Here is a 114,525-nt window from a genome sequence, read left to right as displayed (position 1 = left end):
AATCACAAACCCAAAATGATGCTCATAATCACAGGTCAGCCTCCTGACCAGAGAAACAAATTAGACACATCTGCTGCTATGACTTTCTAACCCTCAAGACAGTCAGTCCATTTTCTAGGAAAGAGAATACACATTTGAAATGTAAAGAATAAAAAATGTTTTAAATAAAACAGTAATGAGCAACAAGGAAATGCATAACATTATGCACAGTGGAACCCAGATATACAAATCTACAGTAAAGTAACCAACATAACAAATGGACGAAGAAGTGAATAATCTTCTAAGTTCTGGCATATGTTTCACTGTTGTTTTTGAAGGGCTGAAATACAATTCCTATCCTAAAATCATAGATATGAAAGCAATCTCAGAAGATCACTGCATCCAGCTAGCATTGAATCAGGATCAGTTTTACCTCTGTCATTCTCATGGGGTTTTGCCTGGTTTGCAGTCTGAAAGGTCTCAATGTTCAATGCTGAGCAATGATTTTGTGACTATGTGGTGGCACTGAGTGTCTGGGACATATGCCTTGTTGTGCGTCACATGAACATCAAAGTACTTGTGAACTCCTGCATTTGGTGCATACTTTTGTTCAAAAGTTTTAGATGACCAACCAAGCCAGGCAAGTCTATGTTGTGTCTCTCAAGCCAGTATGAACTACAAAGGAGATGATACACCTTTTTACTGTGGTGGAAAACAGTAATTTTCTTTTAAAATAAGCAGTCCTGTAAAGTAACTCTAACTTATTTTTTCTTATCTGTTTTACCATGGAGTTTTTCAAAGAAGTTCTCAAACAGAGGAAGATGAGTCCTACTGGGCCAGACCAGTTCCTTGTCTGACAGTGGCCAGGACCTCACTTACCTGCAAGGAAGTTTGCAGGACAAGTTCTGGGTGAGCTCAACACAGTGATCTCAATTTTGCCCTCCTTTAAAAGCCAATTACCTAGTTGTCATTGACCTCATTGACAAATTACATTAGTTTAGCATCAATACTTTTTCACTGATATTTTTTCCTTTCAGGCCATATTCCAGTGAAGTAACCTTGACTGATGGGAGAATGACCGCACTAATGGATTATTGTTTCAGTAGGGCAACTTTAATCTATTTTTGTATCTTGCTTTGTCATCATCTGTAATTCTTCTCAATCCTATTAAAGCTACCTCTAGTTTCAGACACCCATAACCAAAACACTAGATACATTATACATATGTATTTATTTATAAATAAGCAGGTTTTAATGGCACAACGTTGCTTTTCAGCATACTGTGTTGTAGCTGTGTACACAGATGGGTGTTTGGATTGGGAACACAGTTTTGGCAAGCTTATTTTCTGCAAATATTTTGCTGTCTTTTCTAGCGCTGATGGGATTTCAGCAATGAGGCTGAGAAGGCTCCAGGGCTCCTGGCTTATTTAATACTCTTTTGTGTAGACTGGAAGCACAATGGACCCCAACGTGGCGTGGTGACTGGAAACCCATCAGTGCAAACAGTATCTCCACCAGCAGGTGGTACTGTATTTTTACTTTAGCGTTAAATGGGTGCTTGATGGAGAGGGAAGAAGTAGGAGAAAATTAAGATGTGTGTTAGATTCCCATATGCAGATGAGGCTGGAATTGGAAAGCACCGGACAGACTGCAAGCCTTCCATGGATGTGAGCGCTACCAGGCACACAGTACAGCACCACACAGTGTGCTAAAAGACTACGTCAAAGCCTTTTACCAGCATCTTACAGGTCCGGACCCTAGTTTTTACATGACTACTCTGAGCAGGGATCAATCAGCACTTCTGAAATGTCCATGGCCATGACAAGCACTGTGTCTGGCCATGCGCAGCAGTTATTTGTGTGCCCTAAGCTGAACCTGCAATGAGGCTATCCTTGTGCCAACCAGATTGGGGTGGCTTGAGATGTCTCTTCGCCTCCCAACCTGAAACCTGCAAGGAGCAGAGGGACTGGCCCACCAGAAAACTCCCTGGAAAAAACCTAGGACTTCATTCAATATTATCATTGGGATAAAGAATAAGTGTGGTTACCCTGCAGGAGGGACAATAGCTCTGAACAGTCAGTTAGGATTTCTGTTTGACAGAATTTTATTTCAAGCTAAAATAACATAGGAAATCTGGGTTGGTTGCACAGAATAATGATGTATGTTTACACATACAAAGGTGATTCCACTGAGCTTAATTCTACTTAAAAGAAAAACATCAATAAATGATATTGTCACTGATAAGAGTGGTAGAAAATGCACTGTAGTTAAAATAAGCTTGATATATCTAGCCTTGCTTGTCTTACATTCATTGTAGTACAGTAGGAGTTATGGTGACACTATCTGGGAATTTTTAAGGCGACATGTATAGGATTAATCTCTTTACAGCAAGTACAGCAATCTAATCATACTGAACTGCAATCTAGAGGCACCATTTTTTGTCTCAGTTGAAGTTAATCCCTTTCCATGTTGCTCCTGCAGGTCTACTCTAAATCACCAGCATTTGGGGCAGGTCGAGTTCCCATGGTCAGAGCTCTGCTCTCAAATCTAGCTCAGTAATTTTTGTGTGGCTGCAAGCCAGGACAGGTAATAAACCTGTCTGTAGCTGCCATATTGAACGGAGCTCATGTTTGGACCCTGTCGGGTAGCAGTGATTGCAGGCAGAGAAGAGCAATGCAGAACAGGGAAGCTGAGCAATGATAACAGGGCTTCAAAATGCCATAGGCAGCTTTCCTAAATAATAATAATTAAAAAAAGATAGATCTTGCTTCACGTCTGTACCTGGACTAGCTGCATAGTGAACAGTTTTTCTTACTGTGGTGAAACCCATTGTCATCATCTTCAGTATTTATGATAATATAATTAAATACTGCATAACAACACATATAGGGAACTCAATGTATATGGGGATGAGAAAAAAAAATCTCAACAAAATTAAAGAATTTATGACAAAGCCAAGAAGTCATGGAAACTTTGTTTAATTAAGTCATTCATGGCTAACACAGAGGCAAGATGGGTTTTATTAAGGCACAAAAATGCAATTTCCAATGACTATTTTATTTATGAATGTAAAAGTATAAAGTTGGCTATCTATTCAGTGCTTGAATTTGTATTGAAAACCGACAGTTGTCAGCACCTGCTTAACAGTCAGTTTTAGCAAATCTTTCATTCATTGCAAAAGTAATGGAATTTTAACATAACTTCTCTCTTGCATTTTCCATACATTTAATGGAAAAAAATTAGTACAATAACCCAGAAACGCATAGCAGTGTTTCATAACATCCTTACTTCTCTTTTGGAGAAATGGGAACTGCCACAACATTGCTTTGACTGTTAGTACATGCATATTGTTACTTCACACACAAAAAGGCTGATCCGTGCTTAGCCATAGCTGGCACAGTTCCACTGAAATCAGTGGACCTGTCCTGAATTGCATTAGCCGATGATCCAGGCATTGCTCTAAATCAGTCATAGGTGCTGTTTTGAATGGTAAACTACCATCTTTTTCCCCTTTATGTCAGATGATAAGGTTGTATATCAAGACTTTATTTACTTTGCCATTTGACCTTCACATGTCATCCAAAATAAAGAAAAATATATCATGTTGATAAATTACTTTTATGTAGTTTATTTCTTCCTGGCATTGTCTCAAATTTCTTTGAAATTAGTTAAGTACGCAAAGTACTAATCATCAGTGAAGTATACCCACTCCTTTCTGTAATTATAGATTGCACATTCTTTACATCTGTCCACTGACGTGGATTGTTAGCTACAAGTTTTTTTGCAACTTCATATTTTTTCTCAGAAAAAAGAGTTTCATAGTGTTTTCACAGTTTATTGCAGATTTAAGAAAATGAAGCATGAGCTATATAAAGATTTTCAACCAAGAAACAGTAAGTGTATAGTTTAGGTTGGAAAAGACCCTTAAGATCATCCACTCCAACCGTAAACCTGCACTGCCAAGTCCACCACTAAACCATGTCCCTAAGCACCACATCTACACGTCTTTTAAATATCTCCAGGGATGGTGACTCAACCACTTCCCTGGGCAGCCTGTTCCAATGCTTGATAACCCTTTTGGTGAGGAAATTTTTCTGACTATCCAATCTAAGCCTCCCCTGGCACAACTTGAGGTGGTTTCCTCTTGTTCTATGGCTTGTTACTTGGGAGAAGAGACTGACACCCACCTCACTACAACCCCCTTTCAGGTAGTTGTAGAGAGTGATAAGGTCTCCCCTCAGCCTCCTTTTCTCCAGACTAAACAGCCCCAGCTCCCTCAGCTGCTCCTCATAAGACTTGTGCTCCAGGACCCTCACCAGCTTCGTTGCTCTTCTTTGGACACGCGCCAGCACCTCAATGTCTTTCTTGTAGTGAGGGGCCCAAAACTGAACACAGGACTCAAGGTGCGGCCTCACCAGTGCCCAGTACAGGGGAACAACCACCTCCCTGCTCCTGCTGGCCACACTATTTCTGATACAGGCCAGGATGCCGTTGGCCTTCTTGGCCACCTGGGCACACTGCTGGCTCGTATTCAGCCGGCTGTCAACCAGCATGCCCAGGTCTTTCTCTGCCGGGCAGCTTTTTTTACATGGCCCAGGCTGGTTTTAAACACAATGTTCATATAGTATACTCAGGGCTCACTGCCGGCTCATATTCAGCTGGCTGTTGACCAATCTGTATCTCAGATTAAATATTTTATTTATTAATTAAAAAGACTTTGATGTCCATAGTCTGCTAAAGGAGTTGGCCCGTGCAGAGGCAGATCCACAGAAGCATTAATCGTATTGTTTCTCAGTATTCTTGTTCTGGGTACCACATAGCAGTGAAGCACTGACCAGCAAGATCTGTGCCGAGGAAAGATGTGGTCTTAGGCAGCTCACCCTCTCCCACCCTCTTCGCTGCTTCAGCAGGCCGTTGCGGTTGTTACCACCTCCCTTCTTCTCTGCAGATCTGCCAACTGAGTCGCCTGCAAGGTTGGCACTTCCTGCACTTCAGTCAAATGGCAGGTAGCTGCAAAAATTGACACATTTTGTTAGAAACAGGGGTGTGAACACGCCGAGTTGATGGATCTGAGGGGGCACAGAACAAAAATAGGAGTTGGGAGCAGACTGCAGACATGTATCTGTCTGTATATGTGGTTTTATCCTATGGGCATGCTTATGTTGTACAATAAGATGGAAGTTTGCTCCCAGATTTTCAGATTGTGCTTTAAGATTTTAATTTAACTGTTTTAAATACGATTTAAAATTATTGCTCTTTTCTAGAAGTAACCTGTGTTTTAGAAAGATTAAAGCAGAGAAGTCAAACTCTTTTTATAAGGCAGCCTGCACTTGGTTCAGGCCACCTTCCATAGAAGTTCTTATAATGTAGACATTTGTCCTGGTTTCAGCTGGGATAGAGTTAATTGTCCTCCTAGTAGCTGGTATGTGCTATGTTTTGAGTTCAGTATGCCAAGAATGTTGATAACACTGATGTTTTCAGTTGTTGCTAAGTAATGTTTAGTCTAGAGTCAAGGATTTTTCAGCTTCTCATGCCCAGCCAGCAAAGCTGGAGGGGCACAAGAAGTTGGCCCAGGACACAGCCAGGGCACCTGACCCAAACTGGCCAACGGTGTATTCCATACCATGGGACGTCACATCTAGTATAGGAACTGGAGGGAGTGGGGGCGGGAGGATTACCACTCAGGGACTCACTGGGCATCGATTGGGGGGCAGGTGGTGAGCAATTGCTCTGTGCATCATTTGCATGTTCCGATTCTTTTATTATTGCTGTTGTAAATTTATTAGTGTTATCGTTATCATTATTAGTTGCTTATTTTCTGTTCTATTAAACTGCTGTTATCTCAACCCAGGAGTTTTACTTCTTTTCCTGATTTTCTCCCCCATCCCACTGGGTGGGGGGGAGTGAGTGAGCAGCTGCGTGGTGCTTAATTGCTGGCTGGGGTTAAACCATGTCAACATTGTAAAGATAAAGTGCATAGGTAATGAAACGCACAAAAACAAATGCAATGCTCCTTTTCTCCTAACATAGAGTACTGGTTACGTTACAAGATAAATACAGAAATAAAAAAATGAGACTAAGGCATCAAAACTGATCTCTTGGTTTAACCCTGGGACTGCAAAGTCAAGAGTGCCTAAGGCAGGGAAAACTGATACTGTCACCATATTTCACCAGTCTGCACCAGAGCTAAAACTTTTCAAAACCAAGGATGAGTAATTTAGGTGCTGTGCTGCAAAGCATGGTTACAACTCTGCTGTTCTCAAGCCAGCCTGTCCCCGTGGTGCTCTGTGGAGGTGTGTTCAATCCGCAGCTCGGTTTGGCTCCAGTTCGGGAAGTTCTTGTGCACGCTAAAGGTCCTCAGACCATCCCGGGAAGTTTGCGGGACAACGCTAGGTTAGCATGTAATGGTTTATTAAGCCATACATTTTGTAAACGTGTTCCACTTACCCGTGTTAAAAACAAGGGCTTAGCCTTCTACCTTGAAACTATCGTTTGGGTAATGAAGGTAATTGTTTCTTAGGACACCCTGGAGCCCGTTCAACCACAGGGAGTCATCGGAGGGTCAGTATCACCAGGCGCTGCCCTAGTTGTGCGAAGCTGGGATGGTCTGGCCGGGGCATCCCCCCGGCTGCCTGCAGAGCCAGCGGTCAAACCTAGCGCGGGCAGCCCATCACACCCGTTCCGAGGTCGCACATTAAAGCTGCTCACCTCGTCTCCCAGGTGCGAAGGGGAGGAAAACCAAACCTACGGAAGCCTGCGGTAGGCACAAATACCGCCCCGGTACCCCCGGAGAGAGCTCTTTCCCTTGGATTCAGCGCTCGGCTGGGGTCGCAGAAGTCGCCCGGTGCGAACCGGCGCTTCCTAACGGCTTGCTTTCACGAAACAAAACCCGTTCGGGGTGCCTGCTGCAGCCCTGCCTGCCCGTTCCCCCTCAGGACGCGCCCGCGGGCCGCGGCGGGGATGCCGCCTCCACCTCCTCCCGCCGCCAGCCCGGGGGGCCGCGGGAGGCGGGGCGGGCCGGGCCGGGCCGGGCCAGCCGGGCGCGCCCAGGTGCGCCGGGCCGCGCCCGGGCGGGCGGAGCCCCCGCCGCCGCCGCCGCCCGCGACGCTGCGGAGCCCGCGGAGGGGCCGCCCCGCAGCCATGGGGCACCGAGGGGCGCTGTCCGCCCGCCCGCCCTGCCGCACGGGTCAGTGCCTGCGCGGGCGCGGAGGGGGAGCGACGGGGGGGGGGGGGGGATGCGCGGCGCTGCGCGCAGCGTGCGGCGGGTGGGGGCGCGGCGCCGGCGGGAGGGCGCGGCGGGGGTGCGCGGTACGTGCGCGGGGGCGGGCGCCGGTGCCGGTGCCGTAGCCCCCTCCCCGCCCTCGCTGCCCCTGCGCCCGAAGCGCGGGAGCGGCTGTCGTGACTCCTGCATACGTAAGACTTGGCTCCGCCGTGACGTCAGGCAGTTGCTTTCCGAGAAGCGTGGCGCCGGGGAGGCTCCTGCGCTTCTAAACCTTCCCTTCGGCATCTTTCGTGCGTTTTTATGGATGGGGCTGTGTCGGGGAATGATCCCTTGCCGCTTCCCGGTACATCCGCTTTTGGCCCCGGTAGCCGGGTCTTGGCAAAAGGGGGCTTGGTATTTCCCGGGTGGCGGGGGCAGGCGTCCCGTGTTGCTGCCGGGTGTGAGCTGACTCCTGAGCGCAATAAAAACGGTCAAATTACGTGTCTAATCAAAGCAAATAGTTTTCCAGATGACTTAGGACCAGTATCTTCAGTGGCGGGATAAAAACTAAACTGGCCGTCGCTAATGAACCGCGGGGTACGTCAGTCCTAGGCTTTTGCAGGACTGCAAAACGACAGCAAGCTAAACGTGCTACAAGGAGCATGTAGTACCAAGCTGGCTGACCTACCCCACTCGGATAGAGAACGTTTAGGTGTTTGAGAGAACGTTTTCGGGTTTAGCTGAATTGTAAAAACACTTTAGAAGTTACAACAGTCGCCACCTGAACTCAGACTGGTTTCCTGTTGCTATCAGCCTTGAGTCAGAGCTCAGAGAGTTTATTTCTGCAAGGAGGGGTTCTGCTGACAGGTTCACATTTGTTGATGTTTGGCAGTGGGAGGTGAAACTAGCTTAGCTACAGAAGCTGGGTGCTGCGCAAGCAAGGAGGCCTCAGAGATTTGTCACCTTCCTCAGTCCTTCCAGGTAATCGTCAGACTGTTCACAGGGGGCAATAAAGTAATAGTAATTCCTGGATCAGCTTCCTCTTACCATCTCTCAGGTGGTTCTTTGATCAGTGGTGTGACGTACCACTTTACATGCAAGTGGAACAAATGATATGTTTTTTAAAATTGGAAAAAGCTTCTCAGCACAATAAACAGAGATTGCAACCATTCAAAATTACTCTTCTCAGCTGGCAGGCGGAACAGGTGAAAAATGCAGCGTGTCTTTGTAGATGTGAGCAAAGATTGTATTTCAGAAGGGAGAGAAACATCCTGGGGCAGTCACTGAATGACTTACTACAGATGGCACGATTACATTTTCATTGTTTGGTGTCATAAAGTCTGCTGGGGAATGGAAAACTTAAGAATCAGTAGAAAAAGTAGCAGTAGTGTCATATGGAAAGGAATAAGCCTGCCATTCATCTCCGGCTAAATGAAAGTACACCACTCATGAGAAGTGGGAGAAGAGTGTTATTTTCTTCACTGTAGAAACCCAACACACTGATAGAAAGCTGTCTTTACCATTGCAAGTAGCTAAAAGACCATACTTACCAGGAGTTTTTATCCTCAAGCTTTCTTTTAATTGAAGGCAAGAAATGTTGCTGCTTCTCACATAAAGCCTGTAGTAGCTGAGTGGTGGTGGTCCAACTGCCACCAGTCTGGTTTAGCATCATGATAAGGTGTTGAGAGCTAGGCAGTTTCATTCACTGGCAACCTCTCTGCTTTTTGCCTTGCTCGGCTACGTGATGGTTAAAGGACTTCTCTGTAATCTTCTTTTGTAATTTAATCTGTAATAATTATGTCAAAACTTAAGTGTATGCAAATTTTCTTAAGACTATGCTAATACTTCAGAATTTTAAAATACTTTCTGGTACAGTTGCAAATTCCATTTCTTTTACATTATCCAATGGCAACTTCTAGTAATGATAAGATGGCAAAATACTATCTATCCTACATGCTATGCAAAAGTAATTCCAAGTAGATGTAAGTCTTAAGATTTTAATCTTCAGCTGCAGGATATGGACATATCCATCTTGTGGGGCCATTTTTATGAAGTTTGGCTTAACAATACAAAACAACTCCTGTTATATAGAAACTCTCTTGGCAAACAAGGCAATGTGATTGCACAGCCTGAAAATCAAATGATAACTTCCTGTAGTGTGTTGATTGTATAGTATGGCACAGGAAATCTGGGAGCAGATACTCATTCTAGTTCCTTACTTGTAAAGGATGGTGTCTCCCAGTGTTAGTATCAGCATTGTCAGCTGCAAATGAAGATACGCTGTCAAATTTCATACCATTTTTAATACTTTTGCTATTTTAAATATTCCTTCCTAAACAGTATTAGGTGAATTATCCAAGGCTGCTTATTGTTAATTGTGCAGTGAAGTACTTTTGACAGAACATTAATCTTTCCAGAGCTTAGGTATGAACAGACACAGTGGCACATCCTTTTCTACCAAGTGTCCAAGTGGTTTTTTCAGTTGGAAGAAAAAAAAAAAATGAGTGTATTACTGATGGTGCCACCCAGCAGGATGAATCCTTCATGTGTCATTTTAATTAGAGGGAACCATGGAAAGCAAAATTATTTGTTGCATCCAATGCTTTATATGAATCACAATGGATCGAGCTTTTGTAATTCCGCATCAGCTGTTTCATATTTTAACATGTCTTCACAATAGAACCTTTCTTTCCAAAAAGGTTGTCCCTTAAAAGCTGTTCCAGCCTAGATTCTCTAATCCATGCTGATTGCATGCTGCAGTCTACCATGAGAAACTGTGAAACATCCCCTTAGACTACTGCAAGCCCTGTTGCAGCATTGCTGCCTGTCCCCTGCTTCCCAGTGCAAAGCAACGACTCCTTTTGTTCTTGGAAATGCGATACCTCTTCTTTCTTTAAAAAACACGTTTAGGCTGATGGCAATGATGTCATTCCTGCAGGTTCTCATCATAGTGATGCTGATAAGGCTTGGCTGGCTGAGAGTGTGGAGCCTCAGTCTTAGCTCAGGATCACCCGGCTCTGCGGCTGTTTGGCAGGGATAGCCAGGGGGACTGTCCCTTGCAGGCTGTGGTCTTCCTCCAGCTCAGCGTTGTTGAGGTTCGATGAAAATTTCAGTGAGCTGTGATGAGGCCTCCACCTCAAAATTTTATGAGTCGTTAAAGAAGATCTGGCTTACGCAGCAGTCACTGAACAATCTTAATAGTACATATTAGTGCCCATATGTAGCAAGAGTTTGCTCCCTATATAGATTTTTTTTTTTCCTTCTCTTTTTTATTTGTTGTTTCCAAATCTCAGCTACAAATATAAAAGCAGAAGCCTGGAATAGTAGCAGGCTTACTCTAGCAGGCAAAGTCTGAATTATGGACTTGGCTGTATGTTTGTGTTTTGGGGATGTGGTCTCTGCACAATACAAAAGAACCCTTTCTTCTTGAGGTTTCAGGTTAGCTATTATGATTTCAAGGTGAATTTTGAATTACATCAAAGATAGTATTTTATTGTTGCATTCCTTGGTATTGCCCTAATCGCTTGACTAAGCTGATATAGTGCAAAATATATATAATATATGTAAAATAAGGCATGCACCTGTGAATGACAGGGGTGGATAATGATCTGGGGCAGCATTGTGTATGTTATGTGGATTTTGTGAGTTGTTTGCACGGTCAGAAGTGATAAGTGCTCTGGAAACGTGTGGAAAGGAGTAAGCAGAGCAAGGACAGGGCTCCTTCAGAGCTGTGCCTTGTTTGTGAATCCCTTGTCCTCCTTTTTCTCCTCCCAGGTGCTGTGCTCTCTTTTCCTTGCCATGACTCCTGCCAAGCATGGTGCCAGATCATCAACGTGTCTGAATCACACTCTTCTCTCCTTGCCTCTATGGACGGGACTCTCAATGAAACGAACCAGAGCATTTCCACTCCTGCTGGAAGCAAATACCAGCTCTACGTTGGCTTGGCTTTGGCGATAGGTTCCAGTATCTTTATTGGTGCTAGTTTCATACTGAAGAAGAAAGGGCTTTTGAAACTGGCAGACAAAGGAGTCCCCCGAGCTGGTAAGCGATGCTGTCTGCCTTGCTCCTGCTGGGGATTCAAACGCTTCTTGTAACTTGGCAAAATCAAGGTTTGAGTTAACAGATCACACGTTTAAAACCGTTGTAGGTGAAAACTGTCATATTTTAACAGTGATCAGAATTCCTGTCTTGGCTACGGATGGAAATACAGTATTATTTCTCTGTGTGTGATTGCAGGGACTGGGATTTCGGAATTCCTAGGGCCATGGGGGCAGTGGTGGGTATTAAATGTAGCAAACTGGTGACATTTCCTCCCTAACAGCAGTTAGGTACCAAATGAAATTCTCCATTCATCTTACCCTTCAAAATGCCTTTCTCTCTCTTTTTTCCATCTTTTTCCTCCCTCATTTGAGATGGAAAGTCTTAAGACGGTAACTAGGTTCAGAGTTTGGGTTTGTTGGGTTTTTTTTAAAAAAAGGAAGTGCAATGAACTGTAGAAGGATACTTACTAGAAAAGTTTCTACTTTCTAATTTATCTCGATTTGAAGTATAAGCAGAGTCAAATTGCAGCTGACTGTGTATGAATATGTTGGATCTGACCTGGGAGAGCACTTTGAAGCATTTCTTAAGCTCACAAACAATCTTCATGGACATTTTACTTTTGCTTGGAACTTTCCCTTTAGTCAAATATAATTTTTCAGAAGTCCAAGCCACAAAACAGCAGGGTGATTAATGAAAATGTCAGTCAAAATCTAACTAAATAGTCTTCATGTCTCATCCAGATAACATGCTCTTTCAGTACTTTATATGACTAGAGGCAAATGTGAAGCTGTAGTTTAGTTTATTATAATAAGGTGATCTCTTTCTTCTAATACGAGATTATTTTTTCTGCTTTCAGGACAGGGTGGATATTCTTATTTGAAGGAATGGCTTTGGTGGGCTGGACTGCTTTCAAGTAAGACACTGCTTTCCTTTCAACCTATATGTAAATGCAACATAAAGCAGATTATTGTTTTAAATAGATATATTCCCTGATTTTTCACTCCCCGCACTTAAAAGAAATGTCTTTGCAATCACCTTTATGACAGAAGCCATTCCGATATTCCATCTCTCAAATATTGTTTGCCTTTTGCAGAACAACCTTTTCTTTAATATCCAGCCAAAAGCAATGGGATTGAATCTGTCCAGCTTCTAGGCGTACTTAGGGGAAAAGTATTTGTCTTTCCTCAGCCTTTATTATTTCCAGAGGAGGTTAGATAATTTTGAAAGGAAAATTTGCATATATAGTGTAGAAAAAAGATTTTTGGTTTATATTTGCTATCATACAAAAATATTTATATTTATATTCCTTTTATTCCTCCCCCCCACCTCAACCTGATCCAAATGTTCTTTCTTTTGCAGTGGGATTAGGAGAAGCTGCAAATTTTGCTGCCTATGCCTTTGCACCTGCAACCTTAGTTACCTCCTTGGGTGCACTGAGTGTTCTCATAAGGTTAGTACAAACTGGGAGCAAACCTTGACAAATGAACCATTCACTGTGTGACGGAAAAATACTGTCTTTGGCTGAAAGTGGAGAATTTTAGTAAGAAAACTGAAAAGCAATATATGGACAAAAAATGCTTTTTGTTCCTTAGTGGAAAGATCACTTTCTTATTTAGAACTGAATTTTCTGAGTAGAGGGAATGAGAAGTCTTGTTCCCAAAACTAACATATATGCTTTCCGAACAGCCTTCCACCTATATTATGAAGTATTTCTTATCCGTGTATGCCAGGTATACTGCTGATGTACAGTGGTAGAAGGCTGTAACTTATCTTTTCCTAGAGAAGTGAAGCTGTCTTAAAGTCTTATCCTGTTCTTCAGTTATGAAAAAACTTCAAAAGAAAATACAGTATTTCTCCATTAAAATGTTTTCAAAAACAGTTCTTTTTTATAGGAGCATAATTTCATATTAAGGCATACTTAGGAAGCATTTTGTGTTTGTTTGGTCTTTTCCAAGTCCTTCTAGAAAGACGGCAAAGAAACTTCTAGCCTTTTTAATATCCACAGTTAAAATTTGTGGTTGTTTTGAAATATGAATGCCCTTCAAACACTCATTATTTCCAATGTATGAGGAAACAAATAACTTTCAAGTACTTAAGCACATACAGCTATCACAGAAGCAGAAAAGACATAGATTATGCTTACAACAAATGTTCTGAGAAATAATATATTAGCAAAATGGAATTATTGTATTTTAAATGTAAAACTCTTATTTTTTTAGACCTGAGTATGCTATATGAAACATTGTGTTTAAAACCAGCCTGGGCCATGTAAAAAAAGCTGCCCGGCAGAGAAAGACCTGGGCATGCTGGTTGACAGCCGGCTGAATACGAGCCAGCAGTGTGCCCAGGTGGCCAAGAAGGCCAACGGCATCCTGGCCTGTGTCAGAAATAGTGTGGCCAGCAGGAGCAGGGAGGTGGTTGTTCCCCTGTACTGGGCACTGGTGAGGCCGCCCCTCGAGTCCTGTGTTCAGTTTTGGGCCCCTCACCACAGGAAAGACATTGAGGTGCTGGAGCGTGTCCAGAGAAGGGCAACCAAGTTGGTGAGGGACCTGGAGCACAAGTCTTATGAGGAGCAGCTGAGGGAACTGGGGTGGTTTAGTCTGGAGAAGAAGAGGCTGAGGGGAGACCTTAACGCTCTCTACAACTACCTGAACGGGGTTGTAGCGAGGTGGGTGCTGGTCTCTTCTGTCAGGTGGCTGGAGGTAGGACGAGAGGAAATGGCCTCAAGCTGCAGCAGGGGAGATTTAGGTTGGACGTTAGGAAAAATTTCTTTCCCGAGAGGGTTGTCAGACATTGGAATAGGCTGCCCAGGGAAGTGGTTGAGTCACCATCTCTGGAGGTATTCAAAAAGTGAGTAGACGGGGTACTTCAGGACATGGTTTAGTGGGCATGGATGATGGTTGGACTCGATGATCTTAAAGGTCTTTTCCAACCGGAATGATTCTATGATTCTATTCTGTGATTCTATGTATCTTTTGTGTTTTTTTTTAAAGATGCTTGCAGTAATCTAACTGTTAAAAATGCAGCCATTCCATCATAGCAAAACCAGTGTAACTCTGTCACCTACAGATATGCTGGGATCAGCATATATAGGTCAGTGCAGACTAACTGGCTGCCTGGCTGCTGCTTCGCAAAACAGCCTGAGTTTTAACGCCCTCTCCTTTGATGTGGGTAGCAATCTTTCCAATTTTCATGAAACAGAGAAGTCATGAGAACTTCATGTCAGTGAGCTCATTACCCTTGTGTGAAAAAATAGCTGTAATTTGATCAGTGGGTTGAAAAACTATTTGTGAGCACATTCACACGCCATTAAGCCTGTGTCTGTGCCTAAGGTTATGCTCGAGCTGGCTGATCATATGCCCTGTGAGGTGGCCTCATTTGGGCCAGGTTATTATCCTTAGGTTAAATTTCGAACCCCTTGGAGAGCCTGGGGTCAGTCCTCTTCAAAGGGGGAGATGTGCCTTCTCTGTGTTTTTGGGGAGTCCTGGCAAGCCAGGAAGAAACTGTGCCTGGGTGGGAGAGCCCAGGGAGAGATGAGGAACAGTTTCCAAAACTTGTGTGCATTGGTTTTAATGGCAAACGATGTGCTTTAAACCATTTTTGGAAGAAAGTAACAGTTTGTTTGGTCCATCTACAGGTGTGTGAGAGCACATAACCTGAGCAAGGCAATCAGTAATGAGAAGTTCCTTGAGCAATTTGGACCCTTTACAACCTGGAGAGGAGGGATCAGGGTTGCTAACACCCCTAAAACCTGACCTGACCTTCTTGGTCCTGACCAACCTACTTGCAAACCTCCATAAAATTTGGTTGTTTCAGGCTGGTTTCCCATATATCCAAATTCAAAAGAGGTTTTGAATTTGAATTACTTTGAATTATCATGTTACACAGGCAGATTTGGAATGTCTAGTGTGGTGGTGGAGATGAACCTTTTATTTATATTTTGCCAAACAGTGCTATATTGTCATCCTATTTTTTAAATGAGAAGCTGAATATTCATGGAAAGCTGGGCTGTGTACTGAGCATTTTGGGGTCAACGGTCATGGTTATTCACGCCCCTGAGGAGGAGGAGGTCACCTCACTAGATGAGATGGAAAGAAAGCTGCAAGATCCAGGTCTGTATGCAGGTGCAATGAACTTGTGCTACAGTTCATAGAGAAGCATTCGGGACACTGAATAACTTCTAACATGTATGTAGTCTCGTATTTTCTCTCATGCATGTTACTCTTCTTCCCTTTCTTTTTTCTTACAGCGTTTGTTACATTTGCTGTTCTCCTGACAGTTGTTGCCCTCGTGCTGATATTTATTGTGGCTCCAAGGAGAGGTCAGACAAATATACTGATCTACATTTTAATTTGCTCACTCATTGGTGCCTTCTCCGTCTCATCTGTGAAAGGCCTTGGCATTGCCATCAAACAAATGTTGGAGCAGAAACCAGTTTATCGACATCCATTGGTTTATGTTTTGGTGGGCATCTTAGTGCTCTCAGTCAGCACTCAGATCAACTATCTCAACAAAGCGTTGGACGTGTTCAATACATCTCTAGTGACACCTATTTATTACGTGTGTTTCACCACAATAGTTGCGACATGCTCCATCATCCTGTTTAAGGAGTGGAGTAGTCTGGACCTGGGTGATATCATTGGAACCCTGAGTGGATTCTGCAGTATCATCATTGGCATTTTTCTATTGCATGCTTTCAAAAATACTAATATCACCTGGAGTCAGTTGATGTCCACTGTTGCCAAAGAACCATCATTACCACACCGTGAATATGAAACCTGTCACACTTTACTGGAGACCATGGAAGACCCAGCTTTGGCATATGAGGAGGACAACATTTTATTCAGTCAATGAAACTCTCAAGCAGCATTCATCATTGAAGTACCATGAATTGCAGACTCAGCCCACCTGTGTCTACCAGAATGCTGCTCTTTTCCGCAATCTCTGGAAAACCATCTGTAAGGCCAGTTAAGTGTGGGCCACTCCTCTGTGTGCCAGCTGTTACTACCAAGTAATGAATGGAAGTGTTCAATAATTTACATGACAAACAGAAAAGTGATTGTATGTTAAGTAATGAAAAACCTTGTCTTTTTTCTGTGCAGCATCTCCTATTGGAGAATTTTAGCAGAGAAGAGTGGTCTTTGTAAGCTATGTTTACAAAGTGCAATTTTCCCATCATGATAAAAGACAATCCTTCAATAAGTGACAAGCACTCTGCTATTATCTTAGTGATGGCCTTAATATTTCAGGCTTTCTTTATATTTTCATAATTTATTGCCAAGCAAACTTGTAGATACTCTACATGAAGGATATTCATTGGAGGTATAATATGAAGAAAACAGTGTTTAACCCTTTTAGCTTTAAAATAAAATTTTATGCAAGAGCTATTCGCTTTTGATCAACTACCAATGAATCTTGTATAGATTTCACCAAAAAAAATTATGAAATATGGTTCTTGGTAACCAGTCTCCTTCAAAATCCATTTTTTAACAGCAAAGTCTTAGTGCTTCTACCTGAGGAATTCTGAGTGGATTGCAAGTCCCTGAATATGCATGTACCTTTTTATTTCAAAACTATGACCGAGTTACAGTTTAAGAAAAAGCATATTCATTAGAGGCCTGAAAACAGTTGCTATTGGCTTAAAAAATTACATAAGATGAAAGAATAAAGCACTCAAAGGCAGAAGAAAACCAGAATGTGCAATTAAGAATTTCCACTCTGTTTTATACTACTCTGAGGCTTAAGAAGGGACTTCACTTCTTTCTGTACTTCTTCCTAATATTGCCATCTATTCATCAAAACCCATTTAAGCTTTTCAAAATTTTTTCTCGTTTTCCAGAAAGGTATCATTGTTTCTTAATTGCAAAACAGTCCTGTTATTTTATATTCCATTATAAAAGCAAAATCCATTTTCCAATTGTTGTGCTATTTCTAAAAATACTGGGTAAAGGCTGTAAACAAGGACTGAGAAACACCAAAACATCTTTTGGTTTAGTTTGACCTTTTCATATTTTCTAAAAATGAGTATTCACCTCTATTAGATGTTTTAGCTATTAATCTACCGTAGTCCTTGAAGGTTAGGATCTGTACAACAGAATGCTCCTCAGTTGTGGTCACTGATCTTTATTTCACAAAAACACCTCGCACAGTCCATGTTTTACTCATTACACTCCCCTTTGTTGCCACTTTGTGAGCAAGAAAGTAGTTTCAGCAATCAGATGTGTGGGTCATGACAAGCTCGTCAGAAAGGTAGCATTTCCAATTCTTGGGTTTTTAAGTGTGAGTCCAGGACCTTTGCCAGAGGATGCTAGCATTTCAGCAACTAAAAACTGATTTTAGTCAGCTGAGATCTATTTGCCAAGCAGAACCTCCTCATGAAGCGGGCTGTATATTCTCTAACATTCAAAGAGTGTAGTAAAAGTGGACACTTTGGATGGATAGCGAATTGTTCCATGAAAGAAAGCTCGTAATTTAGCTGTAAGAACAAAAGGGTTGCTGCTGGTATTTCATATATGTTTGTGTTGGGCAAACTTTCAGTACTTCCTTTTTGAAAGGAAAATAGTAGTTTTCTCAGGTAGCAATGATGGAGCCTTAACAAAACTGTGTTGATTCATGGTCAGAATTGGTGTAAGTCAGTCTTGTATCATGCTTAGCCATTTACACACATGTTTTGGAGAAACTTCTCTTTGTCTCTTTCTCTCTGTTTTTGGTTGTGGGTTTTTTTTTGTTTGCTTGTTTGTTTGTTTTTCTTAACAACAGCACACGTGCAGCTTCACCCAACTTGAAAGCTAGGTAAAATGAGATGTGAACAGTTCTGTTCCACTGCTTGCTTAATACCTCTGTCATAAATGTGATAGTGTGCTTACAGGTTTGGGGATTTTGAAAGCACTCAAGGGAGCAGTCTACTTTTTTGAAGGGTTACACATTCATAAAACAACTCACTTGTTAATTATTTTTAATAATGCTTTAGAAGCTATCAAAAACTAGAAATTAACACTAGTGATGCTAACTTGAAGTAATTCCTAAATTCCAAGCACCTTTTTTTTTTTTTTTCACTAGGCTAGCTTTGTAGTTGACGTACCTACAGGAAGAGGTAGAAGTTGTATCAGTCACTTGCACCTTATTTTTAAACCCTCATTTTTACAATGAAGAGCAAATGTGATACTGAAAAGTGTGTCCAGTTCTTCTTATAAAATATTGCAGGTAATGGCTGATTTAAAAAGAAGCCCAGAAGATGTCATTAGGCAATGGGTATTCAGGTTATCACCTGTGATTACCTCATTTGGGAAGTATTTTCAATAGTGCAGGAGATGGCAGCAATGTTACCCCAGCAAAAGAGTCATTTTCACAGAAAACATACTTGCCTTGAAAATATAATGGCCACGTATACAGCTTTGGAATATTTTTTTCAGCTTCCCAAGTGATGAGATTTGCAACAATTCTTTGCTGTTAAAACACGTGTTAAAAAGGCTTCAGAGAAGAAAATACATAAATAGGGTTTCATTACTTCTTAGTTAATGTAGAGAATACTTTGGCTTTATTGGCCAGATTCAAGCTACAAAATCTTTATAGTTAAAACCAGGTAATACAAATATTAAAAAGACTAAAAATGGAGTTTTCTTTACAGTTTGCCCTTTAACAAAAGCTTGCATTGCTTTTCACTGTGAATTACTCATACAATTTAAAGAATAACTGAAGAAAACATCGATTGAGCCTAAAAAGAGAAAAAGAAATCTTTTTGCATAGTTTGTGGCCCCTCTGTTTGCTTATACAGTCACCACTGTAGTGTGACCAAATGGGTTATTTGTATGAAAAAGCAACCAGTCCAATTCTTGAATGGATGCATGTTGGCATTTTTTTAAGGTATGTAGTAATACTTTCTTTGCAAAGGATCTGGACTCTTTTTATACCAACTCCTGGCAGTCAGTTAACTTGTACCAAGCAAAAATTCTGTATTTTCTACTGGACCTACATATCTGCTTTTATACATAAATAACATCTAGTATGAAAATAATGTTATTTTCTTACAATGTCAGAAAACCAAGTTAATGCTTATTTTCATGGTGTACAGGAAGTCTATCATGTTAAGAAGTAAATTATTGATAATCTTTTTGTATAAAAAACACTTGCTATAAGGGATGTTATTTTTGAAAATGTTTATATTTAGTTATTAATTTGGAATGATTTTAAATTTTAGTGAAATTATGCTAATATTTATATTGTAATAAATTATTCATGGATTATGTACTAAATGATCTGTGCTTTTTTAAACAAGGGATAAAAAGGAGTGTAATTAATATTTCTGGTAAGCATTTAAACACTATCTATCTGATAGATCCAAGGAGAATAATCTTGGGTTTAGCACCTGGTCCTGTGCACACATAAGTGGATTCTAGATGAAGAAGGTCTGGCTTATGTCTTTGCACTTCATGTGCATCTGACCTGATCATGACCTTCTTTAAGTAGCTTTGACTTTTACTAGTTTTTCTGATAGGAAAGAGAATTTTCTACTCTCCTAGAGAAGCCAAGTGTGAAACTACTATATATTCACCCTGAGCTAAAAAATCTGTGATGTTATCATGGAACTGGAAGGAAGAGTATGAGGAGATCAAGAGGTTTTAGCTTCACTTACAGAATTATCCAATTTGTCCAGATGTGTTATTTTTACCCTGGTGTTCTGTAGAAAGCATTGGCAAGAAACATTTAGTGCTGATGATTAGTAGCGAAAAAGGCATGGATTTTGAGGGCCAAAAATAATGGGCAAGTGAAAATGCCTTCCCTTCTAAACTAGGGAAGAAAACTCAAGGCTGATGTGTTAGGGATCTCTTTCTCATGGCCAGTCTCAGTGGAGAGTATTTCAGTGAGTTGTCAGGTTTTCCAGGCAGTGAAATGAAGGACATTATCTAAAGTAATTTGAAGTGTTTTGGAAAGTAGGGCGAATGGTTAAGAACCAGAACAAAGAAAACCTCAGAGGCAATACATTGCTAACTAAATTATGGCTTTTAAATGCTGATACAAAACAAATCTTGGCAGCTACTCATTACTAGCGTACATTAGGACAAATTAATGGGCGATTAAATTCATTACGTAGCTGCACTGACTAAATGTAGGTAGGTCAAGACGACTTGGATAGGTTAAATAATCTGCAGGGAGGTTGGAAGGAAGTACATAGGTTGTTAGTTTCTATAGAAACCTGTTCTACCATCTTCCTTTACCTGCCTTCCCAGCCACACCTAAACCAGCCATGCTATAAAAAATTTTCATCCCAAAGAATACTGATTCAAAACATCAACCTCTTTACTCATCACGGTTGCATCCTGGAGCTATATGGGGAATTATATACTTCTAGCAAATGCTATTCTCTTGCTGTTTAAATTCCAGCAAAACAAAACTGGCAAGTGTGTTAGAAAATACTCTTTTAGCAGAGTGGGTTTCCTGTACCTGACTCCTTTCTGGCAGGTTTTAAAATGGTGCCGAGGTCCAGAACAGGACGAGGAGGCTGAGTGGGAGCCAGGCTGGTGGTACAAGGGAGGGGTGGTGGTGGTGATGTGCGTCTGTGTGTCTGCAGGGCCCCCCTCTCTGGAAAACTTTGGCGGTGGGGGAAGTTGGTCTGTAATTGATCTGCAATTGCTTGTTGGGAGTACTTTTGACAACGGAATTTCATTTTCTGAAAATACAGTCCAGTTTGTCAACAATACAGCTTTTTTATAGAAGAGAGATATATTCTAAGCAGCTGGTGCACAGAAGCTGGGAATTCTGCCTTTTTTCCTCCCATCCATAATACTGACTTGCTGCAAGTTTTCTGATGTTTGATCAGGAACCATCACCTGAATTTTTACAAATGCTGAGTACAAATACAGCCTTTGAACACACATTCCATGTATGGAGGTCTTATAGTGTGCCCTTCTAACCTTTACTGCTCTTCCAGGTCTCTCTTTTATTACACAAATGTTTTTAAAAAACCCAGCTAACAGACATCTGTTTGCCCACACATGCCTCTTTATGGTCAGTGTCATGGGTGGCACTCACTGTTCACCCGTATAAGTACTTTCATTTTTGCCTGTTTGAATACGGTTAGAGTTTGAGCTGAGCTCAGAGACACCGTGAGGACTAAGGTGGCCTACTTAGTCTTTATTTATGGGTGTAGCTGTTCTGGTAAGTAAATACACTGTAGATACCCGACCTTTGTCCTATAGACCTTTCCTGTTGCTGATTAAGCACTGGTTTCACTGACTCTGAAGCATGTTCTAGTGCTTTTTCATTTATTTACTGTCAGCCTGACGATAGCAGCTGTTAAATTTATCTGCGTCAGTGTTAGTAACAGCCTACTCATACTTTTCCCAAAGCAGCCTATAGAAAGATTACACTGAGAAGCTGAAGCCTGGTAGGGAAGCATTATTGCCTTCTTATATTAGACCAACATGTTTCAAGCATGGATGTATATTCACCATGGGACAACTCAGTGAAACAGGCAAGAGCAGGGTGCTTTGAGTACATAAATCTAATGGACCTGCTTTTTATTGCATGGTACTGTAGTGTATTACATATTAACTTGCAGTAATAAATGTGGCAAAACCAGTTTTACAAGAGCTATTAAAAAAGATTCCTCATACATTATTTGATGTCCTCATGTACGTTTATGTTGCAGAGACGGTTTGAATTTCACATTTGTAGTGCATCATCTGCTGAAAAGCCTTGTACTTCTGATGGCTGGGCATAAAGTGTGGTGAGCTCAATGTGTGTTTTGTGTTGTATAGAGCTGTAGTTACTCATAGGTCTGATAAGGATGTGAATGCTCATAAATAAGTTGATTATAAAAGTAAAAAGTGACATCAGTTGGTGGCAATTCTTCTAGCAGATTATATGAAACGATAAGGATATCATGCTTCAGTTGAAGCAGAAATGCCTTAAAAGTGTGTTTGAAGATACTCCCAAATGTTCAAACAATAGGACTAACAACTTCCTTTCCCAAGGGATGATAACTATCAAAATACTCTTACAGTAAGGATGACTGATTAATGCTAGGAGTGAATTTGACCCAGAGATGCCATCATCTTCTGGAAATTCAAAACTTGGTATGTTTGATATGTTCAATTTTATTGTTACAGTTATTTTATAAATTTGGAAATGAAAAATTAAATTGTGCAGAACTCAATCATTCTTTAGCTAGTGTGTTTTACATATTTTGTTTACAAAGTGGTATAAAAATCAATATTATGATGTGTTTACCTATAAATAATTCACAATTCAATCACGCATTTTAAAGAACCTATTTATTTGTAATGATCTGACTATTTTATATTAAAAAGTTACGAACTTCATCTGCCTTTTCTTCTCTATAATATATTTGTATTGACCACAATTATGATTTAAAATTAAAAGTGAATAATAACATAAGAAGTAGGGTTAAAGGCATTGTCCATGTTAGGTATCACAGGATCCATGTGAGCTAGACTAATTCAAAGCACTTTGTTTTACTGTCAGGTTCCAGCTTTAACTTGTCTATCAGCCATTCTGGGCACTGGCACAGGGGGGACCAAGGCAAGCATGGGAGTTTGAGTAAGCAGCAGCAGGTGAGGAATGGGAGATAGTGCTGGAAAATTGTGGGAGAGGTTTGGATAAAATAATCCTTACTCTCCTTTTATACAGAATTGGTAGAGAAGACACCCTGACCCACCATGCAGGGTGGGTCTTCAGGGATGCTCAGTCCTTCCAACTGCTCAGATGTGACTTGGGAGCTGCTAAATGATGACTGCTCCCTTTGCCTGCCTTTATCCACAGCAGTGGGTATGGGCACACGTGCAGGCGCTGCTCCGGCAGCTGGTCCATTAACTTGCCACCCCTTCTGAAACACTGCTCCATTTCTTTGGTGCTGGATGCTTTGCGGCGCAAAAGGGCTTGCCTTTAAAAATTACCTAGTTAGAGCTTTATCAGAGGTTCTTCCATCATTTTTGCTGCCACCAATCAGTATTCCCCACTGCATGAGTCGTAGTAAGTACCAAATAATTTAATACTATCGTTGCAGGAATTGGTGTAGCTCTGAATAAATAAAAAGGCCTATAAGGTGAGTAAGCTTAGTTATTTATTTTCAGACAGGAGATTTTTCTCCCTAACCACGAAAACAAAGCCTTGAGAGTCCTGAATCAGCCTCCTGAGGTATCTTTCTCAAATAAGTAAAAATTAGGCCAAGCCCAAACAGCTGCTTCAATATGTAGGATGCTGGTACTGCAACTTAAGTAGAGCCTGCTGTAAAAGGCTGAGGTTTTCTCTACTAGCTACATTATTGACATGCTTCATGCTAACCTTTCAGTAAACATATTGTTGTAAAATCTCTGATTATCCCATCTCTGTTATATCTGTGAGGGTCTCTATTAACTCTGCAAAAGTAGGACGTCCTTCAGGTTTCTGAAAGGAAAAGCAGAGGATAAATTTATATTAGCAGATTGGTCAATTATAGTACCAGACTTTAGAAGATGGTTACAAGTATATATGAGCTACCACTTAAAAATTACATTTTATTTTATTAATACAGAAGAAAAGATCAAGTTTATCATTTGAGGGGAAAAAGTAATCTGTTCTTCATGACACCAGCAGCATGAGCACAGCCACTTTTCCAAGCATTCCTAAAATTTCTTTATATTTATTTCAATTCTGGACCAGAATTCCTATAGGATTTCTCCTCTGCAACGGGTCACTGGAAAGCCCTACCCCTCAGGAAACCATGATACTCAGGAATGTTTCTTGGGTTGTTGAAAAAGGATCTTCCCTGCTGTATCATTTGATGTACTGCAGCTCAGTATGGAACAAACTGCTGGCTGATAGCAGACAGAAGAGAGAACTTACTCCCCATTCTCTCTGTGCTGGCTGGCATCCCAATGGATGTTTGCAGTAAACAAGCAAGCTAGATGCAGTTTAGAGTTCAGTCTCTTAAGCTTTTTTTACTCAGGGTCTAAAAATTTCATGTAGAGTTAAAAGATGGGCAAGAAAGGAGAGGTACGATAAAGGAGACTATGGTAGCAACAACGTTCCCCAGCTAGTCTTGCTGTATGCCTGACTATTTATATGAAATCATTGCACACAAAGCTCTTCTGAAAGTACTTTTTATCTAAGAATTAAAGATTCATTTCCTGTAGACACTAGAGAAGGAGGGACCTTAAGGGATTACTCAGATGGAGAAGCTGATTAAATCAATGTTTGAATACCAATATAGAAAGAAATAGGTGCTGGAGAAATGGAGAAAGAATATCAAGTACTAAATCAGAGTGGAGAGGGTGAAAGGGATGCAGCCTAGGAGCTTTTTAGTGATGTACAGAGGTACTGATGTACACCTGAAAAATGGGGTTTAAAATCCACATTTAGTGGCCGTACCCGCTTTGCATATGAATGTGTTAAGGTTATCATTCAGAGCAGAGCTAGAGAAAGCTAGGCAAGATACAGAGGTGTGAAAAAGGTATTACATTTGACGCAGTAGAGAAGTGAGACAATAGTGGCATATTCAAAACCAGGGATGGTCTAGACCTATTGTACTGATGATGTGCTTTATATTTATTAGATGCAACAGTCAAGAGAAACAGAGGCTTGTAAACTTAGGTGTGATTTGTGAAAATCATAGTGAGAGATGCTGAGGATGTCACAGATGTGAAATAAGGATTTAATGCCTCAATTTTTTAAGGTTGCTTTTAGATCCACATTACAAATTAACAATAAAGTAATATCACAGGGGAAAAAAAGAGAAACAAACCTCATGCCAGCAGCTGTACATGACTTTGTACACAGTATGTGATGCCAAATATGGTCGATAAAGTCGGTTGCCCTGAGAAATCTCACGGACAACTTCAGAATTTGACTTACTTTCAAAAGGCATTTTGCCTTCTGTGAAAACTTCCCACATCAGTACACCTAGAAGTGAACGAAAATATTTAGGACAAAACAAAGAACCCCAAACCCACAAGCTATTTAACAACATTCAAAGAACAAAAAACACTCTTGACTTTTTGTGTATTGAAAAATGAGTGAAAATATGGGCAACCTGAGCTGAATGGAGACAACCAAAAACATTTTCAACTAATATAAATTCTGCTCTCTTTTAAGTCAGCTAAGGTGGTGGTCCATGAAATTGAGATGAATATACATATGGCTAATGGGGACTTACCAAGAATGCACATTTCAGTCAAAATCTAATTTTTAGGCACAGAGTCTTTCTATTGAAAAACATACTTGTTCAATATAGGCAAGATTTGAAGAATGGGAAGGACTAAAGCATAAGATATGTAGCATGAGTAAAAAGTTACACTAAATCACATCAGTAGTTTTAGGGAAGCCCAGTATGTTGCACATTCACCCAATCAACTCACCAAATGACCAGACATCTGATTTGCTGCTATATTTTTTGAAATGGAAGACTTCGGGAGATGACCATTTGATTGGAAACTTCGCACCTGAAGAGCTGATATATTCGTCATCGATGACATACCTAAAGAATGACAGGAAACAGCATACATTTGAATGATAGTTCAAGAGCAAGAAGTTCTGGAGACATTTCCACAGATGGTTTATAATTCCATAAAAATACAGAGTCAATTTAGAAACAAGGAAATGGTATCACTAGTTTAGTACAAAATGCACACAGATACCCACACTGGAAGCTATGTACTTAAAGAGATTTCTGTTTAAGTGAATGATTTGAATTGTTCATGAGAAGTATTTTGGAATAAAAGATTTTAATACCATCTCTAAGACTGACGAGATGGATGTTATTGTCATTGTCCGGGAATATATTGTTAGGACACAACCCTTCACTGTGGGCAGGAAAACCAGCAGCAGTAAATAATTATTGTCTCTTTTTAAGAGTCCACCTTTTCAACCACTTGTTGTACCCGAACACTACTGGTAGAGGACTACAATTCTAAACTGCCCAACTTCACAGATGTAATATGTGGCACATCATTACAGAAGCAACGCAGAAAGAAATGTTCACCACATACAAGACAACAGCTCTTGCAGTGCACTGGAAGAGTAATTTTCTTTGCCCAAGCTCATAGGAGCCAGCCTCCCAGATAAGATGAAATTATGTGCCCAATGCAAGCATTTATAGGCCAACATTTTAAAAGGCTGCTAGACTCACCCCTGTATACATACAAGCTCCGTGCACATTTTCCCAGTATTAATGTTCTTGAGCAGACGACAGATGCGCACTACACAACATTTGTTCTCACGGAAGGCATAAAGCATTGGCACCTTTTAAAGGAGGTCACATTAAGAGAAATCATCTCTTTTTCTCCCTTTCTTATTTTGGCGCAGGGACAGAAAGGTGAGAGGTTATTGGATAAGGAACATACTAAATACCAGTACAAAATACCCAGTAGTGGCAGTTGTGTGAGCTCTGAATAATCAGATTCTGTTCCTGTCACCTCTCCATGGTTTCCCGGGGAGAGTGAGTGCCTGTCCTAGAGCCACACCACTGGTCTCCACTTCTTGGCAACAGTGAGCCATTCAGGTCCATTATACTCAGGCTGGACCCTGACAGCCCCTTGGTCTCTCACGGTGTTTTCGGGTGCATTTGGATGAGTCCAGACCCCTGACACTGACCTTACCCTTTTGGGGAGCAGTGCGACCAGTGGGCACTGCCATGGTATAGGACAGCCTTTTGAGAAACAAGTATTCAGTTAGGAACCGCTGGGGTGTTGTAATCCTCAGGTTAGAAAGAGGAGGCAAAACCAAAGGGAAAGGTGAGGAGCGTGGCTGTGCTCATCTGATGACTTGCAGCCGCAGGGTGAACGTCGCCACCACCTCCTGCTCAGAGCCATGTGCTGCCTTTCAAGCTCATCTGCCTCCAAAGTGAGCCGATTCAGTCTACGAATCCAGCAGGAAAACCAGCCAGTAAAACACAGACGTGGAGAGCTTTGTACTGGGCTTGCAAGGGGAACGAAGGAAGGAGTGAGACAACCCCTTTGGGTAGCAGTCGGTCATTCGGTCACCTCAGCTGTAAAATATAGTACACCCTCTGGGGGAGGCCTGTGAGGGCAGAGCTACCTTCCTCTGGCCCGTGCTTGCCGGAGCGCGTTGTGCTCTCTTTCCCCATCTTTGGCTGGTCCTCTCATTAAGCAGAAAAACCACTTCCCTGCTAGAGCAGCGCACGTCGCGCTTCCTGCCTGCCCTGCCAGCCCTCCCGGCCTACTCAGCCGCCGCCGCCTCTAAAGGGCAGCACCAGCGCCCAGATCCGTCCCCAGGGACTTTCTGGCCTCCCGCTGCTCAAAAAAAAGTTGGGGAACTTGTTTCTTCGAGCTTCTGGCAGCCCTGCGCGCCCTGGGCATTTCTCTGTCCGTACACACTTCTGAAGTTTACCTGGCACTTTGTTCACCTGTCTGACCCTCACCAATAGCAAGAGAAGGCCACGACATCCAGTTCATGGTACAACAGTTAAACAACGTTATAATTTTCGTCAGAATTCAAAAATTGACCACAGTGGGATTCCCCAAACCGGCGAAGGAAGCGGTGAGGTTAACTCAAGGTCATGCTGCAGCTGACTGAAACTAGGTACTCACGAAACCTGCGCCAGCGGCCTCGTACCTTGCCATGCCGAAGTCGGATACTTTAACGATGTGCTCTGCGTTGACTAAACAGTTTCTTGCAGCCTGGGGAAAATGTGAGAAACATACCCGACATCTGTGCTAAAGCATTTTAAGAAAATACAACAGCTGATTATTTTTGTTTCAGCTCATACCGTTTATATTCTAAAAGGAGATGAGTGTCGCCCTCAAAAATATAAGTGAATTTCTGGCTCTGACTCTGTGAACATATTTCGCAACTGTGTAGTTACACAAACATAGCATATATCAGCTTAAATGCTCGTAGTATGAGTTGCAATATTTTTACATATTCTTGCATGGTGAAAGAAATTTTAGGCTGCAGAAGTCTAGTTATCCAACCAGGTATTTTCCTGACATTAGGAAAATGTCATTATGTAGCATTAGGACACTCAATGTGAATTTTTAAAAATGTTCTGTGACTTTTTCATTATAAAAATCAGGAACTCCTTGGAAATTTTCAAGATTTTACATTTCTTCAGGCAGCTAGGGAGGAGAGCAGGAAGATTCCCTCTCTGCATCCAAATGTGAGCATTGGAAAAAAAGCAGAGAGTAAAGAAACAAGCTCCTTTCCTATGATTCCCTGTCTATGAGGGATAGGGCAGAAAAGCCACCCAGATATCCCAGCATCAAGGTGAGGCAGTGGGGAGCAGAAAAAAAGTAGATAGAAAAAGATTTTGTTAAAAAAAAAAAAAAAATCCTAATTGTTGCTTACCTTTTGTATTGCTATGATTTTGGTTGTGTTGTGATCACTCCATAATACTCTCTTATTGGGATGTCCTAACACTAGCCTGCTCCATGCTAATATCCCAATTTTCTCTGACCTCTCAAGTGGTTTTTCCAGCTGGAAAAACTTCTCTCAAGTACTTTTTCCAGCTGTCCATGGACAAAAGAATAGATGAAAAGTTTTGGTTTACAGCCAGGAAAACACTGTTGGCTTATTAGATCCTCCAGGGCTGAAGTCTTACAGGACACATCAGTGTCCCATAAAATGCAGTGGCACGTTCTATACTGCCAATTTTTGTCAAGAACCTCAGAAAACCTATTGTACTTACTAAATCACGGTGAATAAAGCTATTTCTTTCCAGGTATTCCATCCCTTCGCACACATCCTGGCACATGCTCAGGAGCACGTCTCTGCTGAGTTTCCCTCGCCTTTGCTGAAGGTACTTGAGCAGGCAGCCGTTTTCCATGAATTCAGTCACAACGTAGAGAGGTTTGTGATGTGTGCACACTCCGTAAAGCTGGACCAGCTTTGGGTGGGAGAGTTTCCTGTTCAAAATTGCATTTTAGACAGGCTAGCATTTGTCTTTGGTCGGTAACTAGACCTTTGATTCTCATGATGGTTTTGAAAAATACTTTCAGTACTCAATAAACAGTGTTCAATTCATCTGGTCTCAGAGTTGTCCCACTATCTAGCACATTTCTGCCTGCAATTTCCTCCAAAAAGTTCACTCTTTGAATTCATCATTGTTCATCTGTTACATAAACACACTAAATTCAAAGCTTGATTCAAATGATGTGAAATGGAAAGGTCTAGTTATGCCTGACTTTCAGGCAGAGCACATGACCCTGCAAGGGTTTTTGTCTTCTGGGCTGTGCCAAGACCTGCTCTGGATATTTCCCTAATTTGCAAAATTAGCAGAAATGGTAATATAGTTTCTCAAAAGCTTTAGTTAGGTATGAGCCCTGCCAGTGGGCCTAGAAGCACTGAATTACGGATGAAAGAATAGTTGTAGGAGCACATTTATTTATCAGCACATTTACTCCTCATGGAGCTCCACAGCATAAAGCAGTGCACACTCTAAAGAAAGAGTCTGGCAATGAGCACAGCAAGCATCTGCATCAGTCCAATTCAGATCTTTCTATCAGCCTTTTTGTCCTGCACATCCACCATTCCCATCAAACTGGTCTGTTTTAAATGGAATTAGGCTATATTTATTTCTTGATCATCTCAATGTCAACTGCCAAGTGTAATACCTTTTGTACTTACATCATTACTTTGGCCTCCTCGATGAAATCATCTTCAGACATTGCACCTTCATTGATGGTTTTGATGGCAACCTTGATGGTTGCTTTCCATTTACCGAGCTGAACAACTCCAAACTGCCCACGACCAAGTTCTTTCATGAATGTCAGTTCAGATGGGTTTAATTCCCACTCCTCTAAAAAAGCAACCCGATATGTTACAATAATCAGGCCAGCTTTCCTAAACCGTGCTCCAGGAGACATGCCTTGCTATTTGCAGTTAGTGAATGGATTGAAACAGCACGATTGTTCATCAGCTATAGCATGAGTTTTAAATACCTGAAAATTTCCACATGTTCATATATGTTTATATGTGAAAGTTATTTTACAGCTTGTAGAATGTGATTAGTGTTTAAATTGCTTAATGTACGAATGTCTGAGGCTTAAGGATAAGGTAAGTGTTTAGCTTTGATTGCATATGAGAACTTTTCTGTCATTATCATATGTGATGTTTTTAACTCTGAACCAGTTCCAGACGGATAGCATAGCTACAGAAATAGTTACTGTGTGCCTCTATTGTAATAACCACAATAGTTCTACCCTTCAGAAATATTAAGCCTTGAGATTCATGGGAACATGAAAGATACTCAATTTTAGAGGTTCCTATTATTGGCCAGATGATATGAAATTCCTGATCTATATACATAAAAATGGCATTTATTGCTTGTTTTCTGTAATACTATATAAGATTCCATTCTTATTTCTAAAACTTGCAGAACTGACAAAGAAAATCTTCCCCATAAATAATATTAATTTATAAGCATTTAAATAAATCAAATAGACTTTGAAAAGCTAGTAAATGTATATTTGAGTCTTAGGCCCACTTAGAAAAGTCCAGACAGTTCTGTGAAATGCACTGGTGATTGTAACAGAAGCACAAGAGTCACTGAACAGGACTCGAGTCAGGCATCTCATTTGGTACTGACACCTTACCTGGAAATGCGTGTCTGTTTCTGGTGAATATGCAGCTGTTTATGTGTTTCTTATTACCAGGAAATTTTATGGATACAACTTAATTATTAGCTGGGTGAATGCGATCTAAATTCTTGCCTAGGCAGATAACCAAATCTGCACCAAAAGAAGATAAAAAATTTACCATAACTCAATGCTGCTGTTGCTGATGAAGAACATGCAGCTGATCCAACTGGATGTCGGAGGCGAGTGATAAGACCTGTAGGGGACAAAGCAACAATATTCTGTTGACCACTTACTCCATTTTATATGCTGTATCATACCTATTCTCAAACAAAAATATTTGGAATCTGATGTACATTTCTTATTTCTTGAAGTTACTTTTCCTTACAGCTTGTTCAGATAAAATGCTACAGTGAGAAGAAATGGAGGAAGACTATTCTATAGGGCCCTGACTACAGAAGTATCTATACTTTCATACAACCAAAAGTGATACTCTTGTTTGTTTGTACGATGTTAGTGATCTTAAATAAAGGAGTACTACAATACTATATCACCCACCTAAGCGGTCTCTTCCAGCATGATTTCTCAGGATTGTTTCCCATTGCAAGAAATGTTTTTGTGTCTATCATTCATTTTCTTTGAATTCATGAGCCAACACTACCAGTGAGTACATCGCTCACCAAGGACTCCCTGCGTTAGTTCATTCTTTGGTTACTTTCAGGTCCTTTTCTACTTCATTTGTTTCCTACAATTGTCCTCCATGTCCATTCCCATGTCTTCCTTCCTCACTAGTGTGAGGGATCTCTGTGTGTTTTCCCATCTCCACTCATTCAGGGTAAAAACATTTTATACTGTATTAAAATAATGGGCAGAACCAAGGTGAAGGGTATTTTTTAATGGTAAAAATTATAAAAGGCTGCCGTCAGTCAACAATTAGAAGTGGCTAATTCTAGTAGGCTGCAAACCAGTGTTAGAGAGTCCTTGTGCTCCCTATTGTGCCTTGGATTGTTTGTAGGGTGGCGGGTTTTTTTGCCAAAATCAGTAGAACGCTGCCTGCTGATGCACAACATAGCTCCTGCTTTCATTAAATTGCATGCATGCAAGTCCTGTTGTAGACAAGGCAACAATTAAGACCAAATTTCATACAAGACCCATTCAGTCAAATATGAACATGTAGATGAGTTTGACAGTTTCACTTCCTCCATGGTATATGTGCACTACAGCTATGCCTTTGGCAGAAAGGATCATGTGATATTTGAATTCATTAGCAATAGAAAAACTTCAGTCTCTTTTTGTAAGGAAAGTACTAAGGAAGAGTGATTTCCAATCTCTCAAAGTCCTGAGGAGCTTCAAATCATCAGCCGTAAAACCTTATCAGCTTGTATGCATTACCTGCAGCATTGTGTTGATGATACTCGATGAGTTCAGGAACAGATGAAAAGAGATAGTTCTCTGCTACATAATATTGTCCCGAGTGATTTTTCTTAATTTGATAATGTCGAATATCTCCACTATGACTTCTGAAATCAACAAAGGATTATAGTTTTAGTAAAAGTAATTTATACTATAAATCTGATTAAGTTTCACTTTGAAAGAAAGCACAGAAAAATCTGAAAATTTGGGGTACAATTCTCAACTTAAAATGGCTGTGTGTAGCTGGGATAATGTTTCAGGAAAAAAAAACCCAAACTCCTTGAATGGATCTTTCTTCCAGCTTTGGGAGATACTGCACAATGGTTTTTATTGCACAAGTATTTACTCCTGTAACATTGCATCCATAAGAAATAGCCGTAGCGTTTAATGGATGTTCCTCCTAATTCATCACTTACTTGAATCTAAGCTTTTAAAATTAAAACGCTCTTCGTTACCTGAGTTTCCCCAAAAAAGTTAAAAACATATTCACGTACAATGTGAGATTAAATTTTCTGTTCTGCTTCTCCAAAGCCTCATCATTGGAGCTTTTTTTTTTTTAATACATTTGCTTTTCTGTATTTCTCCACATTATCTGTCTGCCTTGCTTTCTGTATATTTTGCTGCCCATCTACCCCTGCTTTCTGTGAGACTCAAAATGAAGAAGTTAAGTTTGCACTTCAGGCTGGGGGTGGCTGCTGAAGGTTGGTACCCTACCGCAATCGTGGGCCTGTGCCCAGCACAGGAGTGGTGGGGAGGGCTTGCCCACCTTTCTGAGGAGGGGAGGGAGGGAGGGAGGAAGAGGGTGGTGGTAGCAGTGATGCTTTTGCCTTGCTTCTCTCACCTCTGGCTTGCTCTAAGAAGGCAAGAAGGAAAGCAGATGCTGCTGATGCAGGAGGATGTAGGAGGGCTGAGGGAGGGGGATATAAGGCAGCTTGGGATGGCATAAGTCAGTGCTGTAGGTGATTGCTACTGGTGTGGGGGAAAAGCGAGTCCTGTGGCAGTCTGCTGGCAAAAGAAGTAAGACTGCACAGTGAGGAGGTGAGGTGATGTTAGGAGAAAAACAGGAGACATTTGGGGACAGCAGAGTCTGGGATGAATTTACAGTGCGCAGAGCCTGCAGAGAAGGGAAGCGGTTTGGTGCGGCGGCCAAAGGCTGTGGCGGTGTGGTGTGGTAGCCATGGCACTTCATGTAGAAAGAGAGACAAGAAGATGCGAATGTAAGGTCTTATTGCCTCCATTACGTGGATGGGATGCGTGGCTTTCACAGCAGATTATCTGAGGAGGATTTCAATGAGTGCAGTTAATCTTGTCTTGGCAGGACATTTGCACCCTGGCTCCCAGCTCCACTGCCCACTGTCATCTTTTCAGCACACATTGCAATTAACTCTGCATGAACAGCACTGCAGTGGTGCCCTGCTCTTGTGCACTGCATGTCCAACCTACCCGCTTATCCTGAGGAGCCTGCAGGAAGCTTTTCCATCACCTCTTGATACAAACCCTAAACCATTCAGAGCAACTCACCCTTTCGCCCGTGAATACATGGACAGCGTAAGAAGTCCCTGTTGGCTTGAATCTCTGACAACAAATGAGCCTTCTTTGGACTGAAAAGAAATCCAAATAGAGTTATTTTCTGCTTTTGAGCTTGCATAATCCTCCATCAAGATAGGACTCGCAGCTGATTACAAAGTTCTGTGGGATACCTATGACTATTTGGGAGGGGGATAAAGCAGTGAAGAATGGGAATTGATAGCCAGGTACATAGCAGAGCAAAATTACCCAAGGGAAAATACTAAGTGCCAGGCAGTTTCTTGGAGTTAAATAATTTAGGTGCATTATAGTCTTCAGTGTGAAGTAGTGAAAATGCTTTGATTTATTAAAAAATCAAATTGTACAAATCCCTAGAAAAAAAATACTATGAAACAGTTCTATCTGAGATGTTCTTCTCTGGTCTGTCTTGTCTAAGCCTTGTGTTAGTCCTTGAGCAAAGACATAATAAGTTTAACTGAGTTAGGCACTTTGGTAAACTGATAGGGAAGAGAACGCAGTACAGATTGTTTGCTCTATACATAAGAAAGACGCAGGGGTTTTGTTAAGCTCTGCTAACCTCACTAATTTACTCGCTACATGGATTTCAGTCTTCAATATTTCATATAAATGATGAGCACAGTAAACTGCATGTAATTTGATTTATCTAGTATGGAAAATCTACCTAGAATTTGCTAGGGCTACAATTTAAAACTCTGTGAAGTCTGGATAGTCTGCACTGTATGCTTACCCCAGAAAGCCTTTTTATTTTAAAGTACTTTCTCTCTTACTGTGTACCAAACAGATTTGGATTTGATTATGGTAACACTCTTGATGTGTCTACTGATAGACCTTGCTAGATATCGTTAGCTCTCTATATAAACTCAGTTACCTTCTGGCGCAAGAGAAGTTCTGCCTGGCTTCTATTTATGTTTTTGCAGTACCACCTGCAACAAGGAGACAACATATCCTTTAATTTCAGCCAGTAAAAATTGCTTGGCCTGTTTCACAAAAGTAACCCATCTTAATAGTTACACTATTCCCAGTCCAAAAACCTGAATAGAACTATTGTTGTATATAAAAGTCTCTTGATTTAGAGTGACTTTATTAGACCACTGTAAACGTGACAACTTTTTTCCTCATTCACTGTGATTAAATATGAGTTCAAACAAAAGAAAGACCAGGAAACAGTTACATCAAACTGTGATGAAATTTACAGTCCCCGATGCTGTGTCAAGCCTCTCTTCTCTAGAATTTTGCAGAATTTTACTCTTCTCTCCAGTAAACTAGGTTGAAGTAATTGGAATTAGCATCTATTCAATTAATTACATGTTCACAACAGGAAAAGATCAGAATATAAAAACATTATGTAGTAAGCCTACAGAAATAGGAAACATCTAGATTCTGACATTATGCTTTATGAAAATGAATGTTGTTGAAGTGCTCAGTGTTTGTAACTTCACATTACACTCTCTGAGCAAATATTTCCAAATCAAAATGGTTAATTCATTCTAAGACTAATGTTTTGTAACAAAAAAAGAGAGCTTTCAATAAACCCCTGTTCACGTCTAATAAAGATTGAAGGATCAAGCACTGAAATGTGTTGCTGCAATCCATTTTTTTTAAAAGAAAGCACAATTATAATTTTCAAGGGTACTTACTCATATGTTTCTAAATTACTTTTCTTGTTCTCGGTAACATAGTTGCTGGGAATTAGACCTTCATTCCTGAAACAACATTTGGGGATAATGTTATAGTATGGTGTAAAATATTAATGGGATTCAGATATACCTCTTCCTTTTGTTGAATTACAAAGGTTCCTTATGCTATTGGCTATGTCATTAGATACTGAATCCCAATGTAGGAATTGAAGAGAAGTCTGAGTTCTTTCATCCCAGGCACAATCTTTCTGTCCCACAACTGTGGATGGCTACTGAAATTAACAAGTCAGCTGGGGTAGGCATTTATGGAGTGCTGAGAGCAGCATGTTAATGACAATTCTCAAGTCAAATCAAAAGCAAATTTAGAAAAAAAATATATTTCTTCTGATTCAGAAGCCAGCCTCTTCATTTCTGGCTTATACAAAGCTTTTATATGAAGAAGCATAAAGCGTGTGCTTGCATGTATATACAAAATAATAATCAGTGTACTCTCGCTGCAAATATGAGCTAAGAAAAAGCATTTTAAAGTATTTAAAGGTGAAATCTGAATGAAAAGGGGACAGTTATTATATAGCATATAACCGTTCCCAACATCAGAGTACAGGATACACTGAAGAAAATGCAAAGAAGAAAGGGAAATTACATGAAACAAACATAAACGTGGAAAGGATCATAACTGAAGTTGTCTAGCTCTCTAAAGCATCCAGGAATTTTGGATCAGGTATTTTGTTTCAGGCACGTGTCTTAATAATCTCTGTGGTCTTTATGAAGTGTTTGCACATATACGCTGCATTGAAAAGCACTTGAAGTATGGAAAGCTGGATTTGCACATGGCTCAGAGCCCAGTAATTCACATGGTCCTCAAATGCCTTTATGTTGCTCAGGAGATTACTGAGTCTAGGACTTAACTCTGAATTCCAAGCAGATTCTAGATTCCCCACCCATTTCTGGGGTGCCAAACGCTGCTGCAAGCCTGCCCAGTCAGTACACATGCCTCATGAACGCTTTCAAACCTGCCCCTAAAATGTCACATGTGTCTCATTCTCTCTGCCTGCTTTCACAGGGGTTGTTTTAGGCTTTTTTTTTTTTTTTTTTTCTGTGTAGGGAGATTGAAAGAGATGCCCGCTCTCTTACCCATGTTGGTCTCTTGCCTTCCACCAGTGGGGATCATACTGTTCAAGGATAATGTATTCTTCTGACTTCTTGAGTGGTAAATCTGAGGGTCCTCTAGCAATAAAGTCATAGAGTGCAATAACTCTGGGTTTTTTTGTGTAGTCTTCCAAGACCCCGGCAGGTAGAGGAGGTAATGGCTTGTTCTTTAACTGCAATTGCCTCTTACGCTAGTGAAAAACAAGTATCTTTCATAATTAGTCTTTTCTCCCTACTATTGCTTGCTTAATTCCCCCACTATTACACCATGTCAGTAACTAAAAGGAACTCATTGTGGTCATTACTTCCCCTTGTAAAGCACTAACACCTCATCACTTGTAAAATAGCAAGACTTACATTTGAGCAGTTTGATGTAGAAACCAAAATTATAATGGAAAGTATGGTGAAAAATAAACAAGCCATCTACCTAATCTACATGGTACGAGTGCTGGGACAACTCCTCAGCTGGTGTAAAAGCAGAGCAGCATTGAAATCAGTGGAGTTACAATGTCTAAAATTCGGCCATTTAACCAGAGAATTAACATGGAGGGTGCTGCAGATTTTCTTAGCAAATCAGCAGGAACATAATAATTTTCTTTTGCATCAGGTTAGGTTCTAGCTTTGCACTTAGTTATGCTTTGAAAACTCAAGATTAATTCAACTTAGATATAGTAAAACTGAGATGGACATTTCACATGCTGGCTGAGCAAGGTGATGTTGCATCTGCCCAACAGGGCAGTCCCACCCTTCCCATCTCCATCACCCAAATCCAAAAGTGGGAGAAGGAACCACCTTGTCCATGACAGCAAGCCTGGGAAATCTCACTGTGACCCTGTATTTACATCACTATGAATCTCTGGATGCCTCTACTCTGTAGTTTTTATGCAATGAAGAGCCTTCCATGCTCAAGAGCTAGTTACTCCTCTGCTCGTTCTGCTACTGAGCCACTGTATGGCACATCACCCCAATTCTCTCTTTCCGCCTGCCAAAACATTACTTACCCTGCACTTCTGAGTGGATGCATAGGAAACACCTAATTGTGAGGCCGAGTACTGAGTCATGAGGCCAGTATCAGGGTCCAGGTTCATTTTTGTTCTCATTGCTCTGATTTTGAAAAACATGAAGTATTTGTGTGAATACATACCTACAAATATTCACATAAGAACATTCATGGATATATATGCCTGCCTTCATTAGGGTTATGCAGGTTAGAGTGTCTTGAAACTTCTGTATAATTAGCAGTTCTACTGAAAACAGATTTTAGGAAGTCCTTTATGTGTAGATATTTAATTAATTGCTGAAAAGCTTAAGAATTTCACATACCTTTTTTGCACTGCGCAGCAGCAGCAGCAGCAGCAGAAAACAGACTGGATGGTGTGATCTGTGAACAAGAACATTTTCCATATTTGCAGTGTTCCTGTTTGTTCGTTCACAAAACTTACAGAACTAAGGACTACTGTATGTGCTTAGCCCCATTCTTAGCTCTCTGAGATATCTAGCAAATCATTAAGGCTGAATTTGCAGCCACCAAAGACAGCAGAGCTTTCCTACCACCCTACCTATTTGTTCTCACTGTCTCCTTTACAACGTCTTAGCAATTATGAGGCATGTGATGAGTTAAACCAGCTCGCTCAATCAGCAAAAATAAAGAAAGAGATCTTGTCAGCCAGATCAGTACCAATCTGACTGATCACACCACTCTATACAAGCTCTAACCAGTGCAATGAAGGGGATGAGAACATCGTCAGGGACAGGAGGTGGAGAACTGTACCTTTCAGCACTGACATAATTTTTAGGTCATTCAAGCTAAATATAAAACCACACTTGCATGACAAGCTTTTTCTTATTGTGAGGTTTATTAAAGGCGACACACTACATTCAGTTCTCTGAATTAATACTGATTTTCCAGTTTTCGTTGCAGCCATTAATATAATATACGCATTAGCCCAGGTTTAAAGTGCTAACAAAAGATGTACTTTACACTTACGTGCCAAGTGGTTGATAATCCTGAGAAAAATATATTGGACACATCATCACATACATCATACATTTAGAGAGAAATCAATCCAATATATCTTGCATGAGCAGCAGAGAGGATGTGGTATTAAATAGGTCGGAAGGCATTAAGATTTGAACAAGGTAAATAAATGGTTGACATCCGCTCTGGTCCACTTCTACTCGGGCCGAGACCTACTTTCTCCAATTTGTGCTCCCATGGCAGTTTGAGCCAAGCTGCGGCAGCTACAGTCCCGTCCGCTTTCCCTCCGCACTCTTGTTCATCTCATCTCCAACTGAGCGAGACAGGATGCTAAACCGGCAGGGAATCGCACTCTGCTGGGTCGGCTCCCTGAACCGTCTCACCATCAAGCATCAATCACTGGTGAGCAGGTGGGAGGGCAGCAGCACCAGCGTGACGGGCTCAGGCTCTCGGGTGCAAAGTACGGTCTCTTAGGAAGCATGAGAGACAGGCATGTAAAGGCAAGGCTCCCCTCACATTCAGCTGCACTGACGGAAAATAAACTTTATATCCCACTCCACTGTGTCCTATTTTTCTCTGCCACAGAGGTCATAGTATGAAAAGAGGCCTTAGGAAGTTATTTGAAATAGGCTTCCTGAGGTCTCGGTTTTTTACGGCTTTGTATTTCACATGGTATTTCTTTGTACAGTCCCACCAGTCCCTTCCGCTTCATTTGTTTTTCCCTCATGGCATTCTGGCTTGTTGATCCTAATGACCTAATCCAGCCTGGAATAAATAGGATGTCCCTTCTGCTGTCCTGTGAAACTTTTTGCCAATGCCTGTTACCAACGTTTCAGCCAAGTGTGCTGAGAGCATGCATCCTAGCACTCAAAACATTAAGCAACCTTACTACACAATGAAAATGTAATTATTTTCTCTATGAAGGTACATAATTTAGCAAACCTTGTACTAATAGAAGCAGAGAGAATGACAGAATGATAAGACCAAAAGTAGTGCTTAGTAGGAAGAGACCCGTCTCATAAGTGTTTTGGTTAGACTATTTATCTTGAAAGTCATGAGGCAATTTCCCTTAGACTGTTGCATCCTGTGAAGAACCTATCATGTGGGAAGCTGGCGAGCCTACATTAATCAGAAGACACTATCAACTGTTTGATAAAAGTTTCCACGGACAGCTATGCAAAATGCAGCAATTACAAATACACAAGCCAGCTGACACAGACAACTTTCCTTAAAGAAACCAGGCTGTAAAGATATGGGCAATGCAATTTATTTGCTGCATGATTTTCCAGTGTAAATTGAATTGTCCCTCAGCTGTTTAAAACTGTGTTTCATAAACGGTGAACACCATGGGTGAAAAAATTCTTGGGTTTCTTTTACTTCAGCCAGTGTCATGAAATTTAATCAATGTTTATAAAGTATTTAGTGATGCGCGAAAGGGAATATGACATTTGAAAGTTGGCCTGTTTCTTCTGATTAAACCATACAGTCTAATTAAACATATTATTCCTCATCAGATAATTTAGTCTCCTTATAGAACACTTACCAGAAATACTTAGAAGCAGCACTGCGGCGTTTCAATGTAACGCTAGAATGATCTTCTAATAAGATTTTAAAGATTCGGCTGTTACCACAAAAGTGAAGGGTTCAGGCTAATGTTATGGACATGTAATTCTGTCTTGCTTTTCTTTTTGAGCCCAGCGATTTGAACAAACTTATAGTGTAAGCTCAGGAATCCTTTTTGCCTTCAGTGGATTTCGGACTTGCTCTGTTAATAGATGACTTTTGTGCTTGACACACATCCCCCCTTTTACTGTGCTGAAAGCAATTAGCAATAAATGAATGTATGTGATGTTTTTAAAAATATCCCAAGCATATACAATATTAAATATTTCATTCCTTGTCCTGTCCGTAAAACCACAGAAAAGGTATAGGTTAAAGCTGTAATTATGATGCTTCCTGGGACATGTGCTTGATCTGGTGAGTGGTTTTTCCAAGGGTAGAGTGTCTAACCCATTAAAGATCACAAAACATGACCAAGTTCTGCAGGCTAAAAGTTAAGGCTCAGATTAGAGTAAGGCCATGGGCCAGATAAGCCTGTGCTGAGCTGAACTGCTGGGTCCAGAGGAGCAGCACAAACTTTGCACAGTTCTGCCAAATTTGCTTCGCTTCATTCTCCTTATTGGAGTATTTTAAGTGTCAAACCACAGCCTATCAATCCAGCAGGTATTTACCATCCTAAAGAGCAGCATTTCCTGCTCTTTGAAAACAAACCTATCTTTACACATCTGCTCTCGGCAACCTCACCGCTTCTGAAATTCTTTTGTCCATGCATTATTCCTAGAGCACTTGTGGAATGAATTCCGTAGAAATTAATACAAGCGTAAACTAATGCAGTGCAAACTGGTAATTTCTGTTCAGAAAGTTGTCAAGTCTGTCAGCAAACATTACCAAGGAACATAGACAGAGAAAGGCCTTCAGTTTTGCAGAGCTAAGTCCTGCTTTAGTTAAATTGAATTAAGTCAGGAAGTTTTGACCCGACGGATTGGAATTTCAGCATCTCAGGCAAAGACCTATGTATTGATCTATGCATTTTACATTCTCTCTAGTCATTGGTAAGCTTCTTGCACAACACTTTTTCCTCCCCTTGATTTAATTTATTTATTTTTTTTGATTCCTAACTCACTAACAGAAAGACCCAAAGCTGCTCTGTGATGCGGTTTTAGAAAGACTTGGCCAACACTGCAAATTGTGAAAGCTTTGATACGCTGAATGAATAATTTGATTAAACTGGCTCGCATCTCCACCTTCTGTAGCGGGCAAGGAAGATGTTTACACCGAGAGCTAGCTCCGGGTGCCACGGCGATGCTCGCTGCAGTGCTACAGGAAGACGGCATTTCCTGCCTGAAGCTTCTCACAGCTACACACACCATCCTGCGACTCAGGCTCTTCCTTCCTTTCTTTTTAATTCTATTCAACAGCCATCAGACAAACTAAGAAATAATAATAATTTTTAAAACCCTGCATTTTAATGCCCCCACCCCCAAAAAAGAAAAAACCCACCGCACTATCTTTTAAAATGCAAATAAATTGAAAATAGATTCTTAAAATTTAGTCATAATTTTAAATATTTCTTCTTGATTTTCCTTTCTGCTATGCCCTAACTCAAATCACTGAAATCAACGGAACTATTCTATCCGATTTCCCTCAGTTTTGGACCAAGGAGCTTTTCTTAAGCAAAACACTCTGGATTTGTCAAAGGGCGCTAGTCACATACATGTTAGCAGGCCTTGACTCCCTGGTCCCTAACTCAAGTAACCACGCTGAAGAGTTCATAACTTAAAAATTAGTTAGTGATGGTATCAGTGAGAGTTGTGCTTCAGCAAGGAAGTCACACTTTGGATTCCGTATTTTGAAGAGAACAGAGACACCAATAAGATTTACCACATTAGGAATGACAGACTGCTTGGACAGGACACAGGAAAGAAATACAGACTAACAGAAAGAACTATTCCATAATTTTTAACAATAAATTATTTTTTAAGTCTGTTAAAATAAAGTGCTTATGGATCTATCATTATTTTCGTGTCCCACTTTTCTGTTTCCTACCTAACCAAAAGTTTTCCCCAAAATTCCAGAAAAAGTGGTCAAATCTCACTTCTTTTAAACCTACAGGAAGGAAGGTTTCTCCAGCATTCACAGCCCAACTAGACCTTTCAGCCCACATTTCCCCGAGTTCTATCAAAACACATTTGGCTTTGATCCTCAGGGTAAGTTATCATGGACCAATTAAAGTCAATATCTTAAAACCTAGGTTTAAATCAAACAAGATGAGTATTTGAGTTGTTGAATATAGAATATGCTGAATCTTCCTTCTTCAGTTGTGTGAAGAATTTAATTTCTCCAATTTCTGATGAAAACTTGCAACCTCAGATGAAGTTCAGCCAATTCTACAAATAATTTAACACAGGAACAAAAAAAAAAAAAAAAAAAAAAAAAAAGTAGCCCGTTCCACTGATTATGGTTTTTTCTTTCTGGAAATTACTATATTAGAAAGAAGACACTTGTTTTTAAAGTAGTGTCGTGTTATCTCCCTGGTGACAGGTTAACAAATATGAATCCCAACACTAGCACAGTGCCATGATAGCCTATTAAATTATGATGCCCAAAATTAGCATGCACAGTTTTGAAACAAGAAAAGATATCATGGCAAGAGAAGCATGTCAATGAGGTGGAAATACTAGGAAACTGGTGTGGAAGCCAGCCTGACAAATACTCAGCCTAAAAATTTGCAGCTGACATTTTGATAACCAGCTTAGAGGCCTGAAAACAAATTTATCTGTGCACAACAGAGCAGATGGGATGCTAGAGGAAGAAGAAAAAAGATTGGTGAACTGTCAGGAACAGCCATTTGCTTGAGAACCTGAAAGATAGTCCTACAAAAACAGAGAAGGCATAGTGAAAACACACAAGTCCTTTGAGATGGTCCATTGCTGCCAATAACTGACCTGATAAAGTTCCACAACACCCAGCAGTATGCTTTGGGTTGATAACATTGTCTGTGTAGGTGGCCAATTCACCCACCTTTATATCTGCAATATTCCTCCTATCTTCAGTTATAACTCTGATTTGCAGCCTTGGGCAAGTAGTATCAAAGATAAAAGCAACAAGTTTGAGATTAATTTTTATAACTTGCATTTTATCATTCTATTATTTCATAGGTTTCTTGGCTTGAGTTTCTTTTCTGATTCACTGTTTCTCAAAGTACTATTAATTTTGAAAGTGCTGTAGTCCATGTCCTAAGACTTGCAGTCTTCTAAAATGTTTTACAAGAAGCTCTTGCTCTTGCAGTGGGGCAGCAGATTAACTGTGTTCAGCACTACAAACTTAGCTTCACCCATCAAACCCAGATCTTTACTGTAACACATGGTATGCCTCCTGATCTGGTATGTCTGTCAGTTTTCAACAGTACTAGAAAAAAAATCAATGATCTAGCAGAAAGTCACAGTACATTTTGCTTCTAAAAATACTTTAAAAGCCAAGCTTTCCATGTTTCACATGTGCAAGCTGAGGCTTTCTGTCTTTCCTGCAAGTTAATTCTGCTCTGGAGAAAAGACAGCTCTAGTTCTACCAAACTTTGTACTCATGTCTATGCTGTGCATACTTTTAAGGACAGTATGTGGGAATATCTCCCTATCTGTATGTAGAAGTAGTTACTTTGCTGAATCCATCATACAATGGATTCGTATTTGTGCAGTAATTTTGAAAGTCAAGACAAGCAGTCTGAACAGAGATCACCTGAGCAGTGCAAGAGAAAGCTGGTTGCTATTTTTATGGCAATATTTAAATAGCTCATTTGCCAAATACACTACTACTGCACAAAACAAAACTCCAAGATCAAAATATGCAGCCCAGTTTACTTACAGGTAGAAAGAATCATGTCTGGTTGTCCGCTTATATTCAATTGGAAATGCAAACCTCTCTTCATCAGTTGTGCCAGAAAAAGAGCCCTAGCTGAGCTCTTCACTCTAATATGAAACATGGCAAACCACAAAAACTGCTTGACCCCACCTACTTACCTTTTTTTAAAAAAAAAAAAAAAAAAGCCCCAGACAGATTAGATCCTAATCTCACTATTGTTTAAAGAAAAAAGTAAAAAAAGTCTGCTTTCTAGTATCAAACACACATTTTACAGAAAAAAATTACTGAACTGTAATCAGTAGGGCTAAGCATTTCTTAAAAAAAAAAAAAAAAAGGAAAAAAGTACAACAGATGCAAATCATAGCATTTGGTTCTGTTTATCTGAATTTTTGACCCCAACATTTGAAAAAACTCAGTTATAATAAAAAGGGGAAGAAGGACTGAAGCTGCTTAAGGATGAGTGATCTCATCTAGAAGAAATGATGGTGCAACATTTCAACTTGCCTTTGAAAACATCAGGAGAGCCAGCAAGAGAACTGCCTCCAGAGCAGTTCTGATCCTTTCCAAAATTAGCCATCTAAGGCTACATTCAATAAAAAAAAAAAAAAAAAAAAAAAAGCATTCATCTAGAAACTAGATGCCTCTCAGTTTCTGACATCCTAAGTAAGTATCAAACCCAATAGCAGGTATGCAGAAATTATCCTCAGATACTGGGAAGAGGCAGGTGAAGGGGTCAAATTCAAAGCACCTACCCTGCTGAGGAAACTGCTGCCAAAAGTCCACATAGTTACGGTGTGTTTTATCATCCAAATTAATAACAAATATTTAATTATTGTAAAGAAACAGGCTTAAGGTTCATTGGAAACTATTAATCTCCTGATTTTCCTATGCTTCATTTGTGTTTTAAGGGAAACATTACTTATTACTGTAGAATTCTTCATGATATATTGTTGAAAGTGTTAGCAATGCCATACTTCGCAGGGTCTCCACTGAGAAACTGGGGCGCAAAGAGCAGTTTGGGAAGGAAAAATGAGCTTGGCTTACCTTAGGTCTTCCACATTCCTTTTTCTACTGCAGGTAGAAACCCCTAGATTTTCCCCTTTAATAATATATGCTGTTGGTACTGATTGGTTTGGACTCAACACTTTGACAGGTCGGTTTGCATAGTTGCGATAATCTTCCGAGACTTTGTCATGAAGAAAAAGGAAATAGCCACGTAAGCCTTTTCTGTCAACCTGTAACTCTTCAGTGGAATAGCATGAGAAAAGGAAAGCACTTCTTCCAAGAAACAAGAGGCTTCCTCCTTTTGAACATAAACATTTAGGCAAAGCAGAGCAGGGATCTAAGCATCTCCAAAATTGATTACAGAAATACTCAAATGCAACAGTGATGGAATGTATTAAGCTAACTATAGTTACCTTTAATAGTTTGATTTGAAATAAACTTCACCATACTCCTCTCTGCCTGCTTGCAAAAAAATTTAAAAAAAGGTTTTGTGCAATCTATTTTCTATTACAAATAGCACAAGAGCACAAGTAACAAAAGAAAAAGAAAACATGTAATAGAGTTACTCAGGAGGTGGCTACAGCAAAACTGAAGTGCAAATACTCCTCATATCCACTGGTACAAAGTTCGATTAATTGAAACAGGCTTCAGCAAGGCTGTGGAGACATCAGCCTCTAGCAGAGGGGGCAGGGCATGTAACTTCTAAAGAGAGTTCAGGCATTTCTGCACTAAACATTTCATCATATCCAAATTCATTTAAATATATATTCATACAGCTATATATATTTAGTATAGAGTGTGTATACACACAGATATACACACACACAGAGACTATAACACACTATATTCACATGAAGAAGTTTGGCTTATGATGCACTGACAGTAAATTATTGGCAACATATTAGTTGGTTCCAAACAATAGTTAACATTCAGTTTATTTACATACACGTGTAGTATGACATTTTCTGTTGGGAACAGAAAGGTTAGATCACTGTACATACAGATGACAGTCAGAAAGACGAGCCCTCCTTAAACACTCTTGAGAGTTTACTTTTCTTCATTTACAACCCCATGTATTGAGTTGTGTATGTAAGTGAAGGTAAGACAAACTTGTGCTTGAAAACTTCAAGGAGAAAACACACTTTATATAAATAAATGCATGGAATTCATATATTTACAATACATACAGCATATAAATTATTTTATAATTAATCCAAACCAAGGTACTATTGTACACTGACAGCCAGTTGTGCTGAATCTTGGACTTATTTTTCACAAGTAACTTCAAGACTAACTGTGGGAGGTCTCTGGTTGACCCAACAACCTAGAAGGCTTGGGGCATATCACAGCTCAGTTCTGAAGCAAAGCTTTTTGAGTGTTACACTAAATTGAGGACTGTGCTGTTAACAACCTATTTACTATGTGCAAATGAGAGGCATGTTTTGTGCTCTTGATGTGTCATAAAACACCCATCAACCAAGAAAAATAATGTTTCTGGAGAATCTCTGGGAACATCTCAATGTCAGTAAATAGCCATTTATAGACACCTTCAACTCTTAAGCATGCAAATCACTACTAATACTACTGCCTGTGTAAAGAGAAACACAGAAACGTGGACTGTATGTACATGAATGCAACCCAATAAATGCAAATTAGGCTCCTGGGCTGTGCCTACATTCTCTCTCTTCCACCAGAAAGAGCTCAACTTGCCAGCTATGCAATGCTGACTTTTCAGAGAAAACATAGAGACTGCTAGCATTGCTGAAGATACTGTGCTCATTTCCCAACATCATGTAAAACACTGTGCTGGCGTGGATCAGATGTTACAGGTTCCTCATGCTGTTTAGCAGCATCCAGCAGCTTACAGAATCATGCCTTTTAAAAGAAATGGTGAAGCCACATCTCTGGAAAGCTGCTTCTTTTCTGTACTTGTGCTGCTGTTGTCTTTTTTCAGAAAGCATCTTCACCCTCTGCAATATCAATGATTTTGTGAAGCAAGTCTTCAAAAGTCGGGCGTCCCTCTGGTTTCTAAAAATAAAAAGCATGCACAGCTGTGACCAGAAAGCAGTAAAGTTGTGTTGATTTTGATAAATTATTAGTCTTGATATCATTCTATGGCTATAAATCTACCATTTCATTAGCTGTGACATGCAAAAATATTTCATTGTGTGAACTTTGAATGTGTTGCTTCATCTCAGTAAGCATCACCTTTTTTTTTTTTTCTACACTTTGAAAAAGCATAAATAGGTGTTGCTGGACTACACTCTTCATAATAATTCATTATTTTGCATAGTGCTACACTTCTTCATTTTTCTTCCCCATTCCCACCTCTCCCAAAGAATTGCTCCAATCTTTCTTTATGCAAGTTGTTCATGCTCCTAAGAATTTTGAGTGTCATTCTCTGAAACCTCTTTTACTTCTACTTTATTTTTTGGACTCAGAAATGAGACTGCATCAGACTTACACAACAGCCTCCTTTATCTACTCTGTTCTCCATAGAGATCCTTATGTGTCATAACATCCTGTTTGGTTTTTTTTTAATTACAGCAATAAACTGAGATAATCTCTTTGCTGACCTTCCTGACACAGTTAATTTAGCATCTTCTGAATGTCTGGGTTAACTTGCACTTTTCCTCCATTTATCAGCCTCCTTAGATTTGTATCACCTGCTGAATTTTGAAGCCTCAGTATTCACTTCCCTCTACAAATCATTAATAAATTTATTAAACAAGGACTGAGGTACCTACAGTTAATCATATTTTATGACAGACTGACAGTATCTTGCCCTTACTTGTGTCCTGTTTGTGATTTGCAAAGATTCTTTCTCTCCCATGTGATGACTGCTTAGATTTTTATGGTTAAGAATCCCTGATGAAATCAATAAATTTTTAATCAATCCATTGATGCTCATGTAAGTCCTATAAATAAATATTAACATTCAAAGAGCATTAACAAATAACGTATTATCTTCCAGGTGATTTATTATTCCATTTTAATGACCATTTCAAGCAGATTACCAAGTACAAACAAAATTTAATGATCTGTAGTTTCCTAGCTCCTGTGAATAGCTTTTTTGAACTACAGACTTACTTGTCATTCTGCGGCCCTCCAGGGCACTGTTGTTTCTGATGTTTTTTCCACTGCATAAACCAACTGGTTTGGAAGTTTTAGACTTCCACCAATTGGTTTGATGACTAATTGCTCTCTGTTCCAGCACCTTCTCCTCCAAGACAAGCATCAGACAGTATGTCATCTTTATTAGTGGAAAAGAGCAGTTTTTTCCCAGCACTCACTGTGGCAAAGGCTAACTAGAAATAAATCATGTAGCTCTTCCCATTCTTGGTTTCCTCAATTGCTTTCTCAAAATTAGAGGCATCTATTAAATGCACCTATCCTCTTAGAGACTTTCCGCTTCAACTGATTTAGTTGATAGCATTGAGTTTGGGTCTGCTGCCTGTCCTGGTTTCAGCTGCACAGAGTTAACTGTCTTCCTAGTAGCTGGTAGGTGCCATGTTTTGAGTTCAGTATGCGAAGAATGTCGATAACACACTGATGTTTTCAGTTGTTGCTCAGTAGTGTTTAGTCTAGAGTCAAGGATTTTTCAGCTTCTCATGCCCAGCCAGCGAGAAAGCTGGAGGTGCACAAGAAGTTGGCCCAGGACACAGCCAGGGCACCTGACCCAAACTGGCCAACGGTGTATTCCATACCATGGGACGTCACATCCAGTATAGGAACTGGAGGGAGTGGGGGCGGGAGGATTATCACTCAGGCACTCACTGGGCATCGATTGGCGGGCAGGTGGTGAGCAATTGCACTGTGCATCATTTGTATGTTCTGATTCTTTTATTATTGCTGTTGTAAATTTATTAGTGTTATCATTATTAGTTTCTTCTCTTCTGTTCTATTAAACCATTCTTATCTCAACCCAGGAGTTTTACTTCTTTTCCTGATTTTCTCCCCCATCCCACTGGGTGGGGGGGAAGTGAGTGAGCAGCTGCGTGGTGCTTAGATGCTGGCTGGGATTAAACCATGACACTGCCCCTTTGACCTCTGTGAAAATTGTACAGTCAGTATCTTTCTGGGTTAGGAGGATTAATAGTACCATTTATTTTTAACTTTCTTTATAAATTTTGGGATTTGTATTTAGATTCAACTGCAGTTAATCTATATTTCCTATATAAATTTATAATCAGGTAATAAAGCATTCCTTTAAAAATATTTTCAGTCATTCTGGCATGTTTCTGTAATGATTAATAAACTGAGGCAATATAAAATCAGATTCTCCACCTCTGGGCTGTTCGGACTGAATTTTTTTTGCTAGCAGTATTTGTACGCAGATATAATTGTGACCAGCACAGATTTACCAATTATTTTATTTTGTTACTAAATGCCTTTGCATACTGAATCTGACAGTCCATCTATTTCATTGACATTTCCTCCGTGTTTTTTCTTATCACAGCTCTAGTTCAGTTGCAAACCAGGGGGAGATCTTTGCTTTAGCAATAAACACGTGAATAGCTGAGAGAGCTGGATACAGTCAGAATGCTGCAAGAGACATTAATTGCTGTTGCTAGAGTGACCTTTTTTTCAATTCAAAACCAAAAAAATAAAAAATGTATATACCTCCTGCCAGCACAGCATCATTGTTTCATACACCTGCTTGCAGGCTAGTTTGGGCCGATACAAACGATGTCCTTGGCTAACCATTGTTACCACTTCATAGTTGGAGCTTTTTTCAAAGGGCATTTTTCCTTCCGTAAATACTTCCCACATTAAAACGCCTTAAAAAAAAAAAAAATTAAAAAAATAAGCAAATAATTTCTTAATAATATATGTTTCTTTTGAGCCCTGGGCTCAGGATTTCTGATAGATAAATAGTTTGAGATCCATATTCTAAAAATTGTTCACATCTGTCATTGCTGAAAACATCTTATTCTAGTAGCATAGGTTTTAATAAATAACAGTTCTAAAGGTCTCTGTGGAACTTTATGCAAGCATAAAACCATGGCAAATGGTTTCTCTGAGTTCTTCTCAGATCTTCTCATATGTCTGAATCCTTCCTAATAACTGGAGCTTAATTGCTATCAATAAAATGTAAAAATAGTGCTTTCTTTCAATGATGAATGTCTTACCAAAGGACCAGACATCTGACTTGCTGCTGAATCGGCTATAATTAAAAACTTCTGGGGGGCACCATTTCACCGGGAATTTAGCCCCAGAGGAGCTTGTGTATTGATCATCAAGGACATACCTAAAAAAAAAAACCAAACGAAAAAACCAGAACATTATATCCTTCAGTCAGCCTCCAAGCCTGCAAATCATAATTTAGATTTGGATTTGAATATTAGAAGCTCATATTGCCACCTAATGGCCATGATTGTTAGCATCACATGATAAAAATAGCTTCTCTGGGGCAGTACTAAGGTTTCAGTCAAGACCCAGATCATTTTTCTGATTACCTCAGTCTTCTCTTGTGACTATTAGCTATACAGCACAGGTCTAGGCCACCCGCAAGTTAAATGTCTGTATTACAAGAGAAAATGATGCAAAAGCATAGATTTCTTGCTCTGTTTCTCACCGGCCCGTCTGAATTCAGATGTCAGGGGACATGCAAGCTCAGTAGCACAGAAAGGTGGCAAAAGCCAAGAAGAGCATGGTCAAACCACAGTGCTTTAAGACCTCCCTTACAAGCGCTGCTCCCCACTCCCTGCCTCACCCACACGTCACCCACCTGATGCAGCACCCGTGGGTTGCTAACATTGCTAACAAGGGCAGGAAATTATCCCCTCTCCAGGTCTCAGCACCTCCCAGCACTTCAGCTAGCAAGATGCAACTCTAAACCACCTGCCTCAAGAGGATTCCAAACTCACTGAACAGCCTCTTTCTATCATTTATTTACCAAAATACAGATTAACAACTATTATCTCTGCAGCATGAGCTCTGCTGTCCGAGACACAAGCTCTAGTGTGCCCCCTGCATCACTACAAGATTAAAATTTGCAAGATTTTCACAGATGCTACAGAAAGTTGCTTGTAGAAGACCAGTCAGACCACAGAGTCAGTTTAAAGCCAGTCCTCTCATGGTAAACGCTAGACACACTTACCTCTCTAGAGAATAAACTGCCTAATTTTGATTTTCCAGGATTAAAATGAGTAAGGAAATCCACACAAGACCATAGAACGAACAAGCTTTAAAGGCACTGGAAAAAAAATGAACCATACAATGCTCCCTAGAGAGGTCAAAAAAGATAGGTTTTGCCTGTATTTTGCTGGGCATGTGTTGCCTTATGGCTAAGTACAAGGGTTAGGTGAATTTTCCCAAATCCCCACAAGTACGTTTGCACACTCAGCCGTACCTTGTCATTCCAAAATCTGACACTTTGACCACTCCCGAGTCACTCACCAAGCAGTTCCTGGCAGCCTGCAAAGGGGATGGTTAGAGTTTGATGAAAAACTTGCAGTCTCTTGCAGACAAATTACAATGGCCTAACGAGGACTTTGTCCTCATTGCATAGCAAGTTCACCGATTTACAAAGTTCAGTGGTGTATTCTCATTGTGCTCTGGAATAAAAAGTACATGTGCATTTGCTCTTGATAGTACTGCTTTGACAACTAAACTATTTTGTAAAAAATCACCAGAAAAAAATTATCATCTCGAGGGATTCATGAGTGGTGAAAATGGCACCAGTAAAGAACAGACATAAGCTATTATTTCAGTGCAAATAGCTATCAACTCTTTATAAAAATTTCAGATTTTATTCCATTTTCTCAGAAGAGAGAAACCTCTTTTTCTGGATGGTGCAGCTTTAAAGACTTGCTTAGACCCTAAATAGCCAACTTAAACTACTTAGAATTTTCTGCAAGAACAAAAAGCAGTCATTTACAAACAGGCCGTATCAAAAAGGAATAAGTAAGCTCAAAAATAAAAACTTCTATGAAGAGTATATTGCCTAATGGGATGTTACCAGGTCTCTGTGGATAAAGCTGTTTCTCTCCAGGTACTCCATTCCCTCACATACATCTTGGCACATAGTGAGCAGGACATCTTTACTCAAAACTCCCCGTTTTTGTCTCAGGTAATTGAGAAGGCAGCCATGCTCCATGAACTCCGTCACGATGTAAATAGGCCTCTGTTGTGTGCACACACCATACAGCTGAACTAATTTAGGATGTGTTAGCTTCCTGAAAAGATTGAGATCGTGTCGTTATTACTTCCTCCGCCCAGTGCTAGCTCTCCAACCCACAAAACTGCAAAAAATACCACCTGCCCCAAATGTTTTATTTATAATCGGTATATGGCATCAGAGGCCTAGAACTGCCAGTAAGAGTGCCAAGCACACAACTCACATCATTACTTTCGCTTCTTCAATGAAATCCTCTTCATACATTGCACCTTCCCGAATTGCCTTGATGGCCACTTTATACTGCGCTCTCCATTTCCCAAGGCGCACTACACCAAACAGACCGCTCCCCAGTTCTCTCATGAATGTCAGTTCCGAGGGATTAATTTCCCATTTCTCTATAAAACAAAACAAATGACAGCCCATGACTCCTGTATTAAGGAACCTACTGAGCTGGCAGGTGATAAGGAAGAGGAAAGGGAAACTGGATTACTAGCAAATTAGGGAATTTAGGGAGAAAACCTCTTAGAATTACCTTTAAAACTGAACAGTTCTATACTTCACAAAACAAATACACTTTTAGGTAGACATGACCTTTAGGCAGCTCCTGACCAACACACAAGGCAAAACTCAAACCTTCTTGAGGCCAATAATTACATACTGATATTGTCAGACTTGATTTCAACAAGCTGCCATCATAGAAAGTTGTGCCAATACGTAGAAGCTACTCACATCACCTGATGTGCCATGCTTAAAACAGGTTATTCCAAATTTATGTAAAAAAAAAAAAAAAAGTAACGCCGCCACAAAGATCAAAGGGCCAAGGTTGAGTCAGAAGTCCGGAGGCTTATGACGAGCCAAAGGCACAGCTCTTTAATCGGGCAGAGCTCAAGGTGTCCACAAAAGCATGGAGGAAGATGCCGAATTCCCCTGAAGCACCGGTGACACGTTCTGCCTCTCCACACTGCTGCCCTTGGCACCACATGCCTGCCACCAGCCCTGATGCCTTTGCATGCCGATCCTCTGAGCAAGGGCCTCCGAGGTACAACCTGGACCCACATAAGTTACTATAGCCAATCACAGCACAAAATCAGGTCTTTCAAAATTTTTAGAAAATATTGTAGTGTCTTAACATACATAAAATCATTAGAAAAGGTACGTGTAGATGACGTAGCTATGTGTAGATAACACGCAATTACCATAGCTGAATCCTGCTGTTGTTGGTGCTGTCGTCTTCTTTGGGGTCACTGGGTAACGCAGCCTGGTAACGAGACCTGAGGTTCAATGATAATTCAAGAGACACAGTTTACTTCTGAAATAGCACCAGGCAGCAAATCAGCCACGTGTTCACTGCAAACTTCAACACTGATTAACAATAAGCTCATCATTATATACAGCTTTGACCATATTTTCTGCTATTGCATTGTGTTGACTATTAAATGTGCCTACAAGAGGTACACAGGAGCACTTACTGCATTTAACTTGTTGCATCTTCTTTACTGGCAAGAGATGGATACAGATATATGCATACATATTTGGGCTTTACAGTTATGCTGGCACCAAAAAGACTGAGGACCCCTTTCATAGATCAGAAAGATTACCTAAAACTCACAACGTTACTTTTGATCATTGCTGTTTCACACATACAAATCCCACCAGTTTCAGTTTATGTATATTTTTATAAATAAAATAAATGCTTCATGCTAGCTGAATATTCTCCTAAAATCTTGTCAGAACTTGATATGACAAAAGGAATGAAGCAATTAAAAATAAGTAGTAAAATCAGTTGTAATAAATGAAAGGCAGCTTTATGTTTTTGGAGCATATTTTCCAGAACATCATCAGGAAATGCTGGGTCATCTGAGTTTGATATAAACATCTGGAAAATATAGCTCATGAAAGAAATTTATGCATAGACTTGACTTGAAAAAATATACTACATTAGTATCTGTGCCTTGAACCCGATTCCTGAATTCTCCCCATCCTATCATACAGTGGGAGGACACCAGCATCAGCCATAGATCTGAAGACTCATCTTTAGGGATTTCCTGAAGAACACATTACTATTCTCCTCATCTGTTTGCTATAAGGAAAAGTAAGATCATTTTAAGTGGTGGTGGGTGACCTGCAGGTAAAATAAGCTAGTGCTTGAGAATACTCTGGGGAAGTACCATCCCCATCCATCTGCTGTGGGTTACAGGCAGCTGTTGGAGACACAATGTGGAGCTGAAAGAATGATTTTTCCTGACTCAATACAGCTGTTCTTCTGCTACTCTGGGGACAGTAGCATTACTTTATTTATTTTTACATAAAACTTTTCAAATTATTGTCTATATTGGAAAAATGCAAAATGCAGTGTCTCATGACTTCCCTAAGAAAGAAGGATCTATAAAAACCTAAAAACCTTCATAAAAAGCCCTAAAATCACCTCACACTCCTTTTCAAATCAACCCTAAGCAACAGGAAAAATCCAATTCATCTACCTGCTGCGTTATGTTTATGATACTCAATTATTTCTGGAATGGAGTTAAAGAGATGCTTTTCTGCGAGGTAGTACTGCTTCGGTGACGTCACTGTTTCTTTTATATGGTAGTGTCTTATTCCTGATGAACCTTCTCTGGAAAAATAATAACAATAATAACAATTAGTAATAATACAACTTCATTTGTTGTGAATTTTTAAAGAGGATCACATTGACTAAGAAAAGGAAACCGAAAGGGCCAGCATGGGTGCCCACTGTCACACTTTCAGGAACAGCTTGAATATCAAAGATGCCAAGCGCTGGTGACTCACCATCATCTCAGTGCTCAGACCAAGTTGAAGATAAACCCACAAAAGGTTAATTTTCAGCCTAGTGAGCTCCCACACACTGAGGCAAACACTTGGGCTGGCGGGAGGGAAGAGACGAGCGGGGTGGGAGAGCAAAGACCTCCTCCTTTGGGTGGTTCAGGTCTACACTGGATTAAACCAAACATGACCTAACCATGGAGTCAAGAAGCTCATTTTAGTCACCCATCTTTTTTTATCACAGCAGCCCTCATTGCTTTATTGAGCTCTCTCCTGGGGTTTCCTCCAGGCCATGGATTTGGACAAGACAAGGTGTACAGAACAGCCACAGAAACTCACCCTCCAAATTTTGTATAAAGGGAAACTGTATACAGGCCGGGCTGACTTGAGTCTCTCACCACAAAACCACCTTCTTTATCCTAAAATGCAAGCACATCGACAGTTTTGTACAAGCGGTTTTAAACTGCACGCCTCTTCTACTCGTTCTGTGATTTGCATGTGCCAAAATAAGCCTTCACTTTAATAAAAGAAGCTACTTGACGCGAATTTTACAGTTAATACTGTAAGGCTGCTGTGCTCACCTCATTTCTGAGGAGCTGCTCTGCCTTGCTTCTGTTCAGGTTTCTGCTGTACCACCTGCAACACGACATCAGTAACCAAAACTTCTCCAAGGTGCGTGATTTACATAAAATGCTTAAAACAAAGTATTACAAAGCTACAGATTCAATAGTTTTATGGTAAGCGAAGGTCAAGAACTGAACCTTTGTTAATGTACAAAAATCAGTCCCTATTACGTTGTGCCGCTCTCCCATAAAAAATGCCCTGAAAAAAACCATCCAGTGAGACCCCACAGAAGCCAATAAAGTGCAGGTAACTGAACTAATTTTGTGCAGGCCGATGGCAGTAGTTGCTCTGAATGGCAGCCCGAGGGCAGGCTGGCAGCCCCAGGGAAGCAGCTGCCCACTCACCAGTCGAGCCACCTGCGGAGCTGCCTGCTAGACCGCTGTTTCGTTCAATAACTTCACGGTTCTGATTTTCCAGGGAGGACCCACCTACCAAAGAGGAGCTTGAAAGTGAATTAAATGTCACGGTTGCACATCCCCAAGGCTCGGTGCTGCACGGGCAGGTTAAAGCAGCCACAGAAGCACTGACATTTCAGCCAGCTGCAGCAAATAACATAAAAAGGAAAAACACGCAGCTGGCAAATGGCATGGTGCAATCATTTTGAGCTATGCTGTCACAGCGGTAACCAAGCAAGAAGGTGGCACAGCAGCCTCTGATCAAGTTCTGCTGTACCAGAGGTAGTGTTTTCTTGCAGTTGGTAGATGACCTGGAGTAATCCTCCCTGGACTTCGCAGTGACTCAGAATTATAGCCCCAAGGTGGTAAGGCACAAAGTGGCTGGACCAGATAAGGCAGCCCAGTTCCTTCCTTCCCTTTCTGCCAGCCCCACAGCCCAGCCCAGAGCAGGGCAGGGCTCTTAACAAGAGCCTCCAAGATGAGAAACCACACAGAACAAGTAAATCCCTCTTGTAAAACTGAGGGCAAAATCCCAGAAGAAATTTGACCTTCTGTCAAAACACAGCACCAGGAGCCATAAGTGGGTGAGAGTAGTTTTGGAGCTACTAATGTGGTTTTGTAAACTGGTTTTCATTATTTCCTTACAGCTCCATTTTATCTGAAAGTCATGAGATATATCTTAAGTTCTCAGGCACAACGGTTTATGCTGTAGTGACATTTGAATATCAAGAACAACAGGCTTGGAGACCACAGTGTTAAACGTTATGCTGACGTTCTTAAATAAATACTCCATAATTAAACATCAACTGGAAAAAGCTTTTACAGCTGCTAAGTTATATGCATACACTGAGACTTAAAATGCACCAAGTGATATATTCTCTTGAAACTTAGAGCTGCCTTCCAAAATCTCTGTTCTGTTGTTTACTTTGAATTATTTCCACTATTTTGTACTCTACTATCTCACTGCCACACACTTTGGATAGATATGTCACTTTAATATTAAAAAAAAAAACAATTCAGCACACTTATTAATAGGTAAATTTCCTTTAAAGTTTCCCCTTGTCCATCAGAGAATTGGGAGGGGTTTTTTTGCTTTAATAGTAATAGCCTAAAAACTACATGCCTGATGGCCATCTCACTGACTTGACTCTACATTACAAATCACAGTAAAATCAGTGAGGAGAATCAGAATAAATATATGACTATTTCAAATATTTAAGTTTCATCTCTGAGATCAATGCTATCATATGTAAGTAATTGCTTTCAAAACTTTAAAAACACATTGTCGTTCTTAAAGCATAGGTTTCATTTTATGATCTTCCAGATTGTAATTCAGATATTCACACTTACTCATATTGATCAAGGTTGTTGGACTTCTTTCCTGTTACATAGTTGCTTGGAATATATCCTTGTTTTCTAAAAACAATATATAATATATCATCTGAGTGAAAACATGTAAAATTGCACGCCTAGAAGACACTGTTTCATTCTGCTAATCACCAGAGGTCCCTTGCTGTCATTTATTTATTACTGACCCATGCACTCAACTGCTGATTATACAGAAACTAATTTTCCATGTCAACATTTCCATATTAACTTTCACTGCACCTAGAGAAGTGATACAGGCAGCAAAAGTGTCCAAGAAAACCAGCAGAAGGGGTGAAGAAGCAGAACCTTCTGCTGCTCTGTCACTTCGGCGCTCAGAGGTCCCAGTCAGTCACTGGAAATACATATGGAGCCTGCCACGGCCTGATAACTCATCATTACCCCTAACATACTGCGACAGGGACCTGATAAATATTGAAGTATGGAAGCTTTCACCTTTAAAACCACAGGGAAAAATTTTAATCCAGGGAATGTAAAGTTGTAGTCATTAAGGCATCTCAGTGCCACTCTCTCTCAACTCATTCAAAGATTGCCCCTAATGATCTAGCTATTAAATAAGATGGTGATTATTCAAGTGTGGAAGTCAGAGCCTGCTGAGCTGAGTGTTAACCATATTGCTCCCTAATGAGCCCTTCCCCAGGGAAGCCGGAGTACTGCACCAGTCTAGCAAGGCTTTGCAGCCTGGCTGGTGCTTTAATTGGGAAACCATAAAGTCTGACAGGAAATATAACTGGAAAAGCTTCCAGTTCCGCAACAGCGTTTGCACTCAGGCCCCACAATTTATTAAGAACCGCACTTTTAAAAATTGGTTTCTATGTAGAAATAAAAGTACGGATGAGATTTCAGGGCTGGGGTCCAAAGCGGGGTCTAATAGAATTATTTGTTGACACACAGTCAATATGAACTACTACAACGTGGAAATAGCCTTATGAACTTTACAAAGAAAAATAAGGAACTCATGTTTACCCATATTTGTCTCTCGCCTTCCACCAGTGAATGTCGTTCTTCTCAATCACCGTATATTCTTCACCTTTCTCTAATCTTAAATCATGATGTTCTGTAGGCTCAAAATCATACATTGCTACCACCACCTCCTCCTCTTCGTTGCCATTTTCTTCAGCTGGAGGAACAGGTGGCGGAGGCCTTCGCTGAAAACGACCCAACATGATTATCATCCCGCCCTGCTCCATCATTCCACCCCATCCACCCTTGCCATCACACCAGTGCAAACTAGCCGAGCATCCCAGAGGCAAGAACTGGGCTAGTTCCAGGTTGCCCCAGGCGTGAGCTGTGGTGGCCCGGGAAGGCAGGTGGGGTGATGGGCAGATGATCACCTGGGTGCTACCCATGGGGCTGGCTCGCGCTGCAGCCCCACAGCTGCCAGTAAAGGGCAACGCTGGCTGGCGTTTGCTTTTCGACCACCTCTCCCACCAGCACTACAGACACAGCTAATAGGTGCAGCTAAATTTCAATGGGATTTTTTCCAACCTGAGAAAGAGCATGATGCCTATGGAAATAGACCTTTGCTCCAGGATAGGGAAAGAATCTCTGGAAATTTAAATGCCATCTCAAAAAGCAGCAGCTATCTATTCAAAATTATAAAAGTTCTACCTACCGCACTTTTTTCTGGCATTGGAGAGGGCAATCTCATTACATCTAGAAACAAAGCACAGGAAGAGATCTGTGTCTATCCATTTAGCTATAAATTTAAAAACTAAATAAAAGGTTTAAATTTCAGATGAGGTTTTAATATCTTAACTAGCCTTCAGGATAGCTTAGAAAATCAGAAAGCAAAGACAGCTCCAATTAAGCATTAGGAAAATGTTGATTAAGTATTCTTCCAAAAGCATCCTAAATCAGCCAGCAGGCTACATTCACCACAAATTTGGCAATGCCTATGCCACACCAGAGCATCCCACACAGACATCCCTGAATCAGCCCTCAGATGCAGAAATACATGAGAAATAAAAAAGGGTTAGAGATAAAAAAAATACATAAAAAAAAAAGCAGTGTTCTTGTCACCATGATAATCTAAAGGTCTGTTCCTATTGACATCTGCTCTTCTAAAAAAAAAAAAAAAAAAAATAAATAGTACTCCTCCTTGCCCTTCCTTTGCTAAATAAGGCATGGAAGTTGTATGTATTTTTTATTATTTCTCTCAAATTCAAAACTATTTTTTCTCCCGCACTGCTTTTTTTCCGCACTTAAAAGGTTCAGCTATATGTCATGTTTTATTCTTGCTGGCCACGAGCCACTGTTTATTCAAGTCTTTTAATGCAACAAAATCCACAGGTCCCCACCATTGCCACTTAAGATGCCAACAAAAGAAATCATCTGGGCACCTCTGATTTCACTGGAAGATAAGCAATGGCTCAATTTCTTTTTCTGCTACGGAATTTTCCTTAAATTGAGGACTAAATAATTACTGTTAGCATCTGCTGCTGAACAAGCAGAACCTGTGATTTGGATGCTGGAAGATGCACGTGACTATGGAAGTCACGGTTCATCCAGGTTCAGCATATGGATACTTACAAACCTCTAAGAAAATTCAGTCCTCTGTCTGTAAATACATTGAGCCGTCTTGTATCATTTTTATACTGGATGCAACACAGTTATTATTCTTTTACATGGGTATGTAGAAGTTGTTTATTAAAACTGAAGAGCTGGCAAGGATTACTAGCTGAATCTTTTTCACCATCAGGTTTTATGTTCACTCTGAGGTAAATGCTCGGTCAAATAAGTTTCAGATGGGAAAAACAAACCAAGCGAAATTCAGCAACCTCAATGATTCCTTTCAGCTCTCTCTAAACATTTTTTGTGAGGACAATTTACTGGCTTTTATATTTTTTACAAAATGTTTGGAAATGAAACATTTTGATTTACTGCAGGCACAGCATCAATGATTCACTGTGCTCTATAAATTTGCCTGATATCTAGGGCATTCAGGTGTGATGACAGGATCATATAAAAAAAGCAGAAAAATATGCCAAAACAACTTCATCTGAAAACATATGTACTTACTGTTTTCAAAAAGATTGTATTTTTCACAGCCAGGTGCTAATTTTTCTGTCTGTCTGCAGCACTGATAAATTCCCTCTGTCCAGAATTTAGGATGATATTTCACCATTATATTGCTGTTGTTCTTTATTTCTACAAGAAGAAAAGGAGCATATATTGAAAGATTAAAAAAAAAATCTGGAAGAGAGCCATTTTTAATAAATATTACAGTATCTTTGACAGGAGGCATAATCTTCACTTGTCCTTGCTTTAGCATTGCTTCTCTTAAGGACCTTCTTGCAAGTTTACATGGAGGTGATACAATGATAGTAGAGGATGTTTTTAGGATAATGCATTACCTTATTCCAGAAGAGAGTGCTATACTCCCTGCCTAAACCAGCCACCACAACAGGCCCTTGGTGCCTCCATGAAAGGAGACCCAGGCGCCCACCCACACCCTGCAAAGAAGTCTGGCAGCTGTGAAGGCCACGGGGGCTCTGCCTGTCCCTTTTCTTTTTATTACTGCTGCAAGTTACTCAATTTCCTCTACAAACAGTGTTCTGGAGGAAAAGATAGCTGAATTTTATTGCTATTCCATGGCACAATGCCTGTGTTTGGTCTGAAAGGCTCCTTACCCCTATCCTAAGGGCTTGCTGAGTTTCAGAGGTTATTCCTTGCCCTGTGGTCCCCAGCCCAGAAATTATTTCTTATTACTTTACACAGCAGCTGCAATTAATGTGAGCATTTGATGGTGGCAGAAAGGATCAAGAGGCTCTTGGGGGGCAGGGGGGGGATCAAAAAAATCTTTACTCACTATGATAGCATTAATCAGACCGCATCTCAGTGGAGATGCCTCCTGTCTTCTACGTGATGCCATTAACTAGCTTGGATAAGCTTTTTGATGATTTACACATTGTGCAAAAACAGAGTCAAATTCTAATTGCAGCTGGCCTTCACAAATCAAATTATATCAGTCTGGGTGTTTGATACTCCCAGTACCTGTTATCACATGCTGTCTATGCAAACAATGAGCTGACCCAGTAAAAAATAAAAATCAGTGGATATATGCAACAGAAGCTCTACCATTTTATTTTTCTAGCTTGTTGTGGTTTGACACCGGGAGCAGCTAGGCACCCATGCAGCCACTCGCCCACTCCCCCCCCCCAGCAGGATGGGGTTGAGAATAGAAAGAACAAGAGGAGAAAACCTGTGGCTTGAGATAAAGACAGTTTAATAAGCAAAAGAAAGGAGAAAAAAAAAAAAAAAAACAAAAGTGATGTAAAGGCAATTGGTCACCATCTCCCATAAGCAGACCAGTGGCCAGCCACATCTCTGAGCAACGGCCAATATGGAAGCCAAAAAACCCCAACCCCTGTCTTCCTCTACCCCAGTTTTTAACTGATGAGCACAACGTCATATGGTCTGGAATATCCCTTTGGTCACTCCAGGTCCGCTGTCCCAGCTGTGTCACCTCCCAGCCCCTTGCCCACCTCCAGCCTACTCGCTGCAGGGGCGGAGGGGGAAACAGGCAAAGCCTCCGTGCTGTGCAAGCACTGCTCAGCAGCAGCTAAAACACCGGTGTGTTTTCAACACTGTTTTGGCCACAAATCCAAAACGCAGCACCAGGTTAACTCCAACCCAGCCAGACAGCTCAGGTAAAGGTATTTACATATGTCAGATGTTAAGTATGAGCACTTTCCATTACCTTCTTTCAGATTCCTCACCCACTGATCCCGGCTTTGTGCACTTGGTGCAAAAATATAAAGCGTATTAGCATCATACACAACCTGGAGGGGGAAAAGAAATAACATTCACCTGGTAACGTTCATGTATTTATTCCTCAGGAAACAAAGGAGACAGAACAAGACAAATGACTCTTGCATTTGGCAAAATTAGTGTACTCGGGCACAAAATGCAGAAACTGGGAAAAGGTTATTAGGGTTTGCTACTCATGTGTAATGCTTTCAGTAGCATAAGGAAGGATTTTTGTAATGGTATATTATCCTGAGAGCATTCCTTAAAATGTTTGCTTCATGCTTTGCTTTGTTCATTCTTCACTGCATGTCTTCTAAAAACAGTTCTATTTAATTGCTAAAGCTATTTCATCATCAGACATTCTTTGTTCCCAGCCATTTCATAACTCCTTGTGCTTCTGTACTGCTCCTGGGTTATTCCTGCCTTCTTTTTCTTCACTGCTTGTATTGGTGGAAAGCAAGTATTGCCCTGTGAGAAAGGGGCCAGGGTCCCCTTTCCGGCAGTGGAATTCACCCTCACTCCAACCATTCCCTCTATCATAAGCAGGCATAGCATCTGACCCCTCATATTTTTCTTTTTCCCCCTCTAAGCACTTCATTTTCTGTGTTTAGTTCCATTCTGTCCACAATGGAAGAAAATGCAACAAGTTTTATCTTGATTTTCTTATTCCTATACAATTTAATGGTAATTAAATTTAATTTAAAGTGAAAGAATGAAGACAGGGAAAATGGGCTGCCAGCTAACCCGTTTTGGAAGAAGACCAGGACAAAGCACTTTCCAGTCAAAACCCAAGCAGAGAGGGTGGGGAAAAGAAAAGACCAAGTGTATGAGCCACAGCTCTCTAGGGAGGCAACTGCAGGGGGAGCAGAGCTTGCTGAGCACGGGTTTTAATCACTGATCCTGAATCACCCCACACACAGCCCCAGAGCGCCAGAGAATGGGCTCCGTACTTGGAAGTGACAGTAATTTCAAGCAAGTTACATCCAAATGGCTTGGTGCTGTTGAAAAGACCACTGTAATTTATATATTTTATATAAAAGGAACATACCTGAAATGGATATTTATTTTGACAGGGAATAATACCATCGCTTTTTACAACTTCTACACATTTAATCCTTGAAATATCCACAGATCCTTTTCTGTACTTTTTCTATAAGAGAAAAGCAAAAGACATTATGTAAAATATAGCAAATTTACCTAATTCTCTTTTTTTCAGCAGAGACTTCTTGCTTTCTTTTCCACTTACGACACTGATGCTCCTTTAACTGCAGAAGTCATTTGAAAAATGAGAGAGAGAGAGAGAGACAGAGCGTATAAAGATCTACACTGGTGAAAGCGCACAGAGTACAGTAAAATCGCTTAGTAAAAAGTACCACTTCTTCCTATGTAAAGTTTCCAATCAGTTGTAATCATAGGTTTAATCTACTCTTCTTTACAAAAAATAAACTTGAGTACAGATGCAGGAAGGCCTCCCCCCGCAGCTGATTTTAAATTATGATTAAAACTGGTGAGGGAAATAGGCACCAATGCGTCATCTCATCTGTTCCCTCACCCTGTTGCTGAAGTGCTCCCACAATTTTGTGGCTACTGCCGTGTTTCACCAGGTTTCCAGAGAAACTGGGACGCTGCACAGGCAACACAAGTTCATGCTGAGGCAGGAAGCAGAAGACAGGGGTGAAACCCATCCCTGAGCCAAGCCGGGGTCTGTGTCAAAGGAAAGTCTTTGACCAAGGCTAGCAGAAGCCCTGAAGAAGCAAGGTCAAAAGCACAGACATCTGAGAAGATTTGGCTCGCCTAAATTGATAATTATGAAGATTTTAAAGAAGGAAAGGAATGCCCATGGTGCTCAGCAGGTGCTGCCCAGAGTAACAACGCATGGCAAAACACTGCAGTTCAACGCTCCAGAGGGGAAGCTCTGTGGAAGAACAGCCCATAACTGGAGGTGGCATGTACTGGGCTTTAGTCTACGTGTAAAAGCAGTAGGTAATAACAGTCCTCGCACAAGTCCACACACGAGTGGACCTTTTTAAAGTGGCTGTTTCTGAAGGAATTCAAAACCATTTTCCTCTACCTGAAGCAGAAGAGGCTAAAAACGAAAGCCCAGCGCAGAAATTTACAACATGCTCCATTATGTGGCAAAGGGAAACACATGAACGATACATTTCTGAGAGCAAAATCATGATTAATCTACAGAGACTGTATAGGGCCACCTCTCACTTTTGGGAGAGCCGAGTCTCTAATAGGGGAGGAAGTTTCTACCAGAATCTGGAACAAAACAAAAATGGCAGCAGCTCATGGCTGGTCCTGAATTAATCCACGTCAAAAATTTTGACTTGCCAAGCACATCCAATCCAGAGTGCAGCTTATGAAAGATGAACACTGTTCAGGCAATATGGAAATAATTAGTAATTAGTGAATTATTTGAGATACTACAATCCTTACTCAGCTGCCCTGTTCTCTCCTGAGGATGGAAATTTCAGCCCAAATAGTACAAGTCTGGCACAATTACAAGCAACTGAAAACACAGTCTTATAAACAGAAGCAAACAGCAACTTCAAATATAGCTGTCACGATTCCACCACCCTTGAAACACAATAGTTACTACCCATGGAAAACACGGAAGTTTTAAAAACACATTTAGTGCTCTGTCTCTTATGTATATTGTTATGAAGAAAGCAGGCAGAGAAAACGTGCATGAAAAATTCATGCACGTCATGGTCAGCATCAGGAAGAGTGACAGGAACTAAGTTCAGATAAAGCTGTAACTGTTATTTAACACCAGAGAAAAACAAACCAAACCAAAACAAGAAGCCCCAGTAAGGGGCTTTTTAAAATGGAGAGGGAATTAGGCATAGCAGTGAACCATTAAAAAAGTCAAATCATAAGCATTACCATGAGCTGATGAGCTGTACTACAAAGCTGTATCATGTTATGCTGAAAAATAATTTGCACCTGGTATGCGACCTTGGATATTTTCATTAAAAAAATCATTTTAAGTTTTCTGTTTCTTTTATGGTACCCCCCTTACCTGAACTTCGATTGCCTAAAGTAAAACATGCAGTCATGCAAATACCAAAAATTGAGTTACTGAAGTCTACAACACTTGGTACAGCAGCAAGTATTGCTTCTCCCTCTCTCTGTCACTGCGTGGCAAGCCTAGCAGCTTCAGGGCTGCTGGATTAGCCAATGCAGAACAGCCGGATCCAAACAAGACACGCTTTTTCACAAAGCACAGAATTCAACACTCCACATAGCTGTGTCGAAGACACCTCTCCAGGTCTTTTTTTCTGCACAACAACACACGAAGAAGAAAAAACGCTTGCCACTTCCGTAATGTATCTAGCCAGCTTTCTGTGTCCAGTGGGCTATACACATATTGCTTGGACCCCATCTGTTGGTTAACTGAGGCTGTGGGACAGAGAGAGACAATATGCATTGGGTTCTTTTTATCCGGAATGACAGAAATTCTTTAGATGAACAGGCTTTATTACTTTCTCTGAATCCCTCTCTCCTCCAAGACTCGGAGATTTTCACGTAAATTCTGGCATTCAGTGAGTGCTCAAAAGGAGCATACATGTGCAGCAGGACAAAGGACAGGAATCCAACCAGATAACCAACTAACATTTGGGGAAAAAATAAAGCAAGCCTCCTGATACACAGCACATCATTCTAGTAATCATATTTCCTAAGTTGTCCCCTTTCACAAATTAAGGTGGCTCCCTTTGCTTCACCATGAGATGCTAAATTAAGCCAAATCAAAGTTGACCCACCTTGCAATCCAATCCAGCAAATTAAGCCTAATGTGAGAGAAGATTTTTCTGTCTTTGTGTACTTTACAGATTAAAAAAAACTTATATATGTGAAATTAAATTCAAATATACTGCTCCAGACATGTTTCAGATTGCATCAGAAGCAACAGTTATTAATGACCAACAACCTTCAAATGTCAGGTGTGCAGCTGTGTTTTAGCTCAGCATTTCTCACTATTAAACCACGGGGCACAGGAACTGGAAGGAATGACTCAAGAAGAATGCTAAAAAGACCACTGCAATTCCTCTCACCTCCCTCCTTCAGTGATTTCCCTTTACAGTGGGACATCTTGCATACCATCACTGTGTTGCATTTATTCAGCATACCAAACAGCTTGCTCTAGACCCAGGCATTCGGCAGACGTGAAAAGCAGAATCAGGGGACAGCTCAAGCGCTGAAGTAGTTGGGAAGTAGAGGTGCAGGCATGAGAAATCCACCCACAACCATTCTTTCCAACAAGTGACCTCTGCTACAAAGAGACAAAATTAGTACAATGGCTAATTATGCAACGTCAAACCACAGGAGACGGAGGGACGTTCTTTACTGTTGTCTTTGGAGGTGGAAGATAGCTAGCATAGTAGAAAAAGGTTAGGTTCACTGTAGAAGTAGTAGTATTTCACCCACACATTCACACACGCTGCCTGAACTGGACACAAGTATTCACAGAGGATATGGAAACATCACAGGCCAGTGAACCCAAGGGACCTATCAAAGCTGGTCCACCCCTTTTCTGAAGACAGATATATGCCTCTAGAGGGAGGCCTATAGAAAGGAACATGGTTAGAACAGTAGTAAAGGTATAAAAATACTATATTGCAATAAGGATAACAAATAGATAAAAATACTATATCCCAATAAGGATAACAGATAAAAATATGTGCTTCAAGTCACACTAAAGGTTGTGGTTTGTTTGGTTTTTGTTTTTTTAAAATGTATCTGCTTGCTGAAAATAACAAAAGGGAAGTGACTATACAGAAACTACTATAAAAGCTTCTCAAAATGCAAAATGCCATATGTACTTCATACATGCCTATGCTTCAAAAACTTTATTTACTGTTTTAGAAGTCCTGCTCCTTGCTCACAATGAGGATGGCCAGTCCAGGCAATAAGTCTTGTTTCCACACAATGCAAAAAAATCAGCTATTCCTATTATTTAATGCATAATACTGTAATATCAAGAAGTTGTAACACTAGCCCTAGATTGTCAGATATGGAGCAAATATATGATTACCCAATCCCTTAAAAAAAGAAAAAAAATCTTAGAATACAGGAAGACAAGAAATACCTAAGTGTTAGATAAGTATACAATCAAACAGCTCATCCTCTGTACACTTGGAACTACTCCTCTGCTGAATATAGCTTAAGAAGCCCGTATTCCCACTGTCTGATGAAATGTTTCTTCAGTGTATTTCCTCTTTGCTGATGAAGATTTTGTCTTGCTTACCTTCAGAAAAGTGGGGTTGGGGGGTTAAACAGTACAAAGGACATTCCATTTGGAAAAAACCTCAATGAGAACACACAGAAGTCAGCCAGGCTGTCAAGAAATAGCTAGATTTCATCTCACCCATGCTGTCTATCTCTCTCTTTGCTGTTCATACTATTTCTTTCTCCCATGCTTATCCCCATGTAGGAAGTCCTGAGGTCATCAGCATGTGACCCATGGAACTTGTGTTCTCACAAGTATAGAAGGTCTCAGCATTACTGACATCTCCTTTTATGGAGCTGCTCTGCAACTTTACAAAACCTCAGAAAAGCCTGGCTAACCCAAGATCCCCTGTAGAGAACTTCTCTGGTAGAATATGCTCCAAAGCCAAATGTAACGGTGTTTTCATAGCTTTTGGGGTTTTTTTTCATTATTAAATAGCATTGCCATTTAGCAGTAAGAAGCACTGGATACTGCTGCAGTTCCCTCTTGAGAGGCATTTTCACCCAAGCAACTACTGATTATGCAAATATAATTACTGTAGCTAGGTGTTAGATGGCCACATTTTCCATCCCCTTATTTTCCAGTATGTCAGATATGCTGAAGAATGCCCTGCCTCCTTTCAATTCATTTTTTTAATGATTATTCTAAGACAAGCAAGTAGCAACTATTTCTATTCACCTTTCCAAAATGGCTAGAATTGAGATAAAAAGTGAGAGGTGATTACTACTCTGATCTAGTCTGACCTGATCCAAGATCTGTCTCCTGGGAAGAATTTCAAGGGGAAAAAAAATACAAACTATAAGTAAGAAGAAGGAAGTCTTAAACGCTGTCCTGCAAATAGGAAACCGAGAACCCTTCACCATGGCCTGGCTGCTCAGCAGATGCCAACTACCACCACTGGAGAGGCTGAAAAGCACAAAAAGAAATTCTCTGTAGTAGCACTGATACAACTTCCTAACCGTAACTACAACGCATTATCTGTAATTTACTCTTCTCCTGCAACTGAGAGGCAGTCAAATGTGCACAGTTACAAGTTATGATACATTGCCGCAATCACATAAGGCAGCAATATAAGAGTAAAGGACAAAAAATAAATCAGCCAGGCCTCCACCCATATTAGGCCCTAAATCGCTTACCACCTTTCAGCTTTCAAAATAACTAGCACATAGCTTCGGGTTCTTTCAGACAAATCTTCTCTTCCTGATTTTCCGTGAAGCCCTGACAGAGCTCTGAGTCTGGCCAGCCCAGTTGTTGCATTTCTGCCCTGTCTTCTCCCCTCTCAGGGCCATCACTCTGTCCGTAGGGTGAGTGACACCTTTTATTCAGCCACCCCTCTGATACAGACTTATGCTGTCTGAACGCTAGACTCGGACAACTTGAACCAAGAAGTCCACGGCCATCACAGGGGAGCTATCAGAGCGCCGGGACAGGACCCAAGAGGTCACCTAGCCGAGGCACCAGCTGCTTTACCTACTCTTTCAAGGATCAGATGATGGAGTCCACAACTACAGAGCTGAAGGGTTTTTTTGTCTTTGAAGATTCCTGTGCATCACCAGTCCATCTCTCCACTTTAAACACTTGCTGCTCTACCAACCCTTCATCACAGTCCAGGCTTTTGGGAACCTCATCTTTCCCCCTGTTCCTGCCCCGAACCTTGCAGGCAGGTTCACATCTTCCTTGAAAATTATTGCCCCAATCCAGATGTAGCACTGCAGCTGATGCCTTATCATCAATGATTCACAGTCCTGTTTATTCACCCCAACGTAACTTTTGCCTTTTTCACAGCAACAGGGTATCATTGATGCATATCCATCTTATGATTCACTATCCTATCACCCAGGTCCTGCTGGGGACAGCCTGACACTTTGCTACTTACTCCCATTCTGTATTTGAACATTTCAGCATTCCTGCCTAAACTTTTACCTTTTGCACTTGTCTATGCTGAATCATATTCTAAAAAATAGAACAAACAAACAAACCCACCACACACCTAATCCCAATATGCCACTTTGATTTCTAGATTTTTTTTCCCAAATGCTTGCGGCTCCAAGTTTTATGTCACTTGAGAACTCAACAAGCTTCTATTTCAGCAACAATATCACTAGTGAAAATACTGAAATGCAAGACAGGACTCCCCATTCAAGACAGTCTTTCACTCTGAAAAAAAGTCACCAACGCCTATGGAACACTGTAGCATGTGTTCTGCAATCAGATTTACAAGAGGTTTATACAGGTCATTTCTAATGCTGACATCTGAAAAAGTCTCAAACAGCAGTGTCAAAAAACCCTTACTGGAATGAAAAAACACAGTATCTGCTGCTTCTCTGCAACCCATGGCACTTGTTACCCTGTAGCAGAAAGAACGCAGGTAAGTCTGAGATTTCTTTTTTTTTTTTTTTTTTTTTTTGAGCGGGAGGAGAGGTTCTTGTCAAATCTTTTTTGGCTGATGTGCAGTTTTAGTATCTTCCAGGTACCTTCAACAAGCCTGTTTTTATTAGCACTTTTCTGGAAATAATCTTCATAGCTTACAGTTTCTCAGCTTCTCCTCTGCACTCTTTTAAAATTAGGCCTTCTGCAGCCTTCCAGAATCTTACTTATCTTCCAGCTCTTCCTTCTTAGCACCTTTAAGACCCATCCACTCCTGTCTAGTTATAATGTAAATATTCTCATCCATGCCTTGTCAGTGTCTCAACAGCTACAACCTACACTTTTCAACTTCAACTATGTCTAGTTTGTTCCATCTCATAAACATCAAAATTCTTCTAGAAATATAATTACTGGAGATCCTCGTTTTACGTCAGAAAAGGTAGATGTTATAGACAACAGGGAATCATTGCTGCAACATAACCAAGTTCTTCTACAACTTAAGCTTCTTTATGACTTGCTCTTTTCAAGTGAGTGTTCCCATGCATCTGTTAAAGCTGCCTCCATTCACATGAAGAGCTTTAAGTTACTTCTCCAATTTGAACAGCTTTCACTTGCACCTGCTTAAAATTTCCCCAGCTGTGCCTACAGTTTTCTCTTCTCTTGGGTTTTCAGCCAATATTTGGGGTCTTCTGGATCATCATCAATACGGTAGTTCTGCCTATGAGCAAAAAATTTATCTTAAAAAATTATTTTCCTGAATCTGGGGGAAGGTGGGGGAACAGGAACAAACAAACCAGGCAGGATGGAGCTTCGTGGTTCCCAATGCCAGTATCTACTGCTTTCCAGTAAACCTTCTATCCAGACCCTGTCTATGAGATTTTTCTTCTCAGATTCTCTCAGCTGCTGTCCTCCTGACTTGTTTTAGCCCACAAGGTTTCTGGGGCCTTTGCTGCAGAGCAGTCTTCTCTTTCACAATGACCTTGATAGGTCAAAATGCTTACCTGCTTTATGTGCAGCTGTATTATGGACAATTAATTCCTACTGTTTGATCCACCTAGAAGAAAACTGATTCCTTACTCTATTTGCTCTGAGCAGTGGCTAGCTACAGACCTAGATCAACCCTCCTCTTCCCCAGGCTACCATACAAAAGAGGTGTAGGCATCTAATCTGCAGTAAAACCTTTCCTGGTTACTGTACTGTCTCATCAGTGCTTTGCATCATGTTTCTACTCACTTGTTGGTGCATCTTATGCTCTGATAAGCAGCTCCTCAGAAGGACTGGGTTTTTGCTCTAAGTGTTCACTGCTGTTGTGGGGGACTAGCAGCTGTCACAAAATAATTAGATCAATGTAACATGGCTTATATAATTTTTACATCTGTGTATTTACTTGAAGCAAGACTCAGCTTCCCATATTGCTCTTTCTCATCAGAGACGGATGTCTCACAATCCCATTACTCTAGCTGAGCAAAGAGATCTGTATATAGGAATAACAATCCAGTTATTGCTATAGGAATAACAATGCAGGTATTGTTATATCAACAAAAATGTCTAAGTTTGCTTGAAAAACTATAATCTGAAGAATATCCATTGGTCAGTCATCTACAGATTACCAAGTCACTTGGTAATTCTCTCTCTTGATTTCTATGTAATCAAGTGCAAAGAAAATAAGTTAATTTTAACTATTTTCCTAATGCTGCTAATCTGTAGAAGCAATGGTTGTAGTCATTATAGAGGTATTATAGAATTAGAAAAGGTGGCTATTCATATTTTGAGTCAGCATTTAAGTACAGATCTTGTGAAGAAGTTTGAAAAGCCCTTTATTCCATCATGCATTTTGACTCTTTAGTTTTTCATAAGAGGTACAAACACATTATTCTCTACAGGATGGATGTGACAGGCATCATTCTAGGTGGGATAACTTGTAAATACATCGTTGTACTTGCTCAGCAATACAATTTGTGCTGAAAATCACTGTTACAAGTTAATAATTACATCTTTAATTTTTTTATATATAGATACATATATAAAAGCACATATGTGTGTGTATTTTAAACAATCCATTTATCCTGACTGCACTTTAAAATTTTTGATTCATTCTTTTTTTGACAATGCTGGGAAAAACTGTGCTTGATTGCATTAAAGATTGCTAAAGAGTAAGAACTGAACTGATCTAAAGCCACAACCTCTCTTAGAGACAGTTGTGAAGGCATGTCCTCAGTAAGTATAGCTAAAGACTTCTACATGATTCATGTAAGAAATGTATATCTATTTCTGCTTCCTAGAGGGAAAACAGCGGCCAATTCACAGTCCTCTTCCAGGTCTAGCTGGAATAAAGTTATTGTACAAATTTGCAAGTATCTTAAGAAGGCTCGATTGTCACTAGCTATGACTTGGAACAAAAAAAAAAACCAACAACAAAAAAAAAACAAAACAAAAAAAGGCTGTGCCAATCTACTCATTTCAGATGCTATTTATCTTACATTAGAAAATAAGAATAATCAGTGAAGTAATTGGAAGCATTTTTATAATGAATTGTGCTTTCATTTATACAAAGAAATCACCTGTGCAATGACTAAGGAAACCAAACAAATTGGGATAATTAAATAAGTTAAAAAAAAAAAAAAACAAAGGATAAGTACTATAGGAATAAGCAACAGCAGAATGGATACATATTAATCTTCCATTTAAAAAAAAAAAAAGAAAAGTAACTAGCACAGCTTTTTAGAACTCTATAATGCTGTTATGCTCCAAAGGAAGTATTTGTACAAGACTAGCGTTGCAATGAAGCTACACAATGTTACCCCGAAACCTGCAGCTTTAGAGTGGGCCCCAGAGCTTTTAAAGTTATTTTTCCTTCCTTAAAATATCACCACGGTAATTTCTGTAGCTTCTGTCTCCTCTCTATTCAAATTACAAGAGCCAAATACAACACTTGCAGAAGAACTTTTTTCCTTAGGAAGAGACTTTCAAAATTAGCAACCTCCAAGAACGTTCAAGGGGGGGGGGGATTCTGCTTTTTTTTCATATAAATCCTAGTTGGTTTTTTCTTAGTTGTAACAGTCACTCTGTTTACGCAAGTCAGTTTTCACAGAAATCTGATCCTGTTGGCAAACACCACTACTGCCAGTGAAGATAAAAGCACTCTGCACTTCCCAAGATCAGCTCATCAGAGAGCTGCCTTCTACTTGACTCCACAGAAGCAACCTTCTAAATAAGACTCTTAAATGTTTCCCTTCTGGGGCTATTATTTGCCTTCTCTGTGGAAGCAAATGGCTTCTGCATACTAATAAATAGGTAAGTACTGTGCCTACTCCAATATCCTCCGTGCAGCCCCTCCAGAGCTAATGGGGTACGGCAGCACAGACTCTCCCCCATTTTGTCCTCCCTTTAACGCCGCAGACTCCCATTCATGCAAACACATGTGGGGTAACCATGGGGACCAGGATTTAGCCTATACCTTTGAAAACACGAAATCCGATATAAACATTTTATTGCCGTAAGCTAATCCGTACAGCAGACATGAGCAAACAATAAGGATGCTAAAGCTTGAAGCATTTTCACATTCATAAGCTCATATTCATCAGCTTCATACTCAAGGTCAGTACAAGTTGCTGTGGGCTGGAAAGGTTAACGCGAGCATGCCGCGCTGCGTGTGGGAGGACAGTAACCAAACCACACACATCGGCACACTTTCGAACTAAAGAGTCACTGCTAAGCAAGCTGAGGCAGAGAAAAATACTACAGTGAAAGGGAATGTTCCACAGCTCCAATAAGTATGAGGATACTAACAATCCACGCACCGAGAACAATTTATAAAATAATGACCGGGACTGTGCCAACTCTGTGGAAGCACCACACTCATGAGAAACATCAAATGTGAAATTTTTCAAACCAACAAACTAGTAGGACATCTCCCTTGCACAAACCAGCTCCTTTCAACCACTCCAGTGACAAGAAGTACTTTAACACCTACGTTTATTATCTTGCCTTCATCTCAAAGAATTTCCCTTACCTAAAATGCCATCTAGATCAAACACCTCTAGTCTGGTGGCACTTTTAGTTTTAGCTGCTCTGTCAGCATGAGCTAACTAAAACTTGCGTCAAGTACGTGTTACCTGCTGTCATGACTATTCTGTAATGCAGCAGTAAGCCTGCCCCAGTCAGGGCCACCAGACTACCCTAACATCTTCTCACAGTTCAGAGGCATTTTCTCACCATTCATTGAGAAAAATTCACAACAGTAAAATTTATTACCACACAAGGAGAAAGAAGATAAACCAAGAGCACTTGGCAGACCGCTCTGGTGGGTGCAGTAGCTTGAATGCTATTTCTGTGTGTTCTGTCCTGTTGGCTAACTCAAGGGGAATAAAAGATGCTGTTCTTTGCAGCAGGTAAGCCACTCTGCAAAGGAGCGTGGGGGCACTTGCACCGTGGGATGCCAGCCACCAGGCACACTGGTAGAGCTGTAAAGTGAGTATTCCTTTCCATTACAACTGTTCAGCAGGTATTTATGGAAGCATTTCCAATTCAGTGATCGGGTGGACTCCTACATAAACACTAAGGTTTGATTTTCCAGAGTCAGCTGAAAGCGTGAATGTACCACACCTTTGAAAATAAAGTCCAGAGTATTTTAAGTTGAATATACAAGATATGACGCCACTTTTGACAGAAAATGGCCAAATGTACCTAGGGCCATGCCAATACGTAAAGTTATTTCCACAAATGCCTCCTTGGATTTCAAATGTGCACTCCCTTCAAGATGAAATTAGCAATTTGGAAAAAGTCATGCCAAAACTTTAGCTAAATTTTTGCTGGTCAAAAATACAAAATAAAAAAATCCCAAATGATATTATTTTTTTTTTAAATTACTGCATTAAGTATTTGCTTTTCAGGCAAGCAGATTAATTTCAAAATTTCTTACCGTTGCTTATTATTTTCCTACAGATTAGTATTTTTTTATTTCTTAGAAGAAAATAGTTCAGGAAAATGAACTACAGCATACCTTAAAATAGCATGCTGAGCTTTCAAATCACACAAAATCGGAAAGAGATTTCCTAATAAAATACTTTATGCTAGTGTTTCCTCACTAAACACTACATGCCTTTGCTATACAACCAGATTACCTGGAGAAGTTACACTGCAATCAATGCCTCCAGCAAGCATAGTGCAAGAGTCCTCAAGAGCAAGGGCCAGTTTGTGCAAAAAAATGCCTACTACCTCTCACTTCCAAACAGTTACTACTGTTTACGTAAACCTGTTTAAAGCTGGCTCGGTAAGTCTACAGTGCCTATTTGAGAACATTGTACATATCTTAAGACTTTCTGACTGTAGCATATTCAGTACATATAGTACATCTCCATATTCAGAATAGGAAGATACTTTACTTCTTCCCTATTTTTATACATTGATGATCAGTACTCTGTGCTTGGAGGCTGGTTCAGTTTTTTCTTACTACAATGAATTTTTGTCTTCATTACAAACGGAATCCATCACATTCAGATCTCATTAGCCACTTTCACAACATTAAGGAAAAAAAAAAGACAGAAAATACTCTTTCCAACAATGACAGCTTATAAACTGTTAAAAGCTTCATGCAACTTATAACATTAACTTAGCCTTTTAGATGTTTGTAATTACTGTTAACCCAATTTTGCACAATAGTGCAATAATGGCATTTCCCCAACATTTACACTTACTAATTCGCAGAATTTATGCCAAAAATGCCAAAACCAGAAGCCACCTCCAGCTTAAATAGAATATTCCTCTTCTCTGACAACATTAAAAATTCATCTCCATGATGCTTAAGACAAGTCAGTTCCTGATGTATCTTTATTTTCAAGCTTTTTAATGTCCATCTTTTTAACCAACCTTAAGATGATACATGTCCCATTTTTTTTACCAAACAGCATAATGCCCAGAAGAAGGCAAGCCATAAAAGCCAAGGTCCTGTTGGCTTCCTACACAAAATAAGCTTCCCGTGACATTACTCATAATTGTAGAGCTTTGCACAGGTAACCAAAACCAGGACTCTCCTTCCTCAGGTTTCTGTGCTTTGAAACCAGTCTTGAAATTCAGCCTCTTTACTGATTCTGTAGTTATGCTTCATCAATAGTTCACACACCTCCTCCATGACCTACAGCCCAGCAATATTTTTAAGTGCAGAAGCTACATTCCTCCTTCTCACAGCAGCACCGCAGCTCCAGCTTCACTGTAGGCACTTTGTGCCATGACAGGGTGCCTGAGCTGCTTGAAAGCATGTATGAAAAGATTTAAATAGGTTATGAGCAAGTTTAAACAAGATTTCACCCTGTTGCTAGGAGTCATGCATGTGAAATAATCGTTTATTGCTCCAAGCAGATATATGGCACTTTGTCAAGACATAGGACAGAAAAAATAGAGGAGAGTGCTTCTATAATGTGCAGTTCCTGGTCAAAGAGCAAGTGATTTCCCCCCACACACACACACCAGCTGCATCAAACAGGATCAATTAAATCTCTCAGCAGCATTTACAAGAACAACATTTGCTATGGTTGACTGCTTTCTATTGTCATAAATGTTCCACTTCTGTCACCAGACATACCAAGCATCTAATTCTGTCGCCTTATTTACAATCCCGACTTGCCCACACTTTCAGTATTGACTACTCCGGTTAATGAGATTTAATTTTGTTTTTAAAAAGAAGTGGTATGACTATTCATGTGACCACAAACCCTGGATTCTTCTTGAATTCTCTCTACTGAATTCCCATACAAGTTAAAATGGAAAAAAACCAAGAAAATTCTTCAGTTTGGCCAACGACCACACTGGGAATTACATACTTGCCTAGAGGAGCAGAACTCAGCCACCCTTGGCAGACTGCTACCACTGCAGTTATGTGATTAAAATGAGGGTGTGGGATCTTCTTGGCTTGGGATTTCTATGCTTATCTTACCAATCTGGACTTTGAATATTGCCAAGACTGCAATGAGATCGGTCTGTACCTATCCTTTCATCTGTCATATCTTTAAATTCTACCAGTATACACAGTAGTCACACTTATTTCAGCAATAAATCGCCAACTGTTCAGAGAGACCAGAATAATTTCAATGTCCAATAACATTTTTGTCTTTTTATGTAAATTACTTCAGCCAGAATATACAGCTGCCTTACCACATGTACAAATTTATAGCCACCATCATTGGCTTAAAACAAACAAACAAACAAACAAACAAAAAAAAACCAAACAGCTGATAAAACCCCCAAATCTTTTCCCTTTCAGTTGCCCAGAGACACAAAGGAATAACTACCACTGTGTCACAGAGATCTTAGTCACACAGTAATTTATTTTTTTCCAAATGGAGACCAAGTATTGCTGACAAATATTCAGTGTGGCCCTCTAGGATCAGAGTTCAATATTTTCAGACAATGTTGTTAATAGAATAAAATGCAGATTAACGTTTAAAAGAATCTAAAGCAAGAGGAACGGAGAAAATGAAAAAAGGTTTGAGGTTGGAAAGTTGTGTTATGGCTGAGCCAGTCTAACAACCTGCTGATGTCAACAGTCAGAGCATCCTGTCCTCCTCCACCGCCTGGCACCACCTCTGGCACTTGTTAGATCCTGTACCGAGCTAACGCAGCTTGCTAACCCAGCAGAACACTAATCCAGCAAAAATAAAACCAGATCAAATATCTTTCTGCCGATCAGCAAGTTTTTTCAGAGCAGTATGAATTCTAAGAAGTGCCAGGACCAATTCAAGCAGATGGGGGAGGCCTGCGAGGGTAGGACAGGGATGCGATGGACCTGCCTGTTTCAGCAGCAAACTGCTGGGCTAGCGTAGGTGTAATGTATATTTTCACATCAACTGTGCTTATCTTAGGCTGGAACATTTTAACTTACTGCCTCCACAGCTGAGGCCACTACGGGCAGCCCTGATCCATCTCATTGCAAATAAAACTGATAGTTTAAACCTCCTCGCAGACAGATCCACCAGTCAGTCTCCCGGAAGAATATTTTAGCTGGAGGATGTTAACGTGCAGGGGAAAGGTAAAGCTGGAAGTGGTAACTTCTTGAAGGGTGATGACTAGACCTGCAAAACCTGTTACATACATTTCTATTTGACCTGAATGTAAGCTGACACAGGATAAGCATGCAAGACGTTTCAGAGGGCTTTTTAGCCCCCACCTACTTATTCTCTGGGGGAAAAAAGCATTAAAAAAAAAAAAAAAAAAAAAAAAAGGGTTTCTAAAATAACTCCACAGTCAGTAAAAACATAGAAATTCATATTCCAAGGTGGACTGAAAACGGGTTGAACAGAAGGTGGTGGTCAGAGGCACAGACTTGAGTTGGAGGCCAGTGGCTAGTGCTGTACCCCAAGGGTCAATACTGGGTCCAGTCCTGTTCAACTTCTTCATTAATGACCTGGATGATGGAGCAGAGGGCACCCTCACCAAGATTGCTGGTAACACAAAACTGGGAGGAGTGGCTGATATGCCAGAGGGTCATGCTGCCATCCAGAGGGACCCTGCCAGGCTGGAGAAAAGGGCTGACAGGAGCCTCGTGAACTTCAACCAGGACAAGTGCAAAGTCCTGCACCTGGGAAGGAACAACCCCAAGCACCAGTATATGCTGGGGACCACCCAGCCGAAAAGCAGCTTGGCAGAAAAGGGACGGGGGTTCCTGGTGGACACCAAGTCGAACATGAGGCAGCAACATGCCCTTGCCACAAAGAAGGCTAATGGTATGCTGGTCTGCGTTAGACAAAGTACTGCCAGCAGGTCAAGGGAGGTGATCCTTCCCCTCTACTCAGCACTGGTGAGGTCAACTCCTGGAGTACTGTGTCTAGGTTTGGGCTCCTCAGAACAAGACATCCCTGTTGCTACTGGAGACAGTCCAGAAAAGGGCCTCAAAGGTGATACAGGGACTGGAGCATCTCTCCTATGAGGAGAGGCTGAGAGAGCTGGGACTGTTCAGGCTAGCGGACAGAAGGCTCAGGGGGTGTGGGGGTGTGTGTGTGTGTCTTATTAACGTGTATAAAAGCCTGAAGTGACGGTGCAAAGAGGACAGAGCCAGGCTCTTTGCAGTGGTACCCAGTGACAGGACCAGAGGCAGTGGGCACAAACTGAAACACAGGAAGTGTTCTGTCTGAACATGAGGAAACAATTATTTATTTTTTACTGTGAGGGTGACCGAGCACTGACACAGGTTGCCCAGGGAGGTTGTGGAGTCTCCAGCCTTAGAGATATTCAAAAGCCATCTGGAGACAGTCCTGGGAACTGGCTCTAGGTGGCCCTGCTTGAGCAGGGGGCTGGGACCAGATGACCTCCAGAGGTGCCTTCCAACCTCAACCAGTCTGTAATCTTGTTCTTATCCTTCAGTGTGTCCAAGCTATATTGAGAGAGCAGCAGCTACAACAGACTGCTGTGGTCCTGGAGTATGGTATGTGAGCTCAATTCTGCTGCAAGCGCAAGCTCTAGCAGAGAAACACGTTTAGCAAGCCTTAGCGCTCCTGGACACCCTTCTCTGATCAGAGGTTAAGACAGCCAACACAAGCGGTTGCAGAGTTGTCACCATTAAGTTTTATTTGTTGAATGGCTTCCCAGGGTGTAGACCATGCTCCACTAGCTACTGCAGCCATTTTAATCCCCGTCAGCATTGTGACAAATCTGGAAAGTAGCCTCGGTTAATCTGGCCCGCAGCACTAAAGATATGACAGGGCACTCTGGGAGCAGGTGATCTTGATGAAACTGAGTCTGGAGCTCATTCGAAAAAATAGTGGTCTGAAGATTTGCCTAGTTAACACTATTGACTTCTGGTGTAACTGAATTCTCATAGGAAGTGGTAACAGGGATGAGCTCCTCGTGCTGTCAAATATGAACTGCTTCCAGCTTCATCTCAAGCACTATATTACATGATCCACTCTAATGATCTCATCTCTAGTGAACTTGGTCTGCAATGTGCTGCTGCTATCAAACAGTCTTTCTCCTGTTTGAAATCAATTAATTTCTAGATGTGAAAGCAACGGCCTTCACAGTAAACATGGCCATAAGCAACTGCAATTGTAGGGTTTTTTGCCTTTTCCCCACTTTGTGATAGCAGTGACCTTTCACCTCTCTGGAGAGAGAAAGAAATCAGTTTTAACACCAGCTATAAAATCTGTTTTATCTTATTTCTGGCATCCTGCCTATGTACTACTGCTCTGATTAAGAACCAGTTTGCACTGACTACCAGATAAGTTATCTATACCTTTGTCAATTTGCATTATAAATAATAAAAAAGAGAAACGGCAGCTCATGTTCATTGCCACCCATGGCCATTGTCCCCATCCGCTCCTGACAGTATGATATATGGTAAGAAAAAAGCCGAAAGTATACAAAAGCAAAAAGGAACAAATGCGCTTTATAGTATAAATCTGTATCTCCTACCTCAGCTCGACCTTCGTAATATGTTAGCACAGACTTTGTAAGTACAAAAAGCCTCTCTTTGTAGTTTAAAGGAGAAGTCCTCTTCTTCTGCTGTGATCTTTTAATCAAAATCTCTTGTAGGATAGTAGTCGTATTCATTTCAGCCACTTGTCAGCTCTGTTTCTAGCCATTGAATATCAGTTCCTGTGAAGACAAGAGGAATAAATCATTACAGTATCTTTGGAGGATCACAGAGCTGGAGGTTTCTGTAGTAAAAAAAGCTGCTTCTTATAAACGAAACTACCTAAATATACAGAAAGCTGGATCTCACCCTAAGCATCTGGAATTTTACAGAAGTTAATTATTAGACAAGAAAATTCAGGCTTTGCTCAGCTGAGGGCTGCACTGGCACATTCCCAGGAAGCCAAAAGCCGTACCTGACCAGGATGAAATAAGGGACATTGCAGCCTACGTCACAGAAAATAGGGGTGAGAAGTCCAAAACATGCTCCAGGCAAACAGCAGCGTATGACAGCTCTTCACAACAAAGTCCTACTGTGTATCAAGTTTTTAATTTCTAAGGTCTGTGCATATATAAATGCCATTTGCAAAAAAGTTCAGTATACAAAATTGAACATGGATCAGTAAAACTCATTTTGAAAATTCACCCCAGTTATATTAATGAAAATTTTCAGACACAAATGGTCATTTAGAAGATGTCAATCTGAGAACAGAGAATTAAAGCGTATTTTTCAGAAAGTGCTAAGTATATGCCCTCCACCTTCTGTATAGAAAGACTTCATGCTGACCATCAACAATCCAAGTAATTTACTTCTGACAGTTCTGGTCGCTCGGTAACGTCAAGCCGCTTTAAAGTTTTACACCATGATTGCTACCTGTAGGACAGGCTTAGGAGTACGTTAAAACGAACGCACCCACAGTTACTTTGTTTGCAAATCTGGCTCCAGCATCCTGCCAGAGACATTGTCAGGCAATCTCTCTGTTCTTTCCAATGATGCCGGCTTAAACACAGCTGACCTCCTCCCTCACCCGCCTGCTGCCGCCCCGCTGTGCCACCCTGCCTTGTGTGGGTGCCGTGTTCCCCCGGCTGGGCTGGGGAAGGGATCCAACCAGACGTTTCATCATGCAGCACAGACTGCTGCCTGCACAGGCTTAACACGTGAGGGGGCACGGAGGCAGGAATGAAAGATGTGGGAGAGACTGTGGGGAAGCCGTTCCAGAAACCTTCTTCCCCCCTCCCATTACCTCTCCCTTTGCTAGTGTTCTGCCAGACCGTCTGGCCCTCGCCTCGAGCGGTGCTCGGTGCTCCGGAGCCAAGGCAAGCTGCAGGCACACACCTCCACCACCGCTCCGGCTAGAGCGGCATGGCTGGAGGCTGAAGCCGGTGGCTTGAAGAAGGAACAGCAGCAGCATCTGCTGAAGCACCAGTGACTACGAATACCTTCTCAAGTGTGCGTACGTGTGGAGGGGGAGCGGGGGAATAACCCAAGCCAGAGCCCTAGATAATCACTGCAGATCTCTGTAACAGTAGGAAATTTCCCTCCAACATATTAAAAAAAAAAAAAAAAAAAGCCACCAAAACCTTTTTTTTTCATTTCTCACAGGGCTTAATTGATGCACCTATTTACTATTTAGGGTATTACAAAATTCACCAGGGAAACGTATGTACAGTTTTCTCTGCGGGCAACGTAACTTCAGCACGGACAAAATAGTGCATTTCACAGCATTGTGTAGAGGAGCTTGAAAAGCCCAGGCCTCCTCACAACATTACCTTACAAAAGTGAAGTTTAAATAAAAATAAATGTAAACAAGTTCACTTCAGGGCCTCTCCTTTTGCTTTGTGCCTAAACATGTCATTATTTGTTGTAACAGTACATGAAATGACACCCTTTGCCTTCCAGACTAGTCCTGATACTGCATTTCACTCCCTGTTTTGGCCAACTAAGCTCTCATATGCTATGCTCCTGCCATATTCACACAGCTGGATGTAATTGTTTACTGCTTTAAAATATCCTTTTCTTTTCAAGGTGTATACCTGCATATGCTAAAAAAATTAGTCTGTGGTGTACATGGAACTACGAAATAAGACCAGGTTAGGATGCGTAAGAAAAAGACTATATTAGGATTGGAAATGGTGATTATTATGAATAATCTCTTTTTCTTTTTCCTCTTCCTCTGATGCACGTACACGCATACGTTTTGTGCGTCATCTGTCACATTGCATTCCTGGGAAGAAGATAGTTAGTAATTGTCTTGAGTGGGTTCCTTAATTACTAAAGCTGCCCAATTCTGGTTTATTGCCCTTCTAAAAATAAATTGGCAATCTTAAAGGTAATTGCAGAAGGAAGGATACTACCATGAGCTGAAGATACAAACATTGTTCAAAGAATTAAAAGTCACTATTAACTTTCAGACCACCTTAATATCCACGAAACTATAAGGGTTTCACAGGCCCTCCCACTCTAAACAATCCTGTTCTCCATAGCACAAATTTGTAGGCACTTAAGAAAAACATCATTATTATCCATCTTAGAAATTGTGATCTCAGAGATCCCCAAAGTGCTACACTAGAGAGCACAAGAAGGATTCAAAAATTAACTATGATTTCAAATCTCAATACTGATAATGCTAAAATATTTCATTTCCCTACCAGCCCCCTTTGGTCACATTAACATTATACAGCAAACAAAACAAAAATCCTTTTGACAAAATCAGCATTAAAAAATAAACTCATCAACACTGTAATTGGCCAATGTCTGCACCTGGTTGCTACACTGAATTATCTCTGCTATGGAGATCTCTGCAGATTAGAACCAGTTTCCCAGGTCAGAAGATCAGCTTTTGAATCTGCATTTGGTCACAGAAACCTGTTTTGTTCAGGGGTTTTTCCAAGGCAATGGCTCCAGCCACATTTCTGCTTCCATAAATAAGGCTCAGGACAACTGAACCCTCGCCTATTATTCTGAAAGTTCCTTTCCAAAATTGCAATACTTCATTGAGAAGCACCTGTAACAACCACCCTTGCCTCTTATCAAACCCATACATCCCCACTTTTCCTTCAGTACAGTTTTAGAAATGTTCTGCAGCTTTCCCCCAAATATTCCATTGTTCCCAGACCATCCCTCAGGACACAAAGCTGTTTCCATGACACATTGTTACCTCGTTACAAACAGCTACGGGAGTTTCATGCTGCCACCCATCTAAACGTCTCACAGCATCACTCCTGCCAAAGACTTGCCCTGTTCCCTGCCAACCTTAGTTACACGATAACAAATATGATCTAATTTGCAGAGGTGCCAAGTACTCAGAATTATGACTGAAATCAGAAAGAGTTACAGATTCTCAGCTTTTTTTAGGGCAGGAAAACATTCGCAACTTTGTGTATCAAAAAGTATACATCAACTCGCACTGCCCGTCCTCACATTACACAAATATTCACCTGTATGTCCATGAAGTCACCACACACCTTCCTCTCCTCAGAACAAATGAGAACAACTGTTGAGATAAATCTGCCACGTCGGTATTCGTCAAGATGTACAAAGTAAGTTTTTACTTGTAGACAGAGCTTCTTACACACGCCACCTTTCCCAGATTTCACTGGGGAAAACGGAGGCACTAAGCGATGAGGTAACCCCAGCAGTTGCAACACTACACACATATCTCCTGGTTCCCACTCCCAGCTCATGGATTGTGTTTGTTTATTGAAACAATTAGTCACCATAAACCGGTTGGTAAGCATTTGTAACCTTCAAACAGTTGAATAAATGTATGAAAGTACCAGCGGAAGTTCTAGTGAGTAGAAAAGAGAAAGCGCATCCCAATCTGACCAGGGCTTCTCTCTGATCCTAACGCACTAAGTAATTGTCACTTCTTATGGCACAAAGCTTTTTTGTCACACATAGTCATGGAGTGGTTCACCATACTTATCACAGCAGTCATAAAACAAATACCAACAGAAAACATTTGTGTGGGGCAGAACACAAAACCAAAACCAAGCTGGAACTCTGATTTCTGAGTTTCAACCCCTCCTTATTGATGGTAACATTTACCTAGGAATTTGGGTTCTTCAGTGCAAAGTCTTAATGCTAAGCTGATGGGGTGCCATTCAAGATGGAGAATCCCTCTAAGAAACTGGCATCCTCAGCTTTCTGACTTGGGTTTTGTGAATCCTGCACAACTGCTCTTTTTCAGATTTTGGGTTTATCAATCCAAACTGGTAGCAATTCCAGGTCTGTGTATTTAACATTGAAAACATATCACCTAATGCAGTACATTAATTAAAATGATGTAATATTAAATAATTCAATGTTTTTAAAAAAGTAAATTATAAGTACACAGGTAGTACCTTGTAATTCTGACTCAAATCTGTAACCCTTCCAGAATATGCTTTTTTCTTTTTTCTTTTTTTTTTTTTTTAATTAATTCAATTTACTGATCAAGTTCATAATGTGCCCCTGCAAATGGCTGCAGTGGGGTAAGTGAACAGGCAGCACACTGCAGTTCTGGGTGGAGAGCAGAAACAGTGCAGAAGGAATAAGAAAAGGAGAACTTCTGACCCGTTTTTTTCTGCTGAAGCTGATGTTGCTTTATCATGAAACGACAAACCAGGTTACATGTGAATAGTTACTTACATCCAGCACAGGCTTGCTTATTTGAATAATTACTACTCAGTGTAAGCAAGGATTGCAAAATCTGCTCTTGTGCTTCATATGGTAGAAAAGTCTTTTTGCCCTACATCTTAAGGTTGCAGATTCAAACTCTGAAAAATAAAAGACAACTGAATAAAAGGCAAATGTTATTAACCCCTGTTCAAATGGTAAATTTCACAGAAATACAAATACAGAAAAATGTACTTTAGCATAATCTGTCATAATTTTAAAATTGGAATTGAGGGGGAAAATACTGTAATGATATCTGAAATGTATCATATGCCAGAAAAAGGAGAAGTAAAAAATACTGGGATTTGCTTTTTTTCTTCTCTCTTTTTTTTTTTTTTTCCCCTCTGAGCAGACTCTCAGAAACCACTTCTATCATATGCAACCTATTTTATTATTTTTTTGTAACTGAGAGAAATGCAATCTTTGGGGCCTACTTTCAAATAGATTTCAAAATTATACCCGAAGGCTTGCAAAACCCTGGTCTCTGAAAATCAGACAAAGAATAACTGGCTAATTTTATATATAATCAGACCCTGTGAAAAGAAAATTCATATTTGCCTGCACTAAGTTTAGGTTAAAAAGTAAACAGACTAAGGGGTCACTCAGTGGCAACTCTTTGACTGGAGATTCTGAGATAGCCACGTGCTGTTGCAAAATATCCTTTGTTCAGCTGAAAGCTACTCACGTACACATGCAGGAGAAGTGTTTCATTGCAACCAGCACAGGTTTTTCCAAAATTCTTTGGAAACAGGCTCACTACATTTTACAAAATACAAGCATTTGTTTCCTTTTAGCTTTATAACTTGGGTAGCTAGCGTAAGTGAAGAAAACAATGCTGAAAAAGTGACTGTCCCTCTTAGATAAGGTCAGCTGGCATCGAGGTGGTTCATCACACCAAACTGGACCATCAACTTATCAACCACAACAAAGAAGTAAAGCCAAAGTGCACAGAACAGCTTGGGAAAAATGGTAAAAGCAGCAAATGGGTTTCTCTCCCCTTACAATGATGAGTTCAGATTTAGGAGAACGACATGTACGTGTCTCCAAATAATTTGTAAACTCAGCTATTGTGCTTTATTGTGACCTCCTGTAAGCACTCCAATGTCTAAGTTATCCTTTTACAGCTTTATAGCGCACCTTCTTCAATTCCCTCACAAATAAATTATTTAGGAAAAAAACCTCTGCTTTGTGAAACAAAAATTACATTATTACCATCCATGATGTAGAAAAATACGTTGATATGGGCATTTTTTTATTTAAATTATTTACTGCGAACTTTGAGTTAGCAACACTATGGGATACCATACAAAGGATGGACTGATCAATTTTCACCATCCTCAACAACCTGTATTTTTATTCATTCCTCTAGAGATGAGTATTTGTAGCTTTTCTTATTTCTTCCACATAAAAGCTCTACAATACCTATAAACTTGCACTGACTGTTTTGCCTTCAGTTTATTCAGATCAAAAACCATTTGTAATGTTCTTTGCTGAATGAAAATAAAGCTGAAACTTAGTTTGGGACACAGGAAAGCAAGGCACAAAAAAAGACTTTGAAACTTCAGGTAAAGTAGAAAAATCCAAAAGTTTTCTCAGCCTACTGACCTTCTGCATGCTCAGCCACCTGTCCTTTCTAAAGTCAAAAAGCTTTTGAATGTGTCACTGCCTCAAGAAACAGTACTGCCTATAGAGCAGGTATTCAGCTCTTGCGTTGTATGCTATCCCCAACTTCCCATGTTTATTTTGTGAGTCAAAAGTATTAGGAGTTCATCTTGCAATTTCATCGAAGACCAGTACAGAAATGAAGGTGACTTTCTAAAGAGAAGCAAAACCCACTGCCCAAGAGTTGCAAATCTTTCTGAACATGGACTTGCTCCCCTACTGTATTTATTGCCTGCAAAGTGACACTGGTACGGCTGTAACATCTCCAAGCCTGTGTTTTTGCCACTCTTTCAATGCTTGTGAATAATCTTTGTTGCTCTTCACCACCATCTATATAGGTTAAAGTTTAACCCCTACCTTCATCCACCCCCTTTTTCTCACACAGAGTAATAATACGACATAAGCTGATGGTTTATATTGTTGGGGGGAAAAGGTCTGTGTGTACATACACATATAGAGGGTAGTTGTAATTCATCATATTCATAGGAAAGGTAATTAAAAATGTCTGCGAAACCATACACAGAAAACCTTTAACAGTAAGAGAACCTCAAATACTCTGGCAGTCTAGATTTTTTTAGATTTGAGAATATTAGATAGTTCTGTAGCCACATACATAACGTGGCTTTGCACCACCCTCTGCTCAACCCGCGCACAGCAGTTAATGGTTGCTATAATTTCCATAAAAATGCTATTAGCACTAGCTACTATTGTTAAATTCCACTCCAGCATCCAAAGTTACCATCTTATTTTTCGCTGTAAACTATGAAAAGCTTTCAAAGTGGCCTACCACAATTGAACAGTGCTTCCCACAGAAGAAACCCCATCTTAAATCTTCTGCAGGCAGAACTGACCTCTTCTACTGAGAACCTGTGGTTTTGGGCTCACCAGAAGCCATATGCAGCCTGACAAACTAAAATATCCTGCCTGTGAGCAGCTTTTACTGCATTCACACAGCTTCCAGGCAAGAGCTTTGCATATTTTGTGTGCCTTAGCACAGAGGCAGACCAAACTTTTACAGCACGATAAACTTATCCCCAGCTGGGCCTCCTGACAAAACCTCCTGAAACAGCCAGCAAAATCATATACAGCCAGCAAAATCATATGTGAGAAAACTAGTTATATTTTAATTATCACAAATTCAATTCAAGCAAAGGAAGATTAAAATTAGAGAAGGCAATTAAAAAAAGCAATTTCACTTTCTTTTTAAAGACTTCTTTTTGAGGGTAGATTTCTGATTTTTGGAAGAGGGAAGCAGTGTTATCACAGTGATGAACATAAACAGTTAACTGAGGATGCTCTCTCTAACTATACACACTGCCTGGTATGGCACTTGTTGCCATTGTGATGATGCCTAATCCACACTGTTCAGACAAGGACCAAATCCAAGCCTGACTATTATATTTATGCACTGATATTTGATATTAACCCTTAGAAGGGAGAGAGCAGATTTTCCCAGGTCCAAACTTCGTTGCTCAGGTTTATTTTTACTTCTAAATACTATGTACAAAGTGCAGTGAAAATGGTAAACTTAATTTTCTGCTGACATACAGCAGCTCTTACCCACTGTGGTGCAATCACCAGGACTTCAGGATGCTGCAGGGAGTTTGACTGCAGCTGGCCGGACGAGGCAGAGCATAGAGATTTACTTCTTCACTTGCGCAGCATAAATGTCTGGTGAAGAATATTAGTTTGGTTTACTTGAACAAATATAACTGGCACTCAGCTGACAAAGAAGAGGTAAAAGATAAAGCATGAACAGAAAGGGTCTGAACTGGGAGGAGGTATGTGGTATACTGGTCCTTCTTACATGTGCATGTACCTTTGAAAGGAGACCATCCTCTTTGTTCTGGCAAGTATTTTCAAAGTAAGGTTAGAGAAGAAAATGGAAGACCTACCTCCAAACCAGCATGGTGTTGGTGTGGAGGAGCTGAAGCTCAGAGAAAGCGGAGTCTGTTTACTTCACTTCTGCATAGACCAAGGCTAGTCCACCAGTCCGCTGGCCCTGCGGCACCGGGTGGACATTCAGTAAAGCAGAGCTACTGCCTCAGCCTTTTTCCTAAAAATCCCCTGCCGATAAGAAGGGAAGAGAAGCAGTAACACCCACTTACTAAAGAAACAGGCAAAGATGAGATTGGCAAAGGAAATGGGCGATGCTTGTGCAAAAGCTTCTCCTACTTCTCCAGGAAGCCAGAGATTTAGAGGGCTGGAAAAATAAATGTTCTGTAAATCAGAGGTTGAACCTAATTCTGTTCAGGAATCCTAAAGCTCACCGTTAAGTAGGAGGTCAATTGCTGTTGTGCGTGGAACTGCAAAACTCTGAAAAGCAAATCAAATCTATGGGGAAGAGAAGAAAAGAAAAATAAAGGGGGAAAAAAAAAAAAAAAAAAGGTCAACAGTGCCTGAGGCTGCTATTCTTTTTAATTGCAGCAAAGGTGTCAGTTTAACTCACTTTCTCCACAATTTGAGTTTGTTTTTCCAAATGTTATGCAATCTCAGGTGAGCATGTGATGTATTACACCAAAAATAAGCTCAATTTATTTCAGTATTCAAGACACTCCTTAGACATGGTCTAACTAAAATACTGTAATACATACAAATTATGACTTGCTTTATGCACAGGGAATGACTAATACTTCCTCAGTTACTTCTCTTTCCAAATGCTCCAAGATGAACTTTTTTCCCTAAACAACTACTTGTTCTCCGACCACTAAAGTTAACTCTTTCTGCTCAGCCAGCATACATGCCAAGTAACTGATAGCAATGCAATGAACCTAACTTTGCACTAACGTGGACATGATCAGTCGTCTTTTGTACCATTGGGCTGACATACTACTTAAAAGTGGAGAATGGTAGAAATAACCACCCATTAACCATCTAGCACCACCTCTCCTCTGGTCCCAAGCCCATTCATTCTGGAGCTAGAACCAATCTCCTGCAATAATATTTCAACACATAAAAGCAACACCCAGCCTCCTAGATCATGACCGGCCATCATCTTAAAAGCTACCAAGAAAACTCAATCAGTGGCTGAAGGAAATCTTTTCTGGCTTGAACACACTTTGCCAGCAATAAGCAAACCTGAAATACTCCTAAGGAGGCTGTCTGTTCTCTGCACCAAATGACTGCCATGGCGAAGTGTCACTGGTACATCTATATGGCACCGCTGAAGCCATAGAAATCCTGGCTTGGCTCCCGGTGGCAGAAAAGCAGTACCAGCACTACCCTGCACTTGCACTACTAAACACTACCCTGGAATTATGAATTCAGGTGCAGATTCTGCTGCACCTGCTTGTGATCCTAGCCAGCTTGTTGGTAGCTTCTCTCACCTGAACTCCATAGAAAAAACACAGATGAGCCCAAGGATGAACATCCTGAGTCACTCATTCCCGGGCTGACATACAATTTTCAAAGAATGCCATGAACTGGATTGTTTTTAAGTTTGATAAAGGCTTTATGAATTAAAAATATTTTTTCCATGTCTCACAAGAGGTATGTTGAAATGGTCTATAGGTACATCCCACATGAAGTAGAAGCAGGCATCAATTATGATCTCACTTCAACCACTCTCCGTCCCAGGCTACCCTTAGATGATGCGATATGCCTTGCATATGTAGAAGCAGCACGGTGGGTCAAAAAGCACCTGTAATTTCCTCAATGCCTGCAGGAAATCCAGTGACAGGGATACACGGGTTTTGAAATCCATCTTCAAAAGCCAGCCTTTATTTACAAAAGCTCAGACTATTCAGTCCTTCAGGGCCCTGCTGGACCAGCTATAATAATCTGACAGTGCTCAAAAAGGTAGCAATTCATCCTCGCAATGTGCCAGCCAGCAGTACAATTAGTGAGATGAGTTTATTGAATTGAATCAAAACAGCATTTGGTTTTAAGACACCCTACAAACATCAACCATGTATTTGCTGCTTATTGCTAGGAAAGAAAGCTATTTACCTAGCCACCTATCACCTGCTTTTTGCACTTGTATCTTATTCACAAGAAATGTAAAGGAACTTCTAATTCTTCGGGGAAACCACGATTTCCCAAATTGACAGCAGGCTGTAGCTCCTTATCTGTTTGTCTTCTAAGATTACTTCTATCATTTCAATCATGAGATTTTCGTTGGTCAGATGGAAGGGTCCCATCAGAATTCAGGTATAAATCCTTTTATCACTTCTGCAGTGCTCCTCAAGATATTATGTTTATTTTTTTTCCCCCCCTTTACAGCTATACAGAAACTACACTACTTCCCAAAATGGATAAAAACTTGTAACACCTGCAACGCAAAAGCCAGCTGAGTGCTTTAGTATCTACAGAATGACAGCTATAGATGCATCCCTGAGCCTCAGCACAAAGGGATGGCTTGTGGGAAAACCAGTCCAGACCCATATGTAATAAATTGGCTACCTCACAGCTAAGGACCATGTGATCATAAAATAAGCATGTGGCTGGGAAGAGCTGCAAGGAAGTTCTGAGGTCAGGGAAAATTTGGAAAAAAAAGTAGTTGGCTTTCAGGGAATGTGGGGGGACTCTTTGGCATGTGGCTTGCAGAAGAGAAACCTACCTCCGGATAAGCACTAGGTTAGAGAGAAGTGATAGCTGTTGTATTGTTCTTCTTTCATATTAACACCAGTTTAACAGAACCAGGTGAGATGGCCCTGAACCAGCTCCAGGGATGTGCTGTTATTTTTTCCTGGGTTGTTGAAGACCACAGTCTACTCTCCATACTGCTAAAATCACGATCTTCTTTATATCTTTTATCAAGCATCTATCCTTCCCGGTCATTTGTATAGAGTAGATGTGAGCCAAGTTCATATCTACTCCATAGGAATAGCTGTTAACAGCCCCATTGTAGGCACAAAACCAACCGTTTTCTCTCTAAAATGAGAATAAGCTTAAAAAAAAAAAAAAAATCATATCCTCTTTTTAGTTAGCCTTTTAGTTGCTTTTCAGATGGTCTATGAAGAACATCTTAGCAGCAAGCTGTAATATTGAAGTTCAGTATTGAAGTTTGAAGTTTCACTGACTAGTTAGGTTATCTGAGGCAAGAGTTAAACAAGTTTGTGAGCAAGAGATTAAGCATGACTCCTGCATGCCCTGTACCCTCACCAGGAGCAATTCCAACATCTGTATGCTAGTATTATGCTTTTAACAAAATTAGGCATGCAAAAGACATAGCCCAGGTAACCATATGCTGTATGGTAAGATGCTAGCAATATATATTAAAAATTTACATAATGTGCTTTTTTCCCCCATAATAATGACTGTTTAATTCAACCCAGGTATACCAGAAACTACACTATGTTTAAACACATTAATTAATAGCACCATTAATAAGAAAAATACATACTTATAGTAATGACTGCTTTTAAACAGAGACAGAAACAAGCATCCACTAGACTACATGGAAGCTACACAGTAAGAAATACTTCAATAATAAAGAGGGGAATTTCAGCTGAAGACAAAGCTGTGAAGCTGACTCAGATGAACTACTGGCCACAACTCACGTTGGTGTCCACATTGACTAATGGGTATATTTCCCCTCAAAAATCTCTATTTTGAGGTAGTATTATAAAGCCACTTGATAACTGTTACTTTTTTGCACCTACTGAGTGACAGACTATCCCCAAACCTCCCTCATACAGACAGTGCTGATACACCTAAAGTTACGGGTCAGAACTGCCCTCTGTGCATGAGGAAAAACCCAAGGCAGCAACTGGGGGACAGGAAATACTGCAAGTTCCTGTTTGTCAAGTTTCCCCTGCATCATTTTCACCAGGATATGTCCCCTCCTTTACGAAACAAGCACAAGAGATTGAACCCAAAATGAATGACCATTTACGTTTCAGCCGAGATCTCATACTACTGTTTCTGCATCTGGCAATTCAGGGCTACACATAAAAAGCAGTGGCATTGGCAAGGTCAGCTTTCTTATCTCCCGATTCCAGATTCTCTTACCCCATTATGTTGGATAGGTTACATGGAAAATTTCACATAAATGAAACTCAAAATTCCCTCACCATCATACCACACCCTCACTTCACCGAGATGGGACAACAAGACTCTTAGTGCGAGAAGTACCACTTGATTGCACTCAAAATTGTAGAAGTAATGCTACCAGACCAAATTTCATGTTCTCGGGCTTTCTGCACGTCTAGCTGACATGCTACTTGAAGGACTGTACTTACAGCAGCTTTCATTTTCTTTACTCAGCTAACAAAGCGTTTCACTTTCTGTGTTGCTCTGTGCTTGAACCACATGTATGTTACGATAGGGATTAAAAATTTGAAAATGGACACTCTAAGTAGAATCCACACTGCTTGGTACTTTCTGGAGAGGTATTTGGAAGAGCGAGACCTATTTTCCTGAAGTTACTGCGGCAGATCCCACAGAGTTCTTCCCTAAAAGTATTTGTAGGGTACTGTTAAATTGTTAAACTTTTACTTGCATTTCAGCCGCTTACTAATAAAGTCCCCACATACAGGACTGAAAACCCAGGCTGTGAGCCTGAAGAATTTCTTCTTCACATACAGTGCAGCCCAAGCAACAAGAAATACCAAAGGACTTTAGTTTCACTCATGTCAAAATAGAAGTATTAATTTTGGGGAAAAAAAATTCCCACTGAATCTGAAAATAAACACAACTGAGGCAGTACTGTGGTCTTGTGTTTTCCCTCTCCTCTCTCTCCTGCAAGGCAGCAAGCACCTCTAGCGAAGCGGCTTGTTATCTCTGCTCGCCTTGATGTCAGTTCTCAGATGTTGGGGTGTTTCAACTGTTGCGAGCTAAACAGGGAATAAGAGCACCTGTCAGGTGTCACAAGACATTTATCATCTTAAGGAACAGCATTCAGCTTAACTCTCATTGAGACATCATAAAATACTGTCATTAATGCTTGATAGTATCCTACTCCACTCTGATTACTTATGGTGAGGCATAAGAGTATTGCAGAAGGGGCATCACCAGAAGCTGGGCTGCCACAATCCAGTCCCATTGAGGTCAAAATTACAAGGAATAAAGTTAAGACACTGCAAAGGTAAGATAAGATAGTCTTTTATGGCTAGGTCTCAGGTTTTCACAGGGAGTGCCTGCTTTGCACTGACTTTCAGAGTTAGTTTCAGTTCAAGAGATCCAGAAAAGTAACTAAACAAAACCAAGGGAATTTTGCCAGTTGCCCATGACTTTATTGTTTAATCAGACAGCTGTAATCCTCTTCATGCTTTGAGAGAGCGTCTTGGTGGGAAGAGCGTGCCACTGCGATGGCGGAGGAGTCACCTGCAGCCCCTGACGCAGAACCACAGCCCTCCGGCCGATCTCTCACTGCTCTCACACCACACAGCCTTTCACCATGTCATTCTTCCAAAATCCCCCCCCATAAAACAGACCCTCACAGTTCATCTGACACACCAGAGCTATAAATGTGCCTCCTCCCAACAACCGAACCCACTCCATTCAAGCATCACTGAGGATGAATGAGAGGTCACCTAAGCTGCAAGCCTGGCACCAGCCTTTGGCGCTGAGGAGAAGATGTTCCTCATGGCCTACTGTGACAAAGCAAACTGAAACAGCCAGACCAGCCATCGTCTGAATGAAGCAGTGGCCTAATGGGAAAAGAAAATCACATGTGGCTACATAACTAAACATGTCTTACAATGCATTACGCATAAGCGAGCTGAATTGAAGTTGTACTGGCAGTTTTGAACCAGCCACTCTTAACACCCGAGTGCTAGATTTCTTCATGCTAAAAAAAAAAAAAAAAAAAAAAGAAGTTCTTTTAACCATCTTCGCTGGATACAGTTTAGGTAGCAATTTTACTTCCAAAAGATCCCAAAGTATATTTAAGATCACCAGTTTAAAGGATCTCCTGTGGGACAGAAAAAATGGTCCATTCAGCTCAACTCAGTTTACACGTTAAGAACACATCTCTCAAATCGGGTCTCGCAACCCGAAGCGGGACAGGCCCCCTCTCTTCTCCCACCATGGCACTGGGAATGGCCATGGTTTGCAACTTCAGCTGGGAAGAGACACTTGTAATTGGGAAGACGGTGAGGAACACAGACAATTATTCTTTCTGCCAGGATACGGAGCTTGAGCCTGTGATATAGGACATCCTGTAATTCACAGGACAAGCAGCAACCCTAAATAGATTAAGAATTTGATGTATTGTGGTTATCTCACCTGCCCTGTAGGCTAGCAAAGGGAACCCTACAAGAAGATTTCTGCATAGGGCTGCCCAGGACAGAGTTACAATGGATACTGTGTTCAGCTAAAACTGAAGAGCAGTTACCGTCCGGGTCTACCATCTACCGGCAAGTTATGTTGCTACTCTATGGAGAGAGAAAAAAAAAAAGTCTTTTTTTGTTTAATAAGCATAAATGGTCAGCAGTTGGTCCCAGTCTAACGTGACGGGGGACAGTGCACTCCCCAGCAGGACAGAGTCCCAGTGTCCTGCCCAGACCCTGCTTCAGAAGGAAGAGCCCCGCTTCCTGTAGCACCCAAAGACATTTTTTTCTGCCCCACATTCAAATGGAAACAAGGCCTAAGATCTAAAGCGTTCCTATGGTTTAATCAGGTTGCAGCTCATAATAGGCACAGAACTGAACAAAACCCCTCCTGACAGGAAACTCAGCTGTGACCTACTTGAGCATACATGACGTTATACCCTACATGTGGCAAAGTGGTACCCATTCATACCTCCACTGATAAGAGAAACATGAACGAGGAAAAGCAGGAGTACCAAGAAAGCGTTCACCCAGATCCCACATACCTCACCACACTGCAATCTTTTTTTTTTTTCCCCCCCTTTTTTCCTGCATTTGTTTACTGTCACATAGGATTTTTACCTTAAGAGCTGAAATGGGACAGCCCCGTTGGCAGCCTGCTGCTTTGCTTTGGAAGAGGGGCTGTGACTGCAAACGTGGCCACGCTTCTCCTTCCCGTCACCAAGAGCTGAATCCCACGGCTGCCCTCAGCAGATGGGAGCCAGACTTGGGCTCTCCCAGAGCAACCCGTCTCTGCGGCAGGCTCCCGAAAACCACCTCTCCTGCCCAAAGTACCAAGGCTTGACCACACCAAGCTAGGCATGAGCTTTACTGAACCACCTAGAATACAGGACAGCCATCCAACCAAGATGTATCTTTTCAGCAATGCCATTTACTTCCTAAATGTTTGGGTATTGTCAAAACCAAAGACTTCTCCTCGGTGATGCCGTCCTTCCTAAGAAAGGTAATCCCTGCCCGTGATGGACAGACCTACTCCCAGGAGGCTTCTGCTACTTTTCCAGAGATTTCATGATCCCATTTGAACACAGCAGCCACTTCACAGTGCTTGCAGGGAACAGACCTCTCCTTACTCCATCCCACCTCCACGCCTAGGAAATTGTAAAAACCCAATCCTCCCCTGCAAAGCATCTCCTATTATGAGACTCATCTACCCACAGGTAAAAAGAAGTCTATCTGTTTTTCAAGTCTTTATCTCACATGGTATTTTCCCTGACTCTGAATCACGGCCCGTGTGGCTGAGCTGGGGGCAGGGAATGACTGAGAACTGCCAGAGCTGTAATGGCCACAGGGCAGTGGTCAATCACAAGCCTCTGCTCCCCAGTTCCTCTTCTGCCATGACAGAAAAAGGGCATACGTGTCCACCCAAACATCAGCTTCCCTCACCTACACACTGCTTTCTTTCCTAATGCTTCTTCCTTTAGAAAATACACTTAGAAAACCAGACCAGAAGCGGGAGAGCAGAATGCTCCTCTGCCCGAGGGCCAGCAAACGGGGGATTTGCCTTTAAAAGTCATACCCTTCGTTAAGAAAAATACATTTCTTGAGACCTGATTGACCATTTGATAAAATGCAGGTGCGATTTCACTGGTTTCTGGAGAGTTGTGCCCCATTAGATCAGTAATACACCTAATGCCTACTGCTAGCATGCGGCCCTGGCCAGGAGAATTAGGGTAAATTGGGCCGATTTCTTTGCAGTGAGAAGGAGGTCTGTCAGGCTGCGATCACTGTAACAAGAGTCCTCCCCTTGTGTTTTGCGTACCAGAGGAAGCTATGGGCATTAGCAGGTTATTTAATGAACATCATCACTCTAACTTCCATGGTGCAAAAACTGACTGGCCATTGTTGTCACCTTTTTAGCCAAGGTATTGGTAATTCTGTACGAATAGATGCATCTACATAATAATAAAAATACCTGTAGCACAAATCCAAAAACATACAATAGATGTCCTTCAAAAGCATGTATATTCTTTGAAATATAAAAACCCTACCACCTCAGGCCTTCTTCTCCATGCCAGCCTTTACTCCAGTCTGTCTGAGTACTGCTTTTCATATCTTTTGATTTTTGTACTGGTATTTTCTTATCCTATTTCTGCAGGAAAGCCATCGTGGACTGCTACAACTGATTCTTTGGCATACACAAACTTGCCTTTTTTTTAAAGCACAGTTCCAAGTTCAGCAGTGAAAAGGTAATAGGTTACTGAAAAAAGTCAAAATAAGCAAAAGTAGAAAAACATCTTAGAGGTCAATGGTTAACAGGGGCTAAAGACGCTTTTTCCATGATCTTTGCATTGACAGCAGGAAGCACAGACTTCCATTGTCTAAGAAACAGAAAATGTTTTGCATATTTGAGATACAAATATTTATCTGAAACTTACACCATTCTGCACCTTATCTTGTGTATCCAGTTTATAAGCTAACACAATACAGAATTAAATCTACAACAGGTTGCACCTACGTTTGGAGGAGGGGAAGACTTTTCTTGATGCTTCCGAGCAATTCTGTGAAAGTAACCACTTCCCAGTTATTTTAACTTTAATTACAGGATACCACACCATCACAGCATTTCTGAATACAATGTTGTTTCAGGGCAAGATGAAAAAATATGGAGCTGATATTGTTTTATCAGGTCTATTTTATTTTTCTCCCTTTTTAGCCATTGTAGGCAGTCAGCCAGGTTACTGGATACATTGCAATGCCAAATCCACAATACGGAGCCCACAGCTAAGAATTAAAATTAACGTAACTTAGGACATAAATCTAGCTGCCTCACAATCAATCGTTTTTAAAGATTTAAAAGATTTTAAAAATTCTACATTAACATTAAAAAAAAAAAAAAAGAAAAAAAGGTGGTACTCCAGGTGGTACTCCTATAAATTTTGAAGGGCTAATAAAGTCAGGTCTGGCAGCTGAGAACTAGAGTTATTTCACAAGTAAGGACTAACTGGCAGTATGTTTTAAGTATGTGAACTGCAAATCTTTGTTTTTGATTTTCACACCTGTGAGATTATCTCATTAAAAAAGAAAGAGGGAGTAACCAGGTGCCAGATGTAACTACATTGCTCTGTTTTCAGTGGTTTCAGCAGGCAAGCTCACACAGAAACCATTTGGTTCAAAACACTCATTCATTTAGAAGTTCAGCAGAACATGTAAAGCACCCTTTCCCTGTGGACTAAATGCAGAGACAAATGTGACTATTTCACCATAAGATGTCATTTCTCAATAAATAAAACATGTAAAATAAAACCTAGAGAAATATGAAGACTATCAGAGGAGAGAGTCTGACAGCAAATGGGCTCTTCCCTGCTGTAGCCCCCTTACAAACCGTAACCGTCAAAAGGCTATATGAGTAGCACCCTGCCTGGGAGCTACCTCCCCACCTACAAGAGCAGTGCCTGTGAAACATGACCAGGACACCTAAAGGGCCTCTTCTGCACACACGGTGTGATCCGAACAGCATAGCTGATGCACCGAAAGGAAAGAGGAGCATGTGCAAAATCACCCTGGGAACTCCCTCAAGCGTAACTGGGAGCCCGTTTGTATGGGTGCTGCTTTCTGATGGCCCAAAATACCCTAAACATTTATATAGCAGCCATAAGTAACAACCCATCTTCCAGTCAGTGGACTGAGTTCTGAGAAATTAAATAGCGATGCTTCACCCTGCAGCCACGCTATATCAAATGTGAGACAGTCAGATAAAGCATAGGCAACACTTACTCTAAAATGAAAACAAGTGCTCCAGAAGCACATATTCACAAGACAACTTTTTATCTGCATTTCTGGTACGGTCGTTTTTCCCATATATAAAAGGTACAGTTTCATGTATTTGACTCATAAAACAATATTAGGTATTTCAGATTAGCATTTGTCACAGTAACGTAGACATCCGTCATTCCAAGCAGAGAACTCGTGGCCACAACTACGCTAAAAGCTCAGTTTACAGTTCAAATAATTCTCGGTTCCGACGTACAGGGACACAGAAAGGAAGCCTGTGGAAAAGCACCATGCAAATCTAGTCACCTACTGCACGAGCTGCAGGTACGCTGTATCCCAGCACAAGGCTACATAAGAGCGTTCGCTGCCAAGAAAGGATAACCGTGCTGTGGGACAGAAAGCAGGGGGAATTATTGCGATGACTGAACTCACACCCAAGGCTAACTGTGCCTTGAGACAGGGTGGAACAGTCTCAGTACAGCGCAGCGGTTACACGGATGCAAGGAAAGACTCGGAGAAGAAAGTTACATAAACAAGGAAATACTCAGTAACCGTCAGCCTTAAAATGGATTTGGCAGCCTGGGCAGCAACCCCTTACGTTACAGGCATTCTAGCAGTTCTAAGCGAAGGTTTAGAACTGCAGCTTCTGCCACGGCTCCCGCTGACAGCCTCCCGCTCCGACGCCGAGGAAGGCATACCTCAGCTCCTGCCGTGTCGTCGCTCCCATTCGAAGCCGCCACCAGCGGCTGCTGCCGGCTGCGCTCCCTCGGCCGCCCCCAGCCCTCCCGGGACAGGCTCCCACGGCACACCGCCCGCCGATCGGCCCCCCCGGCCGCCCCGCACCGCCGCTGCTGCGGGGCGCGGGCTCGGGGACCTGCGCTCGGGGCAAGCCCCGCCTGGCAGCGCGGTGAAATAAACACACGCACACACGCACACGCACACCCCGTCCCGGGTCTCTTTGCGGGGACGGCCCCCGTCGCTCGCCGGCCCCGGCTCTGCCCTTACCTGGCTGTCCCGGCCGCCGCCGCGGAAGGAGCCCCGGCGCCGAGGGAGGCGGAGGAAGGGAGGGAGGGAGGAAGGCTCCGGACTGCCCCGCTCCGGCCCGGGAAGGCGGCGGCAGCGCCTCCTCCTCCTCCTCCTCCTCCTCCTCCTCCTCCCGCCGCCCCGCCGAGCGCGGCTCCCCGCGGGGCAGCGGCGGAGGAAGCGGCGGGGGCGGCCCCTGCGCCGGAGCCCGCTCCCCGCCCCGCCGCCGGGTGGGAGCAGGGCTGTCCCGGGCTCCCTCTGCGCTCGGGGAAGGTGCGGGACGGGGAGAAGCTGAAGTGAAGAAGGTGGCCCACATCAGCCTGACCCGGCAGGAGCCGCCCGCGCCGGTGAAGTGAAAGAAAAAGGCAAACTGTACAACTCGGAGAAGGGTGAGAGCTCTCCCCCCAAATCTAGGTGCGCCCGTGCGCTCGGCACCAGCTGGCTTTAAACTGTGTGTAACCCGTGCTTTGGTGCAGGTGTTTGTTGTTCCGAAAGGCGGTGAAGAGCGAGCGCTCCCAGGGCTGCGGGGGAGCGCTGTGCCCAGCGCTCCCCCATCCCGAGCGGGCTGCGCAGCCTGAGCTCGCTCCCGTGTAATGCCCATCCCGGGTCTGCTCATGCCCGGGCGGCCCCTGGGGTTACAACGCCTTCCTTCGTACTTCACCACGTGTAACGGTCACGTCCAGCCGCCCCGAAGCTCAGACGCTCACGCTCGTCTACAGCCTACAGAATAGCTGAAAGTGGCTTTTTGCGCCCAGCGGGAGTCCGTGTTGAACCTCAGACTTCAGGGTCTACAGTGAGATGTCACACAGGCCCTCTTCTTTACCTCCTTCTTTTAGCCCAACCTTAGCTATCGAAACTGTCAGTCTGCAAAAACCTCAGTGACAGAAAAAGAGCTAGGAAAGTTCCCTTGAAATACATCTCTCATGTTTCTAAGCGTCAGTCTAGAGGAAAGCAAGCAGGGTCTATGCTGCTTACAAGCAAATCGTTTTGTCGTGACTAGTGCGTAATAGCTGGATCAACACAGATGTCCTTCTGTTCAGCTTGGAGGAAATGACTTAGAGTCTTTGTTTTCACTTGGGGGATTTCCTCCCAAATTACACTTTTGGCACTGTGGCCACGTGTCCTCTCCCCGTTACACTCCTGCTGAGCCCAGGGAGTCACAGCTGCACCCCTAGTGCATGGGGCATCTCTGGTACAAACACGTGGACAGTCTCTGTGCAGCCACTTCACGGTGACCCGTCCCACCAGCCTGCTCTCACCACGCTCCCTCCACTCCGTCCCCGCACGTTTGTAACAGCATGCACACAGGTGCCCGTGCAGACCTCCTCACCCGCTGTCGCTGATGTGCTCAGTTTTGCAAAGCAGGCAACTTTTGCTTCATTTTTCAAGCAACAGCAGCTACAGCTTTCCCTACCCTGTCTGCTGCTGCTGTGGCTGAACAGTTGCTGAAGGAGGGACTTGGAATAGCTTTACCCCATAAGGTACCATTTCTGAGCTCTGGAAGGAAGTTGTCATGTACCAAAGTGTGGTTCTGCTACGATGTGACTTGACCAGCAGCAACTACATTACTCCTCGGACTTCACCCCAGAGCTGCAGCAGCAGCAAAGGGACAGCAGAGCACACCTCCGTGGTCCAAAGCAAGCGGCTAGTCCATGCTCAAGGCGTCCTTCTTACAGCTACTGACCGGGAGTTAACCACTTTGATGTTGGCCAGTCAACCAACGGAGTATTTGTGGTGGAAGAGTGGACCACAAAGTTTTTTGGAAGCTTTACGAAGCTTGCCAGTTCTCAGTCCTAAAAATGCTCTCTCTTCCCCACCCCCTTCTTCTACTGCAATGGCAGATAAGATCATCAGCAGGACAGTGGGATCAAAGCAACTACAAGATGACATTGCTTCTGAGGACAGGGATATGCCTCTGAGGGACTGAAGAGGGTTGGTCACTGCCTGAAGGCTGGGCTCTGACTAGCTGTGCTTGCCTTGAATTATAACTGCTCTGGGCTGGATGACAGCTGTGAGAGCAAGGAAAAGAGCTCTGCAAAGGCTGGGTGGAGAAGGATGAGGATGTGCTTAGCAGCCTTTGGGAAACTCCCTCTCAAATGCACGCTGAGCGCATGCATTGAGGAAAGGCTCAAATGCTGTCAAAAGCTTTGGGAAAGCTTTGGGAAAAACTTGGGGAAAGCTTTCCAAAAACCTCGGGAAAAAAACATTGCCCACTGTTCTGTGTGGCTTCTCATGGCTCGGTGAGCAGGGCAGCACCGTGCATTTGGACTTCAGCTGCACAGATTTGGTTTCTCATGGCCTGTATGCCTTCACTTTTGTTAAACAGGGCAAGCGGTGTGATTTCAGTTTGAGAGACATGCCAATCCTTGCACAGTGCCAGGGTTTGCAGAATTACTAGGGGAAGGAGTTTTCATTTTGCAAGGAGGGTCTTGTTTTCCTTCTGTACTTCATAAATGTCTAAAAGCACCCATCTCCAGGGCTACTACTATGTTCTGATCTAATGAATTTAAACAGCAAAAGTACTCTTTCAAATATTAAGCTTCTTTTATACAACTGTATAAATTTTACAGCCAGGAGGGGACTGAGCTTCCCATTCAGGGAAATGTTTTGTCTTCAGGATTAAAAAAAAAAAATCCCCTTTGCAGAAAAAGTAGCAAGTTGGAACCAGAAATTATTTTATTGCTCTAAAATTTCACATGAAGAAACATTATGCAAATGTGGGGAATGCAAAAAGGAAGGGACATTTCAGGGCTTTGGTTCTATTTCCAGAAGAGCTCAGTGTTACTTGCTGTTTCCACCTTTTCTCTCCTTCCTCTTAGAAGTTCAGGACCCCTGTGGACTGGGGTGGTGTAGCATGAATCCCACCTCTTGGCTGCAGGGATCAGAGCACTTGTTGTCTGAACCTTTTCTTTGGTGAGCCCCCGGGGACTCAGTGAACTGAAATGCCGTAGTGATCTTGCTCCGTTTTTGATTAAAGGCACTTGGCTCCCAGAGCTGTTGATTTTGCTCTACTGCAGAGGAAGGAACAGCGGTGAAGGGTTCTTGTGGCAAACCGCCCCTCTCTAGGAGGAAGTCTCCATTTCGGGAAAGACTGAGGCTTATGAAATTTCAGGCCCACATGTGGTGTAAAGTACCAAAGAGAGAAAGAAAAATATATAAGTTGGACAGCAACATTGATAGACCATCTTTTCCAGCAGTTACTCACTTATTTATGCTTCATCATCTCATGGTCCATGTCCATTCTCTCTTTGGAGCCAGTGTTGCTCTTTTAGGTGAGCTCTTGAGTCCAAAATCCCCTTCTCTGCAATCTTTCTGGTCAGAGAGAAGCATCTCTACCAGTCCCATGGTCACAGAAAGGCTCTTCCTCTTTTTCCTTTTCGTGCCTGTCAAACCCTCTTCACCCTACTCAGCCCTTCTTCATTTCTGAGCGGCTTCTGTGAATTCAGTTGCAGATCATTTCCTCTGTTTATTTCTCTTCCCTCACTTGCTGTGGGCAGAAATGACAAACAAGTTTTTCTCACTCTCAGGAGGGAACCTTGTGAATGAGAGAAAAATTACAGTCATTCTTCAATGTCTGGTTTCCATATCAGCAAATGTGCTGCTTTTCCTTTCTCCAGAGCTTTTTCCCAGTTCTGAGAGATTTGGGGGATGATTCCATTGCACCACTGAAAGAAACTCTAAACATTGGAGTGTAATACAGACCTACCATAAAATATTCTTTCTTGCAGTTGATATTGTTGTCTTGAAGGTGGATGGAGGGACCAGCAAAATAGCCGAAAACCACAGGGACAGTGTTTGAATAAGGCTTGGTTAGGAGAAGAGAAACCAGGAGGCAGGGGAGCCATGGGCTCTCTATCTGGCAGACCGTCTTGCAAGGTGGGTTATGGATTGCTGGCAGACACTTTGAGCATGCTTGGGGGAGATTTTAACTGGGGGCTGGGGAGAAGAGCTCAGTCAGGTACCTCTTCATGCTGTGGTTTTTTGGTTCCACCACTTTCGTTGGCAGTGGACACAGCAGTCACATTCACAGTGATGTGTGGATCGATACCATAATACTCTACCAAAGTCCTGCCCAACTGGACAGAGGTCCATGTTTTGTCACCTTCTTCCCCGCGAAGCAGCTGCTAAATCCTCAGTTTTAAAGTGGTGCTATAGTATGCCTTTTGAACTAACAAAGTTTTAACTCAAAGTTTAAACAAAAATATCTGCACTTTGACATCTGGGCTCCAAAGTTTCTTGAATTTTTAGGTGTCCTCAAAGACTGGAGAGGCCCAAGATCTCAGCATGACCCCAGTAGGTCACATGACCAGAAGGCCCTATGTCACGATAGACAAAAGTTTAGGTATGATGACTTTCAAGGAGTGCAGCTACAAATCAGATCATATGCAAACAATCAAAGACGACTTGGGCCATCCCATTATCAGAGAGCAAAGAGCAATAGTGGATAGACAGGTAAACACCCCAGTGCTGCAGGCATGGATGCGAGCAGCATAAGAAGGTATTTGGAGGAGCACCAATTTAAGTTTGTACAGAGACATCATGACCAATGCAAATATTATGCAAAAGAACTTATTGCAAAGGTTTTTTAAGGTACCAGATAGTAATGAATGTGCCAGAATAATTCACCAGTTGCTTAGCAGTGAGAAATGCATCCTGCAGATGCAGATCTACAAGATGTATAGTAAAAATTTTGCCCAGTATGGTACAAAGACTATCACTTAAACTTACCATTTATGCCTACCATTAGAAGAGAGGAAAGGGCTTTTAAGATTTTGAGGGAAATGAGAAAGAAGAGAGATTGTGCACCTTAAATTGTTGCTACCTCCTGGTTGTCACATGGAATAGCTGGGCAAAATAAATACTAAATGATTACTAGAAAGGAAAGGGAGCTAGTAATACTTAACCAGTTTACAGCTAACTCAGATATATTTAAAGAAGCTGTATTAATCTTACCTAACTTCATATGTTTAATACGGATGTCTGTACATGAAACTATCATTTAGACTCCTTCCAAAGAGAGAATTCAGCACTTCTAGAGCCCAATTCATCTGACCTGTTTATTGTAGGATGAGATGAATTGTCCATGGACAGGTGTCTCCTTCTTGCAGCTAATCATTAAAAGCATGACAGCTAGATCAGGTATTTAGTGCATCTTCATTGTTAATTTTTGAAGCTAGAGAAGATTAATTTCTTTTTAACATGCCTTCCAGGTCAAGCATACCCATAGAGTTCCTTACTGCAGCCCACTGTAGTAGTATATTCTACAGCTTTTTAGTGGAAAACCCATAACACAGTTCCCCCAGCATTTCCACACTGGCTCAGGCCAAGATTCTCAAATAGCGATTAGCACTTGACACCTAAACACAAGATGTAGGTAGGCCTTAGGATGAGGAGTTGTAACTCTGGGTAGTCTCATGTGAGTCTCTAAGTGAGACAATTGCTTAAGCTCTGAAGCGTAAGTTTTCATTTCCTTGCAGAATATTTGTAGTTTTGTTTTGGCTGTTAAAACTCTGGATAGTCTTGTTATCCATGTAACAACCTTGCTTTTTAATCTTGCTAAACTTGCTGATGCCCATGGCAATGTGTTCCACAGTCTAATTGTGCGTTCTAGCAACACTATTTCCCTTCCAGCCTTTTATGTCATTTTGTTTCTATTTGATCCTATCTGTGAAACAGAGATAAAACTTTTGTTCTTCTTTTTCTGCCTAGCTAAGTTAGGGGGGAAAATGTCAAGGGTGGTTGAATCCACCCACAATGTCTATTGAAGGAGCAATAAACCCACAGTTTCAACTACGTCAGGTGATGGAGCACATGCTCTCCACCAGCCCGTCCTCATGGGAAGTGTTTCAGGACAGAGGGTGGAGGGGGCTCCTCGGGGTCCAGGAGCCATGGGAGATCCCCAAGGGAACAGCAGGGTAGGACATCTCAGCCAGGCCCTGTCCCACCACCCCAGCCAGGGAGCAGGGCAGGCTGGGGGGGGGGCAGCCAGGTTCAACCAGAGACCAAATCAACAGGCAAGGTAGTGACGATGAGACAGATCCGAGGTCAAGATGGGAAGTTGCTCCACAGGTCAAGGACAGGTCCAGTGACTGCCAGGCAGCTCCATGGTGATGGGGCAGACCCTAGGTCAAGCCAACATCAGCCCAGAAGTCAGGTCCCACGGCCAGGCAGGGCAGGGCTTTGGGGAGCTAGAGACTAGCACTGCTGCAGTGTTGGGGACTGGCAGCCGGGGGGGGGGGGGAGGGGGGCTGAAATGGGGTCCTGGGCCATGGGCAAGGTGGTGGAAGGCCCTGCGAAGGCGGTCAGGGCCATTACAGCCTAGTGGTGCCTGACAAAGAGGAGGAAAATAGTCTATGGCCTCCCAAATCCCTGCTTTCCTTTCTCCCAGGAAATCCATACATGCTGGAGTTTCAAAGTCAGAAATACCAAAATGAAGACCATCTCTGTAATTTTACTTCAGAACCCTTGTGCGTGTGCATTCTGATGCAATATCTCACCACTCAATCACATTGTTTCTTCTGCTTCTTTCCCCACTCATCTGCTTCCTTATTCAGAATGGATAACTTCTATGAAATGATTGATTCTTCAGTCTTTTTCTTAGATATCTCACAGGCATCCCTACACTTTCTTTTTCTGTGCATTTTTTGAAGCTTACTCTGAGGAAACATTTGAAATATTCGTGGGATTTCTGTGGCATCCTTCACCACAAATGAGTGGAATGGACAATCTCCAGCCTTTTAGAGAGCAGGGATAAAGGGAGTACAATAAAGGTTTGCAAAATCTTGAATGGGATGGAAAGGATAAATAGGAATCTGCTACTCACTGTCTCTTCTGATTCAAGAGCCAGAGGTTCTCCACTGAAGCCAGTAAGAGCTAGATTGAAATCAAACAAAAGGAGATGGTTCACCATGCAGCAGCCAGAAGATGTGTCAGACTTTTTGCTTTTCAAATGATGTTATAGATTAAGCAGGTCAGATGGGTTTCAGGAGAGACACTTGGAAGAGCGATCTATTGAGAATCACTGGACAGACGCGCCATGACAGATTTAGAAAGCCTTCTGAGACAGAGCCTTGAGGAATACTTGTATGAAGGTGTCATAAAGGCTTGCTCTGTTCTTTTTTACCTGGTCATCCATCTGTGGTCACTGTAGAAGGCATGATGATGGGCTGGATGGATCCTACCCTTCACAGATACAAATAAATGTATTTTTACAAAAGAGTTGTTGCAGCAACATTTATTGCCTGTCCTACAAGCCATCACAGTAACTCAACAAGCTCATCCTAGCAACTTTCCCCACTACCAACTAATACGCATCTTGCACAGCCCATGACCTATTTCTCAGTCTTCCACAAAGAGCAATCAACCTTCTTTCTTGCCTTAAAGCCTTTACTGCTGCAATAGGTTGAGATTCCTGAGAAGTAAGGAGTGAGATAGAGGCAGCTGTATCTTCCGCTGAGGTCCTACTCAGCTGTGACATTTAAGAGTCACTGCATGTCTTTGAGGGAACAAATTTCCTATACAGAGAGGGATGTATTTACCAGTGCCGGCTACAAAAGTCATGCCTGCTGTGTTTCAGTAAGTCCATGCATACATCTCCAATGTAGCTGTGCTTTGGGATATATGATTCCCAGCCTGGTGCAAAAGTGAAAACTGGAAACACAAGAGGCACTGTAATTTTTGGTTGGCAAATCTCATCTCCATGATCATCGAAAAGATCTGCAAGGACATGTCATCTGACCTACTCTTTGAGGGGACAGGTTATTCTAATACTGGGTTAGGTTATAACTATGATTGTTTAATCCCATCTTGCTCTGAGGATCCAGTGGTCATGAAGTGATCTGGACAAATATGCCAGACAACTGCATAATGGCTGTGTTTAGGATATCTCCTGCTTACCTCTGAGGACAAGCAAACTGCTTTCTGCTACTGAATGGTGCTTTTATCTACTTTTAGCTACTTTACTCCTTAAGCATTTCAAACAACTGAACATTCCCTATCCCCCTGCTTCCTCTTTTCGGACAGTGTATTTCCTCCACTGCAATAACAACAGGCAGCTTTCTGGCCACAGTGGCTAGACCACAAAGACGTTCTCTGCCCTGTTTTATTAAAGAAAGAGACATGCTTATCCAGAAACAAACAAACAAACAAGCAAACAAAAAACCAAACAACCTTGTCTTCTGAATTCATTAGCAACAGGTTATAGTAAAGAGAAAAGTTGCATTCAACTTCTGTCCTTCTTCCACTGACTCAAAAACCAGGTTCTCCAGCACATTATGGGCTAGACAGCAGTGATGGTGGGCTACATGCTGGATTGGAATTCTCTGCATGAGAGACCTGTGAGCTCTTTCTTCTGAGAACAGACCACACACTTAAAATACAGAAGTACCTATTGTCATCAGAATTTTTCTACACTGTAAAATGCAAGCATGTGAATTCATAGAAGACTGTCGTCTGGAGGAAGCCCTAAAAGTAAAGCTTCACTTAACTTCCCTCTGGGGACAGCACACCCTACCAGAAGACCAAAAGAAGAGAAACTACTAATAAGTCTCACCATCCCTTATTACTGGGGTAAGAACATGGTAACTGGGGAATAATCAGACATGCATGCTTTCTTTGCTGTGGCCAGATCAGGTTAAACATCGGTCTGTCCCAAGCCATGGAAGGACAAGCTCCCCTGCCACTACCGTTGTTTTCCTCCAAGTCCTTTCGAATCCTTGCAGATTAGGGTCCCTCTGTTTTATGATCCATGACAGATAACTTGGAAAAAAAGACAATGTAAACTTAGGCCATGTTCTAGGACAAATTTTAACGGAACTGAGAAACAAAGAGCGTTCCTGTAGCACTAACGTGCATCCGTAGGAGAACAGTAGATAAAAATGTGGGCTATTAGCCCAGTTCAAGGGATACTTACACATTTGCTAGTTAAATATTGTCTGTTTTCACAGTCTGTAGCCAAACAACAGAACCACAAAAGCTAGAAACAGAAGAAGAAATCCTGTGTCTTTCAGCCATCCTCGGAGAGCCTCTGATGGCCTCATGCTTAGCAGCTTTTACCTCCTTTCTAACTTCCAGCTCATTGTTGCCAGCTCAATGCCAGCCACCGGGGTTCTGTTTCACTGCTGTATTCTGGCTGCACCACACTTTTGAAGAGGCACGCACTATGTGAAGAAGCAAAAGCGTCATAGCAACAGGCTGGGACATTGGTGCATGGTGCTATAACCCATGTGATATGTCTGGTAAGATCTGTCTGCTGTTACAAACAAATGTCACCCCAAGGAAAGATGGTCCTAAATACAGGTCTTCCAACCTGCTTGAGAGGATGGCAATAAGGTACCGACTGCAAACATACAGGCAGGATCTCCCTTAGGTTATTCTAAAGGGCAATGACCTGAACCCATAGACTACCACAGAAGGTGCTTTTATAGGATACTGTAGTCACAACAGGCCAAAATACCAAGGAGTTTTGAAAGCACACTGGAATACAGGGAATCTGGGGTTTTGGTCAGTGCTTAGGATATCATAGCATTTCTGGTTATAAAAATTGCCCAGCATAGTGTGAGACATCTGTGTGTGAGCTGTGGTTATAATCTAGACTTCTGGAACAGCAATTATCCATATTCGTCACTCATTCCTTTCTTTTCCTGACATTTCCTGCTGCCTTCTTTGATTACCATCTTCTGTGAGGAGCTCCCTCTAAAAACTTTTCTTTCTGGACTAGGCAGCCAGCACCTGAGTGGGAGGTCCCAGCTGCCTCTGCCAGGATGCTGGGAAGGGGGAGTGGCACTGGCCGTGACCTGCCACCATGATAACCCTCATTGATCCAGCTGGGATTAACATTCCTGTGGATTCCAGATGTTTTTTAGCATGGTGACTTTTTATCCTTTCAGCATTGTCAGCTGATGCCAGATTTTCCTTTGCCATGCAGAGTCATGCCACCTGAGATTTTGGGATTTTTATATCCACAGTCTAGGCAGGAGTTATAAAGCAATGAATGCTAATTCCATGTAGGAAAAAGAAACTGGGGAGATTCTTTATCAAACATTTAGGTGATAATTACATATTAGGAATAAAATTGACAAGACTCTGTAAGGAACATTAATAGTTATTGATTTAAGAATTAAAAGATTAAAGAAGTGTGTATCAGGCTGAATGAGTCTTCAAAAACACATGCACACACCTCTTTAAAGCTACTGGATCCCTACATTTGCAAAAGGCTTTGTTAAACTTCTTTAGTAAGTGTGAACCTGCTTGACCACAATGATTGGTATAATCACATAACCACACACACTTGCCAAGTCTTTCTTTTCCCTTTCTCTCTGTTACTGTATAACGCTGCAGTGCAACTTGCCATAAGCCAGGGAGTTAGTTATTAAAAACTACCTACCTTCAGTACAGTGCAGCCTGATTCGGGTGGTGGCTTGATGTGCTAATGTAATAAAATGGCAGGAAGTAATGTATATATAACATGGAAGAGAACGCAGAGTCTTCATTTAGTGGAACATTCTACCTCACATACAGGGTCAGCACAGTAGCACGGGGGAGCACATGGAAGTTCCCTGCTAGTACTGATACAAAGAACAGCTACCTAAAAAAGGCAAGCATGTAGAATAGGGTGTTGGGTTGCTCAGCTCTGGTGGTTTTCAGCTTGTGATCCCTGCGCCTCTAGATACTTCTCAGGAGACCCACAGGAGGTAACCAAGAAGGCCCACACTCCATTCAGGAGGATCCTCTCTCTAAGGATCCTTAGCTCTGAACACCACCGCCCTGCCAGCTTAGGAGTGGCGTGGAAGCAGCGTGAATTATCTGCAGCATGCAGCTACCAGGAGCCCTGAGCAAAAATTGTGGCTAGGTGACACTGCAGGGCAGGCTCAGACACTGTGGGACAGCACTGCGTGTGGTTTACAAGCCACACGTGCGGCTGCTAAGGAAACAGGGTAAGCCTGCTTGAAGAGGCAACTCTTAGGATCCAAAAGCAAGTTTTAGCCTTCAGATACAGGTGGCAGGGCAAAATTTAATCAACAGGTATGGGTGCTACAGTGAACAGACTCTGAGCTAAGCAAAACTGGAATTTCACAGCTGACTTTAGTGTAGTTACACCATGTTTATAGCTAAAACACTGAAAGGAGATTTTGTGTCAGGATGTGGCCTGTTTAGCTAGAATATACTATTGAAAAGTAGGTGGTCAATGTGTAACTTCAGCTTGTACATAAAGTCTCATGTAAGACTCTGCGTAGGCTTAGAACACAAAGCAAAAATGTGAACATAGCTTTTCTCCCTTGGGAGACAAGAATATTTCTCCGTTTACAAGAGGTTTTTATCATTGTGTTACATAACTGTATTACACTTCATTAGAAGAAATAGCTGAACCACTTTGGTTAGAAGGCTATCACACCAAAACTCTAATCCCCAAGAGATTCTGATTGTGGTGACATTATTGTAGATACATTCCTAGTAAAATTGTTCTGAATTTACACGGCGGTCAGGCTATGGCTTTGCTTATGGAGCTTTAGTGTATTAGGGATTCCCTGACATGATTGCAAACCGGAGAATAAAATATATCATGCATCTAGTTGACTTTATACACCCACTTCAACAAATGCAATCAGTGGTATGACAGCAGTCTTCAGTTCAAGCATTTTGCCACATGACCTTAATTTATGCACTTATCAGGCTGGCACCCCAGTAATGACAATTCAGAGTAAATTCACTGTAATAATTACCTGCCTGAATTTATTCTACAGTGAAATTGATATCCTGCACTCACCTTAAAAACCATTTTTCCAGTCTTCACTGACATCCATTAATGTTATATATTTTCAAAAGAGTTGCAGCAGATAGTAGTTGTTTTGTTATTAAAGACTTAGTAACTTCAATAAAAGTTTTTATTTAACTGATGTTCACTTTTCAAGAAATATTTACCGGTTAAAGAAAGTAGGGACAGAAAATATAACACACTTTTTTGTCCAATTCAACCTGCATGAATTCCATTGCTGTGAGCAAAGCTAAGTGGAGATGAAAGTTGCATGCTTTGCAATGTCATGTCTACAGCTATGGTCTTGCTGAAACCAGTTCAACATCTTCATTGTTCCTAAAAGCTCTTAAAATCGAGGTATAGGGGCAGTTAGGGAGCCTCAAGTGATATAAAGAGAGCATTTCCACTTCATGCTTCATTCCTGCTTTCTTGCAATCTCCTTTCATTCAAGATTAAGCCTGATCTTGTTCTGTTTGAAATCCAGCTTTCTAACAGTTTTTAGGATCCAACATGGTCAGCAAATATGGTGGTTATTAGATGTATGTGTACACGTATGTGCATGTACAGAGATACACACACACACACGTGCACATACACACAATTGTAATACAACTATTGAAAGACAAGTTAAAACAATGCAATTTGATTCATCAGTTGAACTGCAGAAATATGACAATATGAACAACAGACAATAACCCTACTCTTGCCGAATTAGTATCCCCCTATGCTTCATTGGATTCTATCATAGATCCAGTATCTTCAGAGAACTATTTAGCTATCACTGCTTAGATGCTTAACTCTTAGGAAAAGTCAATTGTGATGAGCACTAAAAGCATTTTTTAAAAATAATAATAAAATTCTCTGGAGAAACCTTAACATTTTTCTCAAACTTTTCTTGCCAAAATGCTTATGAGAAAGGAAGAAGACTGTAAGTCCCTCGCCTTCATGTGTTTCTTTGTTCTAATACACAGGCATGTCACTAGTAAGAGATGCCTGTGCCATGACTGCAAGTGGGCTGACCCATTACTATCTAGCCTCACATTTGGCTTGTAAACAATAGTAGGAACTGAGCCCATAGAAAATATCTCACTCTCGCCAGCCTGCCACATTGTTTGAGCTGGGAAATCGAGACAAACTGCTACATTCGTGGTTAAAAATAAGAGGCCTTTGAATTTTCTCTCTACTCTGAACTTTCCACCAAGGGTTGACTTTTGTCATTTTGGCACATCTTTTGAGGTCTGAATATAGCTTAGCTTTTATGTAGGGCTTTCTGTACTTTAAGAATTGTGCAGCACTGGAACAGGCTCAGACCTGTTAACAAAGGAAGAGCAAGATGTGTCTTACTGCACCAGACACCAGCATCCTACCATGCCCTAACGTGGGGGCTCGGTTGTGACGGGGGCAAGACAGTGTAACCGCAGGTGCCTCAGCCCAAGGCAGCTTTCTTCTCCTGGAGGAAGCCTAATCTTGGTTCATATTTAGCTTTAGAGCACCACTGACTGCAGCCACACCTGGGCTGAGTCTGTCCCATCTATTCTTTTGATTTTGCACCCTCCACAAATCCCTCACAATGAGTGACTCAGCCTTTCCACCAAGCAACAAAGGCATTTAGAAGGTCACAGCTCACTGGCACGCTCCAAAGATTCTTTCAAGCTGCAAATGATAAAATCAGTTAAATTGCCTGTGTACAAAGTACAATACTACGAGGGGCCAGGGATATTTACAGAGGATTCATACAGAAGGTAACTTCTAATAAAATCCACATGTTGTGTTGAGCTTGTTATTGTCAAGCCCTCAATAAAGGGATTTTCCATGATGGTAACAACATGTTCAGATATTACTTCTTTATTTTAATTTTGGTAGAGAAATATCATTGTTTAAAAGGATTATAAATTTGATATTCTACCTGGCAAAAAGGTAGACTACTTTTATTGCTATGTTACTTACCATGTTAATGCTACCGTGCATTACTTACCGTGCTAACCTCAGTTTAGCATTTTGACTGAAGTCAAATACATATATATATATATAAAAAGGTGTGCATATTAAAAAATATATGTAAAAAGATATATGCTAGTGGACACTTGCAACATGTTATATGTACTGGCACACTCAGAATCATCACATGAACTAACAAAACCCAACACTGAATCTGTAAGTTTGCAACTTACCTGAATTACAAAAGGACCTGAGGGGCTGCAAGATTTTAATTCCCACTGATTTAATAGGGAGTAAATTTTAGTTATAGTATATATATTTTTCATCTTTATGCGCTGATGTATTTACACTATAGTGAGTTAAATTTGGTTTATAAAATGCAGCAATATCTTTCCTTCAGTTAAGCTTGTATGCATTGCCTTGCTTGAATTTGAATGAGAGGTTCCATTACACATCACTCTTTTCTCATGGTTCAGGTTTTCCCCCGAAACCTGAAAACCTGATGGGACCAATCTTGTTTTTAAAGTTAAGCATGTGCACCATCGTATTGCTTGTTAATGTATTGCTTGTATTGGGAATGTTCAGACTGTGTAGAACTGCAACTGGAATGTGGAGGAAGCTGGAAAACCCGGGACTCAGAACTCAAACCCTTCCCACCTCTATTATCACGGCAACCCCACAAGCACAGGCCATGAACAAAGGTAGCAAACTCTAGATGGAAGACAGCTGTTTGCCTCCACTACCCTCAGTAATGAACAATTCTAAATTGTCTTGGTGGTGACGAGTCTATTATCAGTTTAGATTCAGTGGCAGCTAGTTTATTTTCATTTGTTCTCAGGGTAGTATCTTTTGACTTGCATAGTTCTTCCTCCCCAATGTTTACCCTTGTTACTGGCTGAAACCACATCTGGTTGAGCTAAAAGAGACACTTTCTGGCCTATACTGAAGGTATCAGTATTTCTTTGGCTATTTTACGGTCATCTTTCCTGAGCTTCTCCCAGTATGTATTAATCTTTCTTCACTGTGACAAAGTTGTTCAGAGTACTCTGCATAAGGTCTCAGCTTACATGGTTGCATAAATATTTCCCTTTAACTTACTTGAAATACACACCTACAGATCTTTAGATGTGTTTTCATTCTTCACAATGATGTCACAGTAGTGGTCTTAAGACATCCTGTGATGGACAATTGACTAACCAGCCAGGCCTTTCTCTTCATCTTTTTTCAGCAGCTGATGGACCTGTACTTACTGAAGAAATTCTTCCTAGTCTCTAAGTCCCTTGCCTTTGTCGCGTTAGACTTCTGTTAATTGAGCCCTTGCTTTATAGCAGTTTGGTCCTACCGTGCACGCCAGATACCTTCTTTCTGTCACCAGTATATTTCATTAATCGTTTCTATTATTTGGACAGATCATTAACAGAAATGATAAATGCAGTCAATCCCTAATCCACAGTTACACAAATCATCTCCCTATAGCCTGAGCATTAACTGGTAAGTACAGACATTGCTCTTGCTCTTCAGCTGGTTTATTCCCTCTGATTTT

The 114,525-nt window shown here is 41.3% G+C and overlaps 3 protein-coding genes across 13 annotated transcripts; 1 reads left to right on the top strand and 2 right to left on the bottom strand.

Moving 5' to 3' along the window:
• Positions 1-7,020: 7,020 nt before the first annotated feature.
• Positions 7,021-16,075, top strand: NIPAL1 (NIPA like domain containing 1). The gene is made up of 6 exons (XM_049793897.1): positions 7,021-7,165; positions 10,955-11,221; positions 12,078-12,134; positions 12,581-12,671; positions 15,173-15,333; positions 15,471-16,075. Exons 1-6 carry the CDS (start codon positions 7,120-7,122, stop codon positions 16,073-16,075), a joined length of 1,227 nt encoding a protein of 408 aa, XP_049649854.1. The 5' UTR covers positions 7,021-7,119.
• A 6,475-nt stretch (positions 16,076-22,550) lies between these two features.
• TXK (TXK tyrosine kinase) lies at positions 22,551-44,020 on the bottom strand. 5 transcript variants are annotated; one of them, XM_049793864.1, is made up of 15 exons: positions 42,981-44,020; positions 37,821-37,878; positions 37,499-37,601; positions 36,483-36,688; positions 35,349-35,414; positions 34,580-34,634; positions 33,685-33,764; positions 32,143-32,270; positions 30,932-31,006; positions 29,801-29,972; positions 28,863-29,079; positions 27,791-27,855; positions 25,576-25,694; positions 25,073-25,120; positions 22,551-23,626 (listed from the first exon to the last, which is right to left on the bottom strand). In XM_049793864.1, the coding sequence occupies exons 1-15, from the start codon at positions 43,168-43,170 to the stop codon at positions 23,619-23,621; spliced, it is 1,590 nt and encodes a 529-aa protein (XP_049649821.1). In that variant the 5' UTR covers positions 43,171-44,020; the 3' UTR covers positions 22,551-23,618. The 5 variants fall into 5 exon arrangements, with proteins under 5 accessions (XP_049649821.1, XP_049649803.1, XP_049649796.1 ...); XM_049793846.1 differs by having other exon boundaries at positions 24,963-25,120; positions 32,143-32,267; XM_049793839.1 differs by having other exon boundaries at positions 24,963-25,120; positions 42,981-44,019.
• Positions 44,021-44,960: 940 nt separating this feature from the next.
• TEC (tec protein tyrosine kinase) lies at positions 44,961-112,769 on the bottom strand. 7 transcript variants are annotated; one of them, XR_007504895.1, is made up of 19 exons: positions 99,275-112,765; positions 79,967-80,149; positions 63,011-63,112; positions 61,913-61,994; positions 60,232-60,360; positions 58,826-58,866; positions 58,177-58,358; positions 57,175-57,240; positions 55,387-55,441; positions 55,145-55,224; positions 54,502-54,635; positions 53,218-53,292; positions 52,245-52,416; positions 51,863-52,079; positions 51,254-51,318; positions 50,031-50,149; positions 49,522-49,679; positions 47,690-47,816; positions 46,837-46,926 (listed from the first exon to the last, which is right to left on the bottom strand). XR_007504895.1 is itself a non-coding variant. In XM_049793782.1 (18 exons), the coding sequence occupies exons 2-18, from the start codon at positions 80,102-80,104 to the stop codon at positions 46,849-46,851; spliced, it is 1,893 nt and encodes a 630-aa protein (XP_049649739.1). In that variant the 5' UTR covers positions 80,105-80,149; positions 99,275-112,758; the 3' UTR covers positions 44,961-46,848. The 7 variants fall into 7 exon arrangements, 6 of the variants coding, with proteins under 6 accessions (XP_049649739.1, XP_049649746.1, XP_049649755.1 ...); XM_049793782.1 differs by lacking the exon at positions 47,690-47,816 and having other exon boundaries at positions 44,961-46,926; positions 99,275-112,758; XM_049793789.1 differs by lacking the exons at positions 47,690-47,816; positions 99,275-112,765 and adding an exon at positions 98,968-99,201 and having other exon boundaries at positions 44,961-46,926.
• Between the last annotated feature and the right edge of the window lie 1,756 nt (positions 112,770-114,525).

The sequence above is a fragment of the Accipiter gentilis genome, chromosome 3, assembly GCF_929443795.1.
Source record: "Accipiter gentilis chromosome 3, bAccGen1.1, whole genome shotgun sequence".
Taxonomy (NCBI): Eukaryota; Metazoa; Chordata; class Aves; order Accipitriformes; family Accipitridae; genus Astur; species Astur gentilis.
Note: the sequence above shows the minus strand (reverse complement) of the source record. Positions and strands in the feature narration are given on the sequence as shown.

Bases quoted from the DNA above. Each gene is read 5' to 3' on its own strand.
- NIPAL1 (XM_049793897.1), top strand. From the start codon at position 7,120: ATGGGGCACCGAGGGGCGCTGTCCGCCCGCCCGCCCTGCCGCACGG. The intron at 7,166-10,954 runs GTCAGTGCCTGC...TTCTCCTCCCAG, and splicing joins CCGCCCGCCCTGCCGCACGG to GTGCTGTGCTCTCTTTTCCT. The intron at 12,672-15,172 runs GTTAGTACAAAC...TTTGCCAAACAG, and splicing joins GCACTGAGTGTTCTCATAAG to TGCTATATTGTCATCCTATT.
- TXK (XM_049793839.1), bottom strand. From the start codon at position 43,170: ATGCAAGTTATAAAAATTAATCTCAAACTTGTTGCTTTTATCTTTGAT. The intron at 25,695-27,790 runs GTACGAGGCCGC...GTCATTCTTTAG, and splicing joins TCCGACTTCGGCATGGCAAG to GTATGTCATCGATGACGAAT. The intron at 23,627-24,962 runs GTTTGTTTCTCT...TTTTCCTTTCAG, and splicing joins TGTACAGCTGCTGGCATGAG to AAACCTGAAGGACGTCCTAC.
- TEC (XM_049793782.1), bottom strand. From the start codon at position 80,104: ATGAATACGACTACTATCCTACAAGAGATTTTGATTAAAAGATCACAG. The intron at 60,361-61,912 runs GTAATGGAAAGT...TTCTTCTTGTAG, and splicing joins GGTGAGGAATCTGAAAGAAG to AAATAAAGAACAACAGCAAT. The intron at 52,080-52,244 runs GTGAGTTGTGTG...CAATCTTTTCAG, and splicing joins GAAGAAGCGAAAGTAATGAT to GAAGCTAACACATCCTAAAT.